Raw genomic sequence first — 121,896 nt, forward strand, 5'->3', positions numbered from 1 at the left:
CCACGAACATGGCCATGTCCATGAACATCTCGTGCAGCTCGCGGATGCTGGTCTCCAGCCTCATGATGTCCTTGTGCCGCGACTCGATCTCGTTGAGGGCCTGTCTCGTGACGTGTGAGTCGGAGATGATCTGTGGGAAGCGAGGGGGGGGGGAGGCTGAGGACCGGACCCGCGCAGGCGGGACACACCGGCGGACGCGGGCGCGGGCGGCACTCACGTCGGAGGTGAAGATGGACGGGTTCCCGCTCTCCAGCATGGTCTCCAGCTCCTCGTCCGTGGTCGTCTTCCCAGCTGGAAGGTCAAGCCCAGCCTCCCTCAGTGACCACCCTGAGGAGGACGGTCCGGCCCCCGCCCCCCACGGGCACCCGAGCCCTGAGCCCTTCGCCGCCTCCCCCGCCCCCGCCCCCCCCAGCACGCGCTCCGAGGCGTGTCCACGAGGAGGCTGCCCGAAGGCTGGGGGCAGGGGCACCGGGCACGCGCCAGCGCCTTCTCATGGGGGGACCCATGAGGCTCAGCGACGGAGCGAGGAGACGACGCCGGTTCCCGGACGGTCAGCTCTGGCCTGGGCCCCGGAGCCCCGCCAGGGAGGCCGGCAGCCACTGCCCAGGGGCGGACGCTAGTGTGGGTCTGGGAGTGACGAGACGCTCTAACATGGACGGCGCTGCCCGGCCGGCGGGGCTCAGGGCTGAGCGTCGACCTGTGGACCAGGAGGTCAGCGTTCCATCCCCGGTCGGGGCACAGGCCGGGGTTGCGGCTCGAGCCCCAGGGCAGGGCGTGCAGGAGGCGGCCGGTCCGTACTCTCTCTCATCACTGATGTTTCTCTCCCTCCCTCTCCCTCTCCCTCTCCCTTCCTCTCGGAAATCAATACAAATATATTAGAAAAAGAGACGGGCAGAGCGCCGTCCCGGGGTCGGGCCAGGCCAGAGCAGCTGGGGGCCGGCGGCCGCACTCACTGATCTCCAGCTGCCGCTGGATGCGGCCCTTGCTGCGATCCCGAAAGGCCGTCTGGGCCTCGTTGAACTCGGTCATCACGTCCACGAACTTGCGGGCCAGCACGGAGTGCTGTCAAACGGACATCGGTCACACACGGCCACCCTCCATCGGAACGACGCAGACACACCGCGGACGGAAGTCAAGCTGGGAAGCTCGGAACTCCGCCCTCAGAGGGACACCAGGAGCCACAGCGAGTCCTCCCCAGGCACCGTGTGAGCCGGGCTCACGGCGACCCTGCTGCCCGGGAACTACCCCTCAGGGAAGCGAGAGCCGAGAGGAGGGCAGCCAGCCCACAGGGACAGGCCGGGGTGGGGAGGGCCAGGCGGGGGATGGGGGTGGGGGTGGGGAGGACCAGGCCGGGGAAGGGGGTGGGGAGGGCCAGGCCGGGGTGGGGAGGACCAGGCAGGCGGGGGATGGGGTGGGGGTGGGGAGGACCAGTCCGGAGTGGGGAGGACCAGGCGGGGGAGGGGGGGAGGACCAGGCGCAAACCCTGCAGCTGGTGCCCGGCGCCCAAGGCTCATCCCCGCTGGTCAGGGGGCATTAGTCTGGTTCCCTTCCTGCCCTGTAACCTCCAGGAGGTGAGGCCCCGCCACGGACACTCTGGTGACCCCAATAACTGTTGGCTTTCCCGACAGAATGCTGTCGACGGCTGGGCAGGCTTCCCCTTCAAAACACTATCTTTTTTATGCAAAACCCCGAGGGCTGGTGGCCGTGACGATGGACTCGTTTTGCGGCTGAAATGAGAGGGGAAGCCCCGCGGCGAGGTGGGGCGGGCGCAGACCTGGCTCCTCCGGATCCGGGCGTCCACGGACGTGCGGGGCGTGCTGCCATCCTGCTCCAAGCTCTGCTCGATGGCTGTGGGGGGGGGGGGGGCATCACGCTGGGCAGGGGCCCGGCCCACCCAGCCTCACAGAATCGCCTCGCCGTCTCCACGCCTGGCCGACGTGCGGGTTTTGGTGATAATCATCAGTGGGTGGTAATATCACAAAATAAACCCAGACGTTACATGTGAACATTTAAAAGGAAAAACCCGGCTGGCGTGGCTCACTGACTGGGCGTGGCTCACTGACTGGGCGTCGGCCTAGGAACCAGGAGATCACGGTTGGATCCCCGTTGGGGCACAGGCCCGGGCTGTGGGCTCGGTCCCCAGCCGGGGGGGGGGGGGGGGGGGGGGGGGGCTGCCGGGGGGGGGGGGTGGACGTGCAGGAGGCAGCCGATCCATGATTCTCCCTCATCACTGATGTTTCTCTCTCTCTTCCTCTCTAAAATCAATAAAAGTTTTTAAATAAAATAAAAAGAGATGAGCGATTTGTCAGCAAGCGCCTGGTCTTGCTGTGAATTCGTGCTTCGCCCTGAATGGAAGGACTGCAAACACCAGCTCTCGCTCCTCCTGTACCCTGAGGGCCAGTCGCTTAAAAACCTAAGACGAGCCCTGGCCGGTGTGGCTCAGTGGATAGAGCGTCGGCCTGCGGACTGAAGGGTCCCGGGTTCGATTCCGGTCAAGGGCATGTACCTTGGTTGCGGGCACATCCCCAGTGAGGGGTGTGCAGGAGGCAGCTGATCGATGTTTCCAGCTCTCTATCCCTCTCCCTTCCTCTCTGTAAAAAATCAATAAAGTATTTTTTTTAAAAATCCTGACGACGAAGAACTTCAACACAAGGCTTCCTGCCCCAAGTCCACACACACACACTGACTAAAGCGCTCACAGCATTCCCTTTCTGAAAACATAAAATGAAAAACTGTAAAGAAAACCAACTACCCAGAGTCCCATCATCCACGATCAAACAAGCCAAAGCTTCAACTCACACTTCAACCTGACGCGGATTTTATTAGCCGTTTTCTTGATTTCTTTGTTCAGATCTTCAAGCTCCTCTTTTATTTCTTTAAAATGAAAAAAAAAAAAGCCACCTGAGCGATGACATCCCACATCAACCATGTCCAATGAGCTGAAACGGCACGATCTCTGTTCGGGTGTTTGCTTCTTTAGATAAACGATAGGTTGGCGCGGCCAGCGGTTCTCAGCGCGCCCCTGGGCCAGCGCCTCCTGCGGGCGGGGGCAGGGAGGCCGCGGGGCTCGCCCTCGGGCAAAGTGGAGGCGCAGGCACAGGCGTTTGTGGAGATAGAGGGACGCGCCCGTGATAAGGCTCGGCCAGCTCACCACACGCTTTATCTGAGAACCTTTATCTGAGGACGAGTCTGCACGGGGCCCAGGGCGCACGGGCCTCCGGGCTCCGCTCTGGCGTGACTTCAGACTGCGGAGCGGACGGCTGTGAGCACCTGCTCCGGCCAGCAGCGTCCCCGAATCACCCCCTCAGCGTCCACCCGACACACGATTCCCATCCTGTTCCACCACGCCCCGGCCCGGATGGGGGGTCCGGCTCCTGCCGTGGCCCGAGTTCTACAGAACCTCCCGCGGCCGGGCTGCCTGGCTTTCCGGGTCAGTGGTCCCCCCGGCCAGCACCGTGCGGCTGCGTCCCTGCGCGGCGAGGGCTGGGGCCTGAGGGACCGCCGGTGAGCGGGAGAGGCGAGCACACAGACGGACGGACGGACAGGCCGGCAGGACTTACTTCCCTCGGGGTTTGGTGCAGACAGAATGATGCTGTGGTTTTTCTTTACTTCCTCCACGTACTGAGCTATCTTAGAGATGCCGTTCCTGATCTCCTCGACCTGGAGAGAGAGAGGCGTCACCCTGCGGGCAGCGCAAGCCCCCCCTTCTCAGGCCTGAAGAGGGCGGACAGCGAGGGAAGTGGGTGGGTGATTAATCACACGTGAAAAATGAAAGCCGGCCCCCGCCTCACGCGGAGGGTCACTGAGTGTTCAGAACATGCACCACGTGAGGTGCTGACCACGGCAATACCGATCGGCATTCGCCAGCAAAACCCACCAGGCTGGGCCCTGGCTCGTGGACAGAGCGCCGGCCTGCGGACCACAGGGTCCCGGGTTCGATTCCGGTCAAGGGCAAGAACCTCAGTTGCAGGCTCCTCCCCGGCCTGGGCCCTGGTTGGGGTGCGTGCAGGAGGCAACCCATCGACGTGTTTCTCCCACATCGACGTTTCCCTCCCTCCCCCTCTCTCTCTCTCTCTCTTCCTCTCCTTCCACTTTCTCTAAAAATCAATGGAAAAATGTCCCCGGGAGAGGATTCACAAAAACATAAAAACATGACCGTCGGCACCGCCTCCAACACGCGCTGGTTGGCGGGTTCGGGCGATGCTGAGGAGGCCAGCCCGACTGTCCCCGAGGACCCTCACCTGGTGGAAGAAGTCGTCCATGAAGTGGTCCTTCTCGACCACGACCACCGTGTCCCCGTCATCGCTCTTCCGGCGCTGCAACGGGAGGGGAGGGGTCAGCTCGGGCCTCCTTCCTGTCGGTGCACAGCGTGGCTCAGTGGGTAGAGCGTTGGCTTGCAGACTGAAGGGTCCTGGGTTTGATTCCCGGTCAGGGCACAGGCCCGGGTTGCAGGCTCGATCCCCAGTGGGGGGCGTGCAGGAGGCAGTCGATCCATGATTCTCTCTCATCATGGATGTCTCCCTCTCTCTCCCTCTCCCTTCCTCTCAGAAACCAATAATAATATAAATAACAAAAAGAGCAGAGACAAGAGCAATCCAGGGCTCCGGGGTCTCCGCCCACCAGAGCCCCTGACAACTGGACTCTGAGGCGGGGCGCCCGCAGGCCCCGTGAGAGCAGGCGGCCGGTGGTGAGCCCTGCAGGGGGCGAGGCCGTGGCAGGGACACCAGCGGCTCCCAGGCGCCAGGCGGCACAGCTCCACTGGCTCCCAGTGGCCCGTCCACGCAGGCAGCGGCCTCGCCCGGGAAGTGAAACTGCTGGCGCTGCACGTTTCCTCTCAAGATGGGAACGCTGACGGCACAGCTAAGCTTTCCCGGGCACAGAACAACCGTCCAGGAACTTTCGCACGCATTCCTCCCCAAGTGAGAGACGCAGGGCGCCCCCTAATGGACAACCCCTCCGGCAGAGCCCTAGCCGGTGTTGCTCAGTGGACAGAGCGCCAGCCTTCAGACGAAAGGGTCCTCCAGGTCCAATTCCGGTCAAGGGCACAGGCCCGGGGCAGGGGGTGGTGGGGGGCAGGCTCCGTCCCCAGTGGGGGGCGTGCAGGAGGCAGCCCGTCAGGGATTCTCTCTCTCATCGATGTTTCTCTCTCCCTCTCCCTTCCTCTCAGAAATCAATCAAGTATATAAATAAGTAACCACCACGCAGCGAGGGAAGATGCGGTCAAGAGGCCTGAGCAAGCTGACTGGGGGGAAGCAGCTCTATCCCCCGCCCGCCCCCCCGCCCCCGGGAAGAGGCAGGCTGGCCCCATAGCCTGGAGACCCGGCACCCACTCTAAGTCTAAAATCACCAAAGGACGCAGGGTGAGGGTCAGAGCCCCCACGCCCCCGGAAAGCTGTGTGCGTCTAACTCAGCAGGTGGGGGTCGGGGGGCGTTCTCAGCCTTATTGACATTCTAGAACATTGCTGCGATCTTTTTTCTTTTTAAATATAATATCTTTCTTGATCTCAGAGAGGGAAGGAGAGGGGGAGAGAGAGAGAGAAACATCCATGATGAGAGGGAATCACGGACTGGCTGCCTCCTGCAGGCCCCCCACTGGGGATGGAGCCCGCAACCGGGGCCCGTGCCCTGACGGGGAATCGAACCCTGACCTCCTGGTTCACAGGTTGACGCTCAACCACCAGGCAAATATTTCATAGGGACGAGAAGGGTGCCTTTTAAAACCCTGAGCACATTAACGGCACTTATCATTACACGGCATTTTCTCTCTGGGCCTAAGGTGATGTTTCACAACTCCCTCCGTGAGTGGTCGCGAGAGAGATCGTTATCCCCGTTTTATATTCAGGAAAATGGAGGTTTGGAGAGTCTTAAAATTGTTTTCCCAAGATGAGACAACTCCCGAAGGTCAGAAAGCCCACTCATCGGCTCTACGGCGGCCCGCCCCTCATCTGCAGCAGGATGGGGGTGGCCTAGCGACGGCCCCCTGCGGCCCTAAAATTCCAGAGCAAAGCGGGTGACGTGCTGTCCCTGACGCTGCGGCTCCGAGAGCTGGAACATGCCCAGACTTCGCGAGTGACAAACTGGGGCCTTTTCTTACGTTTTGCTCATCGAGCCAAGAAAAGCTGCTGCTGTGCTCGGCCGACAGGCCTTTCTCTCTCTTCCCGACTCCACACACGCTCGGCTGTGTTTTGCTAAAACAGCCACCACTCTCGTGCTGAGATGCATCCAGCAAATCCTCGCTTCACAGAGAGCCGGACGCCCGCCGGAGGCTCAGAGTGAAGAAATCAGCGCGGCACTTGGCTACGTGGAGCCCGACACGCACTGCCGACGGCGGATGTCCACATACAGGGTGTGCGCGTCCCCCGAAAAAAGCGCACACCCACCGCCTCAGTGGACGGCTCAATCCTGAGAGCGAATTGTGTTTTCATAAACACTGCCTTTGTAAAACCACCCCAAGTGTGCATACACACTTTGGGGGGACACACCCTGTAAGCAAGCGCCGATAAAAAGGGAAGGAAGCAAACTTCCCTATGAAGAAACTTCTCTTGTGAGGAGTGCCCAGAGTAATTTCCACCCCGCAATGGGTTCCTCCTCTGACCCAGCGACCCTTCTCTCTCTCTACTTTCCTACGGACTGGAAGCCAAAGAGAGAAGTTAATGCATTACATGCGATGGGTACCTGAGAGCACTCGGTCTGGTGCCCCCCGACACACACACACACACACACACCCCACGGTTCTGAGGCTGCCCTGGGGAGGGGGAGGAGACACACTTGACAAATGCTTGTGTTTTTGGAGAAAAAGGTCATCTTTCTAAAGTGCTTCGATGGACCCTGGCTGGTGTGGCTCAGTAGATAGAGCGTGGGCCTGCGGACTGAAGGGTCCCGGGTTCGATTCCCGGTCAAGGGCACAGGCCCAGGTTGCAGGCTCCATCCTCAGGAGGCAGCCGATCCACGATTCTCCCGCATCATTGATGTTTCTCTCTCCCTCTCCCTTCCTCTCTGAAATCCGTAAAAACATCCAAAAAAAAAAGAATAGATTTCCTCTATTAAATGTAAGGGAGCACCATCCCAATCCGTTGAGACACTGCTTCCCGGCAATTGCTGACAGTTTGGCTCAAATAAACTCACACAAATTCTTTAAAAAGATAAAAAATAAAAGCTATAAGGTGCTTCCATGGGTCTCTTCTCCAAGCAGCCGCTAAGGCCCCGGGCGGGTGTCACCCGCAGCGCCGCCAGCGGTTGGTGTCCGCCCCTCGGGAGCCAGTGCCGCCTGGCTTCTCCCCGCGGGTGGCGGGCTGTTGAGTAAGAAAAAGCAAACACGGCCCCGCTCTCGGCGACCTGTTTACTGGGGAGGCCAAGGCGCTGCTCCGTCCCCGCCCGCCCGCCCTGGGGTGCCAGCCCGGGCTGGGCTCCGCCGCGACCCCCAGCTCCCCGCACGTGCAGGGTCTGGGTGGGACCTGGGGGCTGGACCCCCAGGACAGGCAGCCAGGCGATGGGTCCCCACCCGGGGCGCTGACATCCCGCAGGGAAGGGCTGCGTGATGGGGTGACTTCAGGGCAGACACCAGCTGCGGAGGGAGGGGGGACAGAGCGCGGCTCACAAAGGGGTTCAGGGCCGGGACCCCGCAAAGCCCAGTTTCCCCAGATGTCGAAGCGCGGCGCCTCGGCCGTCAGAGCGTCCCGAACACAGTGGACACAGCGCCCCCCAAACCCGCACCGCGCGCCCCCCACGATCCCGCATCGCGACCCGGCGAGGCAGCCCCCCCAACCTTTCCCGATGCCCCCAACCCCGCCCAGCCGGGCGGAGTCCCCGCGCCCCCGGCAGGCCCCGCCCATCCCGCCCCGCCCGGCCTGAACCGCTATCCGCCCGCTCGCCCGCTAGGCCACCCGCCACTCACCGCCGTCAGGTCCGGCAGCCGGTCCCGCATCCCCGCGGGCCGGGCGCCGCGCCCGGACGCTCAGGCCTGCCCCGCGCCTTCGCCGCTTCAGCCCGCCGGTCGCCCGGCTCCACGCCGCGCCCGCCCGGCGCCTCCCCTCCCGCCGGCGCTGCCACGGCAACCGCGCCCGCGCGCTCTGCGCATGCCCAGCCCGCGCCGCGCCCGGCCCGCGCAGCCTGCGGGAGCTTTCCTGCGGGAATGCTGCGGAGGAGGGGCGGGGCCTGGAGGGGGCGGGGCCTGAGCGAGGGGCGGGGCCTGCTGGGGCAGGGAGCAATGGGAGCTGCGGAGGAGGGGGAAGGGCCCGCTGAGGAAGAGGTGGGGCGGGGCCTAATGTAGGGGGCGGGGCCTGTTATGGAAGGGGCGGGGCCTGTTGGGGCAGGAAGCAATGGGGGCTGCGGAGAAGGGGGAAGGGCCCGTCGGGGAGGGGCGGGGCCTAGTAGAGGAGCGTGGACTTGGGGGCGGGGCCTGCTGGGGCAGGAGCGACAGGGGCTGAGAGGAGGGGGAAGGGCCCGCCGGGGAGGGGCGGGGCCTGGTAGAGGGGCGTGGAGCTTGGGGGGCGGGGCCCGCTGGGGCAGGAGCGACAGGGGCTGCAGAGGAGGGGGAAGGGCCCGCTGGGGAAGGGGCGGGGGCCTGGTGGAGGGGCGGGGTTTGTTGGGGAAGGGGCGGGGCTTTGGGGCAGCAGGGCTGGAGCGGAGCCCACGAGCTGTACTCTGATCTCCAGCTGCAAAGTGCCGTTTGTCCCGTCTGGGTTTGCCTCTGTGTTTGTGCTTTCCCACGCGTTCTCTTTTTAGGAAAGAGTGACCATGTTGATGGCAAAGGTAGCGAGGCGATGGGAATGAGCTGGGTGCCGCTTCGCGTGCGCGCACCCTGAACAGGCCTCGTCTTTAGGATCCGAAAAGGAGAAGAGGTCGAGCAATGCCCACAAAGCTTGAGGGACGGGCAGTGAAGGAATAGAACCGACAATGGCCCGCGGGGGGAGCAGGCAGCGCTCCCATCTTTGAACCGTGACGCTGGCAGCTCGGATGTGCCAGAGAGAAGCCTTAAAGGGCTTCGTTTAGGTCAGTGGTCGGCAAACTCATTAATCAACAGGGCCAAATACCAACAGTATGACGACTGAAATTTCTTTTGAGAGCCAAATTTTTTAAACTTAAACTATATAGGTAGGTACATTGTTATTAACTTAATGAGGGTACTCCTAAGGCTTAGGAAGAGCTACACTCAAGGGGCCAAAGAGCCGCATGTGGCTCTCGAGCCACAGTTTGCCGACCACTGGTTTAGGTGAAAAGGTGAGGCTAGCACGATTACACATTTAGGGAGCGAGGGACCACAGTCACGTCTCTTATTATAATTTTCTACGTTATTACTCGTTGTTAATCTCTCACTGGCCTAATTTATAAGTTATACTGCATCACAGGTAAATATAGGTATAGGGGAGGAAAAACAGCATAAAACATGCAAACATTAAAGATGGAGCCAGATGCATGATCTGGAAACAGCTTCATGGGGTCGCATGTTGTCGCATAGTCTCCTATGGCTGTTGAAACAAATCAGCACAAACTCGCACGGTGCCTTAAAGCAACACAGGTCCCCCACCGGTAAGGAGGGGCCCCAGGGGTTTCTGTCCGGCACATGGACACCTTTCAGGAAGGTGCTGAATGGATGAGGCTGCCCGTGGTGAACGCCACCTTCTTCCTCCCCAGAAGGAGTGCCTTCTCTCGGGCACACGACTGGCTTCGGTTTACCAGTGCCCGCCTGTGTACACAAATGCTCCCACAGCCTCCCCTAACCCCTGCGAGCAGGCCTGCGGCCGCCACCCACCGCTGGGATGGGAGCCTCCTAAGATGCCGGCCTATTTTAAAATTCTGTGGTTCTCACTTATTTTATTAATTTTTAAAATATATTTTCATTGCCGAAACCGGTTTGGCTCGGTGGATGGAGCGTTGGCCTGCGGACTGAAGGGTCCCAGGTTCGATTCCGGTCAGGGGCATGTGCCTGGGTTGCGGGCACATCCCCAGTGGGAGATGTGCGGGAGGCAGCTGGTCGATGTTTCTCTCTTATCGATGTTTCTGGCTCTCTATCTCTCTCCCTTCCTCTCTGTAAAAAATAAATAAAATATATTTTAGAAAAAATATATATATTTTTTCATTGAGTTCAGAGAGGAAGGGAGAGGGAGAGAGAGAAATATCAGAGATGAGCCCTAGCCTGTTTGGCTCCATGGATAGAGCGTCGGCCCTCGGACTGAAGGGTCCTCCTGGGTTCGATTCCGGTCCAGGGCACTTACCTCCATTGTAGGTTCGACCCCTGGCTCCAGTCGGGGCTCGTGCGGGAGGCAACCTAGGGGTGTGTCTCTATCACATCGATGTCTCTCTCTGTCTCTCCCCCTCCCTTTCACTCTCTCTCTAAAAATCATGGGAAAATATCCTCGGGTGAGGATGAACAACAACAAAAAAGAAACATCAATGATAAGAGACAATCACTGATCGGCTGCCTTCTGCACACCCCACACTGGGGACCGTGCCCTGACCGGGGATCAAACCGTGACCTCCTGGCTCTTAGGTTGACGCTCAACCACGGAGCCACACTGCTGGGCGTCATTTAATTTATTTTTCTTGCACGTAAAGTAATGGTAGGGGAATTTTAAGAGCCCGTTTCAAACCAGACCCCTGAAGAGCTGACAGTGGCTGTCCGTTGACCACAGGAGTGTTGGATGGTAAGTGGAAGACCTGGTTAGAATCCACCTTTTCTCCGGAGCCTGCACCCAGAAGGTAAATTTAAATGGGGAAGAAGCCTCTATGGTCTCTGGAGACGCAGTAGCCTTGTTTACCTTATCATTATGCGAAGTTAAGAAATAAGCTGCCCCTTTTATTTATTATTATTATTTTTTAGTCCTCACCGGAGGATAGTTTTCCATTGATTTTTAGGGAGAGTGGGAGGGAGGGGGGGAGATAGAGAGAAACATCGATGTGAGAGAAACACATCGACTGGCTGCCTCCTGCACGAGCCCCCAACCAGGACCCAGGCTGGGGAGGAGCCTGCAACCGAGGTACGTGCCCTTGACTGGGATCAAACCCAGGACGCTTCAGTCCGCAGGCCGACGTTCTACCCACCGAGCCCAAAGGCTAGGGCGAGGCTACCCCTTTTAAAGATGGGGCCGGACGCATGATCTGGAGATCGCTTTATGAGATCGCATATTGTATTGATTAGTCTCCTGTAGCTGTTGTCGCAAGTCACTACAAACTTGGTGCCTTAAAACAACACAAACCTATGATCTTGCGGTCATGGGGGCCGTGTCTCAGTGGCTAACATCAGTCCTTCCTGGGACTTTCGGAGAGAATCCGGTTCCTTCCCTCTCACGGCTCCTGGAGGCGCCCACATACCTTGGCTCATGGCTCCTTCCTCCCCCTTCGAAGCCAGATGAGCGGCCGAGGACTGACTCTCTCCCTCCGTGGAACAGCTTCCACTCGGACCACACCCGGGTCTCTGCTTCGAAGGCCTCCGGTGATCCGACCGGTTCCCCTGGACATTCTCTGCACCTCGAGGTCCGTGTCATTGGTCACATCTCCAAAGTCCACTCGCCAAGGAAGGGAACAGAATCAGCGTTCCCGTGGCCGCCTTTGGAAACGGCCGCTATTCTGCCACGGCACATGCCCGTGGCCTGTCTTTCAGAGAACTATCGAATGTCTTCACGCACCTGAGTGGAAACAGGATGGGATCCTTCTCACCGAGGACTGGTGACTTTCGTTTCCGCACCCTCATCATCCAGGAGAAAAGGACCTGAGCTGCTGCCATCAGCCCGGCTGGCGTGGCTCAGTGGTTGAGCATCGACCTCTGAACCTGAGGTCACCATTGGATTCCCCGTCAGGGCACAGGCCCGGGTCGCAGGCTCCATCCCCAGTCGGGGGCGTGCAGGAGGCAGCTGATCCATGATTCTCTCCCATCACGGATGCTTCTATCTCTCTCTCCCTCTTCGCCCTCTCCGAAATCAATAAAAATATGTGTGCTTGTTTTTTAAAGCCGACTATGAGGGTCAGTGGGTGGTGCCCTTCTGGGAGGAGGAGGTTAGGACACAGACACACCGAGGGATGACCACGTGGAGACACGGGGGGGGGGGGGTGTCAGAGGAGTACGTCGGGGCGATGCCCCTCCACCCGCCGTGCCAGGAGCTCAGAGACAAGCCTGGGCCAGTCTCCCCAGAGCCTCCCAGCAGGGCCCGGCCTTGCAGACACCCTGACTGGGGAGCCCGGGACGGGACGGGGGGAAGAACGCATGTCTGTTATGTGAGGGCACCTGCTTCGTGGTATGTTGTGACGGCGGCCCCGGGAAATCAGCACACCCTGCAATTACCTTATAAATAGCACGGGGAGGTTGCGCTGGCGACGACTATGTCTTACAAGAGTCGGTTCATTTAAGAGCAGGCATTTAAAATGCACCTCAATTTTGAATCCCTGAAAAAAATATATATACTGAAATTTATATATATATATATATATATATATATTAGTACATATATATGTATTTAAATATATAGTAGAAAATATATACTGTATACTAAAATTTTTCACATAGATACTTTCAAAATTATGTGGGTAGCTAGATAGCCATATATAAATATCTATCTGTGTATAGATAAGTACTACAGAGATATAGATACTATATAGATACTATGCTATGTATGATATAGAGCAGTGATGGCGAACCTTTTGAGCTCGGCGTGTCAGCATTTTGAAAAACCCTAACTTAACTCTGGTGCCCTGTCACATACAGAAATTTTTTGATGTTTGCAACCATAGTAAAACAAAGACTTATATTTTTTATATTTATTTTATATATTCAAATGCCATTTAACAAAGAAAAATCAACCAAAAAAATGAGTTCGCGTGTCACCTCTGACAGGCGTGTCATAGGTTCGCCATCACTGATATAGATACTAGATCCAAATCTATATATAACTATGCAGATATCTAGACATAGATGGATAGATAGAGAGTGTCCCAGGCCTGTCTCGGCCTCTGGGACGTCCTGTGATGCCCCGTTATAGGCTTCTGTGTTCTTAGGGCCTTTTCCATCCTCTTTCCTTAGACCAGACTCTCCTGAGGTGACACAGGACACAGAATGAGAGTCTGTTTCACAGAAAGCGTGTCCCACCCGACGGCCAGCCATCTGCTTCTCGCGTTCCTCTTGCTGAAGAGAAGCAACAGTTGTTCTTCGTACAAGGGCCCCTCGCACTCCTCCCAAAACCCTTGTTTATACAGACGGACAGTCAAACGTGAGCCCCGCCCACCCCCTCTGAGCTGCCCCTCCCGGCTCAGGGCCTGTGCACTGGCAAGGCCTTCTCCCTGGGGTCCTGGCCCCTCAGCTCTCTGTGGGGCCCCTTCCCTCCCCTCTAGCAGGTCTTAGGGAAGGCCTGCGGGTCACCCCACCGCACTGTCACCCCTTCCACTGACCTCCCGCGACCTCGCATCTCCCGCACCTGCTGCGTTGTTCGTTCACCACAGCGATCATCACTGTCTCAGACGTTCCCCGTCCTTGCCACATCTGTCTCCTGTTTCTTCCTTCCAGGATGAACGCTGGGCGAGGCCAGGCCTGTCCTGTCACTGCCCCCGCGATGATAGAAAGCTATTGCCACGCCTTCTGGAACTCGCTTTTCTCCACATCACCCTTTCCAGATCTAGCGCCCCCTGTGATGAAGATGAACTTTATCTGCGGGCCCCCTGGCGTGGCTCAGTGGTTGAGCGTCCATCTATGAACCAGGAGGTCACGGTTTGATTCCCGGTCAGGGCACAGGCCCAGGTTGCCGGCTGGATCCCCAGTGTGGGGTGTGCAGGAGGCAGCCCATCCGTGATTCTCTCTCATCACTGATGTTTCCATCTCACTCTCCCTCTCCCTTCCTCTCTGAAATAAATATATGTATTTTTAAAATCCTATATAATAAAAGCCTAATATGCAAATTGTCCCCTCAACCGGGAGTTTGACCAGGGGGCAGGGCCAGGAAGGGAGGCCTGGAAGGGAGCAGGGGCCAGGGCCAGCGATAGTGGGCAGCCAGGGGGAGGGAGGTGCCCCAGCCTGTAGCCGCTAGGGATCCTACCCGTGTACAAATTTTGTGCACTGGGCCTCTAGTAAGTAAATAAAATACAACGCTGTATAGTAATCCATAGAATAGCTCACACCCTAGTTTACTTACGCATTTTCCCAATTGGACATTCACGGAGTTTCCACTGACTGTCGTCCTGTCACCGTGAGCACTGTGATCCGTCTCCACGTGCCTTTGTGCTAAACTCCGGGGCATCTCCCTAGAAATGAACACACAGGGCTAGGAACACAGGACACGTATGTTCTGTTCATTTCTGCTGTCCGGAGGCGGGACCAATTCACGCGCCCACCAGCAGCACCCGGCTCTGCTGGGAGTTGCCACCGTCCCTGGGGCCCTGGCCCGGAGTCCCCCGCGGGGAGACTCCCAGACGTGTTGGGCCCAACCCGTGTCACTCGGGCTCCCAGCGGACGTGCCTGCGAGTGCGCTGCGGACTCGAGGCGAGGCCCTCGGTCACCTGGGTCCTCCTGCTCCTGGACGTCCCCGAGGCCTCATCTGAGGCCCGTTGTGGGAAGGGACGCCCGGCTGGATGCTGGCTTGGGGAGGGGGCCTAGAGGTCAGTTCTCACACCGTGGCCGCCCGACCGGCGTGGCTCAGGGGTTGAGTCCATCCTCTGAACCAGGAGGTCGCAATTCCATTCCCTGTCAGGGCACAGGCCCAGGTTGGGGGCCCCAGTGTGGGGAGTGCAGGAGGCAGCCGGTCCATGATTTTCTCTCTCATCATGGATGTTTCTCTCTCTCCCCCTCTCCCTTCCTCTCTGAAATCAGTAAAAATATATTAAAAAAAAAAAATTTAAATACCCCCCCAAACAAAAAAACACAGTGGCTGTCCCTACAAATGCCAAAACCAGCCTTAGATTTGGGAGCTTGGAGGACTCCGTTCGGCCCACTCATCGCATTTTCTAGCGTGACCACCCCACGGAGGGGGCACCCCAGTGTCAACGTGAACACACACACACACACACAAAACAAACCTGTAAAGAATTTCGTGAGTTTATTTGAGCCAAACTGTGGACAACGCAGCGGTTCTCAACCTTCCTAACGCCGCGACCCTTTAACACAGCTCCTCATGTTGTGGTGACCCCCAACCAAAAAATTACTCTCGTTGCTACTTCATAACTGTAATGTTGCTACTGTTATGAATCGCCATGTAAATATCTGATATGCAGGCTGTATTTTCATTGTTGCAAATTGGACATCATTAGAGCACAGTGATTCATCACAAAAACAATATGTAATCATAGATGTGTTTTCCGATGGGCTTAGGCGACCCACAGGTTGAGAACCGCTGTTAGATGCAGACAGACGACAGGCTGGGTAACGGTCGGAAGTTGCCCTTCGTCTGGGAAAATACTGGCCCGGACACGACCACCCCGTCAACCGCTTTTAGAGAAGTGTTTCACTCCAGACCCTCCTTTGGGGTTCCCGGAGGTCTCGGGGTTTGCAAAGCCGCCGGGCAGGCCTTCCCGGAGCGCCCAGCCTAGCATGTGGCCTCCCCCCTTTCCCGTCCACGGCGGGAGCAATGGCTTCTGGACCCGGCAGCCTTCGGTCCCGAGTCTGGAGCCTAAAACCTCAGGAGCTGCACCGGGTTTGCCACGAGGATGAGCCGCGCGAGCTGCACACGCGCAAACCCATCACCCCGTTTGCAGGAAACGCCCCAAAGCCTGCGGGCCGATTCCACACTGTCCCGCCCCCCGCCCCCCCAGGTCCTGATGGAGACGCAGGGGCAGGGATCGGGGGCCGCACCCCCACCAGGGCGCCGGAGGGGCTGCCGGGCCCGCGTGCGTGCGGGAGGCCGGGGTCTTTGTGTGGGCGCGGCCCGCGTTTCCCGCCCAGGCGGCCCGGCCCGGCCCCTCCCAGCTCTGTGACCGCGGCGGCCGGAGGGCGCGCCGCCTCGCGACGGCGCATGCGCAGGCGGGAGGCCGCCTTGGCGGAGGGCGCACGTGGCCCGCCGGCAGCCTTGCGCGTGCGCGCCCGCAGACGGGTGCGGCCGGCGTGCGTGCGTGCGCGCGCGCGCCAGGCCACGTGGGAGCCGCGCCGCGCCGCGCCGTTGCCCCGCCCCCTTCGGCGCGCGCCGGCGTCGGCTGCGTCTCCGGGCATTTGAATCGCGCTTCCGCCATCTTTCCAGCTCTCAGTCAGTCGGCCCGGGAGACGGTTCTGGAAGGTATCGGCGGCGGCGGAGCCGGGCCGGGGCCCGGGGCCGGGGCCCGAGGACGGGGGCCGGGGCCGAGGGCGGGGCCGGGGCGGCGCGGCGGCGGCCCGGGCGGCGGCCAGCAGCGGGCGGTTACCGCGGGCCCAGGCGGCGGGCGGGCGGGCGGGCGCGGGCTCCGGCTCCTCTCCCTCCCGGTGGCGGAGGCCACGGGCCGGGGTCCCAGCGCGGGGATCGGGGCGGGTGGGCGGGCGCTGGGTCGCATCGGAGGGCCCGGGCGGGGCGGGCCGGAGAGCCGAGGCCCGGCCGGCCGCGTGACCAGGCGCTTGGGGCGGCCCGGCCTCCGAGCGGCTCCCGGGCGGGCGGGCGCGCGGCCGGCCCGGCGCTGAATGAGCGGGCGGGGACCCGCCGCCATTGCGCGCCCTCGTGCCGCCGCCGCCCTGCCCGCCCGCGCTGGGCGCGGGGCGCCGGCCTTTGTGGGCGCACGTGGGCCGCCCGCCATGTGCCCCGGCCCGTCCGCCCGCCCCGCGCGGGCCTGACGCCTCCTCTCCGCCCCGCAGTGACATCGCCATGGCCGCCCAAGGGGAACCCCAAGTGCAGTTCAAGGTACGTCGCCCCCGGGGGCGGGGGCCGGAGGGGAGGCGGCCCTGGGCGCGGGGGGCCGTCCCCCGCCTTTGTTAGCCGGGGCTCCTGCGGGGCCGCGGGCGGGCGGGCGGGCAGCGTGGCCGCGGGGACCCCTGCGGTGGCCGGGCCGCTTCCCGGGGTCCTGGGCGGGGAGGGCCGGGCGGCCGGGCTGGGGCGCCGCTCACGGACGCGCCTCCGCAGCTGGTGCTGGTCGGGGACGGCGGCACCGGGAAGACCACCTTCGTGAAGCGCCACCTGACCGGCGAGTTCGAGAAGAAGTACGTGGCCACGCTGGGCGTGGAGGTGCACCCGCTCGTGTTCCACACCAACCGCGGGCCCATCAAGTTCAACGTGTGGGACACGGCCGGGCAGGAGAAGTTCGGGGGGCTGCGCGACGGCTACTACATCCAAGGTGGGTCCCCCCCCGCGGGCCTGGGGGCAGGGGGGACGCTCGGATGCAGGTGTCGGGCATCCGGGGCGCGGTGCCCTGGTGGACACGGAGGCTCGCGGGGATCGGGCCGCGGCAGCGCGTGGAGACTTGGTTTTGGGGGCGCATTGGGGGTCGCCCCGGGACGCAGACGCGGCCGGGCCGACCACACACTGGGTCCAAGGAGCAGCGTGCTGGTGGCCAGTGTGGAGTGGGACCCGCTGATTTCTTTTTAACGGCACTGAGTTTTGCAAAATAAACAATTCCCCCCAAAATGCTTGGTTTAAAAATGGCAAAGGGAAGGAATGTTCATTGTTGCTCCAGAAAGATGAGCAGAGAGAAAACCGGCTTCTGGGATTGGGCTCTGGGTCTGGGTCGCTGGGCGCCCCCCTGGCCGCGCTGCCCGCTCTCGGACTCCCTTGGTCGGGCTGTGGGTGCAGGTCCATAGTGGAGGCTCAGCTGCTTTAAAACAGAACACACCCTGTGGACTCGCCACCCGAGGGCCTAGTAAAGGGCCGGTCTCTGGTGGACCCTCGTGGTGCGGGGTGGGCTCTCTGGGTGAAGGCTGGTTGCCGTGATCTCCTGGGGGTGCTCGTGGGGACGAGGCGAAGAGGGGGTGTTTCAGGGCAGCGGGGGGTGGCGGGCTGGCCTTTCATCCTGATGGCCCTTCCTGCTGCCCCTGGGTGACCAGTCACCAACGTGAGCCCGTTTACACCGTCCCCATCTCGGGACGTTGTGTGTGAATGTTTTTGTGTTTTCCGCTTTTGTTGCTGATACTGGTTACATTTTCATTTTTACCGTACGTTTCCTTTTCTCTGTTAAATTTACATTTCATGTCCTTTTAATTTTTAGTGTTTATAGCACAATAGACTTGCACCGTATGTAAGAAAGGTTAAAGTGGCGTCATTTGGGGGCCTGGAACAGGTTAATTCAGTTTATTCCTAATGGGAAAAATGATTCGGTTTTCGAACAGCCTTCTGGAACAAATTAAGTTTGAGAAACGAGGTTCCACTGCACACACGTATTGTTTAGTACAACTTAGAATTGGGAGGCCTTGAAATTGAGAAACAATGAGTTGACCTGCAGTTTGGCCTGAGACCACGAGTTCGAATTCATAGTTCCTATTATTTCGCATCCGTGTTGGAAATTCCTGGGAAAGTGCTAATCTCTGTAAACCCACCTTTCAGCCCAGTGTGCCATCATAATGTTCGATGTAACCTCGAGAGTTACTTACAAGAACGTGCCCAACTGGCATCGAGACCTGGTGCGCGTGTGTGAGAACATCCCCATCGTCTTGTGTGGCAACAAAGTGGACATCAAGGACAGGAAAGTGAAGGCAAAGTCCATTGTCTTCCACCGAAAGAAGAACCTTCAGGTGCGGGCCCTCGGTGTACGGAACTGTCCCCTTCAGTGAAAGCTCAGTGGCGTCCATTACGGCGACCCGAAATGTGTGGATCGAAAGGATTTTGGCTTTTGGGTCGAAACGTCTCCTAGAATAACTGAATTTTACTTCTCTTTTTCACAGTACTACGACATTTCTGCCAAAAGTAACTACAACTTTGAAAAGCCTTTCCTCTGGCTTGCTAGAAAACTCATCGGCGACCCCAACTTGGAGTTCGTCGCCATGCCTGCTCTCGCCCCTCCAGAGGTGGTCATGGACCCCGCGCTGGCAGCACAGTATGAGCACGATCTAGAGGTGAGTGTCCTCCCCGGGGACGCTGGGAGCTCGCCGGCCGCTGCGCCTGCAGCGTGACACGCCTGTCTCTCTGTCCAGGTTGCTCAGACCACGGCGCTCCCAGACGAGGATGACGACCTGTGAGCGGAAGCTGGAGCCCAGCGTCAGAAGTCTAGTTTTATAGGCAACTGTCCTGTGATGTCAGTGGTGCCGCGTGTTTGCCACTTTATTATATAGCTAAGCAAAGAGAACCTGTGCTTGATCCTGGGATGCTGAGATGAATGGGCTTCGAGTGAATGTGGCAGTTAAAATACCTTCACTTTTCGGACCTGCATATTTAGCTGTTTTGGAACGCAGTTGTTTCCGTATTGAGTTTCAACTATAAGAATGCTGCAGTCGCATCACAATACTCAGTGGTGAAACCTTGTTTGTTACTGTCATTCCCATTCCTTTTCGTTTAGAATCAGAATAAAGTTGTATTTCAAATATCTAAGCAAGTGAGCTTATCCCTTGTTTAATGAGCATTTGAAAACCGCTAACGAGACTGTGCCGTTGCTGTTTAGAATGCCTTTACTACTGTTTCTTCATTGGGAGTCTGTTACCTTCGATTTTCCCAGTCTTTATTTTTTGTACATTTGGGTCATTTCACATGAATGTTATGGCAGGTCAATATTTATTTGGTAAGTTGTTAAGAGCTGTAAATGTTGCCAATGCAGTTAAGCTAAAGTAGCACCTCTCCCGCCCCCTCCGCCCCCGCCTTCTGGCCGGCGTGTCACCTGGGAAGTGCCCGTTCAGGATTTAGCAGCCGCCAGAGTGAAGGTGGTGCGTGCGACCGGCACTTGAAGAACCAAGGATGCTTCTGTTTGATGGCAAAGGTGGCCATGTGGTAGCACAGAGCTGGGGGGGGGGGGGGGGCATGTGCAAGTGACAGCAGGGGCTGGTGGGAAGCGTCTCTGTTAGGATGAATGTAAAGGCCACGCTCACCTGCGTTTTGCTCTGGTGTTGATGTCGACGTGGAGCCGAGGCCAGGAGGTGTTCCGTGTTCCGTGTTTGCCACTGCTTTCCAGTGACTCCCAGGCTTTGAAGATGCCAAACCGAGGATGTCAGTCGGACACACCACAGCTTTCGTGCTGTCGTTTTGTGAGTTGGTGCAAGGATGTGGACGACCAGCCGGCAGGCCGCTACGGGGAGGAGTAGGTCTTGCTCCTCGGTGTCTGTACGGTTTCCATGGTGAGAATGAACGGGCGCCGCCTTGCCTGGCGGTCCTGGGGGCACCGCCCTGTAGAATTGGGGGTCTTAATGGACGAGCTGCTGCGCTCATGTAAGTAGGTTCGGCTACAGTTTTACCAAAGCTCTTGAGTGGCCCAGTTTTCCCTTACAAAGAACCACTTAAATATGCAGAAAAATAAGATTCAAAGGGTAGAATTGATTAAGTTTCACTTAAGATAGAATAAACATGAACATATTTGCATTGCTGCTGTGTGCTGAGCTATATTCAATTCAGACCCAGGTGTGGGAGGGTCAGGACGAGCCCTTGCAGGTGCTTTGCTGTGGGGGCTGCACGTGCGTGTGCAGAACCGAGTGGTGGGTCCTCGATGGTGAGTGTCCCCGCGTGGCTGCGTCTCAGAGGCTGCTTGTTTGCTGGGGTGGGAGAGCATTCACCCGTCGGCGGGAGGAAATACCCTGCAGAACGCTTGGGCTCCCCGAGTCGCCGGTGCCTGTGAAACGTAGCACAGGTCGCCTTGTGGGGAGCGGATTTCTGTCCGGGTTATACAGGGGGGAGGCGGCCTGTGTCTGCAGGCTGGCGTCGGGGGGCTGTCACTGAGCCTGTGACCTACAGGAGGGGCCAGCCCTGGCTCTAGGTCACTGGTTTGCTGCCTGGGAGGCGAGTCTTCTTTCCATTTGCTGAACATCCCACCGAAAGCGAGAGTTGGGGGGGGGGGGGGGCGTCAGGTGCGGGTGGAACGGTTTTGAGAAGCAGCTTTCTCGCGTGCGTGGCCCGTGCTGTTTAAAGCCCCGACAGACTGGTTTTCAACCTCAAAATACTGGGTTTTCAAAAATAAGCACCAATTTCCTGGCTGATGGCGGGGACCTGAAGTGACTCCCTTCGTGAGGATTTGCTGTTTCTTTGGTAAATCACATGCTGAGCTGATGCTGGCGGCATTGGTTCGACCCGTGCAGGTGGGACCAGCCGCCTTCCCTGGGGTTCGAGGGCCCCGGCGGCCGGCACTGCGGGCGGCATCAGCCCAGGCCCCTCGCGCCCCGGGACCCTTCGGGCTGGAAGCCTCCCAGAGGTCTCAGCACCACAGCCCTCGCGGCCTAAGGCTGAGGCCACAGGAGGGGGTCTGGCCCAGCCTGGGTCACCGTGGTCCTTTTTCAAATTCTGAGGAAAGTTGGTGGAAGGAGCCAGCGGGGCTGAGGGTTCCCCGAGGAGGAGGTTCTGCAGCCCGGCCTGCTGTCGGCGCCTGGGCCCGGGCTGCTGTGGACGGCGCTGCCCCCGGCCGGGGGGAGTGGGGGGGACTGGTCCGGGCTGGGGTGTCCCCCCCTACCCCCCCAGGTCTCACTGCCATGAGGGCCAGGGCCTGTCTGCTCACTCCTGTCCCCAGGGCTCAACTTCCCGTGGGAACGAGGGAGACAGGGATGGGGGTGGGTTGGGGTGGGGCTGGCCCAATGGGATGGGGGAGCAGGCTCTTAGCCTCGGAGGCGCTCAGGGCGGTGGTGTCGGCCCAGAGCGTCGCCGTTGTCCTGGGAGCCGAGCTGCAGAGAGGGGCACAGGGGCACCGAGGCCCTTGTGAGGCGGGGACCTGCCTCAGGGCTGGGAGGGGCGGGTGGCGAAGGGCCGAGTGGGCGGAGACCTGGGCCAGGACCTGGAGGGGAAGGGGCTCGGGCTGGGGTTCCGGAAGCCCATGTGCTGAGCCCCGCGGGTCCCCAGGGAGCCCAGCCATGGCCGTCCTCCACGCTGCGACGTTCCAGAAACATCTGGTCACCGACCCGTCGGCAAAGACTCGAATCCGCATCCACTGTGCGTGCCCGGCACCGCCTTCTCTTCAAACCCACAGGCCGCACCCACCTTCACTCAGGTCCCTTGACGAGTGAAAGCGACGCACCACGTACAGTGCCTGCGGGTGAGATGGTGCCACAGTCAAGCCGCTCACACACTCACCGCCGCAGCGATGCGTTCACGTGCCCCAAGAACGTTTAAAATGATTCTCTAACCACCGAGTCCCACCGGCCAGGGTGACATTTTAACATCAAACCATGACGAGCGGGGACCTCTGAAATGGAAACCAATGAGGGGAGCCCCTCGAAGACTCCAGCTCTGCCCTGGCTCGCTCTCAGTGGTTAGGGCACCAGCCCACGGACTGAAGGGTCAAGGGCATGTGCCCAGTTGCAGGTTCGATCCCCAGCCCCGCTCGGGGGGTGGGAGGGAGGCAACCAAGAGATGTGTCCCTCTCACATCCCTCTCCCCCCCCCCCCCCCCACTCTGGCCCTTCCTTCCTCTCAAAAAACAAAATGGAAGAAGATCCTCCGGTGAGGACTTTAAAAAATTCCACCCGGGCAGCGCGGCTCAGTGGTTGAGCGTCACCCTATGAACCCGGAGGTCGCGGTCCCAGTAGGGGCGTGCAGGGGGCAGGCGATGGGTGATTCTCATCATCAATGTTTCTCTCCCTTCCTCTCTGAAATCAATAAAAACAATAATAAAAAATACTCCAGCTGCTCCCTAGAGCGTTTCCAGGCTGTGGCCCAGAGAGGGTGACCAGGTGGAGCCCAGCAGCCCCCCAAGTTGTGATGGGCTTGGGTTCAAGGAGCAAAAGCGGCACCGTGCAGGCCAGAGTCGTGGATGGGAGCCTTGGGGACCGCGCCCCAGATCCTCAGGGGGGAGGGGTCCTGTGGTCTCCGTCTGAGTCCTGGGACCTGCGTCTGGGGGAACCGTGGGGCCAAGGAGCCCCGGGAAGGTTTAGAACAAGTGTCAGCCCCCGGCCGGGACCCAGAAGGGGGAGGTCATGGTTTGTGGGCATTGAGTCAAGTGCTCCACAGGTTGCCTCAGAAACCCCCCGAATGGGGCTGAGACCTAAAGCGGCTCTAATCTCCCCCAGAAGCTTAAAATCAAGCCCTGAAGGAATCAGATTGTTTCCAGACAACGTCACGCACCCAGAGCAGAGCTGGAGGAGAGGTGGAGGGTGCAGGGGAAGCCAGCGTCGATCATGGAAGGTTGGCGATGCTCTGCGGCCAACAGAAAAACTAGCAGCACCAGAAAGGCAGGAAAACGGCCGCCCGCGATGATGTTCATCCACCAAAACCAACCCAGAGAGCAGCACTCATTATTAGAAAAGCACATGAAAGCCCGTAAGTGTATTTTTTATTTTTTAAATATATGTTTATGGTTTTCAGAGAGGGAGAGAGAGAAACACCAATGATGAGAGAGAATCATGGGTCGGCTGCCTCCTGCACGCCCCCCACTGGGCATGGAGCCCGCAGCCCCGGCCTGTGCCCTGACCGGAGTCCAGCCATGACCTGGTTCATAGGTCGACGCTCAGCCACGGAGCACACTGGCTGGGCCACTTGCTTTGCCCACGTGACCCAGCACCTGCCCGCCCTGCCCCAGGGCACAGGCTCCTGTCCTGGGGCTCTGTCAGGCGTGGCTTCAAGTCCCTCCTGTCCCCTGAGGTGGACCCTCCGTGGTGCCCGGACCCCACCCGCCCTATTCGCTGCCTCTGCCCCAGCAGGGTCCTCACTGACGGGGTGACTCCCGCACGAGCCACACGGGGGCGCGCACGCTCCACGCTGGTGGCCATGGGCTGGCTGGTTGGAGTCTGTACACACTCCCGTTGTCACCCCTCCAGTTCACCTCCAAAAGGGGTCACGCACCTGACGTTGTCCCTTGAGTAATAGACACCTGTTCCGTTTTAAAAAAGAGATTTTTATTCATTTCAGAGAGGAAGGGAGAGGGAGGGATAGAAACATCAGTGATGAGAGGGAATCACAGATCGGCTGCTTCCTGCATGCCGCCCCCCCCACCCCCCGATGGAGCCCACAACCCGGGCCTGTGCCCTGATGCAACCGAACCCCAACCTGGTTCATAGGCCGACGCTCTATCCGCAGAGCCACGCCGGCCGGGCGAAAGCCGCTCTCATTCATGAGTGTGGCCTGTCCTGCGTCTGACGAACGCAGCCTTGCCCAGCGCGAGCACAGGCCACGGGGGCCACGGGGGCCACGGAACAGAGCTGGGGCTGGGATCCCCACACCAGGGCAGCAGAGCGGAGGGCGGAAGCCGCCGGGCAGGGTTGCCATGGAATTCCAACACCGTTTCAGAGAGCCCAGGAGAAGTGGGGCCCCACAGACAGCCGTCGGCACCATGTCGTTTCAGGGGACGGTGGCACCGTGGGAGGGGACCTGCCTCCACCTGGGCCTCACGGGCCGGACGGCGGTCGCGGGCTGCCCTGTGCAGCGTCCTGCATTAGTTCTGAGCGAGCAGGGGAGCCTGCCCTCCACCCCTCCCCGGGTCGGGGTGGCTGTGGGGGCAGCGGCCACCCACCACATGGGCTGGGTCTCAGCCTGTCTCCAGGGCGTGGGCTGGCCGTTCCTGGCTCTGGGACCCTCCCGTCCTCTCCACACTGGGAGAGGATCTGAGGCGAGAGGCCCCGAGGAGAGAGACAGACTTGAGGTGCAAGGACGGACTGGCACCAGCCAACCCCGGTTGCCAAGGAAACCGCTGGAGCCCGGGCACCAGCCACAGGCCCCTTGACGACAGGGACGCACGTGTGCGAGCATCGCGAGGTGACTGCGCGGTGCCCGCTGGGCGTGGACACGGCTGGCAGCCCAGCGGGCGAGTTTGCTTATTTACTTATTTATTTATTTAAACATATTTTACAGAGAAGAAGGGAGAGGGATAGAGAGTCAGAAACATCCATCTGCTGCCTCCTGTGTGCCCCCCACTGGGGATGTGCCCGCAACGGAGGTACATGCCCTTGACCGGAATCGAACCCGGAACCCTTGAGTCCGCAGGCCGACGCTCTATCCACCGAGCCACACCGGCCAGGGCTGCTTTTCTTTTAAAAAATTAAACTGATTTTTAATCGCCGTTGATGTGCAATGCTGTCGGAAGCTCAGGCGTCCAGCATAGCGAGCAGACGCTTGTGTGACGTGTGCCGGGGTCCCCGGGCACTTCCAGTCCCCGCCTGTCTTCGTACGTAGCTATGACGACGTTACCGACGGCATTCCCGGGGCTGTGCTTGCCGTCCGGGACTGTGTTTGTGCCTGGTCCTGTGGGTAGTGTCAGCTGTCTGTTCCGATTCGAGCCACAGAGCCTGTGAGGAGGTCAACAAGGAGGGGGGCTTGTCTGGCCGGCCTGGCGTCGGGGCCCCACATGTGACACGGCGCCCCGGGAGGTCCCCTCTCCTGCCAGGAGGGAGGCCCGTGCGCCTCGGCCCCTGGGAGGGAGCCTGGTCGCGACCTCCTTGGAATTCGGGCCCTCCCTCCGGGCCTTCTCTGCCAACGTGTGTTTTACGGCCAAACAATGACCAGGCCTGGCTGCTCGGCCCGGCCCGTGTGGTGGATTCGCAAGTGGGAGGAGACCTGGCCAAGGGCGGGCTGGGCGAGGAGGCACAGCTGGCCACGGGAGGGGCGGCTGCTTGGCTGTGAGCTTGGAATGTGCGGACGCTTTCTCTCCCAGTGGTGGCGGGTCAGTCGGGCCCGGAGCGCGGGCGGCGACCCACTGGCTTTAATATATTTCATTGATTTCAGAGAGGAAGGGAGAGGGGGAGAGAGAGAGAGAAACATTGATGGTAGAGAATCATGGATCGGCTGCCTCCTGCATGCCCCCTACTGGGGACCGGGAATCGAACCCGGGACCCTTCAGTCCGCAGGCCGACGCTCTATCCACTGAGCCAACCGGCTAGGGCTCGTCATGGATGCTTCTATCTCTCCCTCTCCCTTCCTCTCTGAAATCAATAAAAATATATTTAAAAATAAAGAAAGAAATACAAAGATAACCGACCACCAGTGACGGCACCGCTGGGTCAGACGCTGGGTTTGCCCACGGGGAGGAGATTTGGGGGAAAAGTCAGAGGGCTGGGGGCCGGGAGGGCGGGAGAGGGAGGTAACTTGGCCGAGCCGTGAGCGTTCCCATCATCCCTTCGATCCCTAATTGCAGGAAAACACACATAAAAAATGAGGGTCGGAGGGACGCCAGGAGCGGGCCGGGCGGCGGCCGTCTTGGCAAAGCACTTGCCTTGGCCTGGCTGCAGGGAGAGGCGGGGCGCTGCCTCCCATCGCGCCGCCTGCTCCGTCCCCAGAAACGCTGCCCGCGGGGCGGCCATTAGCCAGGACGGGGCAGCTGCCTGCTCATCGCTCCCCTTATAAACCCACCGGACGCTCAGCCCCGGGAGGGAGTGGGAATTACCCAGAAAGCCCCACGGAGAGGCGGCCTCTGTGGGAGCTGAGTTCTGTGCTCCGAGTGGAGAAGGACTGAGTGACGTCAGGGAACCCCATTCTCTGCCTCAGTGAGGCGGGGGGTGGGGCTTGCACGGCCCCAAGACCCTCTGCTGGTTTATAGGTCGGGGAGCCCGGCCGGCGTGGCTCAGAGGTGGAGCATCGACCTGGGAACCAGGAGGTCAGGGTTCGATTCCCGGTCGGGGCACAGGCCCGGGTTGTGGGCTCGCTCCCCAGTGGGGGGGGCGTGCAGGAGGCTGCTGATCAATGACTCTCTCTATCATTGATGTGTCTCTCTCTCTCTCCCTTTCAATCCCTCTCTGAAATCAATAAAAATATATTTTTAAAAAAACGCCTGCAATCCAGGTACCTGCCCTTGACCGGGAATCGAACCTATGGCCTCTTGGTGCCTAGGACAGTCTCTAACCACTGAGCACACTGGCCTGGGCGCCTGGACTGGCTTCTGAGCGATGGTGGGTGGGTTCCAGCGCGTGCCAACCGGGCAGCAGCAGCCGGAGTTCGTGGTTTTCCACACTCAGAGGCCTTTCTCCCCAAAGGCAGACGCTGCGCCGGGGCCGGGCCGGTTCCCCCAAGCCAGCAGTTACGCCTCGGAGAGCCTCGCGCTAAATATAGACGTAAGTAGAGGCCGGAGCTCGGGAAGGCGCGGCGGCCTCTCATCTGCTATTTTAAAGTCTCCAAACCGGGAACGAATAACGGCCTTTTTTTTCTGCTTCTGAGCTAAAGTACCGGGTGCGCTCGGGGCGTGTGGTTGGGGGCGAGGGAGGGCTCTTTGCCGTGGATCTGACTCACGTTCCAGACCGTGGACGGGGGGATGCTGCCTCCGGGGAAACGGACGACGGGCGGAGGATCGCGGCTGTGACACCGGGGCAACCGGCCGTGTCCCGCGTGGGAATCCCTAAGACGCGAGCTCGGGAATGTGGTCCGCGGTCCTGGGTCCAGCCGTGCCTGCAGCCAGCTCACCGTTGGCTTTCCCTCCAGTGGCCCTGGGCATCCTCCTCTCGCTCCCGGCCAATGGCGTGGCCGCAAGTGGCCCTCAGTGAGGGCTCTGGTGTCAGTCACTCTCTCGGTGCATTTCCTCTGGTTTCAGCCTCCTCTGTGAGCTTCTGTCTCCTTCCCTGCTGGCCGGCCTCTCTCTCTCTCTCTCTAATCCTCACCCGAGTTCCACTGATTTTTAGAGAGTGGAAGGGAGGGGGAGAGACACACAGAGAGAGACACATGGATTGGTTGTCTCGCCCACGTGCCCTGCCTGACCAGGACCAGGATCGAGCCTGCAATCCAGGTACGTGCCCTTGACCAGAATCGAACCCAGGACCCTTCAGTCCGCAGGCCGACGCTCTATCCATTGAGCCACACCCACCAGGGCCCTCCTCACTCTTCATTCAACCTTGCAAAGGACCCAAACAGTCAGCCCCCCCTCATTAGTGTCGCTGCGTAAAGGTTACTATTTAACTTCTTGTGTTAGTTTGTATTGGACTCAGGTAACCTGGCAACCCCGGGTCCCCCCCCCCACCCCCCCCCACCCCCGCATCCAGCAGGAATCCTCCGTGCGGCCACAGCATCACGTATTTGGCAAGAACTTGTGTGATCATCTCCGCTCCAGCGTCCTGGGCAAGCATCACCGGAGGAGCTGGCCGCGTCCTTCCGTGCACGCGTCCGGGAGCCCGTCAGCCTGAGTCCCTGCCGAGAGCTGACACCGAACGGCCTCTCCATCAGCCTCTCGCCCTTCAGTGAGATAACCACGCCCGTCGCTGGAGATGAACGCTCCCTCGCTCGCAGGTCGACGCCATTGCCTTGTTCCCCAGGAACTCACGCGGTTAACATTCACCCGGCGCCTCGCCTGCTCTCGGGCAAAGCCAAGTGTGAGTGTCTCCCAGTGAGAGCCCAGGGCACGCGGCCGGCAGCTAGCTCCTGCTTTATGGCTGCGGCCAGCCAGGCCAGCGAGGGGGCCTGTGGGTCAAGGGCTCAGAGAGCTGGCGCAGGAAGTGCGTTTTTAAGAAAGAGATTCAAGCAAGAAACATGCTCAGCCCTGGCCAGCGAGCTCAGTCGGTTAGAGCCTCGCTCCCATAGGCCAAGGTGGCCGGTCCGATCCCTGGTCAGGGCACGTACAGGAACCACCAGTGAATGCACCAATACATGGAACAGCAAATCTCTCTCTCTCTCTCTCTCCCTCTCTCTCTCTCTCTCTCTCTCCCCCCCCCTCTTGCTCCCTCCATCCTCTCTCTAAACAATAAAAAATAAACAAAACATTTGTTTAAAAAAAGAAAGAAACATTGTCTTGAAAGGAAGATGCTATGGGACTGGGAAACTCTCCAAAGTCTTTGAATTGTCGCCCGTGAAATCGCTATAAAAACTCAGTCCTGCTCAGCCGGGGGTGGGGGGTGGGGGGGGGCGCTCAGTGGTTGAGCGTCAACCTATGAACCAGGAGGTCAGAGTTCGATCCCCGTCAGGGCACAGGCCCGGGTTGTGGGCTCCATCCCCCGTGTGCAGGAGGCAGCCGATCAGTGATTCTCTCTCAGCATGGATGTTTCTCTCCTTCTCCCTTCCTCTCTGAAATCAATAAAAAAATATATTTAAAAACAAACAAACAGCGCAGAAAGGGGCGGGGGGCACGGCTGACAGGAGTTAAAATGCTGTCAGCAGTGCAACAGGAAGAAAAGATGATAATGCTGGGAAGTGATGTGAGACCATAACTGCAGGAAGGGGCGTATTCGTCACCATTCTCTTTGGTGAGTGATGCTCTCACTGAAGATGTTTAAGCAGAGACGTTGTTGAGATGCCTTAATTTCCGCAACACTTTACCTGCTTTTGCACCATGTAATGCCTTAGCAAAGCCTATAGCTTCCCTTCTGTGTGTGTTGGGAGTTTATTGTTCCTCTTTCTTTTCTAGTTTCTTACGTGGACCTTCAGATGATTGATTTGGCACCTTTTCTTCTTTTAGTAGAAGCATTCAGTGCTATGAATTTCCCTCTAAGCACTGCCTTAGCTGCATCCCACACATTTTGATACGTTGCACGTCCATTTTCACTCGGTGCCTAATATTTCCTAGTTTCCTTTGGGTGTCCCTCTTTTACCTGCGGAGCATTTGGGAACCTGTGGTTTAATTTCCAAGTGATTGGATATTTACCTGTTATTTTTCTGTGACTGATTTTCTAGCTCAATTTCATTCTGTTCAGTGAGTTCGCCCCTTTGAACGGGTTAAGACTTGCTTCACGGACGAGGATACGGCCCGTCGTGGCGCACGTCCCGTGAGCACTTGTGTATCTGCCGTTGTTGGGTGGAGTGTCCCGTAAATGACAATTGGATCCAGATGGTGGATCATGTCGGTTTCTTCTAAATCCCGTGCTGATGATCTGTCTCCTCGCTCTGGCTGTTACTGAGAAAGGAGTGTCCAAGCCTCCATGTCTGTGGTTTTGAATTACAGGAGAAATAGACACATATTTTCCCCTTCCTTGCCATCTTTTTAAAAAGTATATGTTTTTATTGATTTCAGAGAGGAAGGGCGAGGGAGAGATTTAGGAACATCCGTGATGAGAGAGAATCATGGACCGGCTCCCTCCTGCACGCCCCCGACTGGGGATGAAGACCACAACCCGGGCCTGTGCCCCGACCGGGAATCGAACCCTGACCTCCTGGTTCCTAGGCCGACGCTCAGCCCCTGAGCCTCCCGGCCGGGGGCCCGGCTGCACATGCCCATCGAAGGCGTGCTTCTTGCAGACGCTGGGTCCTTCTATTTCTGTCCAACGCGGGAAACTCGGCGCTCGCTGCGTGAGTTTGGATCATCTGGACTCGGCGCGGTGATGGGTGCGATCGGAACGAAGTCAGCTCTCGTCCCAGTTCTTCTGTTTGTTCCATCTGCGCTCTGGGCTCTTTAGCCTTTTTTTTTTTTTCCTGCTTTTGGATTATTTCAGGGTTTGTCATGGTTCCATCTTGTCTTATTATCAGCTAAGTCCTTAGCTCTCGGCACCGGCTTTTCCACGCTTGTCCTAAGGTCGAACCACATGACGTTGCCCCAGGGGTTGCCAAGGGGATGTCTGTCTAACTGATCGCGCTCTACCGTCCAATCAGACGAGCGCACGTCAGGGCAGGGCGAACCCCCAGCCGTCTCCTCCACGCCCCCTCCCAGCTATTGTGACATTTTCAGACAGCTTATTTTTATTTTTTTAAATGTTTTTTATGGATATTTAGAAAGAGAGGAAGTGAGAGGGAGAGAGAGAGAGAGAGAGAGAAACGTCCATGATGAGAGAGAAGCATGGACCGGCTGCCTCCTGCACGCCCCCCACTGGGGATCAAGCCTGCAACCCGGGCCTGTGCCCTGACCCGGAATCCAACCCTGACCTCCTGGTTCCTAGGTTGACGCTCAGCCCCTGAGCCCCGCCGGCCGGGCATCATGGTTTATTTTTACAGACACATGCTGTCTACTCATGGCGCCTCCCGCCCTTTTTACGAGACACCGTGATTTTTATAGCAGCTACAAATAAGAGGAGAGGTCTTTTCTACCCGCCCGAGTCGTAGCCATTCCTGGCCTCTTCGTTTCTTTCGGGGGGTGGGGGGCGGTGTTTATCCCTCTGTGTGCGCCCACATTTCTCTCGCGGGGAGAGCCCGGGCCGGGACATTCCTGCAGGGACTGCTCGTCTGACAAAGTGTCTCTTTCTTTTTTATTGAGACATAAATTCACACGCCATAGAATTCACCTCTTCAGAGGGTGAGATTCGGCGGCTTTTAATACATTTCTATTGGCTTCAGGTAGGAAGGGAGAGAGAGAGAAACATCACCGATGAGAGAGAATCACTGATCGGCTGCCTCCTGCACGTCCCTTACTGGGGATGGAGCCCACAACCCGGGCCTGTGCCCTGACTGGACTCGAACCCGGGACCCTTCAGTCCACAGGCCGACGCCCTATCCACTGAGCCACACCCGCTAGGGCTCATCATTGATGTTTCGATCTCTCTCTCCCTCTCCCTTCCTCTCTGAAATCAATAAAAATATGTTTTAAAAAAAGATAAAATAGCCCCAGCGGGTGTGGCTCAGGAGAAAGAGTGTCGGCCTGCGGACTGAAGGGTCCTGGGTTCGACTCCGGTCAAGGGCATGGACCTCGGCTGCAGGCTCCAGCCCTGGTCGGAGCATGTGCGAAGGCAACCAATCGATGTGTCTCTCTCACATCGATGTTCCTCTCTCCCTCCCACTCTCTCTAAAAATCAGTGGAGAACGGTCCCCAGGTGAGGATTAACAAAGATAAATAAGAACAAATGTGAGCTCGTCCTTTATTTATTTATTTTTAAAGACATTTTTATTGGTTTCAGAGAGGAAGGGAGAGGGGGAGAGAGAGTGCGAAGCATCCATGATGAGAGAGAATCACTGATCGGCTGCCTCCTGCACGCCCCCCACTGGGGATGGAGCCCGCAGCCCGGGCCTGTGCCCTGACTGGGAAGCGAATCATGACCTCCTGGTTCCTGGGTCGATGCTCAACCACTGAGCCACACCAGCCTGGTGTGAGCCCTTCTTTGTTTTGTTTTGTTTTGTTTGTTTTTTTTAAAAAATGAAGGTGGGCTGGCCGGCTCGCCGGAGCCAGGAGAAGTGAGGGAGGTACGGGTGGGAATGAGCCAAGTGCTGGCCTGTGGACGTGGCTGGGCGGGCGGGGCCGGGGGAGGGGGGGGCGGGCTCTGCTTCCCCTGCTTCGATCCGGTTTTTATTACCCCCGTGGAGGGGGGACCCCCGGTGTCTGTGAACAACGCGGATGTGAAAAGAGGAACCCGCTGGCCTCGTCGGGGCTGGCACGGCCGAGGCCCACGTGGGGCGCGGTCTGTTTCATTCCTCTTTCGTCAAGATCCGAACGGAGAAAAAATATCAGCGTCCGGGCCCCTCCCTGAGCTCAGCGCTCGCTCTCCTCCCAGCGGAGGGGAACCGATGGACCGCAAAGATAAAGGCTGTAAATTAGATTTCCCCCGTGGCGCCTCACGCCAGGGCGACGGGTAAAGGTCTTCGCTGTGCGGGCCCTGTGATTGGAGTCCCCGGTTCTCAAGGGCCCCAGATAACAGCTCCGGGAGGTGGTCTGGCACCTGGGCCGCCACGCGGGGTAGTTCGGGGTCCGGGTCGCCGGCCGGGGCTGCAGCCCCCGGATCCCCCCCCCCCGCCCGAACACAGCAGCGTGGGGTGGGTTTGGACGTGGGCTCTCTCCTCCCTCCGGGAGACCGAAGTCCGTTCCTATCCCCTTCAGGGAGGGAGGCTCCTCGTGCACAGGACTCCGTTGCCACGTGAAGTCAGGCCCAGGGAGACCGCGTTGGCGAACATTTAGGAGCTGTTGTCGCCTACACTGACTGAGCGGGGTGCTGTTCTGCAGGAACCGGCCAGCACGTATGGGTGCTGCCCTGTTTCCAAGCCCAGCCTGAGCCTTATGTGCATCATCGATGGAGGGGGACCGAGGACGCCCAGTGACAGGCGTGGGAAACAGAGAAGTGCGGTAACTTGCCTGAGGACACACAGCGAGTCGGGGGATGGGACAGAGAGGGTGTGAGTTACATCACAGCGCAGGGGAGAGCCGGACGCACCGTGTGTGTGTGTGTGTGTGTGTGTGTCTTGGACTAGAGTGGATACACTTTTCATCTTTAAAAAAAAAGATATTTGTATTGATGTCAGAGAGGAAGGGAGAGGGAGAGAGAAACCTCCATGATGAGAGAGAATCATGGATCGGCTGCCTCTTGCACACCCCACCCTGGGGATGGAGCCCACAACCCAGGCCTGTGCCCCGACCGGGAATCGAACCCTGACCTCCGGGTTCATAGGTCGATGCTCAACCCCTGAGCCACACGGCCGGGCTCCCCTTTCATCTTAAGTAAACGGAGGTGCAGGCGGGCGGAGGGCCTGGCTGCTGCACGTGGGGAGCCCTGTCCCGAGGGCTGTGGGGGGTCTGGGGTCGGCTGCAGCCACACAGCGTCCCCTGGAGACAGCCCCACAGCGTCCGTCCGTTCACCCCGAAGGGTTAAGGAGAGAGCGGTTTTGCGGCCTCCGGTGCGGCCGGTGGGCGGGGCTCACTCCCTCTGCACCCCTTTCTTGGGGCAAACGCAGTTTGTGTTGTGCCCCGGGCACTTGTTAATATTCACGGCGATCTGGGGGTACAGATCAAAAGGCAGCCCCCCCCATCTGCTGCCTCCCGCCCAGCGTCCTGCGGAGCGGACGGAGCTAGGACCCAGGAAGGAGGGACAGCCGGGATATAAATAGAGGACCGACCAGAACAAAGTTTGAGGAGCAGCCTGACACCACTGCCTCCCTCCACCCCGGGAGCCGCGGACGAGGTCAGACCCGGAGGACCTGGCGGGCGAGCGGGGGACGAAGGTCCCGTGGTCCTCGGTCCCACCGTCGGGGAGGAGGGCCGTCGGCTCAAACCTGGACGGAGGCATGAAGGCTGCGGGCTGAGCCGGCCGAGCGCCGGCCAGGCTCCCTCCCTCGCGGGGCCGGGCGCCTGCCCTCGGCCGACGTCTGCTGTCGGAGCGGCTCCTCCGCATCCCCGCCGCCGCCTGCGGTCTCTGCGACGTGCGTGCGTCCGTCCGTCCGTCCGTCAGTCCGGAGGCTCCCCCCGCGCGCGGGACAGACACGGATCGCTCTCTGCTTTCGAGAACCTGGGACAGCGTCCCTCTGCCCGGGGCCCGGCCGCTGAAGGCCCAGCCACCGCTCATCCTCGGGCGCCATGAGGGAGCCGCCGCGTTCCCGGCCCCGCGGGCTCTCCTGGCTGCTGCTCCTTTGCTGCAGTTTCCAGGTAACGTCCCAGGTGGGCGCTGGGACCCGGGCGCTGGGACCCGGGCGCTGGGACCCGGGCGCTGGGACGGGCTGGCTCACGGGCGGCCGCGGCTGACGCTGCTGTGTTCTGTGTGCAGGTGCGCCCGGCCCTGTCCAGCTCGCAGGCCCATCCAGGTAAGGAGCTTCCTTCTCGTCCGGTCCCGGCGCTACCTGCTCGCCCTGCTTGGCGGGCGCTGGGGCGCCGTCTGTCTGTCTGTCTTCTGTGAGGAGGTCGGGGTGGCCCTCCCGGTCGCCGTTCTCTTTGTTGTTGTTGCTGATCCTCACCCGAGGATATCTCCCCGTGGATTTTCAGGGCGAGTGGAAGAGAGAGGGAGAGACAGAGAGAAACATCTATGGGCTGCCTCTTGCAGGGCCTGGGCCGGGGAGGAGCCTGCAACCCAGGTGCATTCCCTTGACCAGAATCGAACCCGGGACCCTTCGGTCCACAGGCCGACGCTCTTCCCACTGAGCCACACTGGCCGGGCCTGGTCGCCCTGCCCTCGTCGCCATCCTGGGCCCGGGCGCGTGGTGCCTGCAGCCCCAGGAGGTGGGGGAGCAGCGGGAGGAGCCCCTGCCCTCAGGCGGCCCCCCACCCCATCCTTTTTTTAAAAAAAACATATTTTTACTGATTTCAGAGAGGAAGGGAGAGGGAGAGAGAGGAACATCCATGAGGAGAGAGAATCACGGATCGGCTGCCTCCTGCACGCCCCCCTCTGGGAATCGAGCCTGTAACCCGGGAATGGACCCGGGACCCTTCAGTCCACAGGCCGATGTGCTATCCACTGAGCCACACCAGCCAGGGCGCACCGCCCCCCCCCATCCTTTGCTGTGTGAGTCCTCGGCCTAGATGCTGTTTGACGAGGCTTTCCGGGGCGTTGGGGGGACAGGCAAACAGCTTCGCCGGAAGGTGGGGCCACCCATGCAGATGGGGAGGCTCAGGCGCACGGACGGGAGGCCCATGTGAGCAGCCGGGTGGGCGTGTGGCCGCGTCCCCCGTGGGCTCCCTGGCCGGCCTGTGTGTGGTGGGAGGAACCCCACACGAGTGTCCCCACACGAGTGTCCCCGCACCCTGGGAGGCAGGCCTGCATCTCGGAGCCACGGGGTCCTGGCGGGCGCCCCCCTCCCCCCGTTACTCCGTGAGCCACCCCACCCGCCACCTCAGGGGCGACTCTCTGACAACCAGGGGCTGTGGGTCCTGCCCCGGGACTGAGCCGGTCTGTGGACGGAGCCCGTGGGCGGGGTGGGCGTGGGACCGGGGGTGAGTCAGAGCTGCTGGGACTCGTCTCCTGCGGGCGGTGACGCAGGCCGAGCGGGTGTCACGCCCCGACTTCTCGCGTGAGAGGGGCGTGGCCACCCGTCCTTCGTCCTCGAGTTCTAGCTCAGTCGCTGCTGGGAAGGGGGCAGAGACCGTCCCAGCGTCGCGGCAGAGAGAGGACACGCGGCCGAGAAACCCTCCCCGTGTCGCCTCGTGGGGAGGAAGCGACAGAGGACGGGGCCGGGGGGGCAGGGGGGACGTGTCCTCACCAGGACCACTGACGGGCGGCCCCAGACCCAGCTGCTCACACAGTTAGAGGCTGGGAGACACTTCCCACATGTGCCAGGGCCACGTCGTGTCCACACACGTCCACACATGTCCACATCCACATCCACATGTGTCCCCATGGATCCACACATGCCCATGTGCCTGCACCCACACATGTCCACACGCCTCCACACGTGTGCCTGGCCCTCAGCTCCCAGGAGCGGTTGAGTTCAGTCCTGCTCCCTGTGGGGCTGGTCTCCTCTCGGGGCCTCGCTGGGCAGGGATGACGTGTCCGGGTCCACCCGCCGCGGCGGGTTTTGCACAAGGAGCCGGAGAGAGGAGACGGCAGCCAGACTCGCGGGCGACACGTTTCCCGTCACAGCCGGTGCCGCGGAGCCACACGCGGGGGGTGGTCGGCTCGGCCCCTCGGGCGCGGGCGTGTGGCTGAGGCTGAGCCGGAGCCGTCGGGCGCGTGGGAGACAGTGGTCCTGGCGTGGCTGCCCGGGGCCCTCTGACCGCAGACCCCGGCTCCCTCCGCGGACGGCGCGGGCCCAGGAGAGCCGGGCCGGCGGCTCTCCGTGCGGACACGGCCCTCCCTCTCCTGGGCCCTGTGTCGGCGGCGGCGGGCGGACGGGAACACGGGCCCCGGCGAGGAGGAGGCCTCTGGAGGCGCCAGCTGCTCCGCCCGCAGCAGATGTTCTCGCCTTTCCCGCCTCCTTCTCCCCGAGGAGCCGAGAACCAAGCCAGGCTGTTCGTCCTCGGCCCGAGGAGGAGCCAGAGGTCAGACAGGGCGGCCGGCGACAGGAGGACGGAGACCCGTGTTATCTGTACTGGTTAGGCCTCCCCGAGGATAGCTTTCCATCGATTTATTTTATTTCCTTTTTAGAGAGAATGTGGGAGGGGAGGGGAAAGACCCAGAGAGGGAAACATCGATGAGAGAGAGCCCCCTCGATGGGCTGCCTCCTGCACGCGCCCCGACCAGGGCCGGGGAGGAGCCCGCGACCGAGGTCCATGCCCTCGACTGGAATCGAACCCGGGACCCTTCGGTCCGAGGGCCGACGCTCTATCCACTGAGCCACACCGGCCAGGGCAGCACCTTTTCACGTATTAAAAAATAATGTGCATTTTATCTTTGTCTTTGTTTATGTCCTTTTCCCCAACGTTCTTTCGGGGGAAATGTTCTTCACATAGTGGGAGCTTTATTCCTGTCGTGTACGCGCCACACGGAAACCGCACCCGGTCTGCGGCCGTCCGTGTGTCACGTGACCGTGGCCCCCCCTCCCCCCGGTCCCGTGTGGCTCGGCGTGTGGCTCGGCGCCGACTTTAAAAAATGTCCGTTGTCGAATCTACGCCCGTCTGCCTGCGAAGCGCCTCTGTTTGGTTACGTTTAAGCGTCGATCCGTTAGACGTCGCTAGCGGAGCGCGAGGTCTGTGCGTGGCGGACGGTTGTCAGGCCTCGGACCAACGCCGTGTCTCCTCCGATTTGAAATGCCCCCTCGATCGAAATTCCTCTCCGCAGGCCCTCGGGGTGTTTGCGGGCGTTTTCCCACGGCCTGTGCCCTTGGTGCCCCCGTCGTCTTTATCGGGCGGCTGTACCCTCATCCTCTCCTGCCCTCGCCAGGTTTCCCTCGTTTTTCTTGCTTATTTATTTATTTTTCTTTTTTTAAAAAATAATATATATTTTTAAATTTATTTCAGAGAGAGGAAGAGAGAGAGAGAGAAACATCCATGAGGAGAGAGAGTCATGGACCGGCTGCCTCCTGCAGGCCCCCCACTGGTGGGGATCCAGCCCACAACCTGGGCCTGTGCCCCGACCGGGAACCGAACCCTGACCCCCTGGTTCCCAGGCCGACGCTCACCACTGAGCCCTGCCGGCCGGGCAGCGCGTGTTTTCTCTCTGTTGGACGCGCTCGCACCTGCGCGTTCCCGCCGTGGTGTCCAGGGAGCCGCCGAGGGCCGCAGGGGCCATCTGCCCGCCTCCACGCTGCATTCCTTCATTGTTTGTAACGGCTTCTCACTCGCTAAATTCTTTTCTCATTTGTCATGGTTTTCTGGTTTTTTTCTCCGTGTTGGCTCTGAGCACACGGCGTCTGAAAATAACGGTCCCATTATCTTCTCTCTCAAAACGTTGTTTTTTTTTTTAATATATTTTATTGATTTTTTTACAGAGAGGAAGGGAGAGAGATAGAGAGTTAGAAACATCGATGAGAGTGAAACATCGATGAGAGTGAAACATCGATCAGCTGCCTCCTGCACATCTCCCACTGGGGATGTGCCCGCAACCCAGGTACATGCCCTTGACCGGAATCGAACCCGGGACCCTTCAGTCCGCAGGCCGACGCTCTATCCACTGAGCCAAACCGGTTTCGGCTCTCTCAAAACGTTTATTGCGGGACGAGCACACGGGTCACCAGTTCTGCGCGCTGGGGCCGGGCAGACGTTGGGCCGTCTGATCAGCGTGTAGTAATCGGCCGGTCCTGCACTTCTGGGGAGCGGCCCAGGGAGCCGGCCCGAGGGGGCCAGAGTGGGGACCTCCGTGGAGTGTGGGCCTGGACGGGGCGGCCCCTCCGGCGACGGTCCCCGCATTCACCAGGAAGATGAGACAAAAGCAACTAGCCTGGCGGCGAGGCTCAGGGGCTGAGCATCCGCCTATGAACCGGGAGGTCAGGGTTCGACTCCCGGTCGGGGCCCAGGCCCGGGGTGCGGGCTCCATCCCCCGTGCGGGGCGTGCAGGAGGCAGCCAGTCCATGGTTCTCTCCCTCCCTCTCCCTCCCTCTCTGGCATCCATAAAAATAGAATAAAAATAATAAAAGGCAAGAGACGGCATTGGGTGTACCCCCAGCGCGGAGCTGACGCCTTGTCCTTCGTCCCCAGGGTTCAAGGTCTTGCTCACTGCCTCCCACTACTGGCCCCTGGAGCATGTGGACGGCATCCATGAGCTGCAGGAAACGGCCGGAGGTACACGCGGGTGCGAGGGCGCCAGGGAGGGCACGGGGCGGGGCGGGGCCGCGGAGAGACGCGGGGCAGCAGGTGTGTGGCCACCGGGACGTGTGGTCGCCCCTGCTCATCGCTCTTGCAAAGCAGCAGACTAGAGAGCAGGGACTTTGGGGCCCGAAGGTCGGAATCGGTTCAGAACATGCCGGCGTACGCTCCCCCGCGGCCGGGAGCCAGACGCTGCGTCTCGAGGGTTAAGCTGCAGGCGGGTCCGTCGCCTCGGGACTCGGGACTGGGTCACCTCGGTGCCGGTCCGCGGGGGCCCAGCTGTGACGCACCGAGGGCTGTGCCCACCCGGACGGGCTGGCGTGTTCGCCACACGGTCTCGCTCCGCAAAGGTGCCCCCGCCTGCCAACCAGCTGGTCCCCGCGTCAGGGCACCTCCCCCGTGGAAAGCGAACTGCGACCTCCCGGTTCAAAGGTCGACGTGCACCCCCACCCGCCCGCCCCTCCCGGACGCACCCACCTTCACGGAAAGCGTCTCCTTCTGACTTGATCCAGACCTCTGCCAGGAGACGCCCCGACATTCCTGAGCGCTTTCTTTTCTTTTCTAATCAGAACTTTTATTCTATTTTTTAAATGTTTTTATTGATTTCAGAGAGGAAGGGAGAGGGAGAGAGAGGAACATCAATGGTGAGAGAGAACCATGGACCGGCTGCCTCCTGCAGGCCCCCCACTGGGGACGGAGCCCGCACCCCGGGCCTGGGCCCTGACCGGGAATCGAACCGTGAGCTCTGGGTCCTTAGGTCGACGCTCACCACTGAGCCACGCTGGCCGGGCTCAATCAGCCCCTTTCGGTGTTTGGAAAACTCTCATCCATGAAAACCCTTCTTGTGAGAGGACGTCATCCCTCAGACACACTCAGTCTGTGACCGTGGCTCCCGACGCCTCCATCCCCATAACGTCTCAGTGTAGACGTTCGCCCCGAGCCACGTGGGCGATGAAGGGCTCCCTGCAGGCCGTGCCGAGCCCGTGGTTTATGGCACCAGGCGGTGCAGGCCCCTTCCCAACGGCTGAGAAAACCCCGCAGAGCGAGCCGGAGCAGCCCGGCTGTGGGGGGAAACCTCCGTGGACGGGCAGCGTTGGTCTCCGTGGCTGGCTCCTCTGTCATGTGTGCACGTGTCTTCATATCATGTCCCTGTCTCCACGCCGTGTCTCTGTCCCACCCGTCCTGTGCCATCACCACCGTCCATCCTCCCGTGGCGAGCTCAAGGCCATCTCTCTCAACGGGATGTCCAGGTGGGCGTGGAGCCCGCTCGCTGGGCCAAAGTGTGTGGCCAGGTTCCGTGGCCTCGCCCGTGGCCTCATCCGTGGCCTCATCCGTGGCCATGGCGCTCCGGGGCCCGCCGTGAGCCGTCCTGTGGCTACACAGCGAGGGGGGGAGGTCCGAGAGGGCTCCCGCGGCCAGGGGAGCGCCCCGCCCGACGCGGAGCCGCTGAGAGATGTGCCCGTGGCTCTGTGTTGCGTGTCACTCATCTGTTGTGCTTTGTTCCTTTTGTTGCCCACCCAGCATGGCGAGCCCGCAACCTCACCGTGCCCCCTTCCCATAACGCTACCTTTGTGCCCACCAATGACTCTGCCTACTCCAATGCCTCTGCGACCATAGGTGAGCACGCGCCCCGTCCGTCCGCCGCGGGCGCCCCCGGGTGTGCGGTTCCGTGTGAATTCTCTCTGTCACAGCGAGCGGGCGGGCACGCCGACGCCCAGGAAAGGAGGAGACCCAGAGTTTCTGTGGGTTTTTTCAATATGTTTTTATGGATTTCAGAGCGGAAGGGAGAGGGAGAGAGAAAGAGAAACATCAGTGATGAGAGAGCATCGTGGATCGGCTGCCTCCTGCACCCCCCCCACTGGGGATGGGCTCGCAACCCGGGCACGTGCCCTGACGGGAATCGAACCCCCGTGACCCCCTGGTTCACAGGCCGAGGCGGAACCCCTGAGCCACGCCCGCCCGGCAGGGCCAGGCTCTTCCGAACCGTCTGCTCCTTTTCAGCACAAAACAGACCCAGGACGAAGGCTCTAAAAATAGAGATTGTTTGGATTCTTCATGGGCTTGTGCTCTTGGGGGGAGGATGCTAAAAGCCCCGTAAAACACGGGGCCTCTTGCCAACATTAAACATCGCTTTTCTTCACTGGATTCTTTGTTAAATCGTTAGACGCTGTTTTATGCAGCGCACACCCGCCCGTGTCACGGGGAAACGGTTATCTTATCTGTTACTGGAATTTTTTAAATCATTAGAAACCGTGTTATAAAACACACACCCGCTGCTGTCAGGGAGAAACGATCTTCTCTAATAACTCCCACGCTCCACGCGTCCCTACGCAGTGCAGAGCGAGGGGGTGACGGCCAACCTGCTGGATGTTGGCCCCATAACCTGGGACCGCACTCTGATCTCCCCGCCTTTTTTTTCTTTTTTTAAAGAAAAGACTTACGGTCTTTTTCCCCCTCCTTTTTATTGATTTCAGAGAGGAAGGGAGAGGGAGAGATAGAAACATCACTGATGAGAGAGAGTCATGCACGCCTCCTGCACGCCCCACACTGGGGATCGAGCCCACACCCCGGGCCTGTGCCCTGACCGGGAATCGAACCCGGGACCCTTCCGTCCGCAGGCCGACGCTCCACCCTGAGCCACCCCAGCCGGGGCTGATCTCTTTTTACCGCGTGACCATTGCTCGCCCAGCTGGGAGGTGTTTGGCTTCCAGCATCAACCTGGCCCCCGGCCAGTCCGGCTGAGGGCTTCCCGCAGCCGCATTCGGCGACCCCTCAGGCACATGGCCGAGTGCAGGGGAGGTGTCGAGGCGACTTTGACCCCGTGAATTGCAAATGCCTGATTGCTCCGGCTTTTACAGCCCTCGCTTATCGACTCTGTCAGCCAGCGATGCACAACCTTCTCCATCGCACGGCACACATGGGCTAACTACGAAAATTCTGCGAAACAACCCCAAATAGATTTTTTTGCGGATCTGAAAGTATATATATATATATATATATATATATATATATATATATATATATATAGATTCATTCACACCAGACGGCTATTGTTGTGTTAGCTGTTGTCATTGTTTTTTGTTTTGTGTGTGTGTGTGTTTTAAAATATATTTTCATTGATTTCAGAGAGGAAGGGAGAAGGAGAGAGAAACATCCATGATAAGAGAATCATGGATTGGCTGCCTCCCCTGCTGGGGATCGAGCCTGTAACTGGGGCCTGTGCCCTGACCCAGAATCGAACTGTGACCTCCTGGTTCATAGGTTGACACTCAACCACTGAGCCATGCCGGCCGGGCAATGGATATTAATTTATTATTTACTATTCACATCAGCTTATAGACCATTGATAAATTAATGATTAATGCTGAAATATGAATTAAGGCTGATACGAATATCCCATAACAATACGTACTAGTAGAGACATCTAGTCTAGATATATAAAAGTCTAACAACTATTCAACCAGTAGCTATGACACACACTGACCACCAGGGGGCAGACGCTCAATGCACAGGCTTGGAAACATGGAACAGACTGATGAATCTCAGAGGGAAGGAGAAGGGGGGAGGGGGGAGGGTGGGAAGAGATTAACCAAAGATCCTATATGCAAACTAGAGGCCTGGTGCGTGGATTCGTGCACCGATGGGGTCCCTTGGCCTGCCTGCGGGGATCGGGCCGAAGCCGGCAGTCCGACATCCCCCGAGGAGTCCCAGATTGCGAGAGGGCACAGGCCAGGCCGAGGGACCCCACGGGTGCACGAATCCGTGCACCGGGCCTCTAGTTCCCTTATAAACACGAACGGCGCCGAGTGTGTCGGTGGGCTGCCAGTGGGAAGCGCCTCTGGGCTCCCGGCCTCAGGAGCCGCTCACGGCTGGTGCCTTTCTCCCCAGACCTCGTGGAGGGCAAGGCGGGCAAGGGCATCTACCTCCGGGAGCAGAAGGGCGTCACGCTGCTGCTCTACGGGCACTACAAGGCCTCCTGTGTCAGCAACCCCGCCCAGTGCGGCCCCGAAGGTGAGTGGCCGTATTTGTTTGGTTTTGTTCGTATATTTGTACTGATTTCAGAGAGGAAGAGGTGGGGGAGAAAGAAACATCGATGATGAGAGCCCCGTGGATCGGCCGCCTCCTGCACGCCCCCCGCTGGGGATGGAGCCCACAGCCCGGGCCTGCGCCCTGACGGGGAATCCAACCCGGGACCCTTCCGTCTGCAGGCCGGCGCTCTATCCACTGAAGCAGCTGCTCCTCGGGTTGGGGAGGCCTGGCAGGGGCCTGGGTATCCTGGGCTCGGTGGCCGCCCCCTCGGAAGCCGCGAGGAGAGGCTGGGGGACCCCATCTTTGGGGCTCAGCCGCCACCTTTGCAGGGAGCGGGCTGCGGGCTCTGGAAGTGGCCAGGTCCTGGGACAGCACAGCGGCCCCCGAGCAGCCCCCCAAGTCCCGTCTGTCGGGGTGACCACATCGCAGGGCACGTTTCTGCGTGTTAACCTTCACCCGGGGACAGTTTTCCATTGAGTGTTTTTTGTTTTGTGTTTTAGAGAGAGTGGAGGGGAGAGAGGGAGGGAGAGAGAGAGAGAGAAGCATTGATGTGAGAGAGACACAGCCACCGGTTGCCTCCTGCACACACCCCGGCCAGGGCCGGGGGTCAAGCCACATGCCCTTGACCAGGAATCGGACCCGGGACCCTCAGTCTGCCGGCCGATGCTCTACCCACTGCAGCCAAACTGGCGAGGGCCCGGTCACGAGCTGAGTGGCCTTGGGCCCGTGGCCTCAGTCTCTCCATCTGTGAAATGGGTTTGCTGTGATAGTCAGGAAACTCCTGCGGAAGCACCTGGTGCTCAGTGAGCCCTCGGGGAACATCGCTGTTGCTTTTGTCTGTGGAAGGAGGTTAAAGCCCCGCATCTGCCTTCGCCAGGGGTCACCTTTTCTTTCTTCTGGAAGACACACGGGGAGCAGTCCCGGCCCAGGCCCTCGGCCTACGCGGGGCAGGTCGTCTCCGACGGGTTCAAGGTCTACTCCAGCCGCGGCCGGGGCTCCGTGGAGCTGTACACGCGGGACAACTCCAGGACGTGGGAGGCCACCTTCAGCCCGCCAGGTGAGGGCGCCGTCGCCCGGGGGCCGCGGGGAGACCTTCCCCAGGACAGGAGCCGAGGAGCCTGGCAGGGCACCCCTTCCCTAGAGGGTTGCTGGGAAGAGCTCAGAGGGAGGGCAGCCTGGGGTCCGGGTGGGGGCGGGAGGGGGGGAGGGGGAGGGGAAGGGGCAGGTGTGGAGAGGCCCGCGTGCTCTCTCTGTGGACTTCCGCTTTCTTTTTTTAAATATGTTTTTATTGATTTCAGAGAGGAAGGGAGACGGAGAGAGAGAAACATCAATGGTGAGAGAGAATCACGGACCGGCTGCCTCCTGCACGCCCCCCACTGGGGACGGAGCCCACAATCTGGGCTGTGCCCTGACCGGGAATCGAACCCTGAGCTCCTGGTTCACAGGTCGACGCTCACCACTGAGCCACGCCGGCCGGGCAAATATTTCACTTTAATGTGCAGTAGAACAGGGTCTCTCTGAACTGCGTCCGGGGCTTGGGCAGTGGGTCGGAGCGACGCGAGGACGTGCCCCAGGGGACAGGGACCCACCGTGCGGGAAAGGGGGCTGCGCCTACGATGGAGGAGGCCGCCGGGCGCAGGTCCCGCGCTCAGCCCCGCCCCCCGCCCGCCGCCCGCAGGGCCCCACTGGACCCACGTCCTGTTCACCTGGAAGCCGGAGGACGGCCTGAAGGTCTACGTCAACGGCTCCCTGAGCACCTGGGACCCCAGCGGGAAGGCGTCGCCCGCCTACGGCGAGCCCAGCGCCAACCTGGCCATCAGCTCCGAGCAGGGCCGGCCCCGGGGCTACGAGGGCGGAGCTTTCGACGAGTTCATCGTCTGGGAGCGGGCGCTGAGCCCCGAGGAGGTGGCCATGTACTTCACCGCGGCCGTGGGTCAGTGCGGGGGCGTGGCCGTGGGGGGCCTGAGTGTGCACCGCTCCCCAGCGCGCCTCTTCTCCCCACCCTGACCCTGACCCTGACCCCTAACCCCTAACCCCTAACCCCTAACCCTAACACTAACACTAACCCTGACCCCGACCCTGACCCTGACCCTGACCTCTAACTCCTAACCCTAACCCTGACACTAACCCTGACCCTGACCCTAACACTGACCCTAAACCCTAACCCCTAACCCTAACCCTGACCCTGACCCTGACCCTGACCCTGACCCTAACCCTGACCCTGACCCTGACCCTAACACTAACCCTGACCCTGACCCTAACACTGACCCTGACCCTGACCCTGACCCTAACACTAACCCTGACCCTGACCCTAACACTGACCCTAACCCCTAACCCCTAACACTAACCCTGACCCTGACCCTGACCCTAACCCTCACCCTGACCCTAACCCCTAACCCCTAACCCTGACCCCTGACCCTATTTAAAATTACCCAAATGGAGTCCTGAATAGAAAGCATAACAGAACCGTTGGGGAGGACGGGGCCCCCCGCTTTCTGGGGCTCCCCTGCCTCCGTCTGGGAGGGAAGGTGCTCGTCCCTGTCCCTGGGATCAGCATCTAACTTGTCCGGACGCGAGTGAAGTCTCCTTCTAGTGGTTATTTATTTATTTATTTATTATTTGAAATATCTTTCTATGGATCTCAGAGAAGGGAGAGGGAGAGAGAGAATCACGGATCGGCTGCCGCCTGCTCGCCCCCCACTGGGGATCGAGCCCACAGTCCGGGCCTGTGCCCTGCTGGGGAATCGAACCTGGGACCCTTCAGTCCGCAGGCCGACGCTCTAGCCACTGGGCCACGCCGGCCGGGCTGTTCCTTACCTGAGCGTGTGAACAGCTTGTGTAAACTCCCCTCCACACGGCGATTTGCAGGGTGGGTGCGGAAAGCAGCTGGGACACACCCGGGAGCAGCGTGACCCAGAGACGCGTACAGACCCCGCCCCCACCCCCACCCCCTGCAGCTCATCTGCCAGCCCCCCCCCCCCCCCGATCCCCATCCCCGCTCAGAGCCTGCCTGGCCGCGGGCCCAGCCTGGCGCCGAGGTGCCGTGTGGTCCTCACGTCCTCCCCGTGTTTCCCCAGGGAAGCACGTCTGGCTGTCCACAGCCCCGAGCCTCCCCGCGACGCCCCCGGCCAGCAGCCTGGTGAGCAGACGGCACGTGCCCCTCCTGTTGGGGCCGTGCGGGGTCTGGGGAGATGTAGCAGGTGGAGGGGACGCCGACGGGGGCTGAGCTGGGCCGAGGTCACGGGGAGAAAGCTCTGCTGGTGCGGCTGCCGCTCCAGGCCGAGGACTCGAGAGGCAGGACGGCCCGGGCCGGGGGGGGGGGGGTCCTGGGGGGGAAAGGGGGGGCACCGGGAGCTTGTGGGGAGGCCACGGCCTCAGACCCGGCTTCCCCCCGAACCCCTGTTAGAGGACAGGGTCCATTCACACCAAAACCGTCCCGTCTGGCATTTTAAAAAAATATATATTTTTGTTGGTTTCAGAGAGGAAGGGAGAGGGAGAGCGAAACGTCAACGATGAGAGAGAATCGTGGATCGGCTGCCTCCTGCCCGCCCCCTGCTGGTGGGGACTGAACCCGCAGCTGCCGGGAATCGAACCCTGACCTCCCGGTTCCCAGGTGGACGCCCGACCACTGAGCCGGCCGGGCTGGCTTCTCTTTCTCAGGTGCCCACTGGTGCCTACCAGCCCATCATCACCGGCCTGGCGGAGGAGAGGGGGCGCGCCCAGAGCCCGGGCGCTGCCCTGAGTTACCTCCAGAACCTGTCGCTCAGCCTGCCTGCCAAGTCCCTGTCGGCGGAAACCGCTCGGAACCTGACGGAGGTGAGGCCTGGCCTTGGGGCCCAGGGAGACGGGGGAGATGGGGGGAGGGGAGATGGGGGAGAGGGGGGACAGATGGGAGACGGGGCGGCTGCCAGGGCGCGGGGGACACCAGGGCTTGGTCCGGCCGACACAGAGCTCAGCGCACGGAGCTCTCACAGTAAAGCCGGGGCCTCAGCGTGTCCCCAGCAGCCAGGCGGAGTGGGAGCCGCGTTCGGGGGGCCGGGCCGTGGACGTCATCGCCCCAACGCTGCCGCCGGCCCCCTGGCGTCTGGCTGGAGGCCGCGAGCTGAGCGGGTCCTTCTGTCCCCCAGACTTTCCTGAAGGCGGTGGGGGAGGTGCTGCTGCCCAGCTCGACGGCCGTGTCGGAGGTGAGAGCGCCGCCCAGGGGCCCCACGCGCGCCCATCAGGACGATGCCTAGCCCCGGCCGGGTGGCTCAGTGGGTGGAGCGTCGGCCTGCGGACCGCAGGGTCCCAGGTTCGAGTGCGGTCCAGGGGCACGGACCTCGGCTGCAGGCTCCATCTTGGGTGCTGGCCGGGGGCAGGCGGGAGGCGGCCCATTGATGTGCCTCTGGCTGCGGCGTCCCCTCTCCCTCCCGTTCTCTCTGAAAATCAATGGGAAACGCATTTCCTTGGTGAGGATTCAAAACAAAGAAAAAAGAAGAAAAAGGCCCATCCCCAGGTTCATGGTTTCCAGGGGACGTCGCCTGGCACCCCCCTCCGCCCCCCCCCCCAGGCGGCCGTGACGCTTGGCCCCAGCACACGGGCCACCATGAACCTCAGACCCAGGCCGGCTCCAGTGTCTCCTCCCTCGGACCCATGTCCACAGAGCACGCGTGTGAGCTTGATCTGGGGCGTCTGGGGCATGGGTCCCGAGATTCTGAGCGAGCTCCCCGCTGTCGTTGCCAGGACAACGCCGTGGTGCTGGGCCTGATCGAGACCGTGGACGTGGTCATGAGCCACATCTCCTCCAACCTGCAGGCCAGCGAACCGCAGGTCGCCATCGTGGGCTCCTCCTCCGTGGCAGGTGCCTGGGGGCGGCTGTGGGGACGGGCGGTGGGGCAGGTTGGGGGGGCGGGACGGGCGGGACGGGCGGGCGGAGATGCGGGAGGAGTGGCCTCAGACCCAGAGTGCCCCACGGCGTGGCGGGATGGACACGGGAGCCACGTGGCTGTGGTTCCTTCCCTGAGACTCCAGGGTGTCAGGTCCTTGCTTGTAACAGGGATTGCACCCCCAGAGCGCGTTCTGCTACAAAAGGGCAGAGCAGGTGGGTCCCCTGGGCCTGCCCGCGGAGGCGCTGACCGCACCCCCTCCCTCCCCCCTCCCCCCGCCCCCTCCCTCCCCCCGCCCCCTCCCTCCCCCCGCACCCCCTCCCCCCGCACCCGCCCCCTCCCCCCTCGCAGAGTTCTCCGTGGCCAAGCTCCTGCCCAGGGCCCTGAACTCCTCCCACTACCGCTTCCCGGCCCAGGGCCACAACTACATCGAGATCCCCCAGGAGGCCTTCCGCAGCCACGGTGGGTGCCTGGGGCCCCGGGGGCGGGGGGGGGGCACCGTGGTCTCCGCTGGGAGCTGCTCTGTCCTGGGAGCTCGAGGTGCACCCTGGGAAGTGCCCGGGAGGCTCCCTCATTACCTGACTGCAAGTCCACGCCTCCAGCCTGGGACCCCTGAAGTGTTCACGTCTCAGCAACCCCCCCCCCAGGAGCTCAGGAGGCCCCCTGAGCAGCCCCCAGCGAGCGGAGGGGATCGGCGGAAAGCAGGACCCTGTTCCCGGGGTGCCCTGGGAGGGAGGCGGCCGGCCGCCGCAGGGAGGACAGCGGGTGATGGCCCGGGTGCCGTGGGTGTTGCTGTAAAGACTCCGGGTGCAGGCGGCAGACGCTGCCCACCCCCCAGGGCGGCGGCTGGTGACGCCTGCGCGGCCCTCGGGGCGTCCTGGCCTCTGGCCTCCAGGCCCCAGCATCCCCAGGTCTGGCCGCGGCTCAGGGGCAGCGGGGAGGCAGGGACAGTGGGAGGGTTAGAACCCGGAAGGCCCCTCGCTCTCTCCTCCCCTGGCTCTCAGGCGAGGGTCTGCCTGTCGGGCAAGGGGGCCTGGCGGGGGCTGCGTGTTCCTCCTGCTCGCTCGCCCCGGATGCTGACGGGGCCGTGGCCTCTGCCCTCCCGCAGCCTGGACCACCATCGTGGGGCTGCTCTACCACACGATGCACCGCTACCTGAGCAACATCCGGCCGGACCGCACGCGGTGAGCGCCTGGGCCACACGGCCAGAGGCAGCGTGTGTGTGCGTGTGTGTGCGCGCGTGTGTGTGTGTGTGTGCTTGTGTGTGTGTGTGTGTGTGTGTGTCTGTCTGTGTCCTCCTGTGGGCCAGGGGCACTGGTGACGATCTCACTGTGAGCACGTAGTTAGTTAACTGGATTATTTTTAAAAAAATACTTTTATTGATGTCGGAGAGGAAGGGAGAGAGAGAGAGGAACATCCATGATGAGAGAGAATCACGGATCGGCTGCCTCGTGCACGCCCCCCACTGGGGATCGAGCCTGCAACCTGGGCCTGTGCCCTGACCAGGAATCGAACCATGACCTCCTGGTTCACAGGGCAACGCTCAACCACTGAGCTGTGCTGGCCGAACAAGGGAACAGGTTTTGACCGACACAATTCAAGCTGCAGGATTCAAACACTGAGCGTAGGACTCGCCCCCGGGTGCCAGCGCCCATGGGGCCCAGGAGGGAGGCGCGGGCACGGACGGTGGGAAATCCAACGTCATCCCCACGAAGCCCCCGGCCCCCACACGCCAGGCTCCGCGCTGCGCGCCCCGGCCCCCCGGGTCCTGATCTTTCCTGTCCTGCCCAGGATCCCCGAGGCGGCGGCTTACAGGAGCTGCCCGCTGTCGGCCGCCAGCTACCTCATCTCCCTGGAGGTGGTGCCGCCGCCCACACTCTCCCAGAACCTGTCGGGCTCCCCGCTGACCACCATCCGGCTCAGGCACAAGTTGGTGAGTTGAGGCGGATCCGCCCTAGTTTCTGTTCTTTGCTTGGGTTCCGGGCGTGGTTGTGTAGAGCAGGGGTGGGGGCGTCCGGCCCGCGGGCCGCCTGAGGCCCCAGAAATCATCGGGCCTGGGCCTGCCAAGGCATTAGGGGCGAGTTCATTAACCGTTTGGCCACAGATCGCAGGCCAGTGGTTAAGTTGATGATTTTTGGCGAGTTGTACTGATGCTTTGTTGTTGTTGTTGTTGTTGAGTCATGGTATTGGTTTTTGCTGCATCATGCTGATGATTTTTTGCTGAATCATGGTATTGGTTTTTGCTGAGTCGTGCTGATGTGCTTTTTGCTGAGTCATGGTATTGGTTTTTGCTGAGTCGTGCTGATGATTTTTTTTTTTTTTGCTGAGTCATCGATCGGCCGCCCCACCCTGGGGACCGAGCCCACAACCTGGGGCACGTGCCCTGACCTGGAATCGAACCATGACCTCTTGGTTCGTAGGTCGATGCTAACCACTGAGCCACGCCAGCCGGGCTGGCACTGGGATTTTGTAACGTGGCCGTGAGACACTGCAGGTCTGCAATCTAGCATGTGCGGCCACAGGGAACGGCTGTGGGGGGTCGAGCTGTGTTTGAGGTTGAAGTTGCCCTAGTGGGGAGGGGGGAGGGGCCACCGAACCAGAGCCACGGACACATTCTGGAACCGACTCGCACCGAGTCTGAAAGGTGTGGACGAGGTCCGAGGGGCTCGGCGGCCAGGCCGGTGGCGTGAGCGTGGGAGCCTGCGTTTGGCGTGGGGCCCGGTGGCCCCGCGGCCCGAGTGTGCGCACAGCTCTCGGAGTTTCTGCAGCTCCTGGCGCTGGGGGAAGCCATCGCTCTGGGCTGTAAATTATACCTCCGGACGTGTGGTTGGCAGCTAATCCGCATTTGCTTTTAACCTTGTCAACCAAAATAAATCTGTGGGTGGAACCTAGCCAGGACGGCCGCCCGGGTACAGCCTCTCTCTACACTTATTGTTTAGGCTTTTTATGTGAAACGGTTTTGAACTTAAACATCGCCAAGCAGGACAGAGTTCCCAAACACCGTCCGCCCATCGTACCCTCACATTAATTCTGTTTCTCAGTTACAGTCTACGTTCAGCATCACCTTGTACTACCCTCAGGGGTACAGCTCAGCAGTTAGACACTCCGGTGCTTGGCACGGTGATCGAGCATCGGTCTGTACACAGGAGAGAACGGGGAGCCAGGTCCCCACCCATGACCGCTCCGTGACCGTGTGTGTGTGTGTGTGTGTGTGTGTGTGTGTGTGTGTGTGTTTAACTCACGTCTGGCCACACTTTTAATCCGTTAAAACTAATCCGCATACCAGTTAGAAGTGCGGGTACCGGTTGAAAGCGCAGATTTTGTAATCAAAGAAAACACGATAATTTCAAGAGAAACATCAGAAGTGCTTTATTCAGAGTCATGTCCATCGCTGGCTACACATCCCCCATCTTTCAGGTGATTGGTGGAGACCGTCCCAATAGAACTTTCCTTGTTTTGAGGCCGACCATTCAGAGACCCAGTTTCCCACGTCTTCGCACGTGTTGAAGTGCCGCTCAGAGAGCACGTGTGCCGTCGATGGTGACAGGTGGTCATCGGAAGGAGCAGGGCTGGTGCATACGGCGGGTGGGCTAATACTTCCCGGGCAGGATCTTTTCACGCGTCTTTCACTGGTTTGGAAGTGTGTGATGGTGCGTCATCACGAAGCAAAATTACTTTGCCGTGTCTTCTGGCCCATTCTGGCCATTCTACTATCAAAGTGCAGCTCAAATTGATTATTTATTGTCGGTAATGATCAGTATTAACGGTTTCACCTGGTGTTAGAAGCTCCTAATACTCCACACCTTCCCGATCCCACCAAACACAGAGCAGTGTCTTCTTTCCGAAGGGGTTTGGCCTTGCAGTCGATGTTGATGGTTGACCTGGATCAACCCGTGATTTTGTGCGTTTGGGATTCTCAGAATAAACCCACTTTTCATCGCCAGTCACAACTCAATGCCCAGAGACTTTCTTTCGTGCCGTGGAAGCATCATTTTACTGATGACTTTTCGGTTTTCCATTTGCCTTTCGTTCAGTTGATGTGACACCCATTTTCCTTCCTTTAACATCTTTCCCATTTGCTGAGCAACGTTTAATCTTTCTGCGAGTTGTTTCTGAGTTTGACACTCATCTGCATCCAATAATGCTTGTCATTGTTGGTCTTCCATCTTTTTCGGTTGACCTGGACATTCTTTGTCTTTTCCACCGAAATCCTCACTTTTAAAGCGTTTAAACCAGCGCTCACAAGGATCTTGAGATGGAGCATGTTCACCATAAGCTTCCCGAAGTATAGGATGACTTTCAGCAGCACTTTTCTTCAAAATAAAGTAATGAATTAAAACTCCCCGCAAATGCTTTTCTTGGCACGAAATTTGACATTTTTAAGCATAAAAATATCTATGATGTTAACACCTTCAGCAAATTTGACATATGAAGTTCTGAAGCTTGTTGTCAATACAACAAAATAGCATACATATCAAATCGCATATTTATCAGCATACGTATAACCCCATCTATTGAAAAAAAAATCTGCATTATTAACCGGTTAATGATTAACCCGCATTATTAACCGGTACACCTGGTTCATGTTTTTATTGATGTCAGAGAGGAAGGGAAAGGGAGAGAGAGACAGAAACATCAATGGTGAGAGAGAGTCATGGATCGGCTGCCTCCTGCACGCCCCACACTGGGGATCAAGCCTGCAACCCGGGCCTGTGCCCTGACCGGGAATCGAACCCTGACCCTCTGGTTCCTAGGTCGACGCTCAACCACTGAGCCACGCCGGCCCCTTTCCTGTCACAGGAGCGTCCCCCAGTGTGAGCGCCCGACGGGGAGGCCCGTCTCCCCCAAACACTGCAGCTCAGCTCCCCGCCACAGCTGGACGCGGGGCTCGGCCGCCCTGGGGGAGTCAGGAAGGTGCGGCTTGGAGAGGAGACCAGGGGAAGGCGGGTTGAAGCGCAGCCAGGCCGGTGGCTTTGAAGGTTGTGCTCACGTTTCTGAGGACGTGTGGGAGGCTCTTTTTGAGTTGAAATGCTTTGTCCCGTGGGGAGCATTCGTCCGTCCATCCGTCCGTCCGTCCGTCCGTCCGTCCGAGGGCAAACCGGTGTGCGGTACGGGGGCGAGTGGGCGGGAGCTGGGGAGAGAGGCGGACACGCACGTGGGTCCCTCGCCCTCATGGATGGGGCCTGGGACCCAAGGTCGAGGCACCCGGTTTTCCTGGCCCAGAGTGGGGTGCCTTCGAGGGGACCTCCTGCTTAAACCCGGACAAGCCCCCTCTGCCACACACCAGGCGACGCGTCATCATCAGGGCGTGAAGTGAGCACGCGTGTCCAGATGCGGCCCCTTCACTCTTGTTGCTTTGTCACGGCGGGTTCCCTAACGGGTCCCGAGCCCCCCTCCCCCCGCCCCCCTCGGCCCCCAGCTCTGTGCTCCGGGGCCGCCTCGGCTATTGTGGGTGAGAGACACGTTTTAAAATCGATCCGCGCGGCGGAGCTGCCCTTCAGAGAGGTTGTAGCAATTTATGTTGTTGCCAAAGGGGCTGCGGCGCCGACGTTCCCGCTCAGCCTCTGCTTGGCTCTGCTCTTGCTTTTGTTGCCTGCATTTCTTTCTTTAAAAAAAAAAAAATATATGTATGCATTGATTTCAGAGAGGAAGGGAGAGGAAGGGAGAGGAAGGGAGAGATAGAAACATCCATGAGGAGAGAGAATCACGGACCCGCCGCCTCCTGCACGCCCCCCACTGGGGATCGAGCCCACCACCCGGGCCTGTGCCCTGACCGGGAATGGAACCCTGACCTCCTGGTTCACAGGTCGACGCTCACCACTGAGCAGCCTGCCAGGCTCTGCTCCCAGTTTTGCATCCTTCTTCCCATCAATCTGGCCATTGCCTGTGAGGAACGTTGCCTTTTCCTTCCTGGAGCCCCTCCTCTGCTCGCAGCTGCTTCATCCCGCCCCGCTCACCGGGGGACGCGCCCAGAGGCCAGGCCGCGGAGTGGGCAGCCCTGGGAGTGGCGGGCACCCGGCAGACGTCGAGGGCTGTGCACGGGTCTCGGAACCTCTGAGACCCACTTAAGAATCCGTTGTCTAGCCCTGGCCAGTGTGGCTCAGTGGATAGAGCGTCGGCCTGCGGACTGAAGGGATTGGATTCCGGTCAAGGGCACGTACCTGGGTTGCGGCTCCTCCCCGGCCCAGGCCCTGGTCAGGGCACCTGCAGGATGTGTCTCTCTCACATGGATGTTTCCCTGTGTCTCCCTCTCTCTTCCGTGCTCCCTGAAAACCCGGGTGAGGATGAGCAACGACAAAAAGACGTCGTTGTCTCCCTCAAGGTCAGGAGGCAGCCCCGCCCCCCCCCCCCCCCCCCCCCCCGCCGCCCTTCCCAGTCGTCTGGCTGCTCACATTGAAATGGAAACGTGGACCAGGGAGACCGGACCGAGCCCGCGATGAGCCTCTCCCAGCGGGTGTCATCTGTGCGGCCGCCGTCGCCTCCTCTGGGCGGGTGGGCTGCCGCGTCCCCGAGGCCCTCGCCTGCGCCGGGCCCTGAGCGCTTCCCTCGGGGTGGCAGTCAGGGCCGCGTGGCTGCTCGCTGGTTCAGGAGCTCGGTCACGTCTTTGATCCGCGCTCGGTTAGATCTGAGAGCCATGGCTTCACCCTTTCGAAAAGGCGTCTCTAATGTGCGGGAAGAGAATGTCAGGCTCCCAGCAGGCTCTGCTACCTTCAAAGAAGGGAGGGATTCGGCCCTGGCTGGTGTGGTTCAGTGGACAGAGCGTCGGCCTGCTGACAGAAGGGTCCCGGGTTCGATTCTGGTCCAGGCCCCGTGCCTGGGTGGCGGGCTCCATCCCCACTGGGGGGCGGGCAGGAGGCAGCCGATCCATGATTCTCTCTCCTCATTGGTGTTTCTATCTCTCTGTCCCTCTCCCTTCCTCTCTGAAATCAACAAAAATATATCTTTTTTAAATGGGATTTTTTGCCTCTGGGTGTCTCAGGCCTGGAGAAATTGGGGCTAAGCCAGTTTACTTATGAATGTGGGGAGTAGGCACCAGTGGCACGGGGTGGGGGTGGAATGAGATGAACAGAAATGGTGCCCCACCCACACGGGCAAGGGTCCCGGGCCCCACACACGCCTCTCCTTAGGCCAGTGGTTCTCAACCTTCCTGACGCCGTGACCCTTTAACACAGCCCCTCATGCTGTGGGGACCCCCAATGTCATTGTGACAAATTGAACATCATTAAAGCACAGTGATTCATCACAAAAACAATGTGTAATTATAGATGTGTTTTCCGATGGTCGTAGGCGATCCCTGGGAAAGGGTCGTTCGACCCCCAGAGGGGTGGCGACCCCCAGGTTGAGAACCGCTGCCCTAGACGGTTCCAGAACGTGCCCGTGGGGTTTCGAATCCCACTTCTTTCCTGTGTGGAATCGCTCGCCTTCCCAGGAAAAGCTCATTATGTTTCCCGTGGTTGGGAAGCAGCCGGAGACCACAGATCCGACGTGTTATTCCCGGCAGCCCCGGAATGGGCTGTAAAATAGATCAGAGTTTTATAACCTTTCCAACCCACCCCTCATCTGCATGGAAATGCGAGTGTCCGGCTCCCCAGGCACTCGGACGGCCCCCGGGCGGCCGGGATGGAAATGCCGGGATTCACCTGCAAACCCGCCGGCCGGCGCGTGTCCCGGGGGCTCGGCTCCGTGGTTTGCGCTGTGAGAATCGTATCGTTTCCTCCCACTTGGGGCTTGGCTAGACTCAGAGGTGGGTTTACTGGCTCTGCCTGTGGCTCGGGCCCCGGCGGGGGCGCTTTCCTGTCTCCGTGTCACCGGCCTGGACACGGGGACACGGGGGACGCGGGGGACACGGGGACACGGGGGACACGGGGGACACGGGGACGCTGCTCAGCTCCGAGCGGCAGACAATCCCAGGTCCCGCGGAATCGCCCGGTTTTGCTTTCTGTGTTTTCCCTCCGAGCCTGCAAGCGATTTCCCCTGCGTGTCCCCCTGCGTGTCCCCCTGTGTGTTCCCCTGCGTGTTCCCCTGTGTGTCCCCCTGCGTGTCCCCCTGTGTGTCCCCCTGCGTGTCCCCCTGCGTGTTCCCCTGCGTGTCCCCCTGTGTGTTCCCCTGCGTGTCCCCCTGTGTGTTCCCCTGCGTGTTCCCCTGTGTGTCCCCCTGCGTGTCCCCCTGCGTGTTCCCCTGCGTGTCCCCCTGCGTGTTCCCCTGCGTGTTCCTCTGCGTGTTCCCCTGCGTGTTCCCCTGCGTGTTCCTCTGCGTGTTCCCCTGCGTGTTCCTCTGCGTGTCCCCCTGCGTGTTCCCCTGCGTGTCCCCCTGTGTGTTCCCCTGCGTGTCCCCCTGCGTGTTCCCCTGCGTGTTCCTCTGCATGTTCCCCTGCGTGTTCCCCTGCGTGTCCCCCTGCGTGTTCCCCTGCGTGTCCCCCTGCGTGTCCCCCTCACCTGCGGGCGAGGACGCATCAGCGCCAGCCGTGGGCAGAGGCAGGTGCCACAGGCTCTGCAGCCTCCGGGCTCCTGGCCCCCAGGGAGGAGGGTGTGGGGACCTTGAGGACCACAGTGTGGAGTTTAATTCCCCCGGAGGGTCCCCGATTCCCACGCTGACACTGGAGCTCCCCGAGTTCCCGGGGCCTCAGGACTAGGGACTTGGGACCACGGGACTGGACTTGGGGCGGGGGGGGGGGGGATGGGTCGGCCTGGTCCCAGGTGGAGACATTCAGACACATGTCAAGGGGGGATGTCTGGTGTAGTCAGGGGGCCCTGTGTCGGGAGCCCTATGTTGGGGGGGCCCTGTGTCGGGGGGCCCTGTGTCGGGGGCCCTGTGTCGGGGGCCCTGTGTTGGGGGCCCTGTGTTGAGGGGAGCCATGTGTAGAGGGGCCCTGTGTGGAGGGAGCCCTCACTGTCGTCCCCAGGGCTGCACAGAGCCCCTCGGCTCCAGGACTCAGGGTCCAAGGTGACTGTCACCCCCCTTCACCCCGATGACGCCACCCCATTCCTGGTTCCTGGCCACGGGGTGGCCCCTAGCGGGAACGGCCTCGCCTCCCTCCCAGTTTCTCCAGGAAAGTGGGGGTGACCAGGTGCTCCTCGTCCTGCAACACCACACCCCGAATTCTAACAGCCTCCCGGGAGCCTGGCCAGCCTGTTTCCTCCGGTTGCAAACTCCAGCACAGATAGCACGGCGTTCCCACGGCCGGAGGGTGTGCCCGCGGCCTCGCCCCCGGAGCCAGCGCCTCCGCCCGCTGACCACACACAGGGACGGATTTTAAAGCCGCTGTGGAGGGTGGGGCTGGCAGCCTCCGCCAGAGGCCGAGAGGTCACGGGGCGGGAAGGGCCCGGAGCCCTCGGTGCCTCCCTCCCGCGGGAGTCAGAGCCGCTCCTCCAGGCCTGGCTGCGGCGCTAACATTCCTTTCACGGCTCTGAGCAGCGCACACACATGCGTGTACACACACACACACACACGTGCACACACACACCTGCTGTGACGGCCGTGAGACGCTGTGCCGCGGGCCATGGGTCCCTGCCAGGTTCCTGCTTGGAGCTTCGACTTTGTGGGTGTTCTTGTGCCTCGGTTTCCCCTGCTGGTGGCTTTTTCCCCCTTAAACATGTTTTTATTGATTTCAGAGAGGAAGGGAGCGGGGGAATCTATCTGTATAAAAAGCTGAGATGCTAGGTGTCCAACCGTTTGACTGTCGGGTAGCTGTGACGAGCACTGGCCACCAGGGGGCAGACGCTCGACGCACAGGCATGGAAACACGGAACAGGCTGATGAGTCTCAGAGGGAAGGGGGGAGGGGGGAGGACGGAAAGCGATTAACCAGAGATTTTGCATGCAGACGAGAGGCCTGGCGTGCACCAGTGGGTCCCTGGGCCTGGCCTGCGGGGATGGGGCCGAAACCGGCTCTCCGACATCCCCCGAGGGGTCCCGGATGGCGAGAGGGCACCGGCCAGGCCAAGGGACCCACTGGCGCACGAATCTGTGCACCAGGCCTCTAGTCAATGCTGAGAGAGGATCATTGACCGGCTGCCTCCTGCACGCCCCTCACTGGGGATCGAGCCCACAGCCCGGGCCTGGGCCCCAACCGGGAATCGAACCCTGACCTCCGGGCTCATAGTCGATGCTCAACCCCTGGGCCCCGCCGGCCGGGCTGCCCCCTGGTGGCCTGTGGACTGTGTGGCTGCAGAGCAGGGCTCCGGTGTCTGAGCTCACAGAGGCAGAGCAGACGGCAGGGGACGCCTCTCTCAGCCTGGCGGGGGGGGGGGGGGGGGGAGCCGGAGACAGGGTCTCAAATCCACGTGAGTCCTCGCCGGACAGGACGTGAATCACGGGGAGCGTGGGGGTGCAGGGCACAGCTCTGCGCGGGCGGGTCTCTCGGAGGGACGGAGACCTGCAGGAAGCCAGGTTGTCTGGGGAAGAGCGTTCAGAGGGGGGCCCAGCGCGTGCAAAGGCCCTGAGGCTGGGGCCCTGGGCCCTCTGACCCGTGAGGGGGACGGTCGGTGGCTTTGTGAGTCCCCAACCCGCGGCCTCGCAGCTCGGGGTGTGGCTCTGGCCTCAGCGTTGGGAACCCGGCCTCACGGGGCGCCGCATTCTCTCATTTCAGACGAGCAGGCAGCACCGCGAGGCCACCAACGAGACGAACCGCGTGTTCCTGTACTGCGCCTTCCTGGACTACAGGTGCCGCCTGGAGGGAGGCTCCGGGCGGGGGCGGGGGCGGGGGCGGGGCTGGGGGTGCCACCTGGGCCGGGTGTGCGGGCCCACGCTTGTCCACGTCCTGATCTGGGTCCCCATTTATCTTTTAAATATAGTTTTATTCATTTCAGAGAAGAAGGGAGAGGGAGAGAGAGATAGAAACATCCATGATGAGAGAGAATCCTGGACCGGCTGCCTCCTGCACGCCCCCCACTGGGGACGGAGCCCGCCACCCGGGCCTGTGCCCTGACGGGGAATCGAACCGTGACCTCCTGGTTCCTAGGTCGACGCTCAACCTCTGAGCCCCGCCGGCCGGGCTATCTTTCTTTCTTATGATCCTTTTTCTTCCTTCGTTAGGATTTGGGGGAAAATTTTATGCCCTTTTTATCTCCACTGTTGACTCCTGAGGTGCCTGTCCCTTTCCCTGGAGGTCTGGCCCCGGTGCCTGCGATCCGCCCATCAGGTCACCGAGATGCGTTCTCGTCAGGCAGCCTCCGCACGGCTCCGGTCGTTTGGCCTCAGATAATCCGTGACCCCCCAGCGACCGGAAACAAGGAAATAGCAGTTGCCTGCGTCCCTCCCTGGTTTCCTCTTTCGCATTTCGGGGGGCGAGGGGCGTCTGTCTTCCTCACGCGCCGCTCACCTCCCTCGCGGGGCACGTCGTGGGCCGCGTGCCCGTGTCGGTCTGTCCAGGGAAGCGTTCTCTCCCGTTCGGAGAGATTGTCTCCCTGGGCGGAGACGGGCTCCCAGGCCCGTTTTCGTTCCTAGACGTGAACTGTGAGCACTGACTCAAGCATCTACGCGTGCGTCCCTCTTTTCAAAAGCAGAACGCCAGCCCGGCCGGCGGGGCTCAGGGGCTGAGGGTCGACCCAGGAACCAGGAGGTCAGGGTTCGATTCCCGGTCGGGGCACAGGCCCGGGGTGTGGGCTCGATCCCCAGTGGGGGGCGTGCAGGAGGCAGCCGATCCATGATTCTCTCTCATCATGGATGCTCCTCTCTCTCTCTCTCTCTCCCTCTCCCTTCTTCTCTGAAATCAATACAAATATTATGTTTTAAATAAAAATAAGTAATAAGAAAGTCAGTGGAAAAAGTGTCCTCAGGCGAAGGTAGTAATAATAACAGACACAGGACGGGTGGTTCCGGTCGGAGAAAACATGGCCTTGGGTTTCGTGCCTGAGCCCTGAGCCCTGAGCCCTGGGGTCCTGTGTCCCTCCTGCGGGTGCGCGTCCTGTCGCATCCGTGTGCCCCGCCTGCGGGTGCGCGTCCTGTCGCATCCGTGTGCCCCGCCTGCGGGTGCGCGTCCTGTCGCATCCGTGCGCCCGCCTGCGGAGTGTCCCGCCCCCGGGGGCACTGGGTTACCCACGGCCCCATCCCTCGGTAAGTGCCCGGCGTGCCCTGTGCGTGGCGCTCAGAGGTGCCCTGGCAGGGACCATCTCGCTACTTAACGGACAGCAGCCCAGGGGCTGAGGTGGAGCCGCCCACCTGCTCCTCTCCCCGAGGCCCCTCGGGCCCCCGCGGCCGGACCCACGCGGCCGCGTTCTGCCGGGTGAGGACGGGGACGCTCTCGCCGAGGCCGGGCCGGCCGCCTCCGTGACCCTCCGTGTCCGCAGCTCCGGGGAAGGCGTCTGGTCGAACGAGGGCTGCGTCCTGGTGGAAGGGGACCTGGGCTACTCAGTCTGCCGCTGCACGCACCTCACCAACTTCGCCATCCTCATGCAGGTGGTGCCGCTGGAGGTGAGCCGGCGGGGGGAGGGGGGCGCCCTCTGCGTCAGGGGTCCTGCTGGGCAGCACCGGGGGCGGGGGGCTGTCGGCCATGGGGGCCGAGGGGAGGCCGCTGTTCAGGGAGACTCTCGGTCAGGGACACCCGTGAGCTCTGCTGCGTTGGCAAAATGAATTGGCTTTCAGGGTCCTCGGGCAGCCCCAGTGCAGGGCCCTGTCCCCCAGACCCCCGTCCTCGAGGTGCAGACCCCCTCCCCCAGGTGCAGGTGCAGAACCCCTCCCCCAGGTGCAGACCCCATCCCCCAGGTGCAGACCCCCGTCCCCCAGGTGCAGACCCGTCCCCCAGGTGCAGACCCCCTCCCCCAGGTGCAGACCCCCTCCCCCAGGTGCAGGCCCCAGTCTGCTTGTGAGGAGCTGATAGCCTCTGGGGAGGGGCAGGTACACACATTAGCAGTGGAGGAGTATTAACTGGAGAATAAAAAGCCAACAAGAGAGGCAACAGGCGTTTATTTCCAACCAAACAGCAGCTATTCTGGGAAGCCCTGGTGCAGGCAGACACCCAAGTGGCTTTCCCCTCGGGAAGCGCGGGGGGGGGGGCGGGGGGAGCGGGGGGATGATGGGAATCGAGCAGGGATCCCTGTGGGTGCTATAAGCCAGGTCGTTCCGTGGCCACACAGGGTGGCGCTACCCGAGAGCGTCCTACGGCCCAGCCCTGGGGCGCCGGGTCCGCTCCCCGTCAGCTTCGTAGGCAGTTTTTTGGGGCATGAAGTTGGCAGAGGTTTTGGGGGTGAGACGAGCCAGGCCTTTCCTCTGAGGCGGCTCCAGCTGCACTTTGAAATGGCGCCATTTCTGTCACTTTCCCCAGAAGCCATTTGTACAGCAAAGGTGTAAGGCGGAGATGGAGGGGGTGGCGCAGATGATCGGTGAACACTTCCTTCTCATTTTAATGTTCACTAACTGATGAGAGAGAGAGAGAGAGAGAGAGAGAGAGAGAGAGAGAGAGGGAGAGAGAGAGGGAGAGAGAGAGAGAGGGGTTCCGCTTACTGGTGTGTTCGTTGGCTGACTCTCTTATGTGTCCTGACGGGGAATCGAACCTGCAGCCCTGGCCCAGCATGCTCTAACCACTGAACAGCCCGGCCAGGCCTGACAGCACCTTTTGACAGTGTGGTCAGAGAGGCTCTGCCAGGAAGCGCCCTGTGAGTGAGCCGAAGCCGGGAGGACGTTCCTGGCTCCGAGAGGCACATGTGGCAGCAGGAGGGGGGGCGGGCGGGGAAGGGGGTGCTGTGCCCGGCTGGAGGGCAGCGAGCAGGTCCCATCTTCGCTAAGCTGGAAGGTGGGGGGCCTGCTGGGCTGGGGCGGGGGCAGGCAGAGGGGAGGGAGGGAGGCAGCCTCGTCCAATAAGCTTAAGACAAAACCCTGAGCACAGTCACGGCCGGTTGCCAATCGGCCCCCACCCGGTGTGGGCCCCAGATTTAGACCGTCTGTGGGCGTCTTCGCAGAAGCAAATCCTAGCCACTCATTGCCAGGGAAGGTCGGCTTGAGAGTGGTTTAAAATTATCCCTGCAAAAAGCGGAAATTATCCATGCTAAAAACACACGAAGACGCACGCCGAAATGGCACCTTCTCGTGAGCCATAAGGGAAACGAAGGCACCCCTTCCGGCTACGCCTAGGGAGGGGCAGGGCCGGGGTGGGCGGAGCGGGACCCCAAGGCGAGGCTCCCCGGTGGGAGGGAGGGTTCTTGCAGTCGCAGGTCGAGGCTGGCGGGGCCCTGGGGGCCTTTGCGTGTGCAAACCCAGGGCTGACTGCAGGCCCGGCCGCTGAGCTGAGCCCTGACCCCGTGCTCCGCTCCCCGCACAGCTCACGCGCGGACACCAGGTGGCGCTCTCGTCCATCAGTTACATCGGCTGCTCCCTGTCCGTGCTCTGCCTGGCGGTCACGCTGGCCACCTTCGCGATGCTCTCGTGAGTCCCTGCCGCCGCCGCCACCCCCACCCGTGTCCGTGTCCCGGGAGGCTGGCGGCTCCGTGCGACCATGAACCCCCTCCCCCCCTGTTGGCCCCCCTCCCCCATCCCCTCGATCTCCCTGCCGCAGCCTCTGTATCAGGAGCTGGGTCTGGACGCTGAAGGTCACAGCTGGGTGGTTGCTCCTCAGTCACTTTTTAAAACATATGTATTTTCTAGCCCCAGGCTTGGCTCGGTGGCTAGAGCGTCGGCCCGCGCACTGAAGGGTCCTGGGTTCGATTCCCGTCAAGGGCACGTGCTTGGTTGCGGGCTCCCGGGCCTGGTCAGGGGTGCTTGCGGGAGGCAACCAACCGATGTGTTTCTCTCTGTCTCTCCCTCTCCCTTCCACTCCCTCTCGAAATCAATGGGAAAAAATATCCTCAGAGAGGAAGGGAGAGGGAGAGAGAGAGAAACATCAAGGATGAGAGAGAATCAGGGACCGGCCGCCTCCTGCACGCCCCACACACTGGATGGCGCCCGCAACCCGGGCCTGTGCCCCGACGGGGAATGGAACCCCGACCTCCTGGTTCGTAGGTTGACGCTCAGCCACCGAGCCAGCCGGCCGGGCGTCCGCAGTCACTTTTCATGTTGAGGCCCGGGGTGCAGGGGGACCTGGTGGAGGTGGGGACACCGGCTTTCATGAGCCGTGGGGACTGCCCGAGCCGGGTCATTTCCAAGGGCAGCCGGGAGCCATGGAGGGTCCAGGAGTGATAGCAGCTGGGCCTCACCCCTGCCCCCCGCCCCCCGCCCTCAGCTCGGTCAGCACCATCCGGAACCAGCGCTACCACATCCACGCCAACCTGTCCTCCGCCATCCTGGTGGCCCAGGTCCTGCTGCTGGTCAGCTTCCACTGCCGGCCGGGCACCGTGAGTCCCCCTCCCCCTCCCCTTCCCCCCCCCCCCCGGTCCTCCCCAGATGCCACCGGGGTGGCACCTCCTGCAGCTGGAATTCTCCAACCGGAATGCAGAGGGACCCCCAGAAAGCTGGCCGGGGTCCCCCAGGGAGACGAGAGGGTGGCCTGCAGATGACATGGTGTCTGGCTGACTGACACCTCGGGGTGGACAGACTGACATCCAGAGTCTAGGGGGGCAGGCACGCCACTGGCTGCACCCCCTTCCCACAGGCCTCCCCTCGGGGACCAGCGTGGCGGCCAAAGCGCCAGTCCTCCCTCTGAGCCAATCCCGTTGCAGAGAACGGGGCTCTGCATGCTGATTGGCCGGATCTGACTCCCACGTCTTCCTGGACCAGTCGCTGCGCCTGGGAGGGAACCTGGGGCAGCGATGGGGTCCCCGGGGGTCCCGTGCCCCACAGACGAGAAACGGGAGGGAGCCCGACTCCCAGGGCGGAAATCAGACCACGTGACCCAGAGGACGCCCCAGACGTGGGCGCTGGAGGCTGGGGCCCCGGAACGCCCGGGAGCCTGACCTTCGGCCTCTCTGGGCTCCAGGTCCCGTGCCAGGTGCTGGCCGCGCTCCTGCACTACTTCTTCCTGAGCGCCTTCGCCTGGATGCTGGTGGAGGGGCTGCACCTCTACAGCCTGGTCGTCAGGGTCTTCGGCTCCGAGGACAGCAAGCTCCGCTACTACTACGGGGTCGGCTGGGGTAGGTGCCGGGCGGGGGCGGGGAGGGGCTGGGGGAGGGGAGGGGCTGGGGGAGGTGCCGGGCTGGGGGAGGGGAGGGGCTGGGGGAGGGGAGGGGCTGGGGGAGGTGCCGGTCCGGGGGAGGGGAGGGGCTGGGGGAGGGGAGGGGCTGGGAGGGCAGGATGGGATGGGATGGGATGGGATGGGATGGGATGGGGTTCCTGGCCTTCTCTGCACCTGGAAGAGGCCAAGCTAGAAGGAGAACCATGTTGGCCAAATTGGAGCAAAGGTCTGACATCCTGGGAATCACTTGTTCCCGTTTCTGACTTACACGGGTGTTCTTTTTTTATCTGTTTTTTTCTTTTTTAATGTTTTTTCTTTATTTTAAATATATTTTTATTAACTTTGGAGAGGAAGGGAGAGGGAGAGGGAGAGGGAGAGAGAAACATCACCGATGAGAGAGAATCACGGACCGGCGGCCTCCTGCACGCCCCCCACTGGGGATGGAGCCCACAACCCGGGCCTGGGCCCTGACCTGGAACCGAACCCTGACCTCCTGGTTCATAGGTCGATGCTCAACCCCTGAGCCTTGCCGGCCGGGCTGTTATCTCCTCTTTAGACCGTAGGTTCTTGGGGGACGGGGCTGCTCTGCGTCCGCACCCTGCCCGTGGTTCTTTGTGTGAATCGGGCCCAAAATGAATAAATGGACTAAGGAGTGAGAGCCGGGGGGTGCGGGCTCATGGGCGCCCTCTGGTCTCCGCAGGGTCCCCGCTCCTGATCTGCGTCGTCTCCATCTCCTGTGCCCTGGACAGTTACGGGACCACCAACAAGTGAGCGGGCTCCCGCGGGGACAGGGCCGCGAGGGGTCCCGGGCCTGGGCGCTGGTCCCCCAGGTTCCTCTGGGGCAGGGCCTGGCCAAGGCGGGGGCAGGGGCATCCAGGATGGGGAGCTGGTGGGCAGAGGGTGCTGATGGGACTGTTTTGTCCCCATGGCCTCCCTGGACACGGGTCACCCCTGGAGCCCGGGGTGGTGACTCCAGCCCTTCCGGGGTGGTCATCTGGGAACCCCCGGATGTGGGGGGTGCAGGCGGGCGCACCAGGCGGGGTCGGCACTCGGGGCGCAGCCGAGGGGATTTCACGCCGGTCGCCACCTCCCGGCACATTTCCAAGGGCGGCGGACGGCTGTGGTGGCACCGGATGAGGAAGGGCTGGTGCTGGGGACCAGGCCGGGGTCGGGTCCCGGAACGCGACTTGCTCTCCGTCCAAGAGGAAGGGCTGACGGTCCGCTTCCCTCCGCAGCTGCTGGCTGTCCCTCCACAGCGGCGCCATCTGGGCCTTCGTGGCCCCGGCCCTGCTGGTCATCGTGGTAGGTGCCTGCGTGAGGTGGGAGGGGCAGGAGGGGGGGGCTGGGCCCTGAGACGCTCCCCCTGGTGAGCGGGGCTCTGTCCCCGGGTGGGGCTGTGGCCGGACCGTGTCCCGGATGACAGGGGGAGATGGGCCCGCGTCCCGGGTCCAGGCGAGGCTGCAGGTGTGGGGGGGGGGCGGGGGGGGGGCAGACACTCGGTTTCAGACCCCACGGGGGTTTTCCCCCCACGTCTCCTGGTCAGGGAGCCCCCGGGGCCAGGGCTGCCTGGGGAAGGCTGGCGAACGCCTCGGGGAGCCCCCATGGCGGTTTGGGGTCCCCAGGTCACAGGGTCACTCGGGGTCGAAAGGGAACGGGATTTCTAAGCTGGTGGCCAGGAGCCGGTGCCAGCACGGCTGGGTCAGGGGTCGGGGGTCAGGGGTCAGATGAGCCCCCTGCTGGTGTCTGGGCCCCTGCCTCTGGGCTGTTCTCCTGGGAGCTGGCTCCTCTCTCCGATGGGGTTGTCCCTGTGCTGGGAACTGTCTCTGGGATCCACGAATGTCCCCAACCCTGGCTGGGGAAACGCCTTCGTTCTCTTTAAAATATATATATTTTTATGGATTTCAGGGAGGAAGGGAGAGGGAATGAGAGAGAGAAACATCCATGATGAGAGAGAATCATGGACCAGCTGCCTCCTGCTCGCCCCCCACTGGGGATCGAGCCCGCAACCCGGGCCTGTGCCCTGACCAGGAATGGAACCCTGACCTCCTGGGTCGTAGGTCAACACTCAACCACTGAGCCACACCAGCTGGGCAGAACCGGTCTGTTTTGCTGTCTTTTCTCTGCCCCACGGATCTGAGCCCCCAGAGGGCAGTCTTGGGGGGCCGATGGGCAGGTGCTCAGGGACCTGGCTGACGTCCCTCCAGGGGTGTGCAGCCCTGGCTGGGGAGGGCGGCGCCAGGAGGAGTCAGGTGCTCGGCAGGTGCCACTCCAGCCCTCACCTGTCCCCCCTTCTCTCCCACCGCCCCCCCCATGCAGGTGAACATCGGCATCCTCATCGCCGTCACCAGGGTCATCTCCCAGATCAGCGCCGACAACTACAAGGTCCACGGGGACCCCAGCGCCTTCAAGTACGCGGGCCCTGGGCCGGAGGGTGCCCTGCCCACGGGGGGCGGCTCGGGCAGCGGAGGGGGTGGTCCACCCTGGCCGTAGGAGCAGTCAGACCCCCCACACCACCCCAAACCACAGGCCAGGGAACCGGGGGGGGGGCGGCTGGAGAACGGGGCGCGGGCGCCGGCAGCGGGCGTTGAGCGGGAGAGAGACTGGCCGCAGCGAATCGTCGGATCCGAGGGGAGCGGGAAACCTGTCCGCAGCAGGTCTATACGGCCATTCCTCTACCGAGTCCCCAGCCCGTGGGCTGACTGGCAGGTGGCCGGCCTCTGGGGCTTCTCGGCCTCTGGAGACCTTGGCGACTGGGCCCTGGGATGACCCTGGGTCAGGGGTGACGGGTCAGGGGTCACGTCCATGCCCTTCGGTGGCGAGAACATAAGCGGGGCTGCCCTGCGAGGCTGCCCGTCCCCCAGCCGGAGTCAGAAGCCCGGGCGCAGCGCCGTCTGGTCCCACGGCTCTGCACCCGCTCAGCTACGGGCCTGGGGGCCCCCCTTTCCACAGGGCCACCTTCCCGAGCGAGCCCACGAGCGGCCAGCAGGGCTCTGGGTGCTGGGCACGTCCCCCCACCCCCACCCCCCGTGTCCTCGGTGGGCGCCTGGGACCCGCTTCCCACCGGCCCCTGTGCCCGGCGCTGGGTGCCCCGCGCTGCTCTGGTGTCCTTGGTGACTGGGCCCGGAGCCGGCCCGGGGGACCCGCGTCGCCGGCCCGGGGATCAGCTCCTCACCAGTGCCCTCGCCCGGCCCTGCCCGCCACCCCAGGCGTCACCCTCTCTCCGCCAGGTTGACGGCCAAGGCCGTGGCCGTGCTGCTGCCCATCCTGGGCACCTCCTGGGTCTTCGGGGTGCTGGCCGTCAACAACCAGGCGGTGGCCTTCCAGTACGCGTTCGCCATCCTCAACTCCCTGCAGGTGGGCGCCTGGGTGCCCTCCGGGGCGTGTAGAGGGCAGCCTACCAGCCCACCCCCCTCCCCTCCCAGGCGGAGCCTGTCTGGGAATCGCCTGTCCCTGAATCCTGGCCCCAGCACGGCCCCCACCCCTCGTCCTAGCGGCTGCCGCCAGGCCACCTGACCGTGGGTCACATGGTGCCCGTCCCTCCTCACGGACGGAGAGCACCCGCTCCCTCCGGGCTCCCCAACAACAGGCTGGGCCTGCGGGAGCTGCTCCCCGCCCCCCCACCCCACACCCCGTCCCCCCGCCCCGTGTGCGGCCTGGCGGGCGGAGCGTCCGGGGGTCTGCACAGCCGCGGGGCTGACTCTCCCCTCCCTTCCTTCAGGGCTTCTTCATCTTCCTCTTCCACTGTCTCCTGAATTCCGAGGTGCGTCCCCGTCCCTGCCCTCCCCCCCCCCCCCCACGGCGGGAAGCCGGGAAGCGGGTTTTCGTTTCTTTTTTAAAAAAATATGTACTTTTTGTATTGACTTCAGAGAGGAAGGGAGAGGGAGAGAGAGAGGGAAGCATTGATGAGAGAGAATCATGGATCGGTTGCCTCCTGCACGCCCCCCACTGGGGATCGAGGCTGCAGCCCGAGCCTGTGCCCTGACCGGGAGTCGAACCCTGACCTCCTGGTTCATGGGCTGATGCTCTAACCACTGAGCAACGCTGGCCGGGTGGGTTTTCATTTCTGAAAGGGCAGGGAGCTCAGGTGGGGGCGACAGTCTGAAGGGTGGGCTGCTTCCCCTCAGCCCCTCCATCTCTTCCTGTTGCTAAGCAACCTCCAAGCCTCCGCCCTCAGGATGTCCTGCAGGGAGGCGGGGAGGAGGGGGGGTTAGGAGGCCACCTCAGGGAGCCCCAATGGTTCCTCCTTCAACCCTGACGCTGTTGCTAAGGAGCCCCGAACCCGGTTCTGCCCCGAAGGTGAGAGCCGCCTTCAAGCATAAAACCAAGGTCTGGTCCCTCACGAGCAGCTCCAGCCGCAACGCCAACCCGAAGCCCCTCAGCTCCGACGTGGTGAGTGGTGTGGTGTCGCCGGGGCCGCCCTGGGCGCCCGCACCCCTGAGCCCACGACCCCAGGGCGCTGCCCTCGCGGGCCCTGAGGGTCCGTCAGATGGACACAGGCTGCTCGCTGGCTGCGCTGAGCCTCCACCTGACCGAGGGCTGCGTGGAGCTGAGGCCCTGGGCTCCTCACCCTGAGCCTCCGGCCCCTCCCGCCCTCGGGTCCCTCCTCCTGGGCTCGTGCTGTGCAGGCAGCTGCCGGGCAATGGGGGTGGGGGGGGCGGGGCGGGGGAGGGGTGCTGGAGGTTGTTGCTCAGCCTCTCACACCTGACCTTGGCCTGCAGGACCCGACACACCCTGGGCCGATGTTACACCCACATCCTGTTCTCTGTCCTGGATGAACAAATGAAGGATGGATGGATGATGGACAGATGGTGGATGGATGGATGATGGATGGATGGATGATGGATGGATGATGGATGGATGATGGATGGATGAATGGATGGATGGATGGATGGATGGATGGATGGATGGATGATGGATGGATGATGGATGGATGGATGATGGATGGATGGATGATGGATGGATGATGGATGGATGGATGATGGATGGATGGATGATGGATGGATGGATGATGGATGGATGGATGATGGATGGATGGATGATGGATGGATGATGGATGGATGGATGGATGGATGGATGATGGATGGATGGATGGATGATGGATGGATGATGGATGGATGGATACAAGAGCAGGTGGATGGATGAATGGATGGATTGATAGATGGATAGATGGATGATGAATGGATGATGCAGGAGTGAATGAATGCACACCGGAACCTGGAAGGGATGAGGCAGGTGGGAGAAGGGCACCCTCTCCAGTTCAGGATCCTCATTTCTGGGGAGCAGTGGGGCCCCCACAGGGAGGACCCTCAGGCCACTTTCTGGCCCAAGGCCCAAGGCCCCCCAAGGCTCGCTCCCGCCCTCACGGGGGCTCAGGTCTCTGGCCCTGGCGCAGGGCCTCACGCCTCACTCCTCTGCGTCCCGCAGATGAACGGGACCCGGCCGGGCACAGCCTCCTCCAAGCTCAGCCCCTGGGACAAGAGCAGCCAGTCTGCCCACGGCGTGGACCTGTCCCCCGTGTGAGCCGAGACCACGCACCACCCGGGCTGGCCTGCCGCTCGGAGCACTGCCCCCCAACAGCACGCGAGACACACTCTGCCTTTGCCCGGGGGACCCTCTCCATCGCCGTCTGGCCGCGGGGTCCCCGTGACCGCCGTCCCCGTGGGACAGAGGACGCCACTCCGCCCGCAGCCTGTTCACAGCCAGGGCGGACCCCCTGCCTCCGTCCCCCAGCGGCCGAGCGACGGCCCCCGGGGCTCCCCAGAACTCGGCAGCCTGCTGTCCTGCTCCATGAGCCTCCCCCGTCGGACCCGTGACTGAGCTCGAGGCCCAGCACCAGGAGGGGGACTCGGACCACAGGGCTGGGTCCTGCTGGGGGTTCAGGTCCCCGCGCACCACAGAGGGTCGGGCGAGGCAGGTGGGGGTGCGTGGAGAGAGCGAGGAGTGTCGGCCGGCAGGACCCACCCAGCACCGGCTCCCTGAAGCCACGCCGCGGGCGACCACAGGGTGGGAGGCCTGTGCTGGGGCCTCCGCTGACGCCCAGGCCGTGGGCTGACGCCCAGGCCGCTGAGTCCCCGGAGCTTCGGGGCCACGGCCGCTCCTCAGACCGTCCCTCATGCGCGTGGACGCTTCAGACGCGAAGGCGGCCTCGAAGCTCCCCCTTCCTGGCCCTTCGCCGTGGGCGCCCGCCCGCCAGGGCCAGTCCGATGTTTTCTGAGGCCTGACTTCCCCCATCGCTGACCAAGGCTCCCGTCCTCACGGGCACCTGGGCTACTTCACGGCCCTACGACGGCTGCCCGCTGCCCGCTGCCCGCTGCTCACAGGGCAGGCGGCTGGGGGCCCATCGCTGCGTCTTCTGAGTGGATGTGAGTCTGTGGACGCGGCCCCGGGCCACGGCGTCACGGCCACTCCGTGTGTGGTCGCGATCCTGCCGAGCTCGGTCGCTGGGGTTCGAGGTCGCAGACGTGGCCCTGCCGCCGCCGCGGGATCTGGGAGGAGGCGGGGAGAGACCCGCTGTGCCAGTCGGTGCGGGCCTGGTCCAGACCCTGGAAACCCCTCCTCTCACTGTGACGGGCCGCACCGCCCCTCCCCCCGCACGCCGCACGCCTGCTGTTTCCGTGGTTCTGTGGACCCTCCCGCCCTTGGCACCTTCTCTTTTTAATCTTCACCCGAGGATATTTTTCCAGTGGTCTTATAGAGGAGAGCGGGAGGGAGGGAGACGTAGGAGAGAGAGAGAGAGAGAGAGACATTGATTGGTTGCCTCTTACCAGGGCCGGGGATCGAACCTGCAACCCAGGTACGTGCCCTTGACCCTGAATCGAACCCACGCTCCTTTGGTCCACAGGCCAGCACTCTAACCACTGAGCCAAACTGGCCAGGCCCTCTGGCACCTTGTCCGTGTCCCGGCGAGTGTGACAGTCACCACAGGCACCCTGCCTGCGAGGGGTCCCTCCAGCCGCACGTCCGGGGGGTGGGGGGTTGTTCCTCCCTCCAGGCGAGACCCCAGGCGGGCCCTGCAGAGCCCCCACGTTTGGTGAAAAGTGCCCGGTGCCAGCCTGGCCCTGGCTCCTCCCCCCCCTTCCCGGGAGCCCCGGAGGTGAGAACACTGAACCCCTCGATGACACTCGGATTTCCTTTTCTTCCTTCGTCCTGAGGGGCCGTGCTGCCCTCCCCACGCACCACGCTCTCGGCGCTAATGTGTCAGGAGGCCAGCGAGGCCTTTCCCGCTGAGGAAGGAGCAGCCGGTTATTTATACGCTCGGGGTCCCTGGGCGGCGGTTCTTCACCCCGCGGCCGGGCCAAGGGGGACCTTGGGAAGAGGGCGCGCGGGAGGTGGGTGCCCGGCAGCGGAACGTGTTGTGATTCTGACGAAATAAAGCTTCCTGTCCCTAATGTGGGTTCGGTGGCTTTGGTTCATGGGAGGGGGGCACGGGCCCAGGTGAGGCAGCGACCCCCCCCCCCAGGCAGCGGGAGGGGCGGGGAGAGGACCCTCAATGGCCCAGACTCGCCCGCCTGCCTTGCTGCCGCTCACCTGGAGCCCAGCGGTTTCCTCCCCGCATCAGGCAGGCGGGCTCGGGGGAGAGGCTGTATTTAGTTAAAGAATCAAGTTCTCCCCTCACCTGCCTCCATGGCTCGAAGGCCCGGGAGCGGGGAGAGGCGGGCGGAGTGCTTTGGGGAGACGATGCGGAGACGGAAGAAAAGCCGGATTTGCTGGGGGCCCGGGAGACGCACGAACAATTATTGCTTTTTCTTAACCGGGAAGCTCGCTCGCCCGGGCTCGTGCGGCTGGCCTGGCTCTGACAGGGTCCTGAGTCCGGAAGGTGGGTTCAGGGCGTTCGGGGCAAAAATAGAATCTCGGGACCGGCCATGGTTATGGGAAGTACGAGTCATGCTCTGTTAACCGCCAGTGCCTTGTGTTGGTTAAAGAAAGGACATTCTAGCCCTGGCTGGTGTGGCTCAGTGCATAGAGCCTCGGCCTGAGGACTGAAGGGTCCCGGGTTCGATTCCTGGTCAGGGCACCTGCCCGGGTTGCAGGCTCGATCCCCGGTGGGGGGCATGCAGGAGGCAGCCGATCCGTGATTCTCTCTCATCATGGATGTTTCTCTCCCTCTCCCTCTCCCTTCCTCTCTGAAATCAATAAAAATATACTTGAAAAAAATCTTAATTTTTTTTTAAAAAAGGAGGGAAGCGCAGATGCCAAGTTCCACGAGGGGGTGAGGTGGGGGCAGGTGCACCGGCGGGCACCGCGCAGGCAGGACGGAGTGTGCGAGGGAGGGAGTCGGTCCCGGGGGGTCCTTCACGAACTCTGCACGGCGGCCGCGAAGCCAGTCCCCCAGGGGCCACCCAGAGAGGCGTGGGGAGCCGAGACCGGGACGAGGCACGTCTGCCCCCGGGGGGCTCTCACAGAGGCTCCACGGCGCCCCGGTGTCCCCGTGCGCCCTCTCTCTGCGGATGACGTGTTCTGGGCCTGCTGGCCGGGCCGGGCTGGGCAGTGTCTGCATCTGCGTGGGCCCCCAGGCGGGCGCGGAGCAGCTCTGAGCTGGGTGGTGATGCAGGAGCACACCTGCCGCTGGGCTCGCCCCCAGAGAGAAAGCCTCCCCCCCTCCCCGCCCCCCGCCCCTGAGCGTGGGGGCGGCTCCTGAGTTTCAGGAAATTACATAAACTTCACTGCATCTGTTCTAGGAGGTTCTCCTGCACCCACCGCATTGTTTCAGCACCACTGACACCAGCCCGTGCAATCCACCGCCGAGGTCTCGGTTTCCATGGAAACCATGTTCTGACCCCAGGAGAGCTGGGGACCAGAACCTGTCAGGTGAGTGCGGGCTGTCAGGGGTGGCCCTCCCCTCGGAGGGGGGCTCTGAGCCCCGGGCCTCAGGAAGCCCGTGATAAATCATCCCCACCTTGAACCTCAGACTTTAATTAAACTGATGGCATCTCTAGCCCCGGGCTCACTCCCTCCCGCGCTCACCTGGGTCTCAGGGAAGGAGGGAGACTGGAGACGTTTTGGAAAACACGGGGTTTGATGGGCTCGATCCCAAGAACAGGCGGGCAGAACACTCGCGTGCAGAGACTTTGGGAAGCTCGGCTGTTGGCTCCATCGAGTGCCCGGAGCTTGTCGTGCGTCTGACGGGGTGACAGGTGTTCCAGGGAGAGTGAGGGAGGGCTCCCTGCCCATCACGCCCCTGCCGCCCCCGCCCCTGTGCTCCCCCCTCCACCGGCCCGTCCCCAGCAGGGAACAAGCCCCAGGCGGTTCCAGGATGAGAACGGTCCCTCCTCTGAGGCGCACACACCTGTCACCGCGGTTACATTTGTTTCCCGTGCACAGAGAACCTTCCAGGGGAATGCGTGCAATGGGCCATGAAGTACCTTTTACTTTCTGTCTTTAAATATTTTTATTGATTTCAGAAAGAGAGAGGGAGACAGAAACATTAATGATGAGAGAGAGTCATGGATTGGCTGCCCCCTGCACGCCCCCTACTGGGGATCGAGCCCACAACCCAGGCAGGTGCCCTGATGGGAATCGAACCGTGACCTCCTGGTCTGTAGGTCGACACTCAACCACTGAGCCACGCCGGCCAGGCAAGGGCGTGGGGGGTCCCCTTTAAAGAAGAGGCATCTATACCGAGAACCCTCACTCCCGGCGGGGACCCCTCCCAGTCCAGGGCCGCGGGCTGGCAGCGTGTGGGCCTGTGGTCCAGGGGTGCAGGGTGGGCCTGGGGCTGGGGCCGAGCAGCTCCCGGAAGATGGCGGCAGAGCCCATCACGCACTTGGGTCCCCTCCTGCCCGGGGACCTGTCTCCAGCTCAGCTTACACTCTGTCCCGGGAAAACCGGCAGATGCTCCCAACTGCCCTCCCCGTGTTGCCAGGGAGACGGGACGCAGGGACACTGTTCCCCGCAGGCGGGAGGGAGGGTGGAGCAGGGGTCCCGCCCAAGTGCACCCCTACGGGTGTGCCCTGAGTGTGTCTGTGGTGGCCGGGAGCCGGAGGCGCCTGGGTGGGGGCCCTGGGAGATGGGACAGAGGACACGGGGGGACAGGCATCTCGGGGGTGATGCCGCCATGCAAACAGCGAGGTGCTGTATATTCCGCGGGATGCGCGTACGTTCAAAACACAATCATTCCTGAAATTTAATCACATCCCGAACAGAATGAAATGCATCGCGCGGTGCCTTCGAAGTAGCAGAGTTAAAATATAGGCCCACAAAACAGCAACGGACGTTTTGCAAGAACACGTTCCGATAAGAAATCAGTCACGGCCGAAAGGCTTCCGAAGAATAAAATCTTAGGAAGGAATCTCAGCCGACACTTTTTAAGTAAATAAGATAAAAAGCCAATCGAGAAAAGACGCGGTTAAACACGGTTTTATGAGTCCTCGGAGCGGGAGGGAAGGCGAGGAGGAATCCGATGAAAGGGGAGTGAAGGAGCAATAAAACCAGGTGGAGCCGGGTGCGGACGGATGACAGCGGCGTCGCAGGCTGTGCCCCGGATGACTCTCCTCCTCGCTTTTCGGTCCAGAGAAGCAGACGGCAAAGGAGAGGGGCTGAGACCCACCTCCTGGACCCAATGGACGGTGTGGCCCCGCCCCTCCGGCCCCGATCCCGCCCCAATAACGGCCCCGCCCTCTATCATGCCTCGCCCCTATCGCTGGGCCCGCCCTTAGTCAGCCCCGCCCCTCCCTCTGGGCCCGCCCCTATTTCTGGCTCCACCCCCTAGCGTGGCCCACCCTATGGCTGCTCCTGCCCCATGTATGCCCCGCCCCTATGACTGGCCCCGCCCCTACGACTGGCCCCGCCTCTATGACTGGTCCCGCCCCTACGGGTGGCCCCGCCTCTATTGCTGGCCCCGCCCCTATGGTTGGCCCCGCCCCGTGGCTCCCTCCTGGGCCCTCCCACTGGAGCGCACACACCTGCCCTGAGCACACACACACCTGGGCTGACCACGGGTGTGATGGCCTTTCCTCTGGGCTGGAGCCCAGAGCTTCCCCCCGGGGTCTGCGTGGGGCTGGGCTGGGCTGGGGACGCCCCTTCTCCGACACAAACCGGACCCCCCAGGTGACCGTGGAGAGTCTGGACTCCCCCGCACCCCCCGCACATGCTCCCCGTCTATTCCCACCCTCCCGGCTGCCGGCCTCCTGTGCCCGCTCCTGGGGCGCTGCCTCCCTGACTCCCCCACACCCGGCCTTGGCGCCCCAGAACTTCCCCCAGCGCCAGGACATTGTCATTCCGAGCACGAAGGCCGTCCTGAGGAAGCAGCAAAGATGACGGATGGTGCGTGAGGCCAGGCCACTGGTGTCAGCAATTTTCCCCCGCATTTCTCATCTTGGTTTCATTTTGCCTCAAATAGGAGGACCCGGGATGACAAGCCACCGCCTGGGGAGGGCGCCCTGGGAGAAGGCGGCTTGGGGTCAGCAGGTGTGGGCTGGACTGCAGGCGGTCGGTCTCCTGGTCAGCGAGGGGGGGAGGTAAAGGAGGGGGTGACGGTGCCTCTCAGAGCCCTAGCGTCTCCTTCTGCGCATGGGCCTGATGGGACGGCCCTCGGGGTTCTGGGTTCAAGTCCCTCCTTTGTCCAAGGTGTCCTCTCCTGTGTGTGTGTGTGTGTGTGTGTAGCCTGAATTTATTTCTATTTTAAAATGTGCAAGAGCCCTAGCCTGTTTGGCTCAGTGGCCAGAGAGTCAGCCTGTGGACTGAAGGGTGACGGGTCCCAGGGTTCGATTCCTGGTCAAGGGCACATGCCTGGGTTGTGAGCTCGATCCCCAGTAGGGGGCGTGCAGGAGGCAGCCGATCCATGACTCTCTCTCCTCGTTGATGTTTCTCTCCCTCCCGCTCCCTTCCTCTCTGAAGTCAATAACGATATATTTAAATCACCCACAGCACACAATACCCGATGGCTTTGCAAAACGCATGCAGAATAGATGTGGATGGAGTCAGACTGAGAATGCAAAATGCAGGCTGCAGGGAAAGGCAGCTAATAAGCAGTGCGGTGTTAAAGTGAACGTTTCTGCTCCATGCGAATCGGTCCTCTATTTTTTTCTTGCTAAAATGCATGTGTTTGAACCCGTATGAATTGCACGTGGGTGTGGTGAGAATGGGGCATGCAGCCCACGGGTCAGCCCAGGATAGAGGGCTGGGGAGGGAGAGGTCTGAAGGCCAACAGGTCCAGAGTGGGCACCAGGGCCTTACAGACTGACCCTCTGGGACAGACCGAGCGTTCCAGAAACTTCCAGAAGCCCTCATGCTGCTGCTCTGAAAGCACCCCTCAGTGCACAAGATAGACGGCCGTTGGGAAAGCGTCGTCCCTCATCGGAGCAACAGGAAGTGGGGCTGTTCAGCTCAGTGGGCTCAGCTCAGTGGTTGAGCGTCAATCGAGGAACCAGGAGGTCAGGGTTTGATTCCTGATCAGGGAACCTGCCCGGGTTGCGGGCTCCATCCCCAACAGGGGGCGTGCAGGAGGCAGCCGATCCGTGATTCTCTCTCATCTTTGTCGTTTCTCTCTCTCTCTCCCCCTCTCCCGTCTCTCTGAAATCAATAAAAGTATATTTTAAAATAATAATAATCATCAAAACTCGATTTTTTTCAGTCTAGACAGCAGTAATGCGATTTCCTGGAATTATAATTCCAAGCGCACAGTGACTGCCTCTCAAATGTAATTTTCTCCCGTAGAAATGGATCTGCCGGACGGGCCTGGTCTGGGGACAAACTGCGGTGACAGCTGAGCAGGGACAGAAGCCGATGTCCCCGCTTCCCGCTGCCAAGTCCCGCTGCTCATCCTCAGATGGTATCCGCCTCGTCGCCAGCCCGGGCACAGCCGGCCGGCGGGGTTAGCCCTCGCTGCCCGGGGTCAGTGCCGGTCCCTCCGGCCCCGGGGGAGCTGAGCTGAGCGCCCCCCAGACAGAGGCAGGAACTGGGATATCGTGGGGACCAGAGCTGAGACCGTTCATCACAGGAGACACCCCAGAAACCCGCTCCCCTGTTTAACGGGCGTGTAGCTCAGTTGTAAGGTTTCCCGCAGCGTGAAGGGACCAGGGTGGGGCTCCTGCCGGCACTTGGAGGCACAGGGGAGAGCAGCAAGGGGCCGGGTCACGGGGGGAAGAGGGGGGACGGTGGGAGGAGGTCGTGGGGGTGAAGCTGCCCTGGTTGTGGGGTGTGAGGGGCGCCCTCAGGGGTCCAGCCAAGCCCTGTGTTGGGCAGTGGTTCCCCCGGACCCCAGCACAGAGAGGACATCCTTTGTCCACGGTGCAACACTGAACGTCACGTAAATGGTGCCTTTATTTTTTTTAAATACGTTTTTATTGATTTCAGAGAGGAAGGGAGAGGGAGAGGGAGAGGGAGAGGGAGAGAAACATCAATGCTGAGAGAGAACCACTGACTGCTGCCTCCTGCACGCCCCCCACTGGGGATGGAGCCCGCAACCCGGACCTGTGCCCTGACCGGGAATCGAACCCTGACCTCCTGGATCCTAGGTTGACGCACAACCCCTGAGCCGCCGGCGGGACTTGGGGGAGCTATTTAACCTGCCAATTGGGGAACACGGTGGTGTGTGCTGAGCCTTGAGTAATAATCGGACTGGACAGGCTCCCCAAAGAGGGAGCTGGTGCCAAACCTGCCCCCCGGTTTCCTGTGTGTGCACATGTAGGAAGGAAAGGTTCACGGTGACAGCTCCCAGGTGCGCACGGACTCCCAGGTGCGCGGACGGGAAGCTGTAAAAAGCCGCCTGCTGGTTAGCACGCGCCCGCTGTCACCTCCCCGAGGGCCGAGCCGCATGGAACTAAATTCTGCAATGAAGTCGCCATCCGCTGCAAACCAAGCGTGGAGACGTCATTCCTAAGAGGAGCCTTTAACGCCGCCAGGTGGGGCAGGAAATGAGCCGCTAATGAAATCGCTTCTGGGACCCAGGCTGGAGGTTTCCGCAGAAATGAGCGCTGCTCCCTGAGGCTGTAATGCGTTACCGGCGGGCGGGGAGGGAAACGAGAGGGATTCCCCCTGGCTCAGAGGATAGCGCCTTGGCCCCTGGACTGAAGGGTCCGGGGTTCGATCCTGGTCCAGGGCACTGGCCTGAGCTGTGGGCTCCATCCCCAGTGGGGGGCGCGCAGGAGGCAGCCAATCAATGATGTTTCTATCTCCCTCTCCCTTCCTCCCTGAAATCAATAAAAATATATGAGAGAGAGAGAGAGAGAGAGAGAGAGAGAGAGAGAGAGAGAGAGAGGGCCCTAGCTGGTTTGGCTCAGGGGATAGAGCAGACTGAAGACTGAAGGGTCCCTGGTTGGATTCCGGGTCAGGGCACATGTAGGGGTTGCGGGCTCCATCCCCAGTGGGGGGTGTGCAGGAGGCAGCCGATCAATCATTCTCTCTCATCCTCGATGTTTCTATCCCTCCCTCTCCCTTCCTCTCTGAAATCTATAAAAATACATATTTTTTTAAAAGAGCAATTCTCGCCCTGACCGGTTTGGCTCAGTGGATAGGGCAATGGCCTGCGGACTGAAGGGTCCCGGGTTCGATCCCGGTCAAGGGCATGTACCTTGGTTGCGGCAGGAGGCAGCTGATCGATGTTTCTCTCTCATAGATGTTTCTAACTCTCTATCCCGCTCCCTTCCTGTAAAAAATCAATAAAACATATTTTTAAAAAAATAAATAAAAGAGCAATTCTCACACTTACAATCGCGCACCATAGCACAGGTCGCGGGGTGTGGGCACCCTCTCCACCAAGGACGGGGGGTGGGTGGGAGGGTGTGCCTCTTCCGGACACAGGACTTGGGGGGCTGTGCCTCCGGGGCCATCGCCCGCCGCTCCCCTGGCGACCCGGGAGCTTTGCCTTCATCAGCCAGGTCATCGGTCGAAAATCGAGTGGAAAATCCCGGGACGGGCTTCGCTCCGGCGCACACGCCGCCGGCTGCAGCTCTCTGACACCGGCCACGTCTGCAGGATGCGGCTCCCAAGCTCCTGAATCGGGTTTAAAATTCGAATTCCGTTAGAGCCGCGAGACCTGCCTCCACTAGTGTTTCAGGTCCGGTCGGTGCAGAGCCCCTCTCCACGCCGGTCCACGCGGGACCAGGGAGGGAGCTCGCCCGGGAGGCTGGGAGCCTGGACGGGCGTCCGCAGGTCCGAGAAGGCGTGGACAAGGGGGCGTGGTGGGGCGCGGCTCCGGCCAGGACTGTCCCGGTGGCCAGTCCTTTGGGTCCCCGGCTCTGGCTGAGGTCAGCGGGCCTCGAAGACACGTGTCCAGACCGGAAGTGAGGAGGAAGCAAACGCCCCGGTGCGTCCCCCTGTCCTCTCATGGGGTCCCGCTGTAGGGGCAGCTGGGGCATCCAGGGTGGGGGTGGGGGGATTGATCCAGACTCCCAGCATGCACCTCTCCTACTCCCACCCCAAGTTCTCACACCTGTGATCTGAGCGGGGCTCCCTTGGAGGTCTCCCCGGGACTGCAGTGATTGGTTTCAGGATGGTCACATGGCCTCAGCACATCCAATCAGAGTGAGCACCGGAGTTTGACCAGAGCCAATAGGAAAGGCTCTTACCTGCCACTGGCTCTGCCCTGGCTGCAGCCGATTGGTTCGGAGATGGTCACCTGACCCCCACATGGCCAATCGGAGTGAGCACCGGGCTGTCCAGGGCCAATGGGAAAGGCTGCAGCGACTGGAACCTGGAGGCTGGATCACACTGTGCCTGAAGCCGGGCCTGAGCTGTGGAGGTTTCAGGTGAGGAGCCAGCCAACCCTCCCCGGTGTTTCCGGAGCAGATCCGAGGTGGGTTTCTGTCGCTTTCGGCCTGAAGAGGCCTCCTGCATGAGGCTCGGACAGATCGGGAGCTAGAATTGGGAGTAAGCCCTGCCCAGCTGTGCAGCCTTGAACCCGGGACCCCTGGCCTCAGTTTCCTCGTCCGTGAAAGTAGTCCCCCCCCCCGGGTGCTTGTGGGACACCCACAGGCAGCCCCAGGGGACACTGCTCACACCAGAGCGGGCAGCCGATCCCTGCGTCTCTCATCATTGATGTTTCTCTCTCCCTCTCCCTTCCTCTCCTTGAAATGAATTTAAAAAAAACCCAAAAACTACTATGCAGAAAGAGCCCTGGCTGGTATCTCAGTGGTTAGAGCGTCGATCCACACACTCGAGTCTTGGGGTTGATTTCTGGTCAAGGGCACATACCTGGGTTTGGGGTTCGCTCCCCACCCCCAGTTAGGGCGCATGTGGAAGGCAGCCGGTAGATGTGTCTCTCCCCCATTCGCCTGCCCCCCCCCCTCCCCCTCAACTCTCTCTGCAAAGCAATGGGAAAAATATCCTCAGGTGAGGATTAACAACAACAACAAACCGTTGAGAAAGAACTGGGGGCTTTCTGCGAAGAGGGCGTGTTCGCGAGGCTCGGAGCCAGGCCGCTGTCCCGACCCCACGCCGGGAGAGCCAAGCACACGTGGAGAAATCGATCTGCCGGATGGACAAAGGACGCGTCGGCCCCTAGATCAAGCCGTGCCTGAAGCCATCGCCCCGGATGCTTTGTTGGAGGAGGCAGTCAATTCCAGGTTCCGCACCAGCTGCTTTGAGCTGTGTTTCGGCCCCGGGAGACCGCGTTGGGAGAAGACAAAGCTGCCTGGGATCTTTCATGCCGGGCCAGGGGGATGGGGAGCGGGAAAGAAGCTCGAAGACGAAGAAATGCACTTTTAAACACTGGCTCTGGCCCAGCCTTCCCCAGCGCTTCCCGTCCTTCTTCAGAGAAAGGGCCCCGCGTTCACACACAGCGCTGGGCGCCCGGGCCCGACCGGAGGGCACCTTCTCATTCTCACCGAGGGCAGCGATGAGCCACAGCCCGAGCGGCGAGGAGGGGACGCGCTGTTTCTGCCCCGTTGTCTGGGGAGCTGGCTCTGAGAGCTCACACTGACGGCACTTCCGCACGCGCCCTGAATTCTCAGGCAAATCCCGGAGGAGCCCAATTCTATTTCTGCCAACAGCCCACTCCCCGGCTGGGACGCCCTGCGCCTCAGGCGATGTCTGATCAGCCGAGCTGAGCACAGCCGCCTCTCCCTCGCTCCCCCTGCAGTGAGGGGGGGGGGCGGGCGGGGGGAGGCAGCCACCCATCTCTTGTGCCACCCGCTGACCCTCCCCGAGGATGTTCAGCCAACAGAACCGCAGAACTGGCTGCTAACAAGCCTGGAAGGAGGAGGGAGGCAGGAGGAGCCTCGGAGCAAGTACTTGGGGTTCTTTGGGCTTCAAGGGCCGAGGCTCCTGCGTCCCAGGGGTTAGCTCTGAGCCCAGCCCCTGGAGGAGGAGGAGGAGGAGGAGGAGGAGGAGGAGGGGGAGAGGAGAGGGAGGAGGGGGAGGGGGAGGGGAGGAGGGAGGAGGAGGGGGAGGGGGAAGAGGAGGAGGAGGAGAGGAGGAGGGGGAGGGGAGAGGGAGGAGGGTGGAGGGGGAAGAGGAGGAGGTGGGGGAGGAGGGGGAGAGGAGAGGGAGGAGGGGGAGGGGGAGGGGAGAGGGGAGGAGGGGGAGGAGGAGGAGGAGGAGGAGGAGGGAGGAGAGGAGGAGGGGGAGGGGAGAGGGAGGAGGGTGGAGGGGGAAGAGGAGGAGGTGGGGGAGGAGGGGGAGAGGAGAGGGAGGAGGGGGAGGGGGAGGGGAGAGGGAGGAGGGGGGAGAGGAGAGGGAGGAGGAGGGGGAGGGGGAGAGGAGAGGGAGGAGGAGGAGGAGGGGGAAGAGGAGGAGGAGGGGGACGGGAGAGGGAGGAGGAGGGGGAGGGGAGGAGGAGGAGGAAGAGGAGGAAGATAGTTCCTGGAACTTAGCCGGTTTGGCTCAGCGAGTAGAGTGTTGGCCTGTGAAGGGAAGGATTCCAGTCCAGGGCACGTCCCTGGCCGGGGCGTGTGCAGGAGGCAACCCATCCTCGCGTCTCTCTCCCATCCACATTTCTCTCTGTCTCTCCCTCTCCCTTCCACTCTCTCTAAAAATCACTGGAAACATGTCCTCGGGTGAGGATTAACACAAAAGAAACGGTAGCTCCTGGCCCTGGGCCTGAGCTCCTCAACGCTGGGCTCCTCGGGGGTCCTATCGGCAGAGCCAGCTGGGCCGGTCCCCTGAGTGAGAGGGGGCTTTGGGGGGCCCAGTCCCGCCTCTGAAACACCGCCCCCCCCCCCCCCCGCCCCGTGAGTGAGAATCGGGAAGTCGGGGGAACAGCCGTCACTCGATGCACCCACCGTCCCTTCGTGGGTCACCTCTCAGCACCTTTGTTTTTTCAGCATCCGTGGGGTTTGGGCTGCAATGCTTTTTCACAGGCATTTCCATCTGCTTCTCATAAAAGCTCGTGTGGTGTTACATTGTTGCAATAAAAAACCACGTGGGTGTTACATTGTTGCAATCACAGCGAGATGAACGGGCAGCTCTCCAGTGACACCACCTGTCTCAGGAAATCATTAATGAATCTCGGAATCAGTAACTGGAAACACTGAGGGTGCAAAGGCTGGAGCTGAGTCTGCGGGGGGGGGGGGGGGGGGGGGGCGGGGGGGGAGGAAGGGTGCGGGTGCGGGAGCCGGTGGGAGCCGGTGGGAGCCGGTGCGGGAGCTGAGACCACGTGTGAGGGGTGGATGGCCCCCAGGCCCTGCCCCAGGGAACATGCCCCGGGGGCTCCATCCACTGGACGCCCCTGGGTGCTCCTGGGAGGGGCAGCCCACACGCTAACAGAGACCACCAGTTTAGGCTCTTTTCTGTGGTGGTGGTTGTTCTGTTGATCCTCACCTGAGCATATTTTTTTCCATGATTTCTAGGGAGTGGAAGGGGGAGAAGGGGAGAGACAGAGAGAGAAACATCGATGTGAGAGAGACACATCGATGGGTTGCCTCCCACACATGCCCCAAAGGTCGCCGGGGATCGAGCCTGCAGCCGAGGTACATGCCCTTGACCAGACTTGAACCCCAGACGCTCAACTGCTGGCCACACCAGCCAGCCCGGCATCGGTGTCCATGGTGACAGGTCACCGGCTGGCCATGTGGGGGGCCCGCCGGTGTGTCTGAGGACCTGGGAAAGCGGTCACTGCGCCCTCCAGTCCCCGGGGAAGGCCCCGAGTGGACAGCTGGCCCCGAGTGGACACCAGCTGGGACAAGGGAGCCCTTTCCCTGGGAACTTGACCTTGGAGCGGGGACGTTCCGTCTCACACGGACGGGGCTGGTCTCCAAACCGGAGGAGCTGTCGGGGCGGGGGGACAGGGGGCGGCCGCTTCCACTCGGCCCCGAGATGCCGGGAACTCGCATCCGTGGGAAACTGGACGGAGGCAGCCCCGGGAGAACCAGCGGAGGGGAGGCGACCTCTCCCTCCGGACACTGGCCGCCCGGCTTCCCAGGGTGCGCCCACCCGTCCGCCCCCCCGCTCCCCGTGTTCCCGCTCCTTCTCCACGAGGGAGGGACAGTCCCAGAGCTGAGGAACCGTGTCCCACGGAGCGGGGGGCTGAGACCCGGGTCAGGTCCTGGCCCGGCTGCACTGACGTCCTCCCCCGGGCGTCCCGGGCGGGTGAGCCACCCCCTGTGCTTGGCTTTGACCATTTGCACCAGAATCTGTCCCTTTCTTTCTTTCCTTTTTTCTTTTTTCCTCTTTAATTGATTTCAGAGAGGAAGGAAGAGGGAGAGAGAGAGAGAAACATCAGTGAAGAGAGAGAACCATGGATTGTCTGCCTCCTGCACGCCCCACACTGGGGATCGAGCCCGCAACCCGGGCCTGTGCACCGACCAGGAATCGAACTGTGACCTCCTGGTTCACAGGTCGACGCTCACCACTGAGCCACGCCGGCCAGGAGAATCTGTCCCTTTCCACTGCCAGCCCGACCTGCCTTTGTCCCTCAGAGCCTGTTCGTCCTCGCCATGTGAGGAGCCCTGACTGCGTCACCTCCTGCCCCTGCGTCGGGGAGGGGAGCTGGGGCGGGAGGGGCTGGGAGCAGCTGTGGGGTACCTGGGCGTCTGGCTCCTTCACCGGCCCCTCCCCACCCACCGCTGTCCGCTCGCCCTCCTGGCGCGGTCCCTCCACGAAGGGCCCAAGGGTCCCTGTGAGGAGGGGCTGCAGCTGGGCCTGGGGGGGGGGGGGGGCGACGATAAAAGGGCCTCAGAGAGCCGCACAAGGCGGCCTTGTTCGGGGCGGCCGCCCACGTGGGCAGGAAGGGTGACCCCGGGCCGCGGCCGCTGGCCCTGGCCGTGCGGGGTCACTGCTGGCCTATTTCTGGCTGCAGCTCTGGCCCTGCCGACCTCGGGGCCTTGAATGGGGCTATTTGCGGGATGAGCCTCCGGCCCCAAGTCCTCCCTGCAGCTGGGCCTGGCCCAGGGCAGAGGTGAGGCCGCAGGAGGAGGGGCTGGGCCAGCTGTGAGGGTGGACATGGCCGAGTCCTCCCACCGCCAAGAGGCCCCCTGAGGACGCCGGGGGCAGAATGACCTGCCTCTACAGCAGCGGTTCTCAGCCTCTGGCCCTTTAAATACGGTTCCTCATGTTGTGACCCAACCATGAAATTATTTTCGTGGCGACTTCATCACTGTCATGTTGCTACTGTGATGAATCGTCATGTAAACATCGGATACGCAGGATGGTCTTAGGCGACCCCTGTGAAAGGGTCGTTCGACCGCCAAAGGGGTCGCAACCCACAGGTTGAGGACCGCTGCTCTACAACCTGCCATGGCTCCTGGCTGCCGTGGAGGAGTCCGAGCACCCCCTCACCCCGAGCCCCCCATAACCACCTCAGTCCCCCACCCCCACCTTCCTGGGACTTTACCCTCCCTCCACCTCTGTCCCCCTGCAGAGACCGGGAGCCTCCCAAGGGCAGGGAGGGGGGGGGCGGTCAGAAGCAACAAATGAAGAAACAAAACCAACCAGAACTTACAGACACAGACAGGGGGTCACCGAGGGGAGGGGGGAGGAACAGCGTAAAGGGGTCAAACACACGGGGACAGAGAGACTGCGGGGGGCGGGGCGGGGGGGAGCACACAGGGCAGGGGACGTGCGATGTAGCACCTGTACACGGAAGTGCATGGACCGTGCAGGGCAAGGTCACCCCCATGAAGTTCGTTTTCAAAAACCCGCAGCAGGGGGCCTCGCAGCGCTGTCGGGGGGAATAAATGATGAACTGCGGGCAGCGGGCAGGGGGAGCACCATCTGGTGCCCAGAGGGCGACTCCAGGGTCAGAAGTAATAGATTCTCGTCTCCTCTCAGTGAGCAGATGGTCCCGGCATGAAGGGAAAGCGAGGAGGCAGGCCCGCCCTTGGGAACGCATCTGCCCTAAAATCTAAATCCCCGGCCGGCGTGGCTCAGGGGTTGAGCGTCGACCTAGGAACCAGGAGGTCAGGGTTCGATTCCCGGTCAGGGCACAGGCCCAGGTTTCGGGCTCCGTCCCCGGTGTGGGGCATGCGGGAGGCAGCTGGTCCATGATTCTCATCATTGATGTTTCTATCTCTCTCCCTCTCCCTTCCTCTCTGAAATCAATAAAAATATATATTAAGGAAATGAGAGAGAGAGAGAGAGAGAGAGAGAGAGAGAGACCCTCCAAAGGTTCCCAGAGAAGGTGAAGGGCCCCCCGGAATGCTTTCCCTGAGACTCCGTGAAAGGACCCCCATTTCCACCGGTGACAAAAAAAAAGGTTATAAAAGAAAAATGACCGATGACGGATAAGTCGCTACTTTCCTATTTATGTGGCTAGTTATGTCTCCCCACAGCCTTTCCGACAACGCCCCAGATAGTTAACGTGCAATGGTCCCCAAGGACGGGCCAAAGACACTCAGGGGAATCCGAAGTGGAGGAATTGGGAAAAAATGGGGAGATAATTGGTTCTGGGTTATTCATGTTGACCCCTCCCTGTGCCTGGACCTCGGCCCTAGGAACCCCCCTTCCTCCCGTAGGCTCCCACCCGCCCCTCACCCCTTCCCACCAGTAACTCAGGTCCTAGGGCCACACCTGCCTCCTTGCCTCCCAGCTCCCCTGGCGACCCCCCAGGCCTCCGGCCTTCGCAGTTGTGTGTGCTTTTTAAAAAAATAATCTCCCTCCTCACACACTCCTATCTAATATTTCTATTTAAGATGTAAACACACTGTTGCCAAAATGTAAATACGCTGTTGCAGAAGGGTAATTCCTCATCTGTGGCAAATATTGACAATTCTGAAATAAAACTGCTCCATCACTCTTCTCTATGCTTCCGGGGAGACAGGAAACCACGGAGACGCGTCAGCCACTAAAAATTATATCATCTGTTCAAAGTGACAGCCGGGAGACGGACCGGCCTTGTTTCTCCGCGACTCACACTGCACCGCGTTCCGCTCCCCCCCGCCCCCGCCCCACCCCACCCCCGACGCTGGGTGATGTTTGAGAGCATGTTATTGATGGCTAGATTATACTCCGTAACAGGAAAATAGATATACATAAATACATATATCTGAGGTTTACAAAAAATAAATTCTGTGTCTGAAAAGCTCTGGGTGTTAAAATATTCCGCCGGATTGAGTTGTAATCGCATTTCAGTAACAGACAATTCTTCTAAACAACACACGTAGATTAAATGTTTATATAATGTGTGTGTTTATATCACAGGTAAATAGAAGTTAACATTTCTATAAGTATATTGCATATATTTTTATATAATGCACGCGATAAATACTGATATGCATAACATCCACAGGTTATATACATATATTTATGTATTTTATTGGTCATGGATCGGCTGCCTCCCCGCAGGCCTCCTACTGGGGACCGAGCCCACAGCCCAGGCCTGCGCCCTTGACCTGAATCGAACCCGGGACCCTTCGGTCCGCAGGCTGACGCTCTGTCCACTGAGCCAAACCAGTCAGGGCTGGGGGGGGGGCGGGATTTTTGCAGGAAGAAACCGCCGCTTCGGAACCCGCGGGGGGTGCCTGCCACTCCCCGAGGCGCCCCTGGTTCTGGGCGGGGGCGGGGCCGGTGGGCGGGGCCGGTGGGCGGGGCCTCTGCGCTGGGACAGCTGTTGAGTGACAGGTGCCGGGAGGCGGGGGCAGGCTCCCTCCGCCCGCTGCCGGGTGTTGGCAGCTGATGCTGCAGCGATTTCCGTGCAGCCGCCTCCTGCCCGGCGGTTCTGCTCATGGGCCCGCGATCACGGGCGGTGCGGGATGAAAGTCACCGGGAGCGAGCCTGCGGGGAGCCGCGTCCCGGGCCAGCCGTGGGGTGAATTGACCGGCGGCCTGGCGACCAGTTCGCGGTGTCTGGGGTCTCCTTTTAGGGGGGGAGCGGCAGCCAGGCTGCTGGACGCACCGTTACTGGAACTTAAATTCCCATGAACTCCCCTGGCTGGTGTGGCTCAGTGGATAGGGCGTCAGCCTGCGGACCGGTTCGATTCCGGCCAAGGGCGGGTGTCTCGGTTGCGGGCTCCTCCCCGGCCTGGGCCTTGGTCAGGGCGCCTGCAGGAGGCAACCCATGGACGTGTTTCTCTCACGTGATGTTTCAGGCTTTCCCTCTCTCTGCCACTCTCTCTAAAAATCAATGGGAAAATATCCTCGGGTGAGCGTCCACCTAGGAACCAGGAGGTCAGGGTTCGATTCCCGGTCAGGGCACAGGCCCGGGTTGCGGGCTCGACCCAGTAGGGGGCGTGCAGGAGGCAGCCCGTCCATGATTCTCTCTCATCGATGTTTCTCTCTCTCCTTCTCCCTTCTCTCTGAAATCAATAAAATATATTATATGTAAAGAAAGAGCAGGCCTCCCCAGCCCCCCTGCCATGGCCGTCCCCGTCCCTGCCCTCCCAGGCCGAGTCAGGCTCAGCCCCGGGTGGTGCGTGGTCAGTGATGACTCATGCCCGCTCCCCAAAGAAATCCGGGAACCTCCGTGCAGCCGCGGGAGGCGACTTCCAGGAACGGAGGGCGGACCAGGCGGCTCTCAGCCAAGCCCGACCCTCCCAGCGCCGCCTCCCAGCTCCAGCGGTGCTGGCTCCGGACGGATCGAGGTGGAATCCGTCCAGGGCACCCTTGGAAGGACAGTCCCCCCTCCTGTGTGTGATGAGGCCCAGGGTCACGGAGAAGGAACACGGTTTAAATCAAAAGGGGCAAAGGCGCCCGGCCGGCCTGGCTGGATCCTCAGTGGGGGGCGTGCAGGAGGCAGCCGGTCCATGATGCTCTCTCATCATAGATGTTTCTCTCTCTCTCTTTCTGAAATCAATTTTTTAAAATACATTAAAAAACATATTTGTAGTTTAGAAAAAAAAAAGGGCAAAGGCATTTGTTGGGTTAAGGCACTGGAACCTGAGTTTGCCCCATTTCTCTCTCTCTCTCTCTCTCTCTCTCTCTCTCTCTCTCTCTCTCTCTCTCCTGACATTACCAGGTGGCAGCACCAGGGGGCGCCCGGCACCGTCGGGCCCAGTTCTGTAATTTCTGGCCTCGAGCCTGCTTTCCTGGGCGCTCCCTCCAGCAAATGAGCTGACTCCGGGCCAGCGGGTGCTCACTCACTGCGGCGGAAACGGAGTCGCCCCAGGGACCAGGCCGGCCTAGGCTGCCGACCGCGCGCCCCACGGTGGGTCCGCCCCGCTAAAGGACTAAAGGACGGACTGAGGTGGGGATGCGGTTCCGGAGAGAGGCAGGCAGGGGCACAGGCCTGTACACATACAGCTACACACACCTGCACCTGTACACGGGCGGGCACACGTGCCACACACCGCTCTGCGCACACACCACACACACGCCCATCCCAGGAGGAGCGGAGAGGGCCTGGGCTTGGAACCAGAGTCCCTTGCTGACCGGAACCTCAGGCCCACACTCTGGCCGCTCACTGCCCACCTGCTGACCAGGGCTGATGGGGGGGAGGTGGGGGTTCCAGGCTCCTGCTCCCACAGCCGGTGCCAGCCAGGGGGGGCCGCGGGGAGTGCGAGTGGGGGACCCAGTCTTGCCAACCAGACAGAGGAGCCAACGCGGAAATGTGAGGCTAGAGAAGTTTCTAGATTGGCATCCGCCTGCCCAGCCCAGGCCTCCCACGTGGGAGGGGCACAAGGAGCTTCCTGTCTGGGAGGGAGGGGCGTGGCTCGGAGGGGCGTGGCTGTGAGGGGGCGTGGCTTGGGTCCCAGCTGGTGCCCTGCACACGGCGCTCAGGCTGGCGTGGGGTGAGCAGGGCTCAGGCTGGCGTGGAGGGGGCAGGGGAGGCTCTGCTCTCTCTGCCCCCGCAGAAGCCCTCCTGGGGTGACCCCCGCACAAGCCCTCTGGGGTGACCCCCGCAGAAGCCCTCCTGGGGTGACCCCCGCACAAGCCCTCTGGGGTGACCCCCGCAGAAGCCCTCCTGGGGTGACCCCCGCACAAGCCCTCTGGGGTGACCCCCGCAGAAGCCCTCCTGGGGTGACCCCCGCACAAGCCCTCTGGGGTGACCCCCGCAGAAGCCCTCCTGGGGTGACCCCCGCACAAGCCCTCTGGGGTGACCCCCGCAGAACCCCTCCTGGGATGACCCCCGCCGAAGCCCTCCTGGGGTGACCCCCGCACAAGTCCTCGGGGGTGGGGAGGGTCCCGGGCAGGTCTCCCACGGGGTCAGAGATGCGAGCAGGGCCGCAGGGAGAGGGGCTGAGGGAGACGCTGTGCCCCCCTGGCCCCCAGGCCCTCGGGCAGGTGCAGAGGAGGAGAAGGGGGACCAGCGGCAAAACCACCAAGAGGCTCACATCCCGTGGGCATCCTGCCGTCCGACAGGGACGCTGTTCAGTCCCACGGCTGACTTCAGTCCCTGGGCGCCGCTACCATGGTGACGGGTGCCATGGCAACCCCCCACGCAAAGCTCCTCTGGGCGCAGGTGGGATTCCTGGGTTTAGGGCAATTTGGTCAGTAACTGGCCTGGAGAATCAGGGTGGGAAGCCACTTAGAGCAGGAGGGCCAGGTGGTCAAGGGCCAGACCGCGTGGGGTCAGGATGGACCCCCGCCCGAGCCCCTGGCCTCGGGTCCTCACCGCGGCCACCTCCAGGGCAGCGGGCAGCGGGCAGCGGGAAGGCCGGGGGGCTGAGCTGATGACCTGGTCCTTTCTTTGTATTTTGTTAAAATATGTTTTTATTGATTCCAGAGAGGAAGGGAGGGAGGGAGAGAGAGAGAGAGAGAGAGAGAGAGAGAGAGAGAGATCCACGATGAGAGAATCATGGATGGGCTGCCTCTTGCACGCCCCAAACGGGGCATGGAGCTCACAGCCCGGGCCTGTGCCCTGACCGGGAATCGAACCCTGACCTCCTGGTTCATAGGCCGTCGCTCAACCCCTGAGCCTCGCCGGCCGGGCCACCTCACCCTTTTCTGACCGGGTCCCTGCTCACCCTCAGTCACCAAAAGGAACCAGCCCTGCCCAGGGACAGGAAGTGACAGGCCTGCGCGGCGGACGCGGGACGGGGGCCTGAGTGACAGGGGAGACTGTCAGGGCCCGGCCTCCGCAGCCATCCTCCCGCAGCGAGGCTCCCCTGCAGGGAGAGACTTAATTTATCACTCCGGTCGGAAACAGCCCCGGGCTTCCCACCTCTCTCCACGGCGCGGGCGCCTGATGGATGCTGCTCAGACGTGGAGCAGACACCCTCCCGGGGCTTGTGGAGGATCCGACCCACCCGCAGGGCTCGGGGGAAGTAAGAAGAACCAGCAGTTCCCTGGCCGCAGACGACCTTGGGCAGGGGCACGCTCCCCGGTGCACACGGAGGTGTCCCTCCCCCAGGACTGCGCCCCCTTCTTCTGGAATGGCTTCCTATTTGGGGGTAGACCCCCCTCCCCCGACTGTCAGTCCCGTCCACGGTCTGGGTACGGCCCCCGCCCTTTCCTGTGTGAATTGTGTGGCTGGGTCCACATAATAGATGCACAGCGTCCTGGCCTCAGCATTATTGGGGTCTGAGCATGTGACCTCATTTGAACCAATCAGAGTCCTATCGGCACTGGTGCTGGAGCTATTGGGGAAGTCCTGCGCATTCTCTCTCTCTCTCTCTCTCTCTCTCTCTCTCTCTCTCTCTCTCTATATATATATATATATATATATATATATTTCAGAAGAGAGAGGGAGAGATAGAAACATCAATGATGAGAATCATGGATCGGCTGCCTCCTGCACGCCCCCCACTGGGTATGGAGCCTGCAACCCGGGCCTGTGCCCTGACCGGGAATCGAACCCTGACCTCCTGGTTCATAGGTCGAAGCTCAACCACTGAGCCACACTGGCTGGACCTTTTTTTTCTTTCTTTTTAAAATCCTCACCCAAGAACTTCAGAGGGAAGGCAGGGGAGAGGAGGGAGGGGAGTAGGAGATCAACCAAAGGACTTTCATGCATGCATATAAGCATAAGCAATGGCCACAGACACTAGGGGCGTAAGGCCATGTGCTGGGGGTGGGGGTGGCCAGGGAGAAGTCAATGGGGGTGGGGGAGGAGACGTATGTAATACTATATGTAATACTTTAAGCAAGAAAGAATTTTTTAGCCGAAACCGGTTTGGCTCAGTGGATAGAGTGTCGGCCTGCGGACTGAAAGGTCCCAGGTTCGATTCCGGTTGGGGGCATGTACCTGGGTTGCGGGCACATCCCCAGTGGGAGATGTGCAGGAGGCAGCTGATGGATGTTTCTCTCTCATCAATGTTTCTGGCTCTCTCTCTCTCTCCCTTCCTCTCTGTAAAAAATCAATAAAATATATTTTTTAAAAAAAGAATTTTTTAAAAAATCCTCACCCAAGGATATTTTTCTACTGACTTTCAGAGAGAGTGGGAGGGAGAGGGAGAGACAGAAACATCAATGTGAGAATCATCGATCGGTTGCCTCCCGGACGCACCCGGACCAGGGCTGGGGATAGAGCCTGCAGCCCAGGTGCGTGCCCTTGACCGGAATCGAACCCGGGGCCTGTGAGTCTGTGGGCCGCTGCTCTATCCACTGAGCCACACCAACCAGGGCCTGTGCTCTCTCTGGAGTGCCTGGGAGGGAGGCCCTGCAGGCCTGACCAGGTCACAGCCGGACAGCAGGCGGGGCCTGAGGTTGAAGGCCACACAGAAGAGGGCGGAGCCAAGAGGGAGAGGGACAGCTTCCTGCCCCAATGAATCTCCGCCCGAGGCTGAAATACACAGATCCCTGGTTTGTGAGCCGACCGCTCCCTTTCCATGCTGCCCGGAGCCTGGCTTTCTGCCCCTGGGCACAGAGCCCGGGCGCTCTGCACCGACCTGGGGGATTAACCTCAGACCGCGAAGCCGTTCCACACCCCACCCCCACGAGACTGCACCTGAGAACGAGGTCCCTCGGTGCCCATTAGCGAGCCCTTCGTTAAAAGCCCAGAGAATCCCGGGACTTGGACGCTATGCTATTGATAAAGAATTGCTTGTGAGACCCCACGAAAGTGCTTCAGCACCTTGGACAAGGGCAGCTGACGGGAACCGGCCTCTGGTGGACTCGGACAGGGCCACGCGCTGTGGCTCATCCACCGGCCTGGGCCCCTCGGGTGGCATTGCCAGCGTGAAGATGGGCGTTGAGGAGAGAGAGAGAACCCCAGGGCGGGCGGGGCCGGCCAGAGCCCACGGCCATCGTACCTGTGTGTCAGCTTATGTTTCATTCACTTCCTCCCCTAATGAAGACTCATACAACCATATTTAATACGTAAAAGGAGGCAAATTGAAATGCTTTTGCTGCACAACTGAGCCATGGGAGACAACAGTAGAAATCGGCGTTTCGCAACGTGTTCTCGAGAATTCTGAATTCTGGGCCCTTTACCAGGTGTACCGGTTAACAATGCGGATTAACCATCAACTGGTTACTAATGTGGGTTTTTATCAATAGGATGGGGTTACATATATGTTGATATATATGTGATTGGATATGTGTGCTATTTTGTTGTATTGACAACAAGCTTCAGAACTTCCTATGTCAAATTTGCTGAAGGTGTTAACATCATAGATATTTTTACACTTAAAAATGTCAAATTTTGTGCCAAAAAAAGAGCATTTGTGGTAAGTTTCAATTCATTATTTTATTTTGAAGAAAAGTGCTGCTGAAAGTGATTCTATACTTTGGGAAGCTTATGGTGAACATGCTCCATCTCAAGATACGTGTGAACGCTGGTTTAAACGCTTTAAAAGTGAGGATTTTGGTGGGAAAGACCAAGAACGTCCAGGTCCACTGAAAAAGTTGGAGCAACAAGGCCAGCAGAGGGGGGCAGTGAGGGGCAACCATGCTGGTGGGTGGGGGGAAGTTAGGGGCGACCATGCTGGTGGGGTGTGGTTGGGGGCGACCAGGTTTGCAGGGGGGCCAGTTAGGGGCAATCAGGCAGGCAGGTGAGCGGTTAGGAGCCAGCGGTCCTGGATCGCGAGAGGGATGTCCAACTGTCCCCAGGATCAGGCCTAAACCGGCACTGGACACCCCCCCCAAGGGGTTCCAGATTGGAGAGGGTGCAGGCTGGGCCGAGGGGACCCCCCCGCCACCTCCCATGCACGAATTTCATGCACCGAGCCTCTAGTCTCTTATAAATAAAATTTAAAAAAAGATGATCATTGATAATCTCTTATAAATATAAAAAGATTATCACTTCTAATCTCTTATTTAAAAAAAAACCTGAGATGGGGCAGCAGGACTGGGGGTTCAGATTCCCTGGTCCCCCAACCTCCCAGTCCTCTGCCCCCCAGGATCCTGGTCCCCCAGTGCCCCAGGATCCCCGATCCCCCAGGGTCCCCGTCCCCCAACCTCCCAGTCCTCTCCCTGCAAGGACCCCTGACGCCCCAGGGCCCCCCGATCCTCCAGGCCGCCCCCCCCCCCCCCCAGCCCCCAGCGCCCGGGCCCACAGAGCCGCGCCAGAGGCCCACGCTGCGCCCGCCCTCCTTCCGCCGAGCGCCCGCCGGCCCGGGTGCAGGTGGCGCACGATCCGGCGCCGCACTTTCGTCAGCGCCGCCGCCGGCCACCCGGGAAAAGCGACACTAAAAGAAAACGCTCTCTCTCCCGAGCACGAAAGCTCCTGCCGCGGAGGCGCCCCCGCGTGCCAACGGCTGCGGCCGACTTATTTTCCAGCGGCTCCCACGGCTCCGAGGGTTGGCGAATCTGCCGCACCCGTCCGCCGGAAGTGGGGCGGCCCGTCGCCGGAAGTCCCGCGTCCTCCATTTTGTTGCCCGCTATGGCGGCGGCGCCCGGATCGGGGCCGGGATGCGGCACTTCTGACTAAGGGGCCAGGCCGGGCGGAAGCGTCGCGGGCAGCGGAGCGGCGCGCGGAAGAGCCAGCCCGGTCGCCGGGGACGCTGTCATGTACGGCGCGAGCGGCGGCCGCGCCAAAACCGAGAGGAAAAGTGGCGCGAAGGAGGAGGCCGGGCCGGGCGGCGCCGGCGGCGGGGGGAGCCGAGTGGAGCTGCTGGTGTTCGGCTATGCCTGCAAGCTGTTCCGGGACGACGAGCGGGCCCTGGCCCTGGAGCAGGGGCAGCACCTCATCCCCTGGATGGGGGATCGCAAGATCCTCATCGACAGGTCGGTGCCTCCCCGCCCGTCGCTCCGCCCTCCCCTTGCCCGGGTGATGTCGTCTGATGTTGACCTGGGGGCCGGGCCGGATCGGGGTGTCCTGTCCCCCCAGCCCCCCGGGTCGGGAGGAGGAGGAGGAGGAGGAGGACGGTGAAACCCGCCCGAAGGCTCAGGCGGGAGCCGGGCCGCGTCTCTCGCCGGCGGGGTCGGCGCTGCCCCCGCGACCCGCACCCCGGGCGGGAGCCTCGATCCGGGGCGCCCGTGTGAGTGACGCTCGCGGGGCTGTGGCCCTGGATTCCCACGCACCCCCCCCCCCCGGCTCGGCTGGGGTGTCCGGCGGCGGCGGGCGAAGGTGCCCGGCGGGTGCAGCGCCGGCCGGTCCTTAGCGCGGGGGGTGCGGCGCCTCCGGACGCGGACGCGCTTTTCAAATCAGACCCGCGCCGTTGCGCACCGGGGGCCCGGGGTCGGTCCCTAAAGATGAGCTCGATTGGAAGAGGGTGACGTCACAGGGTGCAGGGCGTTTGCTCCCCTCCACCCCCCCTCCCGGGTTTTCAGTCCCCCTTCTCCCCTCCTCGGGCCTTTCGTTGATTGGCTTGGGTGTTTTGGGGGTGTTTTTGCGGTGTTTTTTGGGGGGAGCCGTTTTGGCGACTCCACTTCTGGGGCCCGGACTGAAAATGTGACCGTGGCCACCAGCCATTAAACTGTGGACCCCCCCCCCCCGGAGTGACGGCAGCCCATGGGCTGAGCCGATTGAGATCTGGACTCGGCCAAGCGCTGGCCTCCGAGCCGCCACGTGGACGCGCTCAGGACCCTCGGCCTCCACCCTGACCTCCCGGTGGAGTCAGAGCTGGACCAGGGAACCGGGCCTGGGAAGGGAAGGGAGGTCGGGCCGGTCGGGGCGGCCCGGAGGCTCCCGCTCTGTCTCCCGGAGGCTGTGGCCGCGGGTCAGGCAGTGGCGCCCGAGCTGGTGGGGAGCAAACGCCGCGCATGTGCCTGTCACGCTCTTAAACGAGGAACCACGTCTGTACCTTAAGGAGGTTTGCACCAAAGTGAAAGCCCTCCTGCCGCAGAATAAAATGCAGTCGCTTTGCGGCCCCGGGCGTGTTGGCCTTCTGCCTTGTAAATGCCCTTTTTGGGTGCTTCCTGCGAAAGTCAGCATTAAACATCGGCCGCCTTTTGTCTCTGGGTTCGCCTCAGTGACCCCAGAGCTGCTGGACGCGGAGGGGAATTCGCAGGCTGGTCCTTGGCTACGGGCGCTCGCTCTCGGCGGCGCTGCCCTTGTCGGTTATTTGAAGGCGCAACGGAAAGGGCCTTTCTGACTCCGCACGCAGCCCCCGGGCTGGCCCTGCCGCTGGCTGTGTCCGGTGCCGCTGGCTGTGTCCAGTGGCTGTGTCCAGTGGCTGTGTCCGGTGCCGCTGGCTGTGCCCGGCGCCGCTGGCTGTGTCCGGTGCCGTTCGGGTGTGAAGGGCAGGAGCGGCCTGGCCGCACCCCGCCTGGCGCCCCGTCCAGCAAACCTCCTTGAGCTGCATGTGCCTGTCCTGTTCTGTGTCCGTGTGTCTCTACCCGTAACCCAGCACTTATCTCCTCAGCCAGGGGCTAGGGGCCAGCCTAGCCCAGGTCTTACTCCAATGGACGCACGTTTCTTGGTGAAGATCTCTCCTGAGAGTTCGGGACTAGCGGAGAGAAGCGAGGAAATGCCCACCGTTGGGTTCTTACGGATAGGTATTTATGTACTCGGTGTGTGTGAATGTAAGCTATGATGTTTGACTTTTCAGAGAAATATTTTTTTTTTTTTTGCAAATGACATTAAATAGTTGAGCAAACCATAAACGGTAAGAACTGCCACGAAGTGGATCTACCATTTATGCTGTTAAAAGATTGTTTACCTTTAACTGTAACTTTTATCTTGTTGTAGAAAAGAATTTAGACTTTGTTAAAATAACTTGAGTTTGCAAGTAGGTGAGATGGGGCTAGCCAAGTTAAATATAAATCAGAGAGTAGTTCTTATGTTTGTTTTAATACTTTATTTCTTAATTTAATTGGTAAGTATGTGCATATGACAGCTCACACACAAACCAGCCTAGACGTTAACTTCTCTCCACTGACCAGCGTGCTCCTGTTGCAGATACGATGGGCGCGGCCACCTGCATGACCTTTCTGAGTATGACGCTGAGTATTCCACCTGGAACAGAGATTACCAGCTCTCGGAAGAGGAGGCGCGAATAGAGGCCCTCTGTGATGAAGAGAGGTATTTAGCCTTGCATACGGACTTGCTTGAGGAGGAGGCAAGGCAAGGTACTGCTCAAGAAAAACTTACTTACGCCACAAACGTTTTAAATTTTTAAGTATTTAAATTTACTCCCATTCATTTTTTTATACTCACTCTTTCTGATATTATCTTGACAGTACCCAGTGGATTGGAAAAACAGGCGTCTTTGCGTTCTGGGAGGACCTCAGGATAGTTTATATATAGAGCCACAGAGACTTTTCCCAGCTTTTGAGGGCAGACTGGGATTTGACAAAACAAAAACCAAACTCTTTAACTGTTCTCCTTTAACAGTATCGTATAAACTACAATTGATGTTCTTGTCTTTGCCTTCACACTCTTTAATGTGGTTCTTAATCCCAGATTTCTCAGCAGGAAGAAATTGTCCACAAAAGACGTGTATTCTGCTGTCTGGTAATATGGACTGGCAGAAGTACACGTCGATAGATGTGAAGTGGGAATTTTTAAACATTGCCTCGAAAAGAGGTTGAAAAAGTGTGTTTTATGCTTTACTGATAGCTACGACTTTAGAAATATGTGACATTTTTTCTCAGTAAATTTCTGTTGTGTAATAAAGTTCTCATTTTTCTTCAAGAGGAAGAATACAAGCGCCTGAGTGAAGCCCTGGCCGAGGACGGGACCTATAACGCGGTGGGGTTCACCTACGGGAGCGACTACTACGACCCGTCCGAGCCGACCGAGGAGGAGGAGCCTTCCAGACAGAGAGGTGAGGGGCCCGGGGCCCGGAGAGCGTGTACCACCTGGCCCAGGTGCGGCTCCTTGCACCACCACCATCTCTCTCTCTCTCTCTCTCTCTCTCTCTCTCTCTCTCTCTCTCTCGACTTGCTGAAGTGGTTTTGCTTGTGGAGTAGAATGGAAAACTGGGAAGCGTTTCTAGAAGAAACGATAGAAAAAAGGGAAAGGACCAGTCACTGCTCCCTACGTTGCTCTTTATGTCGGTTCCGCCTCCTGGGCACGGCCCTGAAGTTGTGTGTCTTCTTTCTACACAGAAAAAAGTGAGGCCGACCATGTGGAGGAGAATGAGGAGCCCTTCATTGCCCCTGTGGGACTGAACGTGCCGCCTGATGTGGAGCTGGTATGTGCGGTTCTGCTGTCCCTGTCCTGTTAGTCACGGTCACTGCTTGTTTGTTTACGGATTTATTTTCTATATTTTCCTACAAAAAAGGAGGACACTTGTAAGAGCCCTTCCCAGGACAGAAATATTAGTCAGCACTCATGACAGCAGCTGCCAGGTTCCCGTGCGTCCTCCTCCCTTTTCCCGTTTCACAGGGAGGAGGGGCCACGCAGAGCGAGCGCAGCCCACAGACCGCGCCCTGCAGGCCAGCTTCCCTGTTGCTTTTCCTCCTTACGACCACCAAGCTCGGAGTTCGGAGCCGGTGGGAAAGAGCAAGGGTCAGGCTGTTTTCAGCCTCACTTTACCTTGTTCTAACACAGGGACGGCGCCAAGCTGGCGTCCTCAGCTGTGTCGTTATCAGACACTGTCAGGAAACAGGCGGCAACCTACGGAAAACATGTGAAGCTCTGACCCAAAGCGTGACGCCGTGCGTCCACCTGCATGGACGCAGGTCCTGAGACGCAGGAACGCGCGTGGCAGCTGCAGGCCTCATGCTGACCTGAGCTGAGTCCCTCCAGGCGCTCTTGCTGCAGCTGGTCCCTGCTTGTTCAGGGCGAGGCTGCGTGGTGAGGGCCCGGCCGTCACCTGGGTTACGGCCCCACTGCCTGAGAGTCACGCATGAGCTCACGGAGAAAAGCCAGGGTCATTTGCGCACTTTCTTTTTTAATGAGGTGATGACTTCACTTGGGGTTCACCTTTCTTTAAGCCTCATCTGAGGATATGTTTTTATTGATTTGAGAAACATCAATGTGTGCGAGAAACAACATGGGTTGGTTGCCTCCTGTCTGGGCCCCGACTGGGGATGGAACCTGCATCCTAGGTCCACGCCTGATAGAAAGGGAACCCAGCCTTGTGGTGTAGGGGATGCTGCTCCCACCAGCGGCGCCACCAGGCGGGCAGCACAGGGTCAGGTCTGTGTTTGGAGCCCTGTGGCCGTGGCCAAGAGGAAAAACCAGTCATGTGCACGTGTGCTCTCTCCCAGCCGCCCACAGCCAAAATGCACGCCATCATCGAGCGCACGGCGCGCTTCGTGTGCCGGCAGGGGGCGCAGTTTGAAATCATGCTGAAAGCCAGGCAGGCCCGGAACTCGCAGTTTGACTTCCTGCGCTTCGACCACTACCTCAACCCCTACTACAAGTTCATCCAGAAGGCCATGAAGGAAGGGCGCTACCCGGTGCTGGCCGAGAGCAGAGGGGACGAGAAGCAGAGTGAGTGAGGCGGCTGGCTCCTCGTCGGGCGGGGGCGCGGGGGGTGGGGGGTCTGGGAAAGCACAGAGGGCAGCTCCCACACATGCCACATAAGCCTGCCCTTCAGCACCCAGTGTCTGCCCGCCCTGCCACGGAGGGCGACGGTACCACCTGCTGCCACCCTGCGGTGTGCACACAGGAGAGAGTGAACATAAATGTTTTTTTAAAAAATTTATTTCTATTGATTTCAGAGAAGAAGGTAGAGGGAGCGAGATAGAAACATCAATGATGAGAGGGAATCACTGATGGGCTGCCTCCCGCACGCCCCCTCCTGGGGATCAAGCCCGCAGCCCAGGCATGGCCTTGACCGGAATCGAACCCGGGACCCTTCAGTCCACAGGCCTATGCTCTATCCATTGAGCCCAACCAGTGAGGCCATAATGAAATGTTGATGCCATTGGAACACACTGTCTCAGCTGAGTAGTGTCCCCTGCCCCATGGGGCTGGGCCGGAGCCCACTCCTCCCACGGCATGGAGACGACGTGCCAACTTCACTGTTTTCACGCTCTGCCTCGAGCTGTCGTCCTGTGATGGTGTCTAAACGGGGAGTCATCCCAGGGGACTCTGCACAGTGTGCTGGGGCCGTGGTCTCTGCAAACGTCCGCCATTGGGTTTTCCCTCTTCAGCTGAAACGAGGCTCAGTAGCCGTTGTGCAGATCTCACCACAGCTGTCATCGCCTTCCTGGGCTGTAGTTTTAAAATACCTGTTGCTGTTACTTTACATTCATGAGTCAGTAAGGAGTTTTTGTCTTTTTTGCTAAAATATTGAAACACACAAGGACTCTGACTAGTGAGGGCTGGGCGAGCTCGGGCCTCCCCCGCTCTCTGCTGAGCACCTGGCGGCAGCGCGGCCTCCCCTCCTGAGACGGGTGTTTCTTGCAGAGTCGGGGGTCAGCTCGGACAACGAGGACGACGACGACGAGGGCGATGGCAGTTACCTGCACCCGTCTCTCTTCGCCTCCAAGAAGTGTAACCGCCTGGAGGAGCTGATGAAGGTTCTTATCTCCTTACTGAGCTGTGTTTTTATTGCATCACAAAACTGCTGATTTAATTTCAGAAACTTATTAAGAAAGCATTTCTTTTATATAATAGCTGTATCCTATTTTGTCATCATGGAGGTCTATTTTGCACTGTGGCAAAGGAATTTACTTTCTTATGTACCTCAGTTTATAAAACTCATGAGCAAATTATTCCCATTTATTTTAACTGCCATTGGGACATTTAGAATACGTAAAATGTCGGTTAAGACTTGGAGGTTGTTGTGCAGAACCCATTGTGATAGGATCGGGTCTTACAGGTGTGAGTGTGCAGTCTGGTCCTGGGCTTGCCTTCTCCTTTCCTCGGGGTCACTAGGAAGATCGAAGCCATCTGTCTGCTCAGTTCCTCCGGGAATCGCAGCTAGAGGCTGAACCAGCTAGTCAGGGCGCGCGCGCGTTCCCTGCAGCGTGCACGCGTGTCTGGAGTCCAGCTGAGTGTGACCGTGCTCCCTTCTGTCTGCAGCCTTTGAAGGTGGTGGACCCGGATCACCCCCTCGCCATGCTGGTCCGCAAAGCCCAGGCCGACAGTCCTGCCCCCACCCCTCCCTCGGCAGAAGGCGCAGCCGGACAGCCCTCCCAGGTGGAGTACACCTCTGACTGTGAGTACCTCGCCGGGCGCACCTCGCTGAGCGCCGCCCGCCCGCGCCAGCCGCAGGGCTTAGCCAGCAGGTGTCCCAGGGCTGAGGCAGGCGTGCGGTCTGTGGAGGTGCCGTCCTGAGCGTGCGGCTCCGTCCTTTGGTTGGTTGCCACCTCCAGCGTCAGCTCTGGGTTCCAGAAAGGACGAGGAGCGCGAGGGCGGGAAGCAGGTGCCTGTGACACTGCCCCTCCTCAGGGACCTCCTGGGGCTTCCTCAGCCGAGCGGGCAGGGCGGCCGGCCTTCCTGTCCTGCGCAGGGGCGGGAACGGGCTTCCAGCCTGGTCGCCCGACAGGCAGAGCCGTGTGGAGAGGGAGCACGGATGTGGGTCCTTTCCTTCCACGACGGGCTCCTCGAACCACTTACGGCTCCATTTCCTCTCGTCTTTAGTTGCTGAAGGATTGATTGTTCTTCGAGGGCAGAGCTCAGCGTTCTTTCCAGGAAATCATTGAAAATATTTGACCTTGGTCTCACTGTCAGCTCTTTTTATTGATTTATTTTCCTATTTATTTTTAATATTTTTTTTATTAATCTCAGAGAGGAAGGGAGAGGGAGAGATCGAAACATCAATGATGAGAGAGAATCATGGATTGGCTGCCTCCTGCACGCCCCCCCACTGGGGATGGAGCCCACAACCCAGGCCTGTGCCCTTGACCGGAATTGAACCTGGGACCCTTCAGTCCACAGGCTGACGCTCCATCCACTGAGCAACCGGCCCGGGCTCAGGTCTGTTTAAATGATTTCCTTCAGGGACTCAGTACTGAGGGGAGAACCTTCATCACAGCCAGCGAGCTCGCTCGCTCAGCTCCTCCACATGGAGCTCTGACCTGACGATCCTCCTGGAAAGCTTGTGCCTGTCAGGTAGAGGCGGGCAATGGGCCTGAGAGTAATTCTCTCAGCGCAGGCCGCTCGTTTCCGGGACCAGGCTCGGTTAGCGGGCAGCTGTGCCCTCTCGCCGTCCCCGGCACCGATCTTGCATCGCTTTCATGTTCTGAATGAACATTTCTGGACTTTCACACCGGTAACTGAGTGAACCCAATGCATTGTCCTAAAAAGCCTCTTACAGAACTTTGGTGACGTCTTACACAATTAGATCAGGTCAAACCACGTTTCTTGGATGTTGAAAGCAAAGAGCAGGTCTGGTGTCACGCAGCTGCCTTTTCCCTGCTGGTGAAGCTGTGCAGCGGAGCCTGATGGGGTTGTCAGCCACAGGTGACCCCTTGGGCTGAGGCCTCTGGACGCCCCTGACGCCCCTGCTCTCGGCGGGGATTTGTGTGGGCAGCTGGCACCCATGAATCGGGAGCGGGGGACCAGGAGTTGTGCTCCGTCTCCCATCGTCCAGGTGTGCGTTCACTGGGGGACGGCTCTCCGGCTCCCTTGCTTTTCAGACCTGCCTGCAGCTCCTTGCCTTGCACTTGCACTGGGTCCTGCAGCCGTTAGACTTCGTTGCCGGGGAAAGAGTAGAAGTTCAGGACAGTGACCGTGGCTGGTTACCGCTGTGCTTACCCCTAGTGTGCATCAGCGATGGTGCTGCGTGTCGGCAAACCCACAGGGCTGGGCAGGAGAGGGCAGGCCGCAGCAGGCAGGCTGGGAGGCTGTGCGACACAGGAGTTAGCACGCGACGCAGAGGGGCCGCAGGTGTCAGAGGGCTCCCCGCAGCCCCTGCTATGGCCCAACAGGGCTCCCGAGGCCAAGACGAGCCATGGAGACCCTGCCCTTGCTCCATGCAGGCCCTGCCGGCCAGCCACCCGCTGTGACGTCCTGGCTCCCGGACTGGCCACGGTCCCCAACCAAAGTGCTCAGCAGGGCCCACGTGAGGAAGCACCGCTTCCCTCAGGCAGTGGTTTGACATCTTCTCCCTCCCCAGGTGGGGGAGCGTGGTGGCCGTTGGGGATGGTGCCTGGTGTTGCGGCTCAGGTTTTGGTCGTGTGCCCTGCGAGGGCCAGCACCGTCTAACCTGCCCAGCCCCGCAGAGATGACAGCCGGTGCAGGCAGAGCCGTGGTGGGTGGGACCTGGCTGGCTGTGCAGGGCAGGGATCCAGTGCCAGGTTTTCCAGGGAAGCAGGCAGTCCAGGATGTGTAGTGACAGATCAGCTTACAGAGGTCGGCAGTAAGTTCACATCTTGTAAAACACTGGGTCCTGGTGCCAAGGGCGTCAGAGCTGCTCCCTATGGGCTGCGTAGCACTGGTCAGCGCTGCTAGCAGCTGGGGAGGGAGGACAGGCCTGGGCTCCAGCGGGTGGGAGTGAGTGGTGGTGCAGAGCTGAGGCCTGGGGCCGTGAGGAGGGCAGGGCCAGGGCCTCATGGAGAAGAGCATCCCCGTAGGCTCTTAGGGTCACTTCAGCGGACGCCTGCCCAGGGCCTGGGGTCACAGGCGCGAGGTGGCTGGAGGGTGTGCTCTGGTCCGGTTTCCGGGAGGAGCCAGGCCGGCACACTGGCTGCAGGTCCGAGTGACGCCGAGTGTGCGTGTGAGCACCGGCGCCAGGGCCTGGGTGTTGCTTCCTGGGTCAGACTCTGGTGTCAGGGGAACAGCTAGGGCCTGGGCAGCGTGAAGGGCGACGCGTCCGTCAGGCCATAGAGCGGGAGCCCCTCGCCTCGGGCGGCACAGGCCTGGGAGCCGGGCTCTGGGTCTACCTCACTCACTGCCAGGCTTTCCCACGGCCTCGCCCGCCGCCAGCCCCGCCGCAGTTTCCATAAGCAGCTGCCCTTCCCTCTGCCCTTCCCTCTGCCCTTCCAAAGGGCGCGGGCTCATTTCCACCGGAACTGGAGTTCTCACTCACTCATTCATCAGATACACAGTTACAGTGAGGTCTACTGGGAGATAGTTGAAGAGGAAAACTGGTGGTGACAGCAGAAAGCCCAGCCGTCTGCCTAGGAGCGGCTGTGTCGTCCTGTGGGTGGTGGTCAGGGCCGCACACCCAGCCCCACCAGGACTGAGGGGACCCGAGTCAGCACCCAGTGGGAGGAGGTGCCGAAAGGGAGGCGTCCCCGCTGACAGGGAGGCGAGGTCCACCTCGAATCCAGCAGCAGAACCTCTTCCAGATGGGAGTGCCAGATGTGAAACTTTCCGGAAATAAGGCACTTTCACAGATAAAGAATCATCTATTTTAAGCCAACAGACACATTCAACTAATGGAAAATGTGAAACTGTTGAGAAAGCAGAAAAAACTGTCTAACATACAAACAGCCTTTACGGCCAAGATGGCAAACAAGCACTAATAATGCCATGAACGGCAGCTCTCAGTGAGATGGGCAGAAGCAGCAGCCACGTGGAAATGGGGGCCACGTGCGAGGACTCGGGGGGCTACGTTTCCCTCTGCTGCAGAGGGCCTCCCGGGTCCTGGCAGCCTCAGAAGACAAGTATCTGTCTCTTTAAATGAACCTTAGCTAGAAACCCTACACACAGATGGGACGCCAACACGTGCTTTCATTTGTCCGCCTGACAGTGAGCTGCTTCTCATGCCCTTTGTTTTGTTAGGATTTGGTGTCTCCTGCTGCTTAGCTCTAACTCCTTGCGGAAGAGGCTCATCGTAGAGTTAATCATACGGGAAGCAGTGTCTCTGAAGTTCTGTCCAATATTGCAGCATGCAGTTTTTTAAAAATAAGCAAAAAAGGAAATTAGTGAAATGCTAACTTTGTTTTTTTAATGTTTCATTCCATAAATAGCGTAAGTGAAATTAAATCACATCATGTGGCTGGATTTGCTATTTTCTTCTGTCCATTTTTCTAAACGTGTTTTGGCTGTTGTGTTTATAGCATTTCCTTTCTTTCTGCAAAATCGTGACCTTGAAGTGACTTTCCAAGCCCTTTTTTAAAATGACTTTATTGTTAGTCAAGAGAAGTGGAAGAAGAAAGTAAAAATATTACCCAAGACCCCACCATCCAAAAATAGTCATTTTCACTTTAGGGGAACATCGACACAAATGGAAAAACAGGTCATTGTAGTAAGTAAAGAGGGAAAAAGAGTAGCTCACATTGTACAGTTCAGAAATAATCTGTGAAAGTTATGGCTGTGTGGATAGAAATAGGAAAGTGGACATTTTAAAATTTTACTTGAATTTAACACAAGAACCTTATAGTCAGAAATCAGAGTGAAGTAACTGCCTATCAGTGGTTCAGTTCTAAGGATTAGGAGAACATTAAAGAGGTAGAAATTGGAGGTTTTTTTAAAGCTGTATTTGTTACCTTGGATTTTATTAGCTGTGAAGCTAGAGGAAGTTCGTGTTCATGAAACAGCTTCCCTCTCCCCCACCTGTGTCTGGTAAGAAGCGTGTGTTCTGTCCCACAGCTGTGCCTGCAGCTGGAACGCCCTCGCTGGTTAGTCTCAGCCCAGCGACCGCGGATTCGCTCTCACCGCGGCTCCCCCTCCAGTTCTTCATCCCATTTGTCTCTTGGGGTTCGGATTTGATAACAAGGAACTTTTGACACGAGCTCTGCCCCATGAGCTCTTCCACACGTGAGGGATGCCTGCCTCCGGCCCTGGTGTGAAAAGGAAATCGCGTCTGAGTAGAAGATGCTCGGGGAGCGTTTTCTTTCTCGGTGACCTTTGCAAATCAGAGCCTGGCCTGGTTCTTCCTGACGGGGACGCCGGGCCTGCTGGCTGCTGCCCGGGCTGGGGCGTGGGCTTGCTTTGCTGGTTGGTGGTTTCGTTAACTGCTCTCGGGCGCTGTTCTCAGAGCTCTTGTGCTTGGAAATGTCTGCCGCCTCTGACATGTTGGCAGCTTGGCAGCGAAGGACACGTCTCACACTGGCCTGGAAGCGAGGGGCGTCGCTGAGCGTGTCTGGGCTGAATGTTGCTGTGAAAAGCGGGTCGGCTTCATCTTCCCACCCTCGCGGGTGGGCGGCTGCGGCTCTGATTGGACACCTGAGCATTCATTCTTCTTTGGCTCTTCCGTTTGACAGCTCAGTCAGCTCGCAGGCCCAGTTCCCTGGACACACCCTACACCAGGGGTGGGCACACTTTCTGACTTAGGGCCACAATGGGTTCTTAAACTGGACCGGAGGGCGGAACAAAAGCATGGATGGAGCGTTTGTGTGAACTAATATAAATTCAAAGTAAACATCATTACATAAAAGGGCACAGTCTTTTTTTTTTTTTTTTTTAGTTTTATTCATTTCAAACGGGCAGAATCCGGCCCGCGGGCCGTAGTTTGCCCACGGCTGCCCTACACGGTTCAGCCGGAGTCTCCTCCCCAGGAAGTTCTTTCCTGTTCACCCTGAGTGTCCGGGTCGGCTTCTTGGTGAGACGCCGCCTCCTCCCTGTGGTTGTCTCTCTCCTGCCGTCATCCTTTGTGTTTCTTGGCCTTCGGCGCGGCCATTTCTGTCCCTCTCTGTGCCGGTCGCGTGGCCGGTCCAGCCACGTCTCTTCTGCCCGGTGCGGCTGAAAAGCTGTGGCCGTCGTGGTGCTTTGTAAGCCCCACGGCAAGGCCTTCTCTGTGGTCCCGACGCAGCGTCTCCCGCTTTGCCGGGTGTGACGTTCCCTCACAGCCTCCTTCTGCGGACTTTGTTTCTCCCCGGGGGTGTCGGGGTCACAGGAGGGAGCAGACGAGCTGCATGGCCGCGTGTCACGTGCGGAGCCAGCGGCCATCGCTCCCCACGGGGCGGGTGGGCCCAGCCCTTCCCAGCTCGATGGTGCTCAGAGGGCGGGGTCCGGGGGCCGTGCTTCTGAGGCGAGCGCTGCGGGCTTGGCGTTGTGAGGAGTTTGGGGTTTGGTGACTTTTCTGGAGAGCAAATAGAAAAGCGCCCTCCTGCCGCCTGAGACCAGCAAGGCCCTCGGGCCTTTCGGGATTGTTAACCGTGACCCGCGGCCAGCAGGGAGGCAGCTGGAGGGGGAGGGGCGGCGTCAGGGACCCCTGGGCTGCAGGCACCGCCCTCCCCCTCCTGCGCGGGGTCGGAGTCAGTGACTGGCAGTGAGTTGCATGTTGGGTGTGAATATCGTTTTGACTTCTCCTGGCGTGAGGCCTTCAGGGTGAAGGGAGCGAACCCGACTCAGGTCAGTGCGCTGCTGCCGTCCAGGGACCGGGAAGCCCGCACGCGGGGATGACCCTCAGACATGACAGACCCTCATGAGGGCGTCTCCGCTGGAGGCAGAGCTGTGGGTTACGTGAAGCAGTGGGTCACCAGGAGTCATTTGTTCCTACGTTGGTCACCAGCCATATAATAGAGGGTCTTGCGTGGCACTTCAGAGTGTGGGTAGTGCCCACCTGACGTGTACTTTCATTGCACACGTTGGCACCAGGGCCATGCCAGGCCGGGCACAGCGGAGAACGGGATTCCCTTCCCCGTGGGCATCGGAGACAGGGAGCAAACAGCATTGCCAAGTCGGGGAGGAGCGGCTGGGAGAGGAGATTCAAGGGCAACCAGGGCTTAAAGTCACCAAACTTAGACCCGCCTGGTGGTGCGCATCACCAAGACCGAGAGTCTCGGGGGCCAGTGCCGGAGGCCCGGCCGATGCCTGGGTGGGTGATGGGTGGGCTGCAGGGCAGGCAGCTGGGGTCGGTGACAGCGTCATCCTGTCCCTGCTTCTCAGACGTGCTCAGCTAGTCACCCCTCGGGACACGCGCTGTCCCAGCTCCCCCCACGAGAGCCCCAGGGCTTCAGAGGAGCTCGCTGTTCCCAGGACTCGGGAAGCTGTTTCCGTTCCTACACAGACGGGGAGGCTCAGCTCGTCCCCAGGAGCCCTTCAGTGGGAGGGTTGTCTCTGGGAGGTAGAGTCACAGGAGATTAAGATCAGGTCGGAATATCTAAAGGACTAGCTAAATGGGCCCTGAGCTTGCAGGAGGCAGTTGAACAGAGGCGTGTGGGAGGTGACTAGGCAGCTCTCTGCCCTGTGCAGGCTGGCTCTGCTTCCAAGCACACGCAGCGCACACGCAGTTCGGGGGATATGCTTCTGAGCGGCCTGACACCTTCAGCAGCGGGTTTTCCCTGCAGCTCCTCCTGCTCTGAGACGCGCCGCCATAGACGTCTCTCCCTTGGACTCGGCTGGAGCAGGCGTGTGGCGCTCAGGTCGCGGGAACGTGGAGAGACCGTGCGGTCGGCAGCGGACAGTGATGTTGCGCTGGGTGGGCGGTGCCCTCTCTGCCGCTCTCACGCCAAACGTGTGTTCACAGCGACGGTGGCCGCCATGTACTACAGCTACTACATGCTCCCGGACGGCACCTACTGCCTGGCCCCACCCCCCCCGGGCGTCGACGTGGCCACCTACTACAGCACCCTGCCGGCCGCCGTGGCCGTGTCCAGCACTGCCGGAGTGACGGCCGCCGCCCCGCCCCCGCCCGGGACCACGCCCCCGCCGCCCCCCACCACCGTGGAGACGAGCAGTGGGGTGACCTCCACCACCATCACCACAAGGTGCGCTCCCACCCTGGGTGCCCGGTGCGCCGTGCTCCTGGGCGGGGTCTTGTCCCCCGGGGGACCTGGAGGGTCTGCTGTCTGAGTGTTGATGATCCCAACGCCCAAGTGCCGGAGCTGAGGGGCAGCGAAACTGTCCCAACAAACACTCAGCGCGAGGCCTCGGCACTTAGGGGGGAGCCCGCGAGCACCCCATGCACCCCCCCCAGACCTGCCCTTGCCCGTGTGCAGGCACCGCAGTTGGGCAGAACGAGGCGGGTTCGTGGGGGGTGAAGCTGCAACTTTGTGCCGTCGATGCGAGTGAGTCTCATGGCCGTTGACAGATGGGGGCCTGGCATCAGGGCAGCTGCAGGCGCATGAGAGAGCAGGGCCGGGCCAGCACCCATCTCGGCCGCCTGTTGTGGCGTGTGTGTGTGTGTGTGTGCGCGCGTGCGGTGAGTGAGCACACGCCTCATGTCGCTCAGGCCCTGGCAGCTTCCGCTGGAAGACAGGCTCTCCAGATGCCTGGCATCTCTGCACGGTGACCTGCTGTCCTGGCATCGAGCAAATCTGGCCCCCACGTACAGGAGGACGGGTCATGACAGCCAGCTTTCGTTTTTAAAATATAACAAAAGTCAACACTTGACGTATTCTTGTTGCTTCTAAGAATTAGCTGGTCCTGGGTGGAAGTGCCAGGAAACAGGAGCCTTATTGATGACTCGGTCTCATGTCTGCGGTTGGCCATGGTGCTTAGTCCCTGTGGTGCATGGGGTGACCGTCAGCGCCCCGCGTCGTCTGCGACCACAGCTCCCTGGGTGTGGTCTGTGCCGTGTGCCTCCCTGTGACCTGACGCTCCTCTCTGCAGTGCGCTCGCTCCCGTGGCCGCCATCATCCCCCCGCCCCCCGACATCCAGCCCGTGATCGACAAGCTGGCCGAGTACGTGGCCAGGAACGGCCTCAAGTTTGAGACCAGCGTCCGAGCCAAGAACGACCAGAGGTGAGGTGACAGGTTCAGTGCGTCACGTGACGGCCACGAGGGTTTGTGTAGCTTCTTTAAAAAATCCAGCGATGTAACGTCCTTTAACGTTCTTAACCCTATGTGTTCAGAGAAATACATCTGGTGATGATTATGTTAAATTATTTGGAGTTGGAGCGGTGATACTTTATTGCGTTACCTGTTTTACATTGAAGCTACCTCAGGAATTCAGGCTTTTCAGCAATCTGCTAGGGAAATTTAGACACACATCTTGGGTGTTTTGTGGTTTTTTTTTAAATCAAATCATGTTTTGTGCCTCAGCAGTAAGACAACGCGAGGTTGGGTTTTCGGCGTGATGTGCGTGACAGGGACAAGCGATTTGCCTCCGTGCCCCCAGCTCCCTTGTGTATAAAGTGGGCGGGGCTTCCGTGGGGCCACAGCGCAGAGCTGTGGAGGTGATGAGTGAGTGGTGGTGACGGTGTCCGGCTCCCCACGGGTGCACAGTCACCACAGCCGGTCACTGGGCTGTGTGTGTGTTGATGACCCACCGGTTCCCTCTTCTGTCCGCAGGTTTGAGTTCCTCCAGCCGTGGCACCAGTACAACCCCTACTATGAGTTCAAGAAGCAGTTCTTCCTGCAGAAAGAAGGGGGCGACGGCGCTCAGGTACCTGAGGGTAGAAGGCGGGCGGGTTGCTGCCCAGTGCAGGGTCTGAGCTGCCGAGTGGTTCTCAGCCCCGTTCCTGTCTGCAGGCCGTGTCGGCACCAGAGGAGGCTCCTGCAGAGTCGGCCCCTGAAAAGCCCAGCGACCCGGGGGAGGAAGGTGTGGCTGAGGACCCGGCGGACACAGGAGGGAGAGGCGGCGCAGGGGGCAAGAAGGAGTCTGCGTCTGGGAAGGCTGCCCCCGACGGGAAGCTGGTGAAAGGTACGCGGCCTGGCCTCCCAGGCGTTCCTGACGTTCGCACTCGCCGGGTGGGGCTGTCCCAGGGGCGGCGCTGGCTTAGCTGCCTGCTCTGCAGGGCGGGGCCGACAGAACATGGCGAGGGATTAGTCTGGGACTTCAGAGCCTCATTGACATGCAGACGTCGTCCCAGGAAACGGCTTTCTCCCAGGCAGGACGCCGCCCATTCAGTCCAGTTCCCTTTATGTTCGCGAAGGATTTCTCATCCACCAGGACAGACAGACAGACAGACGTGACAGCCAACACAGCAAAATAAAACAGGAGGAAAGCTCCTGGAGGGGGCAGAGCGTCCACCCCCCGGGGGGAGGGAAGCATTCTGAGCCGGGTTGGGCGCGGCCCCAGGCGGAGGCGCTGGGCGGTGCAGTGGGCACGACCTGGGAAGGTGCCCATGGCCTGCTCGCGGGGCTTGTTGCCCTGGGACATCAGCGGGCAGGGGCCCCGGGTCCAGGCGGGAGGACTGACGCCCAGTGGCTGCTGCGCAGGGACGGCTTTGGCGGCTCGATGCCTGGAGGGGGGCTAACGGGAGGAAGGGGAAGGGAGAAGGCGGTGCAGGGAACAGGCTGACGCTCCGAGGTCCCAGGGGAGGCGGGCAGGGCGGCGAGGACTGCACGTCTGTGTTCAGCAGAAGCCAGCCCTCCTGGGATTCAGTCCAGAGCAGAGAAGGACACTTTGGGGTTCGGTGGCAGTGACACCAGCAGAAGTGTGTAGAGGGGAGGCTGGGCAGCAGCCCGTGCTGGGAGGGGCGCGCTTCCCTCCCCCGGTCTGAGCCTGAGAGCTGCAGGCCAGCCGGAGAAACCCGCCCCAGCCCAGCCCAGCCCAGCCCAGCCCAGCCCAGCCCAGCCCGCCCCAGCCCAGCCCAGCCCAGCTCTGGGGAAGCACAGCCTCTCGAGGGTGAGGAGACAGTCGCTGCCGCAGGAGTCAGGGCCACTGGAGGACACGCGCCTGAGCCGCGCAGCACGGGGCGCCTCCGACAGTTACTAAGTAACGGGGAATTTTACATCTAATTTGTGTTCTCACAGAACTGGAGATAGGATCAAAAAAGTGCAACCCATATCGACACCTGGGAGAGGCCGCTTAGAAAGGGTTTTAAGCGTAATGAGAGCGCTAAGCTCGGAGGGGGTGGGAAGGCAAGTCAGCAGCGTCTCCCATCTCCAGGGGAAAGGGCGGGCGGAAGAAAGGCAGCGGCGGAAACACAGCAGGCTGTCCCCGGGGGGGGACCAGTTGGCCGTCAGACCAAGGTCTGTAGCTTTAAATGCCAAACCATTAGCTGCATCTGAAACGTTGGGCGCAGACCCCCACAGAAGTCGGCTTCGAAATAATGAGTCCAGAGAGCGAGCACCACGAGAGCATTTCTTATCAGAAAATTATCAAACGCGAGGAAAATGTCAGAAAAACCTGGTGACAGACTGAATTCTACACGTGCGTGCCCTTCGCCTGCAGCCGCCTGTGCACCACAGGGCCCGCTGGCTTAGCAGGAAGCCCCGGGAGCAGCCGGGACCGCCCCCTGAGGCACGTGGGGGCAGGAGGGCATCCGCTCTGCTGTTACCTAACAGGGGCCTCCCTCTCGCCTCCTCCACAGCCTCGTTTGCTCCCATCAGCTTTGCGATCAAGGCCAAAGAGAACGACCTGCTTCCCCTGGAGAAGAACCGGGTGAAGCTGGACGACGACAGTGACGACGACGACGAGAGCAAAGAGGGACAGGAGGGCGCGGGGGCCACTGTGAGCGCCGACCCCGTGGCGGCCCCGCCCTGCGTGGTGGTGGAGGAGAAGCGGCCTCAGCTCACCCAGGAGGAGCTGGAAGCCAAGCAAGGTTTGTCCGTGTTCTGTCTGTGGGTTTTTGTTCCTCCTCACCCGGTGTTTGTCCATAGATTTCTATAGAGAGAGTAGAAGGAGGAGGGAGAGCCATCGTGAGAGAGAGACATCGTGAGAGAGAGACCGAGTGCCTCCTGCACGTGCCACCCATGACCGGGGAGGAGCCTGCAACCAGGCACGTTCCCTTGACTGGAGTCAAACCCAGGACCCTTCAGTCCTCGGGCCGACACTCTACCCACTGAGCCACACAGTGTGTCAAACTCGCTGGTTGACCTGCTGAGTCGGCAGTGCGGAGGCTGCGACCTGGTGGCCCGCTGGGAGGTGGGATGCTCTGCGCCGTGGACAGCTCTCTGGCGGCCTCAGGCAGGCGGGGCAGGCTCCCACTCTCCCCGCTGTCCTGTGTGGAAGCCCACCCTCCATCTGACTGGTTTTGAAAGTGAATCTAAAAATGCTGCTGATAAGCACTGTAACTAGTTCTTTCAAAGTGCGTTTGTCCGAGTTGTGTGCCTATCCTGACATGTCAGTCTCGCTCCTGTTTTAAAATAACTGCAGTGGTGGGGGCCCTTCTCCCGCTGTGGAATTAAGAGAGCAGGGTCTTCGGGAACGCCGCTGGCTCTAACGTCACTCTCTCCTTGGTCTGTTCCTTCAGCGAAGCAAAAGCTGGAGGACCGCCTGGCCGCTGCCGCCAGGGAGAAGCTGGCCCAGGCGTCCAAGGAGTCGAAGGAGAAGCAGCTGCAAGCGGAGCGGAAGCGGAAAGCCGCTCTGTTCCTGCAAACCCTGAAGAACCCTGCGCCAGAGGCCGAGCTCGGGAAGGCCGAGGAGAGTCCTTTCACCGTGGAGGTGAGGCCGCGAGGGTCCGCGTCTGCGCTGGGTGCGGCCAGTGAGGCCTGGGTGTGGGCTCCCCCGGCCGCCCGGCTCCAGCCTCAGTGGGCCCTTTGTCACTGTCAGACCCGGCTTCGGGCCTGGGCCGTGGGGCTCTGCTTTGTGGCTCCCGCAGATCCTCACGCAGGGGCCGGGCAGTGTCCCCGCTGCTGTCAGAGCAGATCCCTCCCGCTCCGTCCTGAGCTGTGCTCTGCGCGGGTCAGAGCGCCCTGCAGGCTGTGACCTGCCGCTCCTTCCCGGAGTCCCCTCCCCCACATCGGCACCGCCTTCCCTCCTGGGCAGGGGCCCTGCCCTCTGCTGTGATTCCATCCCATTCCTAAGGGCCGGCCTGTGAAACGGGTTTGCTGCACGGGGCCTGTTGGTTTGCTTCCTGAGCAGAGCAGCCTCCTGGCTCAGGTGCTCAGCGTTCTGTGAGGCTGGTCGGTGCTCTCGCCTCAGGGCCGGTCTGAGACTGTCAGAAACCCCTGCTGGAGTAGGAGGGGGAGCAGCGAGTGTGGTGTGGGGCCTGTCGGGGGCTGTGCTGTGGGCCCTGCTGAGCCCCCCCCACGGGGACTGCGTTCTCTGCTCCCCGAGGCACATCCAGGCTGAGCGCGGCCGGTCTGCCCACAGCCAAGGTGCGGGAGGCACGTGGGGAAGACCTCCCGGCCGGGAGGGTAAGTAGGAGCAGCTCGCGTGATCGCTGACACACGGTGCAGAGGAGGAGGGCGCGCAGGGCCCTGGCCAGTGTGCTCAGTGGCAGGGCGTCGGCCGGAGCACCGAAGCGTCGCAGGTTCGAATCCTCCAGGTGTCCCTGGGTGGCAGGTTCCGTCCTCGGCCCCGTCGGGTGCGTGTGGGAGAAGCCAGTCGCTGTGTCTCTCTGAGGTTTCCCTCTGGCCCTGCCCCCTTTCCACTCTCTAAAAACCAGTGGGAAAAACACCTCCACAGAAGGACTAACAGCAAGACAGACAGGAGAGCAGAGGCCAGCCACGCCCACTCTCTGGCTGCAGCTGCAGGAATTACCTCACAGCCGGGGCTGAAGCCTGAGCCGCTTTCCTTCCCTTTACTGCGCCCGTGTCAGGCTGCAGTGAATGACGGGCTTAATTAAAAGGCATCTGCATACATGGAGGCCTCCCGGCTATATCACGGCCGCATCCGTCTTTCCGGGCGACTGTGTTTTCATGAGAGCTCGATCCCCACCAGCACTGTCACCCTCAGCCCTGCGTACCCCACGCTGCGGCGTCACCTGCCGCAGCCCCAGGCCCCGTCCTGGCGAGCACGGCAGGCGGTGCTCCCGTCACTCTGTGCGTCTCCCCCATGTTACAGCGAGTGCTGTGCGTCTGAGACACAGGCCTGAGTGTTTATGCCTCTTGTTTAAATCACTGGGTCGATCCTGCTGGGAGTCTAGTGGGGAGATTGTCGCTACTGAGCGATTTCAGCAGGAATGCGTGGCACTAGCAGACGGTGATAAATGCCTTTAATTGCTTTGAAACAAAAATACTGGAATTAAATTGGCAATTGTCACAAATGAGATTCACACTCGAAAATATTTCCAGCCTAAAGCAGCTTCTGAGACGGTGTCCTGGCTCCTCCAGTGTCCGGGTGCAGGGCCCGCGGGCCCCAGCGTACGCGGCAGGGCTTCAGCCGCAAAGCGACTGGGACTTGGGGGGCCAGCCCCCATCTCTGGTGCACGTGTGTTCTTATTCCAAGTGAGAGGAGCCAGAGGCTTGACTGGCACCCTGTGCGTTTCTAGGTGATGTGACGGGCCCCCCGGGGGTCCTGTCAAGGAGGCCCTGAATGGGAATGGGGTTGCTCTGTGGGCTCGTCCGCCGCTGCGGGCTGCTGAGCCTGGCTGGTTCCTGCTCCTGTGTGCCCGCGGCCTGCGGCTGGAGGAGGGGCTCTGGTGAGGGCGCTGGGCTGGTTCACCCTGCAGCCGGCTGATGAGCTGGGTCTTGTTGTGGCCGCAGCTACCAGCTTCGTGTTTCTCTTTCGAAGTCATTTCGAAGCCAAGTGGCACCGACATCCGTAAACACTGATGTGGGGGCTGAGGAGTCCCTTTTGGTGCAAAGTCACAATTATGTATGAAAGAGCGAGTGTGGCTCTCTTCCTAGCACAGTGTCTGTTCATCAGGTCCGGCCGCCGTGGCTGACGGGTGGGAGGGGTCCTTCCAGGTCTGGGGAGCCGTCTGTTCCTGTGAGGCCTGCGCTGTTTCAGAGCCGCGTGGGGAGACGTGGTCCCTGAGGTGTCGCTGCGTCTGGGGCGTCTGGGGCGTCTGGGGCGAGGGCCTCGGCAGTCGTGGGAGTGGGCGTCTGCAAACGCCACGTTGTGCTTGCTTCTGTTCCCAGGAAGCCAGCCCTGTGGCCTGCCCTCTCCTGAGTGGGGGCCGGCCTCTGCCGCTCGTCGACGTGAAACCCCCGGAAGGGCCCTCGAGCAAAAGCAGGGACCCTCCCCGAGAAGAAGAGAGAGAGAAGAAGAAGAAGAAGCATAGAAAGCGGTCTCGAACAAGGTCACGCTCCCCCAAGTACCACTCGTCCAAGTCCCGGTCCCGGTCCCACTCGAAGGCGAAGCACTCGCTCCCCAGTGCCTACCGCACCGCGCGGCGCTCCAGGTGGGTGTGCGTGTGCGTGTCTGTGTGTGGGGGGGGTGGGGGTGGGGGGTGGGGGCTGCGTCCTGCAGGCCCAGACAAGAGCTCTGTTCGTCAGGGTGCATGCAGGAGGCAACCCCTAGGTGCTTCACATTGACGCTTCTCTCTCCTCTTTCTCTCTCTCTCTAGAAAAAAATCAATAAAAACCTCCTCGGGTGAGGATTTTAAAAAAAAGTATTTTTTATTTTCTACTTAACTCTAAACCTCAGGAGCTACTGGCAGGTTTTTAAGGAGATTTATCAAATTCCAACAGGCCCTGGGGGACGCACACATGGCCGTGGGCTGACTGTGAAACGCCCTGGGCTGGGGTTTGTGTTTAAAGGCGTGGACTTCCCTCGAGCCCGACGCCTGTGGGTGTGACGGTCAGGGCAGCGGAGCCTGTGCCCGTCCTCCCATCTGCTCCGCACGAATTGTGGCTGGAGGGGCTCCGCGGCTCAGCGCTGATTGGCCTCCCGCCGAGAGCCACTGTTGCACTGGAGCTGCCTTTGCCGGGAGCCAGGTTTTGAAAGAGCAGCTGAGCTTAGCATCTCAGGCCGCAGAAACCCTTCATAACGGGCCACAGAGCTCACTCCTGGTAAAGCAGGCTTGTTTGTTTTTAAGTAGCTGCTTAGGGCTCAGAGAGAGTTTCCAGCTCTAAACCTTGGGGTGCGCGGTGACGGCCTTTCTCCTGTGGCTGTGGGTCCTCTCCCGCAGGAAACGCAGGTGTGTAAGCTCTGTGCTTGGGCACAGCTGCCTGTCAGCGTGTGTAAGGGCTCGTCTGACATCACGGGGTGGACACGGATAGTGTCGGCCTCGGGCCTCCGAGCGGTGACTGGCCAGGAGCTCCCACCTGCCTGCGTCCCAGGCACAGCCGGACGTCAGCTCCGCGTGACCCGCCGGCCCCTTCCTGAGGCGGGAGTTCCGCCGGCCCCGGGTCTGTGGGCCCAGGCCTGCGGGCGGCCCTGCGTCACTGAGTGAGGACGTGCAATTGTCAAAGCGAGTGGACTCCTTGTGCCGAGTTCGTTGTAGAATTCCCCGTGGAGCGTCCGCGGTGCCGGAGCTTTGCCTAAGCAGAGCTTTCCTCGGGGTCTGGTCCCGCCAGCCCAGCCCATGTTCTTGTGAGTGTGGCGTGTGCCGGGGTCACACACACCCCCTCCCCCCGGGGCACCACACGCGCCCCTCACAGCCGCTCCAGGGCGGCCACGGAGCAGGCAGTTCCCACGTAGATTGTGACCTCGAGCAGATTGGCCTGGAGAACCTGGTACAGTAACTGCCCTCCCCTTTGTACCTGTCACATGAATCTTAGCAAAGGCCGGTGGGGGGGCGGGGGGGACGACACACAAAACCTTTGAGGAGCAGCTCTGCGGGGGCCCTCCCGACGGGCAGTGTTCCTGGGTGACTCGGAGTGTGGACGTATGCTGGTCTTTAGAACAACAATGTATTGTTTTGAGCGTTTTATTGTAATTAAATGATTCAATGTAGGATTTTTTAAACTGGCAAAATCAAACTGCTCTTCTTGATTGTTTTTTGAGTGGGTTGTCATAGAAACAGAACAAGAAGAAACTGGGTGGTTTTTTTTCCATTTCTGCTTATTGCAGGTCTTCCCAAACCAGTAATTTCACAGAAAGAACAAAAAACTAGATGAAGGATCCTGGGCCCATCATGAAAGGTCCCTCCGTTAAGGACCGTGACCCTGTGGGAGGGTCTCGAGTGGGAGTCATGGGTGCCAGGGTCGCAGGGCCTGGTGCGCGTGTCCTGCAGGCACATGAGAGGAGGATGGGATGTTGATGGGGTTGCACCCGCGATGGCGTCACTGAATCCTTAGCCTACGTTACTGCGTTACTGCGAGGCGAGATGGCACGGCCGATCCAACGGGAGGTTTGGGCTTCGTTCTGAGGAGCACACAGCCTTGCGCTTAGTTATCTGAGCGCAGGCCACGCCCCCTGGCGTCCCCGTGTCCCTGTTGCCATGGCGCACTGGGATCGCCTTGCTTTCCTTGCCTGGCTTTGGTAGGAGCCGTGGGAGCAGAAAGAGGCAGGAAGGCAGCGGCAGGCCCGAGTCGGGGCTGTGGCACTGGGGCCGGCACAGCTCCGGTGCAGTGAGCTGTGCGCTGGGTAACGTTTAGCGTCGCTGGGGCAGGTGCTCTGGGATGGGAGACAGTGTCCCAGCAGAGCAGTGAGGGGGACGGGCCTCTGGCAGGACTGACAGGCGCCCGTCACCCGCGCCCCGGGCTGAGGCCCGTCACCACCTGAGCCAGCCAGCAGGACTGAGGCGTCTGTTCCCTGCCAGGTCCCGGTCCCGGTCCCGATCGCCGCGGAGAAGAGCTCGCTCCCCCGAGAGACGGAGGGAAGACAGGAGTGTGCCCGCTGCCTACCGGGGGGGCAGCAGCCCGGGCGCCAGCCGGAAGCGGGCCCGGTCCAGGTAGGCAGCTGGGGCTTGGGGAGGGCCTCGCTCTGAAAAGGGCTGCAGGTCCTGGGAAGACGCTGCTTTGGCGAACGCTGGGCCCCTCGCCGCCCTTCTCCCTGTGGGACACGAGCACAGGGGCCTCCGCGTGCCCAGGTCACCTGTCCCGGCCGCTGCCCCTCAGGACCACACACGTACCTTTACTGTTGACAGGGAAGATCAGAGGTTCGAGTCTTGAGTAAATTCCAGCAGGTGACTGTGACCAGGCCAGGCCGCAGCTCCCAGCACAGGGCCCCGAGCAGGGGGAGGGCCTGTCGTGCCCCTGACCGCCAGCAGGGGCCTGTCTTCGCTGAGGAGAGCGAGGGGGGCCGGCGCCCTTGTCTGAAAGGAGAAGCCGTGGCTGGTGCACCTGCCTGGGCCTCTGGCACCGCAAGCAGGTCCCACTCTCCTGCCCAGGGGTCTCTGGGGCGCTGAGGGCTGACCTCACGCTAGAAGCCCAGGCACCGCCACTGACTGGACAGGACACTTCGGCCTCTGTGCCCGTCCAGGCCTGGGGACCCAGCTGGGAGCCTGGCCGGGACAGGGCGCCCGTTCCTGCCACTTGACCAAGGGTGCATCTGGACTCGTGCTTTATCACGTGGCGTGTGAGGTCCTTGTCTGTCCCGCGCGGGAGTGCGCGGCCCGGCTCCAGCGGGCGGGCGGGGGCGTCGCGGTCCCGGCTCCAGCGGGCGGGCGGGCGGGGGCGTCGCGGTCCCGGCTCCAGCGGGAGGGCGGGCGGGGGCGTCGCGGTCCGGGGACGGCCGTCCGGGAAAGGCCAGGAGCCTCGGAGCCTCCGCTTGGTGTTACTTGCCTCCGAGTGCGCGTCAGGATCCCGGGTTCCAGACCTTCCAGAGGACGGATCCCACTTCCAGGTGGGAAGCTCACTGCCTGGGACAGAAGACGCAGCCGCCACCTGCCTGTCCACGGGCCCCTGGCCGAGCAGCCTCAGGCCCTCCCTCCCCGACAGCTGCCGGCCTGGCTCCCGAGAACATTCCTGAGACCAGCGAGCGCCGAGCTCTGTTAATTGACAATCGTGACCGCTGAGATGTGCCTCCTGAAGCAGGTCCTGGTTCACATGTGAAATCTGTCGTCGCCTGTGGCGCATGTAAAGGGCATGGTCTGGAGTTAACTCCTTGTAGCAAGAGCGCTCTCCTGACAGAAGAGTTCTGACTTCGCCCTCAGATTAGGATGTGGGAGAAGAGGGGGTCACGCTGGGCATTGTGGGGACTCACCTTCTCTGGGACGTTGAAGTCATGCACAGCGGGCACCAGGGCTCGCCGCCTCCAGCACGGGGCCACCACGCCGTGACCCGAGTCCCTGCCCACGTGGCAGGAGTATAAAAGTCTACAGAGAGATTGTGGAAAATCCCCAAATATTTGGAAGTGAACACATTTTTAATTAATTGAAGGTCAAAGAAGAAATCACAGAGAAAGTAGAAAATATGTTTTATTTCAAAGAGGAAGGGAGAGGGAGAGAAAAACATCATGGACTGGCTGCCTCCTGCACGCCCCGCACTGGGGATCGAGCCTGCAACCCGCTCTGGGGGAGCTGTGCTTAGAAGGAAGGTGGGAGCTTTGAGCGTTTACACTAGAAAGGGAAGGTCTGAAAACAGCGACCCACTCCTCTGCCTTGAGAAGCTAGAGAAAGAACACACAGAACACAAACTACACAGAAGCCAGGAAATGATAGAAATCAACAGAACGCAGGCTAACGGGAACACAGTACCAGCAAAAGTGGGCCTTTGAAATGATCAAAAAATTGGTAAATCTTTATTTGGCTTGATCAAGAACGGAGGACCCTGCAGACCTTAATAAGGAAGTAAAATGTTACTTGTGTGGCTCAGTGGGTAGAGCGTTGGCCCATGGACTGAAGGGTCCTGGGTTCGACTCCAGTCAAGGGCACGGACCTCAGTAGCAGCTCCTCCCCGACCCTGGCCGGGCTCCGGGGGAGGCAGGTGTCCCTGTGTGACAGGTGCTGGGCCAGGAGAGCAGGCAGAGGAATGACAGCTCAGAGGTGGAGAGGGAACGGTGGGCTTCACATAGACACACATTGACATACGTGTGTCCTGTATGCTCGCCCTGAGCAACCGAAGAGCAACGTGAGGAACGGGGCCGTTCACAGCAGTGTCATCGCGACGCCTCACGGGTGGGTGAGAAGCGTGTGAGCCCTCGGCACTGACACAAGCACTTCAGGTGGAATTTAAGAAACTGAATAGATGCGAGGGTCCCGTCCCCATGACGACAGGTCTGGCTTCCCAGTCAGAATGCCACGGGCTCTTTGTCGAAGTTGCCACTGAAAACCTGGTGCGCGTGCGGGAATGCCGGGGGCTGGAGGCCAGGACCGTCCTGGACAAGAGCGAAACTGGAGACAGTGAGGCCGGGGCCATCGGAGGAGAGCCTGCTCCCGGATGGCACTGCACAGCGAGCCCGCTCAGCGCTGAGCCTGCATGCACATCCCACGCCTGTCAGGGCTGGGCGCCACTCTCCACGTGATCCTGGCCCTGCCGGTGCCCGCAGCCTGCCTGTGCCCAGGAGCAGCGCCAGCCCTGTGGGAGTGGCCAGTGGGCGTGGACATGTGACAGGGCGCTATGCTGCCTGGCTGCTGGTGGAGGGGCAGTGTGCAGGGCGGGAGCCACACCCGGAACAGGGCACTGCTCTGGGGTAGTGCCACCCTGAGCCCTGGAGGCCGGCGGTGGTGACCTGGGTGCTGGACAGTGCCGGGGCTCTGACCAGCATGTTCCCAAGTCTCTGCACAGACGCTGCACAAAATAGGGGGGTGGGGGTGGGGCTCCTAAGAGGCAGATGGTGGTCTCTTGGGGGTGGGAGACCAGGAAGGGCTCGGTGCCCTTGGGACCTTGTTTCTTTCTTGGTCCTCCCTGGGGGTGGGGGTAGGGGCGGGGGGAAGGCAGGGTGAGTGAGTGAGACCTGCGGGCGGGGTCAGAGGTGGGAGGTGGGTGCTGCCCCAGGTGACATGCCGAGCCCGCACTGGGCCCGGGCGGTGAGCGTGCCCGGCTTCCAGAGCTGCGATGCTTGTTGCGAATCCTCGAGTCGGCGCAGGTGGCCGTGCGGGCGGCAGCAGGTGCCCTTCCTCGGGCGTCTGCACGGAGAGCGCCGATGGGCGAGTGGGCAGGCCCTGCGGGTCGGTGCCCTCAGCGTGTGCGGCTGTGAAGGGAACGCCTGTGTCTGAACCCGCGCTCCTTCCAGAAGCCCCCACGAGAAGAAGAAGAAGCGGCGCTCGCGGTCGCGGACCAAGTCCAAGGCCGAGTCCCGCTCAGCGTCCCCCAGCAAGCAGGCCCCGCGCCGGCACTCCGCCCACTCGGCCAGCATCTCTCCCGTGGAGAGTCGGGGCTCCAGCCAGGAGCGCTCCAGGTAACCTCAGGACCCGCTCCCCGCCCCCCCCCCCGCCTCCTGCAGCAGAGTCACAGAGGGGGTTCTCCTGGCGTCAGCAGTGACGGGGTGGGTGGGGGGTGGGCCGCCCACAACCACAGGACGGACAGTCCTCAGACGCAGGGAGGGGCTTCCCGCTGGTCCCCGGGGTGGGCACAGTCACTCCCCATGCCTCCCAGCACCCGACGCTCTTGTCCTCACTCGGCATCTGCGTGGGGCCCCATCCACACCCCTCACTCCAGACATCAGGCCGCGGTGAGGACTGCGTCCACACTGGTGGTCGCGAGCTTGGCCAGCCAGCAGCGCCCACCGCGTCCCCGTGCCCGAGGGTGGCTCTGAGGGCGGCGTGTGCCGGCTCCCGCTGGCATCTGAGTGAAGCTCTGACCTGTTTGCCTCAGGGGCGTGTCTCAGGAGAAGGAGGGGCAGATCTCCTCGGCCATCGTGTCTTCTGTGCAGAGCAAGATCACTCAGGTGAGAGGGCATCCGCCGCCTCCCATCCTCCTCTCACGGGGCTGGCGGGTCCCACTGGTCGCCTCAAGCTGGGGGTGTCTGCCTCGCCCGGGGGTGACCTGGCAGCCTGCCGCCCGCACAGGGACCGCTCGGCCACACCCGTCTTCCCAGGCCGTCCTCCGTCTCCGCCTGCCAGCTTCCATAAGTCACTGCCCGCCAAGGGCCCACCTCCGGGTCTCGGTGCAGCTCCCAGAAGTCCCTCTGTCTCTCCTCCCACAGGACCTCATGGCCAAAGTCCGAGCGATGCTCGCTGCCTCCAAGAACATGCAGACCAGCGCCTCCTGAGACGCCCGGCGGCCGGGGCCTCGGCTTGGGCCGCACGGAGCCGTCCTCACTGCCCGGGGTCCGTGGACAGGGGCGGGTTTTGTACATTCATTTTTGATGACAATTTCAGTTTAAGATTTTTGACCAGCAGTCTCGTACCTGTATATTTGTAAATAATATCATGTTTCTGTGAAAATGTATTATCAATAAAATGGGAAGAAAACACCTTTTCTAGCTACCGACTGGCAGCTCCTTGCTTGTGTGGCTTGTGTGTTCACACATGTCGTCTGTCACTGGATCGCACGCCGTCACGTGTGCACACCCTGGTGTGTGCCCAGCAGGTGGGTTCGCTGGCTCAGGGCCCCGACTGGGGTGCGTTCACGGCGTCTCGGCCGCTGAGCAGAGGGCAGGTGGCCCCAGGAGGTCACGGTTCAATTCCCAGTAAGGGCACAGGCCCAGTTGTGGGCTCGATCCCCAGTGGGGGGCGAGGGTAGGGGTGCCTGTGGCAGGCAGTGACCAATCG

The 121,896-nt window shown here is 60.9% G+C and overlaps 4 protein-coding genes across 14 annotated transcripts in view; 3 read left to right on the top strand and 1 right to left on the bottom strand.

Annotated features, from left to right (window-relative positions):
* The window catches only part of STX2 (syntaxin 2), a 14,090-nt gene extending 6,065 nt beyond the window's left edge, over window positions 1–8,025 (bottom strand). For 4 of the 5 annotated variants that reach the window (XR_013997240.1, XM_081114029.1, XM_081114030.1 and 1 more), the window contains exons 1-8: window positions 7,895–8,025; window positions 4,242–4,316; window positions 3,561–3,660; window positions 2,800–2,874; window positions 1,775–1,848; window positions 954–1,062; window positions 218–291; window positions 1–130 (exon numbers count right to left, since the gene is read on the bottom strand). The exon at window positions 1–130 is cut by the window's left edge and continues 8 nt beyond it. Coding sequence is in view for 4 of the 5 variants with exons in the window: in XM_081114029.1 (XP_080970155.1) it covers window positions 1–130; window positions 218–291; window positions 954–1,062; window positions 1,775–1,848; window positions 2,800–2,874; window positions 3,561–3,660; window positions 4,242–4,316; window positions 7,895–7,924 (667 nt within the window). In the remaining variant the exon portion in view is untranslated. Of the gene's footprint in view, window positions 131–217; window positions 292–953; window positions 1,063–1,774; window positions 1,849–2,799; window positions 3,202–3,560; window positions 3,661–4,241; window positions 4,317–7,894 lie in introns of those variants that run through there. The other variant, XM_081114031.1, reaches the window with a different exon arrangement.
* Window positions 8,026–16,029: 8,004 nt separating this feature from the next.
* RAN (RAN, member RAS oncogene family) lies at window positions 16,030–19,388 on the top strand. Its single transcript, XM_081114097.1, has 6 exons — window positions 16,030–16,184; window positions 16,730–16,775; window positions 16,995–17,205; window positions 18,408–18,595; window positions 18,746–18,916; window positions 18,995–19,388. Exons 2-6 carry the CDS (start codon window positions 16,740–16,742, stop codon window positions 19,037–19,039), a joined length of 651 nt encoding a protein of 216 aa, XP_080970223.1. The 5' UTR covers window positions 16,030–16,184; window positions 16,730–16,739; the 3' UTR covers window positions 19,040–19,388.
* Window positions 19,389–34,028: 14,640 nt separating this feature from the next.
* ADGRD1 (adhesion G protein-coupled receptor D1) lies at window positions 34,029–71,696 on the top strand (the record flags this gene model as incomplete). The annotated part of the gene is made up of 26 exons (XM_081114250.1): window positions 34,029–34,097; window positions 34,216–34,252; window positions 38,514–38,597; window positions 40,143–40,238; window positions 42,510–42,632; window positions 43,528–43,707; window positions 44,329–44,583; window positions 45,728–45,789; window positions 46,311–46,466; window positions 46,778–46,834; window positions 47,373–47,490; window positions 47,867–47,977; window positions 48,624–48,699; window positions 49,307–49,448; window positions 58,103–58,176; window positions 59,802–59,925; window positions 61,769–61,872; window positions 62,666–62,777; window positions 63,359–63,512; window positions 64,254–64,320; window positions 64,789–64,855; window positions 65,870–65,961; window positions 66,781–66,907; window positions 67,272–67,313; window positions 67,850–67,942; window positions 68,978–71,696. The coding sequence occupies 26 exons, from the start codon at window positions 34,029–34,031 to the stop codon at window positions 69,071–69,073; spliced, it is 2,718 nt and encodes a 905-aa protein (XP_080970376.1). The 3' UTR covers window positions 69,074–71,696.
* A 21,856-nt stretch (window positions 71,697–93,552) lies between these two features.
* SFSWAP (splicing factor SWAP) lies at window positions 93,553–121,612 on the top strand. Of its 7 annotated transcripts, none has more exons than XM_081113876.1 (18): window positions 93,553–93,906; window positions 96,023–96,145; window positions 96,759–96,890; window positions 97,174–97,259; window positions 98,281–98,506; window positions 99,428–99,540; window positions 100,046–100,181; window positions 107,325–107,565; window positions 108,410–108,541; window positions 109,091–109,184; window positions 109,253–109,442; window positions 111,058–111,288; window positions 111,940–112,130; window positions 114,494–114,756; window positions 117,061–117,192; window positions 120,417–120,581; window positions 120,998–121,070; window positions 121,329–121,612. In XM_081113876.1, the coding sequence occupies exons 2-18, from the start codon at window positions 96,136–96,138 to the stop codon at window positions 121,392–121,394; spliced, it is 2,481 nt and encodes an 826-aa protein (XP_080970002.1). In that variant the 5' UTR covers window positions 93,553–93,906; window positions 96,023–96,135; the 3' UTR covers window positions 121,395–121,612. The 7 variants fall into 7 exon arrangements, with proteins under 7 accessions (XP_080970002.1, XP_080970005.1, XP_080970001.1 ...); XM_081113879.1 differs by having other exon boundaries at window positions 109,271–109,442; XM_081113873.1 differs by having other exon boundaries at window positions 93,577–93,906; window positions 96,023–96,192.
* Window positions 121,613–121,896: the final 284 nt, after the last annotated feature.

The sequence above is a fragment of the Myotis nattereri genome (assembly GCF_964212035.1).
Source record: "Myotis nattereri genome assembly, chromosome: 19".
Classification (NCBI taxonomy): domain Eukaryota; kingdom Metazoa; phylum Chordata; class Mammalia; order Chiroptera; family Vespertilionidae; genus Myotis; species Myotis nattereri.

Coding starts and splice junctions, on each gene's coding strand:
- RAN (XM_081114097.1), top strand. CDS start 16,740: ATGGCCGCCCAAGGGGAACCCCAAGTGCAGTTCAAG. Junction 16,776..16,994: donor AACCCCAAGTGCAGTTCAAG/GTACGTCGCCCC, acceptor GCGCCTCCGCAG/CTGGTGCTGGTCGGGGACGG. Junction 18,596..18,745: donor ACCGAAAGAAGAACCTTCAG/GTGCGGGCCCTC, acceptor TCTTTTTCACAG/TACTACGACATTTCTGCCAA.
- SFSWAP (XM_081113873.1), top strand. CDS start 93,689: ATGTACGGCGCGAGCGGCGGCCGCGCCAAAACCGAGAGGAAAAGTGGC. Junction 96,891..97,173: donor GGAGCCTTCCAGACAGAGAG/GTGAGGGGCCCG, acceptor CTTTCTACACAG/AAAAAAGTGAGGCCGACCAT. Junction 100,182..107,324: donor GGTGGAGTACACCTCTGACT/GTGAGTACCTCG, acceptor GTGTGTTCACAG/CGACGGTGGCCGCCATGTAC.